Source organism: Rattus norvegicus, chromosome 9 (assembly GCF_036323735.1).
Source record: "Rattus norvegicus strain BN/NHsdMcwi chromosome 9, GRCr8, whole genome shotgun sequence".
NCBI classification, from domain to species: domain Eukaryota; kingdom Metazoa; phylum Chordata; class Mammalia; order Rodentia; family Muridae; genus Rattus; species Rattus norvegicus.
Window position 1 is genome coordinate 21,439,101 of NC_086027.1, and position 124,049 is coordinate 21,563,149.

Genomic DNA, 124,049 nt, shown 5'->3' on the forward strand with positions numbered 1-124,049 from the left:
TTCAAATCCCAGCATCCACATGGCAGCTCAAAGCCACCTAATAACTTCTGTTTCAGGGGATCTGGTTCCCTATTCTGACTTCCACAGGGACCAGGCACACATGTGGTAAACAGACATACATTCAGGCAGACGGTTATACAATAAAGATATAGTTTGTTTTTAAAGAGAAGAAAAAGTAAGGCCTGGAGAGAGCTCACAGTAAAGCACCCCTCCTGCAAGACAACGGCCTGAGTTTGGAACCCAGGCAAGGGAAACCTCTCTAACTCCATGGCGGGGTAGGCAGAGACAGGCTTATGCACAGAGCTTGGTGGATGGGCTCCAGGTTCACTGAGAGACCCTGCCTCAAAACAATAAGAGGGAGGCAGGGGGGAGAGAGGGAGGGAAAAAAACAATAAGGGGGAAGGGTGTCTGGAGAGATGACTAAGAGAACTGATTGCTCCTCCAGGGGCTCCAGCTTCAGTCTAAGCACCCATGTCAGGCAGCTTCCAACAGCCCGTAGCTCTAGTTCTGGTTGCAGATGTGCACTTAGTAAATAAGTCTTTTCAAAAAGAAGGCATATTTTAAATAAATAAAAAAAGGAGAAGTATGGTCAGAGAAATCATCCAAAGTAAACCTCAGCCCTTTACAAGCACATGCATATATGAGCCCGTGTACCCGCACACACACGTGTGCACACACATCCACAGGAACACGGGTATACAAAACACACATGCATACACAGTAAGAGCATGTACCATATTGTCCAACCACAAAATGAGCACACAACATTAATATCTGTCCTATAAGTCAGCGACCTGGACCTGGGGAGGGAGTGCAGGGAGGAAGGATCCTAAGAGGGCAGCAGGGAAGTTAAAAATTGAGGTAAGTTTTAGAAAATTACTGTTTTAAAACAGCCCAGCGAGATAGCTCAGCAGGTCATGGTGCTCGCTGTGCAAGCATGTGACCTGAGTTCAAGTCCTAGAAGCCACATAAAGTAAAAGGAGAGAAGATCCCACCCCACAATTACCCTCAAGCCTCCACACACGGAAGTGGCATGTGCACACACACATGTGTCACATGTGCACACACATGCCACATGTGCACACACGTCACATGTGCACACACGTTACATCACATGTGCAAACACACACGTCACATGCACAGAACGGTGATTTCAGTTTGTACAAGAGAAACCCGTAAAGGCTCAGGGATCAATAGACCCGTTACTAGTGGAAGTTAAGGGGGAGAAAAATAAGAATGGGTGTGAGCACTGTTTATGAATTGGGTAGAAGGTGAGGTGTGGTGGCATCTGGAAAGCCCCGAGTTCAGTCCTCAGCACAAAACAGAACAAAACCTGCAAGTAATTAAAGTCTTGGGAATCATCCCCCCCCACACACACACCTCAGCCTCACCCCAATAAAAGAGCTTAAGTTTGTCCCTTTAAAGGGTAGGTACAGGCAGGGTAAGCATGAGTCATACTATAGGGCCAGGCTGCTAAGGAAACAACAGGCTGCAGAGGTGGACCCTCATGTCTCCTCCACCCCTGAGAAGCTCTCTAGGAAGCTGACCTTTAATATGTAGACACCAGGGGAATCCAGGAGAATCTTATCAAAATATACTGTATTAGTGTAGAGAAGTTTTAACCTAGCAGCATGACTATTCTGGCAAGGGATCACCTCTAAAGACGTAGGCCTGTGTGATCCAGCTGGAATACAGACCAGTACACACCTTCCCCCGGAAACAGTGATATCTAATTGAAGGGTAGACAAAGTGACAGATCAGAGAAAGATTTGGCAGAGTGAGTCAGAAATAGGGCACACCCAATTCTCACGAGAACAGACAGGAAAGGGGTTCCTTAGAAGCAGTGCGGGGAGAGAGGTGGAGCCGAATGTAGTTGAGCCTGGTTGAGTTCATGCAGTTGCATCCAGTTCTGTTCAGTCAGCGCTTTCAATGCAGTTCAGTTCATGGAGTTCAGAGGACGTCTTTCCAAGCAGAGCAATTCAGACAGAAGTCAGGAGAAGCCAGTTCGAATCAGTCAACTTGGAGAGCAGTTTGAACCAGAATAGCTGACTTTGAACCAGCCACCCAGAGCTCAGAAAGAGCTACAAAGAGTGAGCGTATTCAGCAGTGAGTATCAGAGGCTGAAACATTCTAGGCCTAGGTTAGCAGACAGAGGCTGAAAGCTGAAGCCCTCAAGGTCCAGGCTTGTGGAAGATTAAATTTTCTGGAGTCTAGAAGCTTCCAGGCGTAGGCCTAGGGATAGTTAGATAGGAGTGCCCTGGGCTCAGTCCAAGCTGTGAGTTAACACAGCTTGGGTACTGTTCTCATCTCATCCCATCATCCGAAGAAATAAAGACATCATTTGCATATTAGATTCTCAAAGAATGAACAAACATCTTTAGGAAGAATGTAGACATCAATGAAACCATTCAGTCAGAATACCCTACTAATCCTCCCCAAGTTTCTACCAGTGCCTGCTGACTCCCCAAGGTGCCAAGCTTCTACCAAGGCCTGCTGGGCATCAGAAGAAAACTTTTCTTTTTTCTTTTCTTTTTTTCGGAGCTGGGGACCGAACCCAGGGCCTTGTGCTTGCTAGGCAAGCGCTCTACCACTGAGCTAAATCCCCAACCCCAGAAGAAAACTTTTAATATGAGATATGAAAATCAGAATTGCCAACGGGGAGTCAGTAAAAACATGAAGGAAGCTAATAACACAGGATGGAGGGGGGGAAACCTAAAAGAAATGAAGCAAAAACACTCACTAGGATTGCCCAGAGGGAAGTGTAAACGTATCTTTTATTCTTCGGTTATAATGATTGTCTGGAGGTTCACTGCCTCTGTCTGCTGACCTAAGCCTAGTCTTGGAAGCTTCTCGCCTGCACACAATCTAATCTAGGCCTACAATGTTTTCAGCCTCTGAAACTTACTGTCGAGTAAGCTCACCCTTTCTGGTTCTTTCTGGTCTCTAGTTGGCTGGTTCAACTTAGCTGTTCTGGTTCAAACTCCTCTCCTGGCTGACTGATTCAATCTGGTCTCTCTCTCTCTCTCTCTCTCTCTCTCTCTCTCTCTCTCTCTCTCTCCCTCAGCCTCTAATGAATTGCTCTGCTTGGCCTCAAACTAACTCTAGCAATCTTTGCTAACCTTTTGGCTCCTTCTCACTCTCTGGCTCATTCTGTCTGTCCCTGTGTCCAGCTTGTTCTCTCTTCAGTCTGTCTCTCTAAAACTTTCCAACTAAGGGCATGCATGTCTGTATTCCAGCCAGAGGGATTAAAGGTGTGTACTAAGGCTTGAGCCACACCACTACTAGAAACAGGTTCAAATATTCTGTAATGGAAACGGGAGACTATGATCTATCCCTACTCCACATCACCCCCTCTGTGTGTGTGTGTGTGTGTGTGTGTGTGTGTGCGCGCGCGCGCGCGCCCACATGCATGAGCACGCACATGCACGCATGTGCACGTGTGTGCATATGTGAATATATGCACAAGCAGAATTGAACCTGGATCATTAGGCTTGACAACAAGTACCTTAAACAGCTGAGTGATCTTTCTAACCCTGGGTGGGTGGGTAGGGTAGGGTAGAGTGTAGAATTATCACGAGGGCTTTTTGACTTGTGCAGTTGTGGAAACTGAAAGATCTTCAGATATGCAAGCTAAAGGCCTGAGAACCATACAAGCTGAAGGCTGCCAGCCCCTTTCCAAGCCCAGAAGCAGGTGAAAGCCAACGTCACAGATCAAAGTTGCACATCCAGTTTGTCTGTCGGGCAAGAGATGGGTTCGAAGTGCCCTGCTCACAACAGAAAAGGCAAATCGTATTATATTACTCCCACATGTCTGCAGGAGACCCTCAGATACCTAATGCCCCAGATAGTACCATGTGCTTTGTATTACACCTTTTTCTGTTACTCATACTCACAATAACATGTAAGTTTACAAATTAGGCTTATCCTAAGCTTGACAGTTAACATTAAAATGGAGACTGGTGAGACGGTTCGGCTGATGGTCTCTCACAGACGACCTGGGTTAGGTTCCCAGCTCTTACATGACAGCTCACAACCACCTCGAACTCCAGTTCCAGTGGCCCTGCTGCTTTCTTCTGGACTCTGAGGACTTGTTAGGGCACCAGGCACACACAGAGCACACATGCGCACATGCAGCACTCATACACATAAAATAAAAATAAATAAATCTTTAAAAACAACAAAAGAAAGAAAACTAAGACGCAGAGAGGGGAGGTTACTCTCCCAAAGTCACTTATCTAGCGAATGGGGAAGCCGGGGTTAGAACACACATACACACACACACACACACACACACACACACACACACACACACACGCACACATATATATATGTGCGTGGATGGTGCATGGAAACACACGCTCCAAACCCTTCACAGTGACGATGTCTGCAGATGATGCTCAAACTCTAAGGCATTGGCTCTCAGCCTTCCTAATGCTGACCCTTTAATACAGTTCCTCACGTTGTGGTGACCCCCAACCATAACACGGTTTTTTGTTTTTTGTTTTTAAGATTTATTTATTTATTATATATAAGTACACTGTAGCTGTCTTCAGACACACCAGAAGAGGGCATCGGATCTCATTATAGATGATTGTGAGCCACCATGTGGTTGCTGGGATTTGAACTCAGGACCTCTGGAAGAGCAGTCAGTGCTCTTAACCACTGAGCCATCTCTCCAGCCCCATAACACGGTTTTTGTTCCCACATCAAGACTGTAATTTTGCTACTGTTATGAGCTGTGATGTAAATGTCTGATATGCAGGATATCTGATATGGGACCCCTGTGAGAGGATTATTTGTTCTCCCAAATGGGTCATGACCCACAGGTTGAGAACCACGGGTCTAAATTTTTTTTTTTTTTTTTAGTTTTCCAGTTAGTATTACCAGATAGACTATAGGACATTCGTTTATATTTTAACTTCTTCCTCTACCCCAACCCCACCCAGAGCCAAGACAGAGTTTCACTGCGCATTCTAGCTGACTGGAACTCACTGTGCAAACCAGGCTGGCCTCAAACTCAGAGCTCTGCCTGCCTCCTAAGTACAGGCGTCTCACCCTACCTGTACTTTTGAATTTGAATTTCAAAAGAAGACCAAATTTGTTTGGGGAATCTAAAAATTAAGTAAGATTGGGTATAGTGGTGCACACTTTTAATTCCAGGAAGGCAGGGACAGGTGGATTTCTGTAAATTCCAGGCCAGCCTGGGCTGCATAGGGAGTTTCAGCCCAGTCAAAGCTACACAGTGAGACTCTGCCTAGAGCAAGTCAGACGAAATGTTTGAGTTTGGTGTCTGAAATTCACATGTAACTGTTTGCATATGTATTTGCTAAGTCAGACAGCCTGGTTTTAGGCCGTTTTCCCGTTGGCAAGGCCAGCGATTTCTTGGTTCCTCCACAATGAAATACCAATTCTCCAGGAATTCTGCCGCCATCTGATAAGACTGACTCAGACATTCAAGTTACTCCATGCAGCGGTGACATATTAACCAGGGGTAATTCAACAGCTATGCCTGAGCCTGTCTTTGCTTTATTTTTGCATTTCATTTTATTGACTGAAAAAGAAGCTCTTTCAGTTGGAAGAAAATTCAGACGGGATCGAATTGCAGTTTTTCTCAGACTGGTCCTCAGAAGAATTCACGGGGCTTCTCGTTCTCGAGTCCCTAAGGCTAAAAAGCAGGCATGGATCTTACCGGGCATCCTGGCTGCTGTCGTGGCACTGTGGCTGGTAGCCAGAAGGGCATCCCAATCTACATAGCTCGAGAGGGGAAGGGCTTAATTCCTGGAGTTTTGCTTGAGGATGTCTTTTTAAATGTCACTTCCTAGCTGTTTATCAAACCTAAAATAACAAAGCGACACAGAGTACTTCTGGGCCCCCAGCTGAGCCATCCGACACCGTTTTAAACAAACGCAAGCTCCATTGTTAAAGAGAGACTGCGTGCAGAAGAAAGCCCAGCCCCACCGAAAGTCGGGCCTGCCTGCGAGGAGGCCAGCCCTGGACGGGAGCGCCCCCTGCAGGCTCCTAGCAGTATCACGGAGGAAACGCATCTGAAGAAGGCTCCAAGGTCATTTCAGACACAGTCCTAGAGCAGTTGTCTCTGCTTGAAGCGCCACTTGAGAGGAGGATGAACGGTGTCCTTCCAATGTGCAGAATCAAAGGCAGAAGACCCAGTGACTTGAACTCAGGCTTTACAGAGAATACGGGACCTTCTGCTTGTGTTCAAGTTCCGGGGCAAGGTTGATGTTCAATCCACTGACAGCAGCAATATGAATGGTGTAGAACCCTAAAGTCCGGGTTAGGAATTTCATGGTACAAAGGTGTACTTGTTCTGCAGGGTGAGACGGGCAGGCGGACAGGAATGGAGTGAGAGGAGGGAGAACCGTGCCTTAGTGAGTCTAGAATGTTTATTATCCAACATCATCCCACACTCATGGTCCCAAGGATGAATTTGGGACCCTACGTTTGCTAGGTAAGCTTGCTGTCACCTGACCTGCATCCCTGCTGGGTCCTACACACTGCTTCCTTTTTAAATAGTTATTTATTGCGTGTTCAAGATTGTGTGAGTGCAGGTACACACAGGCCACAGGGAGTGTGGAGGGGCCAGAGGGTAACTCTCAGATCTCTCCAGCTACCTTGAAGAATACAAGAAAAAACGCAAGTCATCAAGCATATACAGACATTTTGGCATACATTTTTTCAACCTACTTTAATAGGGGTCCACCCTCCCTTCTAGCCCACCACCCACCAGAGGTAGTGAAAAAGAAAGGTTATTAGGGAATGGGGGAAGTGGACCTGTTTAGAAATAGTTCTTTGGAGTGATTCCAGTCTTCTTTGTTCTCCAGTCCACTCCGCTAGCAAGCACCAAACGGGAATCAGCAGCTTCGGTCCAGTCCACTCGGCAGACATCACCCAGGAATCAGGGCAGTTCAATCCAGAAGAAACCTTGCAGCTGGCCAAGCAGCCTGAGTCTGCGGGAACAGTAAGAAGCCGTCACAGGAACCTCCTGAGAAGGTCCTTGGTGAGGTTCTCTCCGTGAAGTCAGCACAAGGGAAGTTCAGCAGCAAAATATAAGGCGAACCAATACACGCATGTTGTGAGTGAAGAATAGCGAGGTGGGGCGAAGCAAACCACCGTCTGCGAGCTCATATCTATATTCCTTCTGAACATCATGTGTCTGTTCATGCATTTGCTACAGCAAAACGCCCTTTCACCCGTGTGCCTCAGCAAAACATCACTTGACATAACTGACTTTCCAGAGAGGTTTCCACTTCGCAAACACACCCCTCTCCACCTGCTCAGTCAACCCTTCTAGCCCTCCCCATCCCCCTCAATGGCATTGCTCTGACAGAATCCCCTCTTCCTGTCTCTGCAAGCTACGGTTTCACTGGCTGCTAATAGGTAGATTGTATTTTACTGCTGTCCAATTTGTAGCTATGACAACTTGAGAATAGATTTATGGGGGCTGGAGAGATGCTTCGACGGTTAAGAACCATTCCAGAGGACCTGGGTTCAATTCCCAGCACCCCTGTGGCCACTCACAACTGTCTGTGATTCAAAATCCAGGGCTTCCAACACCCTCGTTCAGACGTACATGTAGCAAAACATCAATGAAAAACTATACATGTATTTATGACCTAACATTTTAGGGCCCTGCCAATCAGGTGTAAGGATCTGAGTCTGAATCCTAAGAACTCACAGAAAAGCTAGGGGCAAAAGCCGCCTGCAAAGTCACAGCTCTCCTCCAGAAGGATGAGACTGGGAGGCAAGAGAACTCTTAGGGACTCGAGGGTCAGGTAGCTCAGCACACCGCATGTCTGATCCCGCCTCAAGCTAGGTGGGCTGGGGAGGGAAGATAAATTCCAGGCTTTTCCTCTGACCTCCATGTACAGGCCACAGTCCAACATCCACACACATGCAGAACTAAAATAAAAACTGGCTCTTGGCTCTTGCTCCCTCTTACTCTTCCCCTCTTCCCCCTTTGTCCCTTCTCTCCCCATTCTCCTCCTCCCTTCTCTCCACGTGCTCCTGGCCGGCTTCTACTCTCCTATTTCTCTACTTCTCCCTCTCTTTCTCTGCCCTGCTACCCTCTTAACTCCCCTCCCCATGCCCTGAATAAACTCTATCCTATACTCAAAATTAAAGTAAAATAAAATAAAAACTGCCCTTCGAATTTGCCTACTTTCCCACCAAGTAAAAGGTGGAAAAATTTATCCCTCAGCTTGCAGCTGAGGAGTTTTCCCTAACTCAGAAGTAAAGAAGCTTAAATTCTCCAGCAAACCATTCATTTGCTTCATAAGACAGGGTCTCACATAGCACAAGGTAGCCTCTCTCTCCCCAAGTAGCTGAGGCTGGCCTCAAACGCCTGGTCTTCCTGCTTCCACATCCAAACGCTAGAATTACAGGTATGCACCACCACGCCCAGCAGAAGTCATAGAGATATGATATTGACCGCTCCCGTGGTTGGTGAGATGGCTCAGTGGGTAAGGGTGCTTGCTGCTGAATCGAACAAGTGAGATTGAGCCATGAGAACCACACGGTAGAAGGAAAGAACTGACTCCCACATGACCTCCATATGCATGTGCTGATACAATGCTCTCTCACCCATTGACAGACAGACAGACAGACAGACAGACAGACTGACAGACTGACTGACTGACTGACTGATAAGAATGGAATGCAAAACTATTTAACAGTCCCCTGTCACATAACTGTCCCCTGTCCACAGCAGCAGGAGCAAAAGATGAGCACAGATAACAGGGAACAGGTAAACATGGGGTACCTCCTACAAAAGGACTCGATAGATGGTGGTAAGGGATTTGCAACTGTGCTCTGATAAACGGAGGCTGGGGCAAGGAATGAGAAGAGTTAGACCCCTGAAAAGACAAGCACACGAATCTGATGGCACTGCTTCAACCTTTGAGCTTAATTAATTTAGTAACTCATTTATTTATTTGTATGTGTGTGTATGTGTATGTGTGTGTGCAGTGTGTATGGTGTGTGCTGTGTGTGTGTATGTAGTGTGGTGTGTGTAGTATGTGTGTGCAGTATGTGTGGTGTGTGCTGTGTGTGTATGTGTGTGTAGTAGGTGTGTATGTATAGTGTGTGTGTGTAGTAGCTGTGTGTGTATAGTGTGTGTATGTAGTATGTGTGTGTTGTGTGTGTGTGTGCTGTGTGTGTGTAGTGTGTGTGGTGTGTGCTATGTGTATATGTGTACATGTAGTGTGTGTCTGTGTGTGCTGTGTGTGTTTGTAGTGTGTGTGTGTCTGTGCTGTGTGTATGTGTATGTGTAGTGTGTATATGTGTGTGTGCTTTGTGTATGTGTGTAGTGTGTAGTGTGTGTGTGGTATGAGTATGTGTGTGTGTAGTGTGTGTGTGTGCAGTGTGTATGGTATGTGCTGTGTGTGTATGTGTGTGTGCAGTGTGTGTGTGGGGTGTGTGTGCCATACAGAAGAGGGTGTCAGATCCCCTGGAGCTGGAGTCCCAGGCAGTTGTGGGTGCTTGGACCCCAGCTCCTGTCCTAGGCAAGAGCAGCAAGCACTAACCTCACCCCCTTTGTGAGGTTTAGGAAATGTTGCAACCGATCTAAGCACAACTCACTGAGTAACCTGGAACAAAATGCATGGTTTCACAATGCACAAGAGATCAAAGGAAAAGTGAAAACACCTGTAAAATCGGCAGATAGACAGATAGACACAAACTACTTATCTGGGAATCAAATTATTTGGAAGAGGGAGGGAAGACAAAGAGGTATTTGGTTTTCTCATACCTGAATGACTGCTCTGATTCTGCTCCTCCTTCCCTCCCCTCCCCTTCTTCTCTCCTCCCCTCCCTCCCCCTTCTCTTCCCCTCCCCTTTCTCCTTTTTTCTTTTTCTCCCTCCCTTCTCCTTACTGCCCCCTCTCTCTTTGGCAGGGTCTCACATAGCCCGGGCTGACCTCAAGCTCATTGTGTAGCTAAGGATGACTTTGAACTCCTGATCCTCCTACCTCCACCTCCTGATTGCTAGGATGAGGGGCACACAGTGCCACATCTGGCTTCATCATGAGGCTTTTCATGATGGCTTCCGCAAAGCAAAGCCCAGCCCTCAACAGGAAGGGGTTATTCCCTCCAGTGGGAAGCAGCACAAAGCACTGTGTCAGCCGTGGGCAGACAGAACACATAAGCTTCACAGAGAATATACATACATGCACAGGTACCTGTACCTATACATACATACATATATAGTATGTATGTATGTATGTATGTATGTATGTATGTATGTATGTATGTCTAAAGAGGGGAGGAGTCACATTCATTTCAGACCTATACTAAAGAAGGGTTTGATGACTGTTACCACTGATAAAAGTAATTAATGGATTAATTAATTAATTGTCAATCATAACTGATAAAGAAGAACATTGGGTTTTTTTAAATTTTCCAAACCTTGAAGATATATCGAAGTAGAAACTTGAGGGTTTTTTGGGGTGTCAGTTGTGTTGGATGGTGTTTTGCTGGAACAAACACGTGAAGGAGCGTTTTCCTGAAGCAGACACAGGTGAAAGCTGAGGCAGACTCGTGAGAGAATGCTTCCCTGAAGCAGACACAGGAGAGAGGATGTTCTGCTAAAGTAAGCACGTGAAAGGACGAGTGACGAAGGACTCTTTGCTAACAACACACATGTATCGGTCCACCTTACATTGCATAGCTCAGCTCCACTTCTTGCAGTTTCTGTGGACTAGGGCTGATTGGATGCCCCTGCTGAGGCAGACCTGTGCTGAGACAAGGCACGTGGAGGACACATGGTGTTTGGAGGGTGTAGTAAGACTTCACAGAGTGAGGGGGAGCGCTTGGCTTGCTGGTACAGCCAGCTGTGTGATGCTTGTGTGTTTCATTGATCTTCCCTAAGAGAGGCACAGGCAAGAACTTCTCCTGATGTTCCTGTGGGCCCCTCCTGCTGACTCGAGCCAGGGCTGAGGCCTGGCTGTCTCTGCTAGGTCGTGTCACCACTGTTGCTAAGCCTGACTCTACCGAACTGGACTGGGGCTGTATCCATGAGTGTTTGCAAGTGGATCGATCTGCCGCTGCCTGCTAACCTGAGAACCGCTCATTTCCAGACAACAGAGATGGGAGTTGCTGCAAAGAACCTTTCTAAACAAGTCCATTTCTCCTGTATCCTTTCTTTTCCACTACCTGTGGGCTAAAAGAGAGGATTTGAAAAAAAAATTACATTGTTATGCAGAAATGGTCCACTCAGTATGGGCTGGGGCGATGACTCTGTGGATAAAATACTTGCTTTGCAAACATGAGGACCAGAGTTTGGATCCCCAGCACCACACTGGGGCCTGCCCATAACCTCCGCATGCTCATCTGGGGATAATAGACTCCATGGACAAGATGGCTACCTAAGATACTGGAATCTGAGAGCTCTGAGTTCTGCTAGCTACTCTGCCTCAGGAAATAGAACAGAGAAAGATCAAGAATAATACTTGCCATCAACTTCTGTCCTCCACACTCATGCACATACATGCATGTACATACACACATGTACACTCACCCCAGACACACAATGCATATATACACATGCACATGCTCATGCCCACATGCACATACACACATGCACATATACACATGCACATGTGCATGCCCACATGCACATACACACATGTCCACTCACCCCAGACACACAATGCACATATACACACATGCACATATACACACGCACATGCCCACATACACATGCACATACACACATGTACACTCACCCCAGACACACACATGCACATACACACATACACACATACACATAGACCATGCACATATACATGCAAACAGAAAGAGTCAGAGGAAAGGAAGCGGGAGATTCTTCTTGGTCCCAGCCCCCATGTATAGAAATTAACCCTCACTAACTCACAACATGGTGAAAACCCAGGATTTTAAGGATAGAAGACCAGGTCAGCACAAAACACCAGACATCGATGGCTATGGATTTCTGGACAATGGTATGGGAAGCTGTGAGAATCCCGGCTTGTTTCTGTACACAGCATTTCTTGGGAAGCTACTGGAATACATGCTCTACCAAAATCAGCGTAGATCCAAGAATGAACACAGTATTGGAGAAAAATAATTAGTAAACAGCTCTACCAGAAGAGGGACTTTTTAGTTTGTTTGGTTTTGCTTTGTTATTTTCAAGACAGGATGTCTCTGTGTAGTCTTGGCTATCCTGGAACTCACTCTGTAGACCATTTTGGCCTCCAACTCAGAGATCCACCTGTCTCTGCCTCCCAAGTGCTAAGATTAAAGGTATGCGCCACCCCAACTTGGCTGGGAGTTTCTTTATTTTATTGTAAGTTAAAAAAAGAAAGATTTTTTGCCTGCATACGTTTGGGCATCATAAGTTTGCAGCCCAGAAGAGGGCGCCAGTCTCCTGGGACTGGAGCTACAGGTGGCTGTGAGCCACCATCCAGAGGTCCAACTCAGGACCTCTGGAAGAACTCTCAGTGGCTGAACCGTGTCCCCAGCCCCCACAGAGGAAAGGATGTGGAGGCAGAGCATTCCAGAACACTCTCTTCCTTTTCGCCTTTGGCTATCCTTAAAGAGAGCTTGGTAGTTATCTGAAAAAGGACTTTTATTCAATATCATGTTCATCACAGAACACCAGAAAGAGCTAATGAATTCCACAACCAAGACAAATTCATAGAGTCGGGCATAGCCTGACTTCTGACCTTAGCAAGGGAGGCAGAGACAGGTGGATCTCTGTGAATTCAAGGCTAGCCTTTCTACAGATACAGGATAGCCAGGGCTAAACAGAGAAACCCTGTATGTATATATGTTCTATCTCCAATTTCTGAGGAACCTCCAGACTGATTTCCAGAATGGTTGTACCAGCTTACAATCCCACCAACAATGGAGGAGTGGTCCTCTTTCTCCACATTCTCGCCAGCATCTGCTGTCATCTGAGGTATTCTTTTTTTTTTTCCTTTTTCTTTTCTTTTTTTTCGGGGCTGGGGACCGAACCCAGGGCCTTGCTCTTGCTAGGCAAGCGCTCTACCACTGAGCTAAATCCCCAGCCCCACCTGAGTTTTTTTGATCTTAGCCATTCTGACTGGTGTGAGGTAGAATCTCAGGGTTGTTTTGATTTGCATTTCCCTGATGACTAAAGATGTTGAACATTTCTTTAGGTGTTTCTCAGCCATTCGGCATTCCTCAGCTGAGAATTCTTTGTACCCCATTTTTAATATGGTTATTTGATTCTCTGGAGTCTAACTTCTTGAGTTCTTTTTATATTTTGGATATTAGCCTTCTATCAGATGCAGGATTGGTTAAGATCTTTTCCCAATCTATTGGTTGCCGTTTTGTCCTAACAACAGTGTCCTTTGCCTTACAGAAGCTTTGCAGTTTTATGAGGTCCCATTTGTCGATTCTTGATTTTAGAGCATAAGCCATTGGTGTTTTGTTCAGGAAAATTTCCCCAGTGCCCATTGTTCAAGCTCTTCTCCACTTTTTCTTCTATTAGTTTGAGTGTATCTGGTTTGATGTGGAGGTCCTTGATCCACTTGAACTTGAGCTTTGTACAGGGTGATAAGAATGGATCGATCTGCATTCTTCTACATGCTGACCTCCAGTTGAACCAGCACCATTTGTTTAAAATGCTATCTTTTTTCCACTGGATGATTTTAGCTCCTTTGTCAGAGATCAAGTGACTATAGGTGTGTGGGTTTATTTCTGGGTCTTCAATTCTATTCCATTGATCTACCTGCCTGTCTCTGTACCAATACCATAGAGTTTTTATCACAATTGCTTTGTAATACAGCTTGAGGTCAGGGATGGTGATTCCCCCAGAAGTTCTTCTAGTGTTGAGAATAGTTTTTGCCATTCTGGGTTTTTTGTTATTCATAATAAATTTGCAAATTGCTCTTTCTACCTCTATGAAGAATTGACTTGGAATTTTGATGAGGATTGCATTGAATCTGTAGATTCCTTTTGGCAAAATGGCCATTTTTACTATATTAATCCTGCCAATCCATGAGCCTGGGAGATCTTTCCATCTTCTGAGATCTTCTTCAATTTCTTTCTCCAGAGACTTGAAGTTCTTGTCATACAGATCTTTCACTTGCTTGGTTAGAGTCACACTGAGGTATTTTATATTATTTGTGACTATTGTGAAGGGTGTTGTTTCCATAATTTCCTTCTCAGCCTGTTTATCCTTTGAGTAGAGGAAGACTACTGATTTGTTAGAGTTAATTTTATCAGCCACTTTGCTGATAGCACTACCTGAGGACCCAGCTATACCCTCCTGGGCATATACCCAAAAGATGCTCCAACATGTAACAAAGACACATGCTCCACTATGTTCATAGCAGCCTTATTTATAATAGCCAGAAGCTGGAAAGAACCCAGATTCCCTTCAACAGAGGAATGGATACAAAGACTGTGGTACATTTACACAATGGAGTTCTACTCGGCTATTAAAAACAATGACTTCATGAAATTCATAGGCGGATGGATAGAGCTAGAAAATATCATCCTGAGTGAGGTAACCCAATCACAAAAAAAGCAAACATGGTAAGCACTCACTGATAAGTGAATATTAGCCCAAAAGCTCGGATTACCCAAGATACAATCCACAGACCACAAGAAGCTCAAGAAGAAGGACGACCAAAGTGTGGATGCTTCAGTCCTTCTTACAAGGGGGAACAAAAATATTAATAGGAGGAAATACAGAGACAAAGTTTGGAGCAGAGACTGAAGGAAAGGCCAACCAAAGACTGCCCCACCTGGGGATCCAGCCCATACACATTACAGCCACCAAACCCAGACAATATTGCTGATGCCAAGAAGTGCATGCCGACAGGAGCCTGATATAGCTGTCTCCTGAGAATTTTACCAAAGCCTGACAAATACAGAGACAGATGCTTGCAACCAACCATTAAATTGAGAACGGGGTCTCCATTGGAGGAGTTAGAGAAAGGATTGAAGGAGCTGAGAAAGGGTTTGCAACCCCATAAGAACAACAATACCAACCAACCAGAGCTCCTAGGGACTAAACCACCATCCAAAGAGTACACATAGACAGACCCATGGCTCCAACTGCATATGTAGCAGAGGATGGCCTTGTTGGGCATTAATGGAAGAAGAAGCCCTTGGTCCTGCCAAGCCTCGACCCCCACAGTATAGGGGAATGCCAGGGCAGGAAGGAGGTAAGGGGTAGGTAGATGGGTCGGGGAGCACCCTTATAGAAGAGGGAGGGGATGAGATAGGGGGTGTACGGAGGGGGAAATGGGGAAGGGGATAATATTTGAAATGTAAATTTTAAAATATCCAATAAAGAATGATGTAATCTCTCGTGGGATGCTATGAAGAGCATTGTGAGATTAAAACACTGACACGGGTTTCCTGTTGATTGACTTGTGTATTTACTTACGTTGAGACAAGGTCTCATGTCTCCCAGGCTGGCTTCAAACCCACCATGTTCCTGAGAGTGACTTTGAGCTTCTGATCCGTGTCTCCACGTCCCAGTGCACCACCTGCCCAGTTTGTGAGGCTGAGCCACACCCTGAGGTAAGCTGAGCTTTCCTACCCTGGCTGTGAGTGCTACTCTCATCCATTTCCTTCCCAAATTTTGATGTCGACTTCTAGCCCCTCCCTTACTCCATCATGAGGCATTCAATTCGCCATATTTAACTGGAGGTTAAATGCTTACACAGAAACAGGGCACAAGACCTCAGGACAAAGAAACACTGCGGTTAAAGTTAACCTCTCCCACATAAAGCTCAGAAAGAACTGAGGAATCCCGAAATAGCGATTAATATATTAGCTGGGTATAGCGGTGCACACCTTTGATCCCAGCCCTTGGGAGGCAGAGGCAGGTGGATCTCTGTGAGTTCAAGGCCAGCCTGGTCTACAAAACAAGTTCCAGGATAACCAGACCTACACAGAAAAACCCTGTCTTTAAAAAGAAAAAAAGAGGGAAGTAACATCACTGAAAGGTAACATTGGGAAAACTGCTCACTGGCAGCAGACAAAACGGGAAAGTGTTTTCCTTGACTCTGAACATAAAGAAAGATTTTCTACAGTTTTTTTTTCCTGGAACCTGGAGAAATGGTTCCTAGAGAGGAAGTGTGGAGTCATGAAGAAGAAAAATGTGGAATACGACTCAGTTTCAGACCAGGCACCCCTGCAGAAATTGTTGTCTAGAAGATCAATTCAGGGCCAGCAGTGGGGCCCACTGGGTAAAGCACTTGCAAAGCAGACCCAGTAACCTGACCTTATGCCCCAAACCCACATAAGATGAAAGGAGAGGGGCCGTTCAGATGGCTCAGAGGTCAAGACCACTTGCTGCTCTTCAAGACACCAGAGCTTACATCCCAGCACCTACGCCGAGTAGTTCACAACCAGTGGTATCCAACTCTGGGGGATCTGATGCTCTTTTCTGCTCTCCAAGGACATGTATACACATGTGACAAACACACACACACACACACATACACACACATACACACACATACACACACATACACACATACACACGCATACACACACATACATATACACACATACACATACATATACACAGACACACACACATACACACACACATACACACACATACACACACATACACACATACACACACATACACACACCTACTACACACACATACACACAGACACACACACAGACACACACACAGACACACACACAGACACACACACATACACACACACACACACATACACACACATACACACACATACACACATACACACACATACACACACCTACTACACACACACACATACACACAGACACACACACAGACACACACACATACACACACATACATACACACATACACACACATACACACATACACACACATACACACACACACAATCAAAATAATGAAATAAATTTTTTACTAAAAGATAGAAGGAGAAAACCAATGTCACAGACTTATTTTCTGAGCTCCCCACCCGTGTGCTTGGCATACACCCACACCGCCACATCACGAGTGTGCACAACACATCAAAATGATGATGGTTGTTGCCGGATGACCCATCAGCTCACGATAATGGCATGGAGTCTTTTTATCATATATGAACATTTAGCCACTATAGCTGGGGCTCTTTCCCAAGTAGCTCGTATAACTTAACGAAGTCTCCTTCGTAATCCCTGCTTTACAAAAAGTCTGTCAGATATACTGGGCCAGAGGGCTGAAGATGGACACTCTAACCTTTTAGGCATTTTTAGAGAACTGATGGGCAGCCAACTATGTCATTTCTGTAAGTTCTAGAAGCCACTTGTCTGCACTTCCTGCATATTTAGTAATAGTTATTCCTTCCAGGGCTCCGATGAGATTAAAGACTAGATAGTTCTAGTCTTACAATTAAGCTTAAGTTGTTTAGGATTTAAGATTATTTTTGTAGGTGTAAAAGCTGTTGTTAGGTATAAGAAACTGTTTTTAGTTATTTAGTACAAGTTCCGATATAAAAAAGATTTAGATACAGAACTCTAAACTCATCAAGATAGGATAGATAATAAAATACGGTCTCCTAAGTCGGCAGATACATTTGGACTCAACACTATGAATGCAAACCTTACCTAATACTTTTCATAATTGTTTCGCATTGCTATTACTGTATATAGTTTATTGCTCTAAGAAAGACAGTTTTTTATTGGACACAAAGGGGAAATGTTGACGGTTGGTCTGGCACTGCTAGGTATTCAAATGCTGAATTCTGTACCCCGAGATCTGGCTACTCCCAGAAGAGAAAATCCTCAGCGCACTGGCCTGAATGTCTAGTAAACCCTAGTCCCAAATATAAAGTCAATTGGTTTATAAAAGGTGAGAGCCTGTGATTGGGCAGGAGGAAGAGAAAGGCGGGACTTGGGGGTAAAGGGAGGGTCTCAGGAGAGACAAGAATAAGAAAAAAAAAAAAATGAGACAAAGAGAGGAGGCAGCGCCATGAGAGGAGACGGACCAAAAGTGTGTGGTCAGGACACACAGCAAGTGACAAAGGGCATATGGCTGGGATATAAGTTAGAGTAGCTCAAACCCTGCCCAATAAAGGTTCACCTCTTGTAAATAAAATACAAGGACTGTGTGTCTTTTATACAGGCTAGCTAGAATATTATGATCTATTTTACACAGTCCAGTCCATCTGCCTTCCTCCATGTCTGGCTGGCAAAATTCCCCATGCCTGACTCTTCCCCAGAGTTCCTATCTCTGTCCAGGTGCCCCGCCTTTCCTCTCTTGCCCTGCTGTAGGCTGCCATATCTTTATTAAAGCAGTCAGGAGGTGATGGAGGAGAATTTCACAAATTATGATGTACCCGCTGAGCGATTAGAATACAAATGGATGGGGTTGGGGATTTAGCTCAGTGGTAGAACGCTTGCCTAGCAAGTGCAAGGCCCTGGGTTCGGTCCCCAGCTCCGAAAAAAAGAAAAGAAAAGAAAAAAAAAAGAATACAAATGGACTAGACATTGTGAATGTAATTTGTACCCGATAACTGTTCTTGTATATAGTTTATTAATGTTACAGAGAAAGCCATTTATTGGACTAAAAGGGAGAAATTTAGAGGGAACCTTTAGTGCAATATGTGGAAGCATATCATCCCCCCCCCCCTATAAAAAACGCCTCTACCCAGTGAGCTGAGTGAGGCAGGATAAGGTGTGAGAGAGCTAGGCAGCCTGGGGAAAACCATAATCTGTAGGCTTAGCTTTTTTACAACCCAACTTTAATAAGGGTTCTTTTTTTTTTTTTGGTTCTTTTTTTCGGAGCTGGGGACCGAACCCAGGGCCTTGCGCTTCCTAGGCAAGCGCTCTACCACTGAGCTAAATCCCCAGCCCTTTAATAAGGGTTCTTAAGCACTTTAGCCTCTCTTCTGGCCCACCAACCACCAGAGGTAGTGGAAAGGAAAGGTTAACAGGGCAAAGGCGGATGTTTAGAAAGAGTTCTTCGGAGCGATTCAGATCTGCATTGTCAGAATATCAGCAGTTCAGTCCACAGGAACCAGCAGTGGCAGCTTGATCTAGAAGCCACCTCAAGGCTCTGCCAATTGGCCCGAGTATTCGGAAGCAGCAAGAACCCGCCTGAATATCACGAGAAGTTCAGTGTGTTTCTCTCTATGAAGCCATGACAAGTGATGGTCAGCGAAGAAAGTATGGAGAGCCATGCAGAGAACCATCCGAAGACCAGAGAGTCAGGAAACAAAGCCCAAGAAAGGGTGGCGAGGAAAACCAATGCCAGGACACCATCCACTGCCCATCGGGATATACTTATACCCTTTCCAAACACCGTGTGTCCTCTCAAGCTTGGCTCTGGCAAAACATTATACGCCGTTTTCCCAAGTAGCTTCCAGTAAAACACCACATGTCTATTCTCAGCAAAACGTCCTCTCACGTGTCTACTTCAGCAAGAGATCCTCTCACATGACAGGTTCCAGAAAAACGTCACACGACACAACCGAGTCTCCAAAGAAGCCAGAACTTTCCGCTTCGGTAACCCAATTTGGGTGTACAGGGGAGAAGCCCATGCAGCAGCCTGGGGCCAGCCAAAGTCAATGGGCAAACGCAGTTTCAGCCCAAACTGGCAAGGACAGCCCGTAGGATGTTAGCAGACACACAGAGCCTACCACTTTGCCTAGGGGACCAACAGTGAAAGAGGGGTTGGAATTTGGTGAGATGCAGCTCCCAGTTGAGTGGGGAAGGCAGAAGTGCCTCTCCCTGTGGACAAAAAGACAGGAGCTGAGCTAGTTCTGGCACAGGAAGCAGAAGCCAGATAGAGAGACACAGAAGAAATCCAAACACAGCCAAACTTTGGATCAGGTTTAAAAATGTTTGAAATTAAGTTTAAGTTGCCAAAGAGTCCGAATGTGGAAAATCATAAACAGGTCAAAAATTTAAATTAATAAAAATCAAAGAGAACAAGATGAAAAATTCAACAACGCGGAGTCTTTGGGCTCTGTATAATGACGTTTTTAATGGCTCGATGGTAACCCGATTTAAAAATGGGGTACACAGAGTTCTCAACAGAGGATCTTGAGTGGCCAAGAAGCACCCAAAGAAATGGTCAACATCATTACTCATCAGGAAAACGCAAATCAAAACACTTGGAGATTCCACCCCACACCCTTCAGAATGGCGAAGATCACACACGGGAGGAATGGCACGTGCTAGCAAGGCTTTGGAGCAGGGGGATGTTCCTCTATTGCTGGTGGGAGTGCAAAGTTGTACAACCACTCTGGAAATCACCTTAGTGGTTTCTCAAAAGACTGGAAATGGTTCCACCTCAAGACCCAGCTATACCACTCGTAGTCATGGACCCAAAAGATGCTCCACGATCTCACAAGGACACTTGTTCAATTATGTTTACAGCAGTTTTATCCAAAATAGCCAGAAACTAGAAAAAAACTTAGATGTCCCTCAACTGAAGAATGAACATAAAAGATGTGGCACATCGATACAGTGGAATACTACTCGGTCATTAAAAACAGGACATCATGAATTTCACAGGCATATAGATGGTCATGGTTTGAATATTCTCGGCTTAGGGAGTGGCACTATTTGGAGGTGTGGCCTTGGAGTAGGTGAGTCACTATGGGTGTGGGCTTTAAGACTCTTGTCCTAGCTGCTTGGAAGCCAGTCTTCTCCTAGCAGCCTTCAGATGAAGATGTAGAACTCTCAGCTCCTCCTGCACCATGCCTGCCTGGATGCTGCCATGTTCCTGCCTTGATGATAATGGACTGAACCTCTGAACCTATAAGCCAGCCCCAATTAAATGGTGTCCTTATAAGAGTTGCCTTGGTCATGGTGTCTGCTCACAGCAGTAAGACCCTGACTAAGAACTAGAAAGTATCATCCTGAGTGAGGTAACCCAGATCCGAAGGACATGCATGGTCTGTACTCACTTATAAGTGTCTATTAGCCATAAAGTACAGGATGACCAAGCTGTAATCAACAGACCCAAAGAAACCAAATAACAGGGAGGGCACAAGGAAGGATGCTTGAATCTTTCTCAGAAGGGAAGCAAAATAGATATCAGAGCTCAATGGGAGGAGGGAACTGGGTGAAAGAGAGAATGGGGAGAGAAGTGAGATGGGAGGATGGGAAGATCATATGTAAGAAGAACGGCGGAGAGAGAAGGGTGATTGGCCGGAGGTGGGGCAATCTCTAGGACAAGCCAGAGACCTGGGATGGGGAGAGGTCCCAGAGGGTTTAAGGGGGCAACTCTAGCTGAGACTCCTAGCAGTGGCGGATATGGATCCTGAGATGACCACTTCCTATAGCAAAGCAGGACTCCCAGCAAAAGGATAAAAACAGCAACCCACCCCCAAAAGCCTTTGACCCAAAATGTGTCCTGCCCACAAGATATTCAGGGACAAAGGCAGGGCAGAGACTGAGGGAATGGCCAACAAATGTCTCCCCCAATTTGAGACCCATCTTATGTGGCAAGAACCAATATCTGACACTATTAATGATACTCTGCTGTGCTTGCAGACAGGAACCTAGAATAATTGTCTTCTGAGAGCTCCACCCATCAGCCAATGGAAGGAGATGTAGAGACTCACAGCCAAACATTAGATGGAGCTTAGGGCATCTTAAGGAAGAGATGGGAGAAACCCAAAGAGGACAGGAACTGCCCAGGAAGACCATCAGAGTCAGCTAACCTGGACCCTTGGAGACTCCCAGAGACTGAATCACCAACCAAACAGAGAGCACAGACTGGACCTATGCCTCCTACACATGTATAGTAGAGGAGAAGTTTGGTCTTCATACGGGTCCCCCAAATAGCTGAAGCAGGAGCTGGCCTTGAGCCTGTTGCCTACCTAATGGATCCTGCACCCCTAAATGGACAGCCTTGTCTGGCCACACAGTAGAAGAGAATGTGCTACTCCTGCAGGGACTTAATGTGTGTATGTGGGGGGGGGCACAGTGACACCTAGATGAGAGCCTCCCTTCCCCTTCCCAAAAGAGAAGGAATGGGTGGGAGGATGTCTGTCTGTGAGGTGGGTACTGGGAGGAGAAGAAGGGCTGATACAGGGTTGCAAATGAGTAAATAAAAGATTTAATTTTAAAAAAAGAAACAAAAGTAAAAGAGATGATTGACCTAACTGAAACTGATACAATCCTAATCGTGATTATTAATATGCTGGTATTTATTATTCTAATCTTAATAATCGTAATTTTTTATACATTCTCAAAAAGAGGGCATTGGAGATAACATTAAAAAAAAGAAAAATGGGAACAGGCCTTTGAATAAAAATTAGAAAATTTTATGAATAAAAATGAAAAAAATAAAAAAAATTTTAAAAAATCCTAAGATAGTAGAGAAACAAGAAGAAAAATATGAAAAATGGAGTTAGGTCTTAGAAGAAAATTAGAAAAAAGATATCATTAAAGATGCAGAATATATTAAGATACATGGGAAACAAGGAAAGGAGAAATATGGGAATGAGGACAGGCCTTAAAAGAAGAATTAGAAAATCTATAAATAAAATTGAAGAAGATACTGATAGAGACAAAGAAAAGAAGAGAGGAAACTGTGACCCCCACCTTGTGACAATCCTCTAAAAAGTAGTCTATATCATCAGTTTAAAAAGAAAACTGACGTGACTCTTCCAGCCCTGGTAAAGAAATTATGAGGAGATGAGGGAAATCGACAGGGTTATCAAGAATTCTGATGCCGAGCTATAGAGACGGTGGTTTTGAAAGCAACCAATAACAATGTATGGCTTACATTCACCATATGTTGAACAGATACTAAATAACTGGGCCATATAAGATCATGTAATTCCAAAAGATTGGAGAGATTTTATAACAGCCATCTTAGAGCCTGGCCCTTCATTACAATGGCTAAGGTGGTAGAAAGACTAGGCTTCAATCATGGAGCAGTGAAGTAGGGCTAGCAGTGTTGATATCGTCAAGGATCAGTTAGCAGGGGACGGTCCGTATTCCAAACTGAGGGTACAGGTTACCCTTGATGATGCTCTCCTCAAACAGTGTCATACAAAAGCTTACAAACGTGGGGCAAGGTTGAACAGGGACAAGCTGAATCACTTACAAAGGTGACCCAAGGTTCAGATGGATCTTTCACTGGCTTTTTATAAAGAGTAGCTACAGCTCTGTGACAGTTTGTACAGGCTTGGCCCAGGGAGTGGCACTATTTGGAGGTGTGGCCTTGTTAGAGTAGGTGTGTCACTGTGGGCGTGGGCTTTAAGACCCTCATCCTAGCTGCCTGGAAGCCAGTATTCTGCTAGCAGCCTTCAGATGAAGATGTAGAATTCTCAGTTCCTCCTGGACCATGCCTGCCTGAATGCTGACATGCATGTTCCCACCTTGATGATTATGGACTGAACCTTGGAACCTATAAACCAGCCCCAAATAAATGTCGTCCTTATAAGAATTACCTTGGGGCTGGGGATTTAGCTCAGTGGTAGAGCGCTTGCCTAGGAAGCGCAAGGCCCTGGGTTCGGTCCCCAGCTCCGAAAAAAAGAACCAAAAAAAAAAAAAAAGAAAGAAAGAAATAAGTTGTAAGCAGTTCCCTCAATCCAAAATTTGCCATTACATGGATGATATCTTACTGGCTTATTCAGATACAAATACCTTAGGAAAAATGTTTGATGAAGGAAAAAGAATTCTGCCTTTCTGGAGATTACAAACTGCCCCTGAAAAGAGGCAAAGAGGACATTCTATTAATTATCTAGGATATACGATGGGCTTACAAAAGGTTCAACCACAGAAGGTACAAATCGGGAGACACAAGTTGAAAACTCTTAATGATTTTCAAAAATTGTTGGGAAACATTAATTGGCTAAGGACCACAACTGGATTAAGTACTCAAGAGCTAGATAGCATGTTTCAAACCTTACAAGGTGATAAAGATTTAAGTAGCCCAAGAAAATGACCAGCTGATCGTTTGGATCCCAACTGGGTTATATTTTAGTTATTTTGCCTTCTTATTCATTCTAGCACAGTAATTCTTACACAGAGAAAGTATATCTTAGAACGAATATCATTAGACTACAGTGTGAAAAAAAAAAAAAAGCAAAGACCTATATAGAAAAGGTTCCTGGGGGCTGGGGATTTAGCTCAGTGGTAGAGCGCTTACCTAGGAAGCACAAGGCCCTGGGTTCGGTCCCCAGCTCCGAAAAAAAGAACCAAAAAAAAAAAAAAAAAAAGAAAGAAAGAAAAGGTTCCTGAGTTGATTCTGAAAGGAAAATTGAGAGTTTATCAATCAGGAAAAGTAGATCCTACTGCTCTCCTTTCAAACGGCATAGATAGAAAATTATAGTTGCTTATCCAATCCAAATTAACTTCTAAGGAAAAAACAGGTGCCTGACCTGCTCAAACAGAGAGAAGAAAATCATCTCTAACTGAATTATTCACATTACACATTCCATGCATTATGTTAATGAAGAAATGTGTGTTACCTGTAAATGTTTACATGTTCAAAAAAAAAAAAAACCAACCAACCAAACAAACAAACAAAAAAACAAAAAAACAAAAAAACAAAAGAGCAAGATTTACTGACAAGATTTAGTCTCTGGGGTGCTGAGACCCTGAAATACATTTGCTTCAGTATCTTGTTTGACCAAACCTCAGTCTACCTCAGAATCTCTTTCCTCAAGATTCTATATCAAGGATAGTTTCAAAGCAGTTAGCTAGATCGGCCAGCATCACAGACCGAACCAGTCAGGATTTCAGTTAAGCCCTGAACTTCCGCAGCACAAAGAAACTGGACAACAAATGTTACAGCTAGCTTTCATAAAACTGGCCAATATTTCAGTTTTCTTTGGGCCCCTAAAAGAAAAAGCACCCCTAAACCACAGGAATCAATTTTAAGAAAAAAATAAATACCCCATTCTCAAAAAGCAGAGTGTGAGTTGCGGTCATTCAATGTGCGATAGATGTCTATTGTCAGTCCAGTGTGGTTGGTTACAACTTGCTAATGGTTTTGGTCAAGGAGGAAACAAAATAAGGCAAGTTACACTTGAGGGTTTCTCTTTTTCTTTCGTCTATCATATTTTCTCTCTTATCTAATTTTAAAAGGAATGAAAAGAAATGGGGGATATAGGAAGAATATAGAAATAACAGGAATTAAGCATAGATTGTTGAATCCACTCTGAAACTGTACAGCTACAACTAGCCAAAATCTTACATTAGTATAGACCTTCGTATACTGATATAAAATTAAGGTTATATTTGGTTATAATATGCTATGCACCAATTCTTTTTAAGGTACTGTACCTACATAATTTTTTTAAATACAATGTTTAGTTCTAGTCCTTTTGAAAGCTGCTATTACAAAGATTTAAGGATAATTAAGAAATATAAGTTCAGGGGTTGGGGATTTAGCTCAGTGGTAGAGCGCTTGCCTAGCAAGCTCAAGGCCCTGGGTTCGGTCCCCAACTCCGCAAAAAAGAAAAAGAAAAAAAAAAGAAATATAAGTTCACAGTTAATCAAACTTTTTATGTTAGATACTAGTTTAGTTTATTACAGAAATTTGTTTCCTAATTCGAATAGATAATAAATAGCTAGAAACAAGCAGTGCTTGCCTATTCAGACATATTATAAATAGGTAGATAATGTTTAAAAACCTCAGAGTTCAACAGAAGATAGAATTTAAAGATGTTTTATTATAAAATGACTTTTTTGACAATGAGATAAATCTGCTCCTGGTACCACCCCACTGTAATTCAGGGAAGATTGTGAGCTTTGGAAAACCTCCATGTGGAGTTTGCTTCATATGTGGCAAGCTAGCCACTGAGTAAGAAACTGCACGTGCTACAGCTGATGAAAGTATGCTGTCCAAACTCTGGACACACACACACACACACACACACACACACACACACACACACACACACACAAAAGACACAGGGAAGTCAACTGCCAAGCTTTGCCAAGACAGAGTAAGCAGTCCTTCATAATTTCTGCTTCGTAAAGCATCTGTCATATACTGGGCCAGAAGGCTGAAGATGGATGCTTCAATGTTATAGAATTTGGGGGACCGTCTATATACTCAGGTAATGTTTATTGCTTTTCAAGTCTCTGATGGGGTTGAAGACAGGATAAAAAGGTAGGACATCCGGAAGATAGAGAGAAAATTCTGGGAGTCAGCGATGAGAGATTCACCTAGGAAATCTGAGGTGATGGTTGCATGAAACCAAGAAGAAGGCAACTATGTGACACACAAAGAATAGAATGAATAGGATAACTAAGCTACGAGCTAGTAGGGAAACAGAGCTAAGAATACTGGCCTAATTATTCATATGTAAGAAGTTTCAAAGTTGTTATTAGTGGACCTGGGCATGCACAGAAAAACCCATGTTTACATTGGGGTCCACTGTGTGGTGTGTCTCTGTATGTTCAAGTATTAATTCTGTATTGGCAAAGAGCTAAATGCTGGCAGGAACGTGGTGTGGTTATTCCTATGGCCTATCACCAGTCTCATATTCTGTAAATACTCATTCTTCCTCACCTGCCTAATGTAATGTAGAATTGTATCTGATTGGCTATGATAAAGATCTGACAGCCAATCGCTGGTCAGGAAATGGAGGGTGCATCTTCCAGGCAGAGAAAGGGATGCAGGGAGAAAAAAACAGAAGCAGGAGATTCCGCCAGTGGACATGGAGGTCACCGGATCTACCAAAGTGGAGCAGAGAAGTAGACCTGGCCATGTGCCAGGATGTAGTGCCAGGATTAGTAGTGAGGAGACTGACCAGAAAAGGGCCTAAACTTTAATATTTATAAGCCTCTGTGTCATTATTTATATTGCGGGAGGGCCTGAAATAGTCCCACTGTAGATGCAGATGATGGTCCTGCAGGAGAGAAACAGGAGTCAAACATAGAAGTTGCAATTGAGAAAATAGAATCAAGGATGACATTTAAGTGATAATGGCTTTGAAGAATTCCTTGGCCATACATCTAGTCCAGATAATAAATATCATCAAACACTAAAGAAATGTCCTACGTGTCAGCTGCTCTGACCACAGTACACCACAATGAGATGTCAGAACTACACACCTTTGGAGACGTAAGCATATATCAAAGAACAAACACTAAGGTTGGGAAATGCTCATAAATAGATGATAAGGAAAATCTGGTCAGCTAAATATGTGAAATGCTGTTATGACATTATATGGGGAATTATGGGCAGGACATGGTGGTGCCCTCCTGGAATAACAGCCCTCAGGAGGCATCAGGAAAGGATAGCTACAAGGTCAAAGCCGGCCTGGTCTTCATAGGGAATGCTAAGGCTACATAGAGATCCTGTCTCAAACAAACTAAATTATATATGAAAATATATATGTATATGTATTGCTTTCATAATTCTGTAGGTCTCCATTTTTGTCCCCAGGTCAGGAATTACCTAGAGCCATAGAAATTCAAACCAGAGGTTCAACTCAAGACCCACCAGGTCAGAAGCTCTGATATCTCACTTCCAGGCTTTAGAAATGCATATTGTATAAGACCCGGCTCATGGACAAGCTTCAGAGCCATTGTCTTAATATATTCATAAGGAAGAGGGAAAGACTGATCACCCGTCCAACTCAGGAACTTTTCAAAAGAACATCATAAATCTCAAAGTAATTAGAAGTAACGACATGGTAGTGTCAGAGTTGTGGAGAATGTTCAGTTGGTAAAGCACTTCTCATGAAGACATGAGCATCAGAGTTAAATCTCCAGAACCCACAGAAAGGTCAAGTGGGTATGATTCCCCACAAAGAGACAAGGCATCCCTAGACCTGCCATATCTCTAGCTGTGAGTTTGATTGACACACTCCACCTCACAGAATGAGAATGAGTCCCAGCATCAACCTTGGGCCAGTCTTTGCGTGAGCACACACATGCAAACATGTATACACACATGCATATAAATAGGAAAATAAGCTGAGTGTGGCGGCGCACAGCTTTCATCCCAGCAGGCAGGAGGATCTCTGTGAGTTTGAGGCTAGCCTGGTCTACAGAGTGAATTCCAGGATAGCCAGGTCCACATAGTGAGATCTTTTTTTTTCCCAAGAAAAAAAAAAAAAAAAGAAAACCAGGAGAAAAGAATAAAAATGTTTTCAGGTATGGGGGTGTTTGCCTGTTGTCCCATCATTCAGGAGACCAAGACAAGAAGATGCCAAGTCCAAGCCAACTTGGGCTACATGAGAAGATCCTGTTTAAAGCAAAACGATCAGCCTAGGAGTACATGGGAATTAAAAATGGAGCCATTAGGTCATTTTTAGAAAGCCGCGAAGCTAGGGGTATGGGGAAGTGGGGGTGAATCTTGGAGGAGTTGGGGTGAACATGATCAAAATATATATATTCTGAAATTATTGAGGGATTAGCAAAAACATTTTAAAAAAACAAACAAGCAACAACAAACCAAACACGGACAAGACAAAAAATTTCTTTTTAGCTCAATGGTTGGGCACTTCTAAGCCCCCCGTGGCTAACCTGCCCTTACCTTCTCAATATCTCTGAATCTGCCCTCAACTTAGTTGCCCCGTTACCTTCTCCTTATCTTCTCCTTGCTCAGCTTCCTAAGTTTGCCCTCAGCTTAGTTAGGTTTCTAATCTCCCGCCTGCTACCCCAAGCCCAGTCGGGGAAGCAGCCAATGGCCAGTCCCCCTGAGATCTCACATGGCTGGTAGCTCTCTCTCCTCCAAAGCATGGTGAACATTATTTCCTCCTCCTGCCTCTCCTAGACTACCTATGAGAACCTGGAAGCCCCACCTCTTCCACCCAGCCATGAGCTGTTAGCATTTTATTGATCGAGCAAGAACCAAGTGAGGTCCTTCAGGTTTGCACCTGTGTCTGGAGCAGAGCCTCTGCTCTGGATCCCCACCTGTTCAGCCTACACCCCGGTCACAGCTCAACTCCCCAGGTGTCCTGACACATCCAGGCTCGAAGGAGGGACAGGCTCCAGTCAGAGACAGTGAGGCCAGTTAACACCAGAGATAACCAGATGATGAGAGGCAAGCACAAGAACCAATACCACTTGGCAACATCAGAACCCAGTTCTCCCACCACAGCAAGCACCGGATACCCCAACACACCTAGAAAGCAAGACTCAGATCTAAACTCTCATTTCATGAAGATGACAGAGGACTTGAAGAATAAATAACTCCCTTAAAGAAATACAGGAAAATGGGGTTGGGGATTTAGCTCAGTGGTAGAGCACTTGCCTAGGAAGCACAAGACCCTGGGTTCGGTCCCCAGCTCCGAAAAAAAAAAAAAAAGAAAAAGAAATACAGGAAAACACAATCAAATAGGTGGAGGAATTGAACAAAACCATCTAGGATCTAAAAATGGAAATAGAAACAATAAAGAAAACACAAAGGGAGACAACCCTGGAGATGGGAAACCTAGGAAAGAGATCAGGAGTCGTAGATGCAAGCATCACCAACAGAATACAAGAGATAGAAGAGAGAATCTCAGGGGCAGAAGTTACCATAGAAGACATCAACTCAACAGTCAAGGAAAAAACAAAAAGCAAAAAACTCCTAGCTCAAAACATTCAAGAAATCCAGGATCCAATGAAAAGACCCAACTTAAGAAAAATACCCCCTATTTGATGGGCTGGAGAGATGGCTCAGTGGTTAAGAGCACCGACTGCTCTTCCTGAGGTCCTGAGTTCAAATCCCAGCAACCACATGGTGGCTCACAACCATCTATAATGGGATCTGATGCCTTCTTCTGGTGTGTCTGAAGACAGCTACAGTGTACTCATATATAATAAATAAATAAAATATTTAAAAAAAAAGAAAAATAGCTATAGAAGAGAGTGAAGATTCCCAACTCAAAGGGCCAGCAAACATCTTCAAGAAAATTATAGAAGAAAACTTCCTTATCCTAAATATAGAGATTCCCATAGACATACAAGAAGTCTATAGAACACCAAAAGAACAGAAAAGAAATTCCTGCCACCACATAATAATTAAAACACAAAATGGATAGAACAAAGAAAGAATATTGAGTGTAGTAAGGGAAAAAGGTCAAGTAACATATAAAGACAGAACTATAAGAATTACACCAGATTTCTCAACAGAGATTCTAAAAGTCAGAAAGAAGATCCTGGGCAGATGTCATACGGACCCTAAGAGAACAAAAATGCCAGCCCAGGCTACTATATGCAGCAAAACTCTCAATTACCGTAGATGGAGAAACCAAGACATTCCAAAACATAACCAAATTTAAACATCTTTCCCTTAACCCAGCTCTACAGAGAATAATAGAAGGAAAAGTCCAACACAAGGAGGGAAACTACATCCAAGAAAAAGCAAGAAATTAATCTTTTCACAACAAACAAACCTAAAGAAGAGAAACACACAAACAAAATTCTACCTCTAACAAAAATAGCAGGAAGCAACAATTATTGGTCCCTAGTATCTCTCAATATCAATGGACTCGATTTTCCAATAAAAAAAAAAAGGCTAACAGACTGGATATGTAAACAGGACCCAGAATTTTGCTGCAAACAGGAAATATACCACAGTCACAAAGACAGACACTATTTCAAAGTAAAAGGCTGAAATTTTTTTCCAAGCAAATAGTCCCAAGAAACAAGCTAGCCATTCTAATACCCAATAAAATAGACTTCAAACCAAAAATATCAAAAAAAAAAATGGGGAAGGACACTACCTACTCATCAAAGGAAAAATCCACCAAGATAAACTCTTAATTCTGAACATCTATTCTCCAAATGCAAGGGCACCCACATATGTTTAAAAAAAACATTACTCAAAGCACACATTGAACCTCATACAATAATACTAAGAGATTTCAACACCCCACTCTCACCAATGGGCAGATCATGGAAACAGAAACTAAACAGAGACACAGTGAAACTAAAAGACATTATGAACCAAATAGATTTAACAGATATCTACAGAACATTTCACCCTAAAACAAAAGAATATACCTTATTCTCAGCACTTCATGGTACCTTCTCAAAAATCTATCATATAATCAGACACAAAACAAACCATAACAAATATAAGGACATTGAATTAATCCCATGCATTCTATCGGACCGACACGGACTAAGGCTGGTCTTCAATAACAAGAAAAACACCAGAAATTCCACATACACATGGAAGCTATCTACCACTAACAACTATCTACTCAATGATGACTTGGTCAGGGAAGAAATAAAGAAAGAAATTAAAAGACTTTTTAGGATTTAATGAAAGTGAAGGCACAGCATACCCAAACTTAGGGGACACAATGAAAGCAGTGCTAAGAGAAAAACTCTGCCCTGAGTGCCTCCATACAGAAACTGGAGAGATCATACACTAGCAGCTTGACAGCTCATCTGAAAGCTCTAGAACAAAAAGAAGCAGATACACCCAAGAGAAGTAGACATCAGGAAATAATCAAACTCAGGGTTGAAATCAACAAAGTAGAAACAAAGAGAACTATACAAAGAATCAACAAAACCAGGAGCTGGTTCTTTGAGAAAAATCAACAAAATAGATAAACCCCTAGCCAGACTAACCAGAGGGCACAGAGAGTGTGTCCAAATTAACAAAATCAGAAATGAAAAGGGAGACATAACAAGAGAAACTGAGGAAATTAAAAATTAATCAGATTCTACTACAAAAGCCTATATTCAACAAAACTGGAAAATCTAGATGAAATGGATGATTTTCTAGACAGATACAAGGTACCAAAAATAAATCAGGATCAAATAAACCATCTGAAGAGTCCCATAACTCCTAAAAAAAAAAAATAGAAGCAGTCACTAGAAGTCTCCCAACCAAAACAAAAAAAGCCCAGGGCCAGATGGTTTTAGTGCAGAATTCTGTCAGACCTTCAAAGAAGACCTAATACTAATACTTCTTAAACTATTCCACAAAATAGAAACAGAAGAAACACTACCCAATTCTTTCTATGAAGCCACAGTTACACTGATACCTAAACCACAAAAAGACCCAACAAAGAAAGAGAACTTCAGACCAATTTCCCTTATGAATATCGATACAAAAATACTCAATAAGGGCTAGAGAGATGGCTCAGTGGTTAAGAGCACTGACTGCTCTTCCAGAGGTCCTGAGTTCAATTCCCAGCAACCACATGGTGGCTCACAACCATCTGTAATGGGATCCCATGGACTATTCTGGTGTGTCTGAGACAGTGACAGTGTATTTATAAATAAAAATAAATAAATCTTTAAAAAAATACTCAATAAAATTCTCACAAACTGAATCCAAGAACACATCAAAATGATCAATCATCATAATCAAGTAGGCTTCATCCCAGGGATGCAGGGATAGTTCAATACACAGAAACCCATCGACATAATCCATTATATAAACAAACTTAAAAAGCCCACGATCATCTCATTAGATGCTGAAAAAGCCTTTGACAAAATACAACACCCATTCATGTTAAAAGTATTGGAGAGATCAGGAATTCAAGACCCTTACTAAATAAAAACAATATACAGCAAACCAATACCCAACATCAAACTAAATGGAGAGAAACTTGAAGCAATCCCATTAAAATCAGGGACAAGACAAGGCTGCTCACTCTCTCCCTACTTATTCGATATAGTGCTCAAAGTCCTAGCCATAGCAATCAGACAACAAAAGGAGATCAAAGGGATAAAGATTCGGAAGGAAGAAGTTAAAGTATGACTATTTGCAGATGTTATGATAGTATACATAAGCAACCCCAAAAATTCTACCAGAGAACTCTTATAGCTGATAAACAACTTCAGCAAAGTGGCTGGATATAAAATTAACTCTAACAAATCAGTAGCCTTCCTCTACTCAAAGGATAAACAGGCTGAGAAAGAAATTATGGAAACAATATTCCTTACAATAGTCACAAATAATATAAAATACTTCGGTGTGACTCTTACCAAGCAAGTGAAAGATCTGTATGATAAGAACTTCAAGTCCCTGAAGAAAAAAATTGAATAAGATCTCAGAAAATGGAAAGATCTCCCATGCTCATGGATTGGCAGGACTAATATAGTAAAAAATGGCCATTTTGCCAAAAGTGATCAACAGATTCAATGCCATCCCATCAAAATTCCAACTCAATTCTTCATAGAGATAGAAAGAACAATTTGCAAATTCATTTGGAATAACAAAAAACCCAGGATGGTGAAAACTATACTCAACAATAAAAGAACTTCTGGGGGGAATCACCATCCCTGACCTCAAGCAGTATTACAAAGCAATAATCTGTATGGTATTGGTACAGAGACAGGCAGGTAGATCAATGAAATAGAATTGAAGACCCAGAAATGAACCCACACGCCTATGGTCACTTGATCTTTGACAAGGAAGCTAAACAAATCCAGTGGGAAAAAGTCAGCATTTAATGTAGCAGTAAATAATAAAAAATAAAAACTCCATCTTAAGCTATTGTTGGCACCAGCAGGCCACATATCGTCAGCAGCCAGACTCATCAGACTCTCAGGCTCAGAGTTCTCAAATTGTCTCCACCCGACTCAATTTTCATCCCACACTAGCGCCAGCTACTCCCTGGGCCCTGTGGAGATCTCTCTGCCTCCATGGCTAGCCCCATCAGATGCTGTCTGTCACCAAGGCTCTCTTCTGTGGACTTTGTTCACATTCCCAACATCTGCTTTCTTGGTTATAATCACAACTCCTAGTAACCTGCTAAAATCAAAACTCAAATCGACCCCATAAAACTGCAAGGTTTCTGTAAGGCAAAGGACACTGTCATTAGGACAAAATGGCAACCAAGGGATTAGGAAAAGATTTTTACCAACTCTACATCAGGTAGAGGGTTAATGTCCAAAATATACAAAGAACTCAAGAAGTTAGACTCCAGAGAACCAAATAACCCTATTTTAAAAATGGAGTACAGAGCTAAACAGAATTCTCAACTGAGGAATCTCAAATGGCTGAGAAGCACTTAAAGAAATGTTCAAAATCCTTAGTCATCAGGGAAATGAAAATCAAAATGACCCTGAGATTCCTCCTTATATCAGTCAGAATGGCTAAGATTAAAAATTCAGGTGACAGCAGATGATGGTAAGGATGTGGAGAAAGAGGAACACTCCTCCATTGTTGGTGGGATTGCAGACTGGTACAACCATTCTGGAAATCAGTCTGGAGGTTCCTCAGAAAATTGGACATTGCACTACCTGAGGACCCAGCTATACCTCTCTTGGGCATATACCCAAAAGATGATCCAACATACAACAAGGCACACGCTCCACTATGTTCATAGCAGCCTTATTTATAATAGCCAGAAACTGGAAAGAAGCCATGTGTCCCTCAACAGAAGAATGATACAGAAAATGTGGCACAGTTATACAATGGAGTACTATTCAGCTATTAAAAACAATGATTTCATGAAATTCACAGGCAAGTGGATAGAATTAGAAAATATCATCGTGAATGAGGTAACCCCGACACAAAAGAACATACATGGCATGTAGTCACTGATAAGTGAATATTAGCCTAAAAATTCACAATGCCCACGATACAACCCACAGAACATATGGAGCTAAAGAGGAAGGAAGACCAGGGTGTGGATGCTTCAGTCCTGCATTGGCGGGGGAACAGGATGATTGAGGGAGATGGAGGAAGGGGTCCTGAGAGGGAGAGAGGAAGGGAAGTAAATAAAGGGGCAATGTCAGATACTGGAGGGGACGGGAGAGAGGTACAGAGAATTAGAAAATCGGATAAAAATATGTATCAGTGGGGGATGAGGAACTGAGGGTAGCCACTGTAGGGTCCCAGACGCCAGGAAAACGAGAGGCTTCCAGGACCCAACGGGGATGAATGTTAGCCAAAATGTGCAGAGAAGGGAAAAGAGACCCTGACAAGACTACCTCAAGTAAATAAGCATGGCCCCCAGTCAAGGGATGGGGCCACCCAACCATCTCAAAGTTTTTAACCCAAAACATTCCTGTCTAAAGGAAGAACAGGGCCAAAAACTGGAGCAGAGACTGAAGGATGGGCCATCCAGGGACTGCCCCACCTGGGGATTCATTCTGTCTGCAGACACCAAACCTGACACTGTTGCCATTGCCAAGAGGCGCTTGCTGACAGGAACCTGGTGTGACTGCTCCTTGGGAGGCTCAGCCAGCAACTGACCAATGCAGATGTGGATGCTTGGAGCCAGTCATCAGACTGAGCTCAAGAACCCTTGTGGGGGAGCTAGTGGGAGGACTGGAGGAGCTGAGGAGGATTAGAACTCCATAGGAAAAAGAATATCAGCTAACCAGACTACCCAGTGATCCCAGGTACTAGACTACCAAGGACTGTAGAGGAAGGGATCCATGGCTCCAGATGCATATGTAACAGAGGATGGCCTTGTCTGACAACAATGGGAGGGTAGGCCCTTGGTCCTGTGGAGGTCTGATGCCCCAGCGTAGGGGGATGCTGGAGAAGTGGGGCAGGAGAGTGTGGGGAGCTGGGAGAGCACCCTCATAGAGGCAAAGGGGAGGGAGGGGAGGGCAGATGTGGGATGGGGAGGTTGTGGAGGGATAACTGGGAATTGGGATGTAAACCAATGGACTGGTTAAAAAAAGAACCAACTGGGCAACAGGACCTTCCGCATTCACACACACATTCCCAGTTAAAGCATCAGAACCGCACCCTACAGGGAGGGAGGGCTAAGTGGCTGAGGGGTGGAAGAAGAGAGAAGGCCTTCTTCAGAGTCTTAGTAGTGTGGCTCTTTTAGGCAAAGGCCATCTCTAATGAAGCGGCTCTCTGAGATGATCTTTGCTTGTTCACATTGCAGGGGAGAGGGGAGATTTGGATGCATGTCCTTAATTTGGAGTGAACCAAAAAATCATACACTTTTGGGAAAGGGTGTGAGGATATTCAGGAAGGGAAGGTCACTGACTGAAAGCTAAGGCTACGGAGATGCCTCACCATCACTGAGAGGCATTTCAGGAGCTGTGCTATGTGACTGACTGCCCGTGGTCACCTTAGTTGACCATGAGGGTTGAGGTTACCTGCTCCAGAGCAGGCATAGAGGAGGGAAGAGGCCGTTCTACTCCGGCATCTCAAATCTGTGAGATTGCTGGGGTTTGAACATGTTCCACCTCAACCATCCCATGCCCAGCTGCTGGCACGGTCCACGTGCCCTACAGTAGGTGTTGGGAGTTTGAATGTTGGGAATTCACGTGCCCGCTGCAGGTCCCTGCCAACAGAGCCAATGGCCGGGCAAGGGGACAGAGACCGGACTTTTAGGATTCCTCGGCAAGAAAAGGAGAGGAAAGCAGGAACAGAATCGCTACGACAGTGAGGCAGAGAGATCAGACTTAAGAGCCCACAGACATATAAGAATCTGGGAAAGTAGCTACTCCCTGGATTGGGTCTGGGGTAGCAAAGATGAAATATAGATTCAGCAAGTATTAATTTAGAAATACCAGAGGGGAGTGTGTGATAGCGGTGGGGAGGTTTGGAAGTGCCCAACCACTGAGCTAGATAAGGGTATTAAAAGTAACGTTGTGGGGCTGGGGATTTAGCTCAGTGGTAGAGCGCTTACCTAGGAAGCGCAAGGCCCTGGGTTCGGTCCCCAGCTCCGGAAAAAAAGAACCAAAAAAAAAAAAAAAAAAAAAAAAGTAACGTTGCATGCGTGTGTCTATCACTCACGAATCAAGAGCTCTTGGGCTGGTGCAGAGCCCCGGGCACCCGCTGGGGGCTCAGAGCAGCTAACAGATTAGAGCTAGAGTAGGGGAGCCAAGTTCAATGATACATATGTAGGAAGATATCATAATGAGTCTGTGGGGTCCATAGATAAAGATACTTGCCCCCAAGCCTGACGACCTGAGTTCAATTCTCAGGTCTCACACGATGGAAGGAGAAAACAAAGTAGCATGAGCTGTGCTCTGATGTTTACATGTGTGTTGTGGCACGCGCGCGCGCGCACACACACACACACACACGCACGCGCACGCACGCACAAATAAATATGTAAATAAACAAGCAAACAAATGCAAAATGGTCTGTCCCAGAACTGTACATATAGATTGTCCTCGAATATTGTCATTCCCCCTGCCTCTGCCCACAGAGGGCTGAGATTAAAGGTAAGTGCCACCAAGCCTGGCAGTATATTTTCATCTTTTTAAAAGTTTGAATAAAAGGGGGTTGGGGATTTAGCTCAGTGGTAGAGCGCTTGCCTAGCCCTGGGTTCGGTCCCCAGCTCCGAAAAAAAAAAAAAAAAAAGAAAAACAAAGTTTGAATAAAAGGGGACCCCAATAGAGGAGGAGTTAGAGAAAAGACTGAAGGAGCTGAAGGGGTTTGCAGCCCCATAGAAGAACAACAATGCCAACCAACCAGAACCCAGCAGAGCTCCTAGGGAGCTCTGTACCAACCAATGAGTACACGTGAAGGGACCCATGGCTCCAGCCGCATATGTAGCAGAGGATGGCATTGTCCAGCATCAATAGGAGGAAAAGCCCTTGGTCCTGTGAAGGCTTGTTTTCCCAAAGTAGGGTAATGCCAGGGCATTGAGGTGGGAGTGGGTGGGTGGAAATGGGAACATCTACATAGAAGCAGGAGTAGGGGGAAGAGGGTATGAGAAAGGGGGGGAAGGGGGTAACTTTGAAATGTAAATACGTAAAATATCCAAGAAAAAACCATAAACATGTCTCAAACCTGATCTGGGTGGGAACTTTTGTTTTCTATGCAAACCACAGTTTTCTTCTGGGAATACATTAGCATTCCTGATAAATATGCAAAAAATTTGTAGCATGTGTGATAACTGGCTCCATCCTTTTCCCAAGACTTACTTATTTATCTTTGTAACAGCTCTGGCGGCTTTGAATTTGCTATGTAACTGATTCCTCAGTTACATAGGGTTAACCCTAACCCTAACCCTAACCCTAACCCTTCCTGCCTCAACACCCCAAGTGCTGGGGTTATAGGAATGCACACATATGCCACCTTGGTAGCGTTGAAGAGATTTTTGTTTTAAAGACAGATTTTCTGTGTGTAGCCCTAGCTGTCCTGGAACTCATTCTGTAGACCAGGCTTGCCTCAAACTTACAGAGGCCGGCATCTGCTTCCAAAGTGCTGAGATTAAGAGATTGATTGGTTTTTATCTGTAGAAGTGTTTATTCTGTTCTAATCATGCCTCATGGATGTTACCTTCTTCTTGGTTTTATGTATCTCTGTCCTCAGAATCCTCCCCCTGTGTCTCTGTCTCCCAGAACTCCCACCTTCTATTTCCTGCCTCAGCTCATTGGCCAAAGGCTTTTTTTATTGACAGGTAGATGCTTTTACACAATACACAAGAGATTCTTTCTATCACTGTGTGTGCCTGGTGCCTTAGGAGTCACCAGATCTCACGGGACTGGAGCTATGGATGGTTGTGAACCACCATATTGGTGCTGGGAATCAACCCTGGGTCCTCTGTAAGAGCAACAAACAGTCCTAACCACTGAGCCATCTCACCACTCCCTCATTTTTTTTAATTAAAAACTTATTATAATTGTGTGATGTGCACAAATGTGCACTCATGTTATGTCGTGTATGAAGATCAGAGGACAATTACTGGAAGTTATTTCTCTCCTTTCACTACGGTCTCTGGTGATGACACTCCAGTTGTCAAGTTTGTGTGGCAAGCTCTTTTACCCACTGAGGGATTTTTTTTTCTTTTTTTTCCGGAGCTGGGGACCGAGCCCAGGGCCTTGCGCTTGCTAGGCAAGCGCTCTACCACTGAGCTAAATCCCCAACCCCCCACTGAGGCATCTTATGAACACAGAGTTTTTTGTTTTTGTTTTTTTTTTTTAAGTTAGGAGATCAAAACCAGGACCTAGTACCTGGTAAGTAAGGTCCACTTCCAATAGCAGATTTTCTTATATGTGAAAAAGGTTTATTTTTCTAGTTAAAAAATAATATTTTGGGTTGGGGACATGTGTGCTTGTAGAAGGGCCTAAACCATCTGACCGACTTAAGGCTAGCCTTCTTCCTCTTTGCTGAGGGTTATGAATTCAAGGCAGACTTCCAAAGAGTGGATGCCGACTTAATTACTTTTTTGTCGTTGTGATAAGATATCACGAGCAGAGCAACTGATAGAAGAAAGGGCTTATTGCAGCTTATGGTTTCAGAGAGTGAGTCCACGTCATGGCGGGGAGCCTGGAAGCAGGTAGGCGTGTTAATTTGTGGAGCAGTAGCTGAAAGTTTACTGCTGATCCACAAGCAGTAGGCAGAAGTAGGAGCTAACTGGGAATGGCAAGGGCTTCTGAAACCTGAAAGCCCCGCCCAGTGACACACCCTCTGCACAGTTCCACCAATGGGGAACCAAAACATTTAAATATATGTGCCCCTAGATGGGCCATTCTCATTCAGACAACCACACGTGCTCTTCCAGGACTCCTGACTTTGGATAATAATGCCTTTGTGTCCCCTAACATCAAGGTATCCACCAAAGCTCCTCCCTTTGGCTACCAGGCTCTTAAGACAATGGATCCCAATTTATAAGAGTTGGAAAAGCATCTTGACAGAGAGACTGGAGTCAAGACAGTATGGATCAGCGATGGACTAGGACCACACCTTGACCAGGGCCGCCCTTGTCTTAAATATAAACCTCATTGTAGCAGGAATGCCAGGGCTGCCTCCATGTAAACGCTGCGGGCTGTGCCGCTGCAAAGGCATCTCCTGCAAGAAGACCTAATTGAGGACTGCCTGAGGAGCAAGTATTGCTGGTGCGAACAATGCCAGCCAATCAGGAACTGCTGCTTAGAAGAGATGCTTTCTTGGGACCAATGGAGGCGTGGGTGGAGGATATTAAAGGAGCTTGTAGCGGTGCTCTGATGAGCTTGCTGCATTTCTCACCTGCTCCTGGAGTCTGTGTTGTTGACTCTTTGCCAACTCACTGCCAAGCCCCACGGGCAGGTAGGGTCAGGCAGAGAGCTGTCCAGGGCACAGGCAACACTTCATGTCAGGACTCTGAAGGTGGTGAACTCGGGAGTGGGCAGGGGGTCATTGGACCTTTTTGTCCCTCTTCCCGATGTGGCTACATCGAATAAGCCTCCTTTCTCTACCTCTTCGTTATTGCGTATCTTTTTAATTGCCATATCGAGGATACATGCTTGAGCCTAGCTTGTTAGAGCTGCTGGCTCCAAGATCTCACCCTAACAACACCAGTACAAAATATCAGCCTCTTCCTACAGGGCAACTAGGGTTTGTCTGGTCATCTGTGAGAGCCTAAACTTCTCCACGAAGACAATTTAAAAGGTATTTAAATGCATGTCACAAATTACAGTCAGTATATGTAAACCTCCGATCGATCTACTTTTAGATCTGCTTCTGTCAGTCTAGTTTTAAAGCAACGCAGCTGAAATATCCAGTATTTCTGCTGCTGCTTTGTGGCCTGCCATTGAACCCTAAAAAATTTTTTTCCTTGACCTTTTGAGAAACGGCAAAAACAATGGCAGTCGCAGCTCTCGCCCGGGCTCTCCCTCCGCGCAGCCGCAGGACGCAGGCAGGCAGGACGCGGAAGTAAGCGCGCGCTTTCAGGGTTGTTTTACTCTGAGAGTCGATCTTTAAGTTGACTTGTTAGACTCCTTTTCTGTTGCAGCAAGACTTAAAAAAGAAAATATATATATCAGTCAAATGGTCATAAACTAAATTTCTTGCAAATGTGCCTTAAAACCTTTCAAAATCTCGGTACTAAATACACCTCGGTGACTAGTGCCAGGATGACAAGGCATTAGAACCTCCGGAATAGAACGCGCGATTCATTCATTCTTTTGACAATTGAGATACCAGACTTTTGACAGACAGCTGAGTGGATATCGCGCCTGGAACGTTTGTTCTTGGTGCTGGGGAGATCAAAAAATGACAAGAATAAATGGGACTAAGAGACTAAAACGAGAGCTCAAACGTTATTTCGCTCTTCCGTGGTCGAGCCCACCTCACGGATTCTAAATTGTCTTTTTCCAGGCTTCCGCCAGGGGGATGGACTACAACTCCCATGATACTCGTGCGCCGCTCCTTAATAGAGGCTTCGCTTCTCTCCCTGGCCGCGCAGGGGACGACTACAGTTCCCAGAATGCTCTGCTCTCCCGCTTGGGTGTTTTTGCCCCTCTCTTGGCGTTGAACGCGGTAGTGGCCATCCGGAGTGCCAGGCCTAGGGTTCTCGGTGTCCTTCCCCGGGTCACGGGCGAGGAGGCGACTTGACTTCTGGGCGCCGAGCCCGGGCGCGCGCGCAAGCGGCTGCCGTCCCCGCTGCAGGTTCGCGTCCCGCTTTGCTCCTTGCGCAGCTCGGCTCGCGGCCGCCGGGACGGCCCGGGACTGACGGCCCCGGGACAGGGGTGACCGTCGCGGCTGCGGGAGCAGAGGCGAAGCTGAGGCCCGGGAAGAGGCGACAGCGGCGAGAGCACCCGGGGAGAGGAGGAGGTGAGAAGATGGCGTCGGAGATGGAGCCCGAGGTGCAGGCCATCGACCGCAGTTTGCTGGAATGTTCTGCCGAGGAGATCGCAGGGGTGAGTGCGGGAGCCCGGGAGGAGTACGTCCGGCCCTCGCAGGCCGCGCCCCAGGGGAGGAACAGAGTCCTGGAAATCCGGGAGCCCGCCACTGACTTCGGGTAACAGCCGCGCTGGCCATGTCCTGTGGGGAAAGGACCCAGGAGGCCATCGAGCCTGCTCTGCGCCTTCGGTACTCAGATCCTCCTTATACCCGGCGACTCTACTACAGTGCTTTCATTATCCCTAATTACCTTTCACCCTCCATTAAGTCGACAACACTTGGGCCTTTGCCCTATATGCTAGCTGCTGGAAGATGGGAGGAAGCAAGCCTCTTCCTAACGTTGTGGTATAAGCGCCCTACTTATCTTCTGATTCCTTTTCTTGGGATAAGCGGAGCAGTGTCCGCGCCGAAGCTTTCTACCCTCACCCAGCTCCAACTTTGTTGCTGGGACTGCTGGGGAAGGGGGTTGGAGGGTACCCAGGCTGCAAACAGCACAGTCCGACATTCCTCCCTCCGTGCTTTTTTTAAAAAAGTTGTTTTGCACTTGTTTATCTCGTTAGATGGCAACGTTGGTTGCCTGTGTGTACTAGTGGTGTCTCGACATGGAGGGTGGGAGATTTTTTTTTTTTTAAACTACCCAATTTTTCTAGGAGTTGGGAAAAGTTGGACGAAGAACAAACATTATATAACTTTGAGAAAGCAGCTTTGGATAACAGATGCAAACTCATTAGGGATGATAGCGTTGATCCCAGCCTATCAGGAGCCCTTAGGCCCTCAACCTAAGCCCTTCAGAACATAGAAAGGACTTAAAATGTATTATGAACAGCGCTGATACAAGTAGCAAAGTTACGAAGACAACAACTTCAACAAACTCAGTGTCAGTCTTTTGCCAGTGAGGGCAGGGGACACCTATCAGAACGGATTGTCCACAGCGACTGGAAATAGCTCAGACAATTGGAGCCTAGACTCAGAGGCCTCCAGCTGAAAAAGCTCCCAGGAAATGGGTGACTGTTCAACACATCGTCACACGGGATGTTAGGGTCAGTAAGTTGGGATGTGCAGCTGGTGACGAATCTTTGGAGTGAGCTGATGAGACTTAGATAAGTGTAGGTGGAAGTGAAGGGGAGGGGTGTGGGGGTAATTTTTTTAAAAAAATACATTGTTGCCTGATGAATTTAAGTTTTGAAATTTTTTTGGTAAGGCTAAGTAAGGTAGGCGTGCAGTCTGTTTTCCTGTACTCAGAAGGATTTTACCCCCCATCTGCCTTTGACTTATGAAAGACATCTGGAAGAGATAAAAAAAAGCCCTGTTATAAGAAAACAGGAAAATAAGACTAAGTGACTTGCTATCTTATTCTAACTGTCAAATCTGCTCGTGTCGGAGGCAGGGGGATTTTGTTTTCCTCCTGACCCCTTAGCTTGTTGCATCAGTTGCTGATGGTGACAGCAGCTGTGTTACCCCCATTCTGACAGTGGTGAGGTATCTTCGGTTTGATCCTGAGGAAGCCCAGCGCCGGAGGCTGTTACTCCCAGCTCGCTGAAAATTTCAAGCATATGGAATGGGGGAAAATAAGGGAAATGCAACAAAACCTTTATTTATTTTTTTTAATTTATAATTATGTGTATTTGTGTATGTCTGTGTCGGGGTATGTACATATTCCAGGTCCCCTGGAACTGCAGTGACAGACGCTAGCATGGATGCTGCTTTGAGAGTGGTCTCTCCAGGCCCAAGCAGAACTTCCGTTAACTTGTGCTGACTCTGAGTTTGAGGAGATCACCATCTGAGCTCTCTTTACTTTTAAGCGCTGTTCTATATAGATTTATGAAATTAAACTTGAGGAGATGTAGTCTGAAGGCCTTCAAATAGGGCAGGTGCACACTAGGATCGATGCTGTTATGTCTGGAGGAGTCTACTGGGTGCATTTAGTCAGGATGCCAAACTCTTTGGTTCTTTTTTTTTTTTTTTTTTTTTTTTTTTTTTTTTTTTTTCGGAGCTGGGGATCGAACCCAGGGCCTTGCGCTTCTTAGGCAAGCGCTCTACCGCTGAGCTAAATCCCCAACCCCAAGGATGCCAAACTCTTAACATTGTTCTTTCCGCTTAGGCCCCAGCCTGACCCTTGACCACAACTGAAAATTTTAGTCAGGTGTGGTGGTTCATACTTTTAATTCCATTGCTGCTCAGGTAGAGGTAGGCGCATGTCAGTTTGAGGCTAGCCTGTTCTACGTGGAGTTCCAGGCCAGCCAGGGCTATTTTAAAAAAAAAAAAAATCTTATTTTCAAAAAGTAAATTTTAGAAAAGATGTTGTAGAAAACGTATTTATTGCAGAATTTAGACCAATTTAGAAAATAGATAATTTTCTAAGACCAAGTAATTCCATTTTGACTTAGTAAGTAGCGATGCCTTTTGTGTCATTTGGCTTTCTGTGTGTCCCAGGCTAGCCCTGAACTCACAGTCTTCCTGCCTTAGACTTCCAGGTGTGACAACCACACCTGGCTTATGAGTAAGTATCAAGTCTTCAACACTTGATTGGCACAAAAGAAAGACTTTGTGATCCCATCCTTTTTAACCAAGCTGACTCTACTGTTGTAATTTTAGAGGGGGCCAGTGAAGCCAGCTGCTGTCAGTCTTCTCCTTGATGTAATTGATGTGTATGATTGATTGTTCCCATATGCTATCATGGGCTTAAATTATCATTTAAGAAGTACATGTATTGTTTTCTCCCAAGCCTAAAAAGAAATTCAAGCTGTGTCGGATGGTGCAAATCTATAATCCCAGCACTCAGGAGGCTGAGACAGCGGGGTTATTTGGACATTCCAATCAGCCTGTGCTACCTAGGGGATTCTTGTCTCAGAAAGGGGGGTGGGGGGAAGGAGGGAGAAGGGGAAAGAGAAGAGAAAAGAAATTTGGAGCTGGGTAGATGGCTCGTTCAGGCACAGCAATATATGTGATCCCAGGAGAGCAGGAGACTGGAGGATTCCTGAGACTTGCTAGCAAGCTAGTCTGGCCAAATCAGTGAACTCTAGATTCTTCGAGAGACTTATTTAAAATAAGGCAACGAGGAAGACATCTGATGCTCCCTCCTCCTCGGGCATGCGCGTGTGTGCACACACACAGAGAGAGCAAATGAGAGGCTGCAAGCATTTCTGTCATGAGCTTGAGTTTGTGTCTGTATGTAGTATGTGAGTGATGAGTGGATGTGGGTTCACCTGCGTGCCAGGCTTTTTTGTGGAGATCATAGAATATCACGTGGGCTCCATGCTTTCCTTCCATCTCTTTTGTGGACTCTGGGGATCAAACACAGGTCAGCAGGCAAGCTCCTTTAACCAGTGGGCTCTGGCCAGCACTCATTATAGATGTTTTGTATAGCGTTGTGTGCGTGTTGCTTCTTTCTAGCTTCCCATGGTGAACGGCGCACAGGGTTGGGGAGCCTTCCTGGAGTTGGATGCTCATGAAGTTCCCTTTTATGTTTTCATCTCTCTTCAGATCCCCAAGCTGTAAACAACTGCTAATCTATTTTCCATCTCCGTAGACTCATTCTGAACATCATATAAGTGGAATCTTATAGTTTATTTTGTGATACCTCCTTTCTTTTCACGGAGTTCATCCGGGTTGTAGGGTGCATCGAGACTTAATTCTTTTTTATTGCCAAATAGTAGAACCTTGTGCCGATGGATACAGCACATCTTACCTGTTCGTGAATGGAGAGATATCTGCGCTGGGTGCTGTTTGGATCTCTGGAACGTGCTACTGGGAATATTTGTGTAGTTGTGTGTGCACGCTTTGATTTCTCTTGGCCGTGTCCCTAGGGGGGGAGCTGCTGGGTCATATGTTAATAACTCTTTTGAGGAACTGCCAGCCTGTCTTCCAAAGTGGCTGCTGTGTTTTATACTCAGCAGGGCAGGAGGGACCGTGGTTTTCTGCATCCTGGCCAGCTCTCGCCTGCTTCTGATTGTTGCTATGATAGTATGTGAGGTGAGGAGGACTGTCTCTCATGATTGGCGATCACGGTGGTGAACACATGCCATGAGCTTGGTTTCTGGATCTTCCTACCTGTTTATTAATGGAGCTCTCCCCAGCTCTCCTCCATCTGACCAGGAGGGTTTGCTATTTCATAGCTGCCAGCTCGCAGGCTGCATTGTAGCCTTGTTTGAAAGCAAACCAGATGTGCTTGAGGATGCGAACTAATTGGCTATAGAACACTTAGAAACGGTAATGAGGAGGCCAGCCCCTGGGGACCCTTTTGTTTTTGTGTTTATGTTTTTATAAATGCTCTCAACCCCAAGACTTTAACCTTCAATGATAGGAAGGCTGGGAACGTTTACTCAGGTGGCATGAGGTGGCAGTTTCTTTATTTCCTCATGGGGACTTATTGCTCTAGTCCACGTATCAGAAAGGACAAATGAAAGCAGTCAACTTAGAAACCCCAGTAACGTCTCCCATGGACCCCTCCCTCGGCTGCAGGAGCAGGGGAGAACTGATAGAGAAAGCTGTTGGGTTTTTTTTTTTTTTCTCTTTTTTTTTTCCCCAGAGCTGGGGACCGAACCCAGGGCCTTGCGCTTGCTAGGCAAGCGCTCTACAAATGAGCTAAATCCCCAACCCCTGTTGGTTTTATTACTTTGAGAAATGTGTGAGCAATCACTGTGAGGAACATTCTAAAATTTTCTTGCTTTGTATAGTGATGCTAAGTTTAATCAGATTACGGTGTCTGTAATGGAGTTCAAATACACATACTGTGCGGCTTTGAATTTTTCCCACAGCAGCAGTAAACTTGTGCATTTGTTATTTGGGCAGTGCTGGGTGCTGTGCCCAGGGCCTCATGTTCTGTACTAACTACTGAGCAACATTGCCAGCCCCGGTCCTTGACTTTCTAGACTTGACATATGGGTAACATATGTCAGCCTTTTTAGCTAGGTTCTGAAATAATAGCACATGATAAAATGATATTTAAAATTAGACGCTTGTTTTACTAATGCCATGTTTTGTGTAAGGATAACAGCCTCAACTTTTTTCTTTCCTCTAAGATGTATTTTTAATTTTTAGTTAATTTTTAGTTATGTATATGTATCTGTGTGTATGTCCATGTGTGCTGGTGCCTGCCCTTAACGATGCCAAAAGAAGTCGTCTGCTCCCCTGGATCTAGAGCCACAGGTGGTTGTGAGCTGCGCTGTGAAACTGTGGAGACTGAGTTCGGGGTGTGTGCCGCAGACCCTTCCCAGGTCCAAGCTTCTCCTTTGACCTTTAGGAGCAAATTTGATACATCTGCTGTTGGAGCCACAATTATTAATAAAACATAATTTCTTCTAAGAACCATTTTACAGTGCTGTAGAAGTAAGGTTTTAGGAGAAATCCAGCATAAAGTAAAGAAAACTAATTTTTTTCTTTAAAAAAATGCTTTTCAGGAAAACTTTTCATAGTGCTGTCAATTAAAATTATATTCAGGTGTTTTACTTTTTCATTCATAAAGAAAAGGGCATAGGCCTTTGATAATCCTTATTCTTTGCTTGCCTGACAGTGGGTAAACAATTGGACCTTTCCCCTTGGATATGACAATAAAGGTGTCACTTAAAACTCAGTGAGTTGGATATGATGGCTTCTGCCTTTAATCCCAGCACTTGGGAAGGAGAGCAAGAGAATATTTGAGAGTTCCAGGACAGTCGGGGCTGTGTAGACGGGACCCTGTGTCAAGAAAAAAAACAAAACAAATCAAAACAAAACAAACCCCTCCGTGAGTGGGAGCGCACTGTCCTCGTAACAGTGGACTTAACGTGAGCGTGTATGCGTGCACGCTCACTCACCTGTACATATCCTTCCAATGCAGCATTTTGGTTTAGAACTACTCTTTAAAAGGGGAGAATCATTAAGATCTTGGGATGGTCTCCTAAGAAGTAACTATCATTTTAAAATAATTTAGTCTCTTCCTGTCCCTCTGAAGGCAGTGTTTGGAAAATTCACTTTTACCTAAGCAGTAAAAACTCACATTACAGCCTTTCTCTCAATTCCATTCCCTATGAACCAAGTGTTTAGATTTTTAGCAAAAGTTTTCTGGAACGTGAGAGTGACTAAAATGTTAATATATGCCACTCATGGAATTTTTGTTGTTTGTTTTTGTTTTTCGAGATAGGATTTTCCTGTGTAATAGCCCTGGTTTTCCTGGAACTCCCTATGTAGACCAAACTGACCTCAAACTCTCAAAAGATCCACCTGCCTTTGCCTCTTGGGTGCTGGGATTAAAGCCATGAACCATAATCCCTGGCCTACCTCATGAATATTTAAAGTGTTACTATTAGAAGGAAATATGGGGGTTAAGGTTTCTGAAGAGAATAGTTACATAAAGGCTTTACATTTACTTTTTAACTTTTTTCTTTTTTTATGTGTCTGGGCATTTTGTCTAGATGCATGTCTAGTGCCCTTGGAGTTTAGAGGAGGGCGTCACATTTCCCAGAACTGAATTACCAGTTGGTGGTTTGTGGGCCACCACTTGGGTACTGGGAACTGAGCCTGGGACCTCTGCAAGAGCAGCAAGTGCTTTAACTCTGAGCCAGCTCTCCAGCCCCGTCAGACTTCTAAGGTTTTAGGTTTCATCATAGTCCCTTGAATTCCTGACCTTCCTGCTTCCACCCTGGGTGTTCTGGGATTACAGGTACACATCACCATGCCTGGCTTGACTAGGCGTCTTTTTATTTTCTTTTTGACTTTCAAAACAGGGTTTCTCTGTGTATCCCTAGCTGTCCTGCAACTCACTCTGTAGACCAGGCTGGCCTCAAACTCAGAGATCTGCCTGCCTCTGCTTCCCAAGTTCTGGTGTGCACCACCACTGCCCGGCAAATAGGAGATTTAGCAAGACTGGTTGCAGCCCTAATAAAGGTTGGGTCTGAGGGCTGTGTCAGCACACAGGTAACTGTGCTTTAGGAGAAGAGGGTCATTTTACCTCACATTTTGAGGTTTATAATCTTTTTCTTGGCTTAGAGGCAACAGAACACAAAGACATTTATGAGAACAAAGAGCACAGGGGCGGAGGGCAGGCATGGGGGGGGAGCAGGAGGTGGGGAGGGGGAGGGGTGGATAGGGAGGGCAGGCATATGGTGGGGAGCAGGAGGCAGAGGTAGGGAAGGGGAAGTAAGGATTGATGGGGAGGGTAGCAGGAGATAGGGTGGGGGGCAAGGGTTGATAGGGAGGCCAGGCATGGGAGGGGGGGCAGGAAACAGAGGTGGGAGTGGGGGGAGGCATGTGGGGCAGAAGGTAGGGAAAGTCAAGCAGTGACTCAGGGAGGGGTTCAGAGGTTTTAATGTTTATAGACCTACCTGACCCACTCCTTACCCCTCCCCAGCCCTACACCCCCACACCCCTGCTTTCTTTCTGTGTATAAGTACAACAGGAGTGTAAACAAATTCGCAGGGATTCACTGGTGCTCAGTGTTTTAAACCTGACAAAGGGGAGGGAGTTGGGAAATGGGCTGAGAAGACACCTTGCAGGAGGCAAAGCAAATGCTCTTGGTGATGGTGGATAAGGAGTTGATTCGGCAGTTTGAGGATGCCTGCCTGATGGCTGAGTGAAGCAGAGAGGGAGAGATCTTCACAGATTTGGATGGCGGTGGGAAGACTAAGAGTTCAGTTTTGGGCATTTTGACTGGCACATGTGAGATACCCAAGTATACTAGAGTTGGAGCAAAAGTTGAGGCACAGAAAAGGGAGGTATTTGTTTTGTTTTGTTGTTTTCCTTTTGTATTTAGTGGGGAGAGCCAAGGGGAAAGGGTTTGTAGGGAGAAGTTGGTCAGGCTCGTGTGAGATGACACTCGTGTGCGTGCGTATATATACCTCCCTCCATTCATCCATCCCTGACCAAAACATCCCGGTAACAGTTGGAATAACGTTCAAGTAAAGCATTAGATCAGATGAGCATAGCAGCTGGGATCTGAATAAGCAGAGTGTGTTGGGGGTGGAGGGTACAGGGCACATATGTCAAGGCAAAGGGACAACCCAATGGAGTCTTGTTTCCTCCCTCTTCCTTTATGAGGGTCCTGGTTTGAAATCAAGTCATTTGGCAAGCACTTTACCCATTGAGCCATCTCACTGACCCAGATGAAATTTAATGTACAACAGTATAATCAAAATATGATTTTTAGTAGTAGTAAAATTAGTTTCTCAGCAAAAATGAAGTTGGGTATAATTACTCAAACTAACAGTCAGTTAACCTTGTTTTCTTTTTCTGAAGAAATGGCTGCAAGCAACCGACCTCACCAGAGAAGTATACCAGCATTTAGCCCATTGTGTGCCCAAAATCTACTGCCGGGGCCCCAACCCTTTCCCTCAGAAGGAAGACACACTGGCACAGCACATCTTGCTGGGACCAATGGAGTGGTATATCTGCGGCGAAGACCCTGCGCTGGGGTTTCCAAAGCTGGAGCAGGCGAACAAGCCTTCTCACCTCTGTGGCCGAGTGTTTAAAGTAGGGGAACCTACCTACTCCTGCAGGTAAAATCTACAGCTCTCCTGTAAGACCTCAGGGTTTACTTCTAATTATAAAATGTATGCATTTAAAAGTCTACTGTTTAATAAAGTAATTTGGAAACAAATATTCACAGAATGATTTCCCAGTCCAAGAAGCAGCCTGTCAGCAGCACGGGAGAAATCTGGCTGTCCCTGTGCTGGCTGCAGTTCTTCCTGGCCCTTCCTGATGCATGGTGCTCACAGTGATTCTTTCTGATGGGGCCACTACTCCAGAACTGGCTGTGGAACCTCGTCGCATCGGCACCTTTCTCTCCTGTCTCGTTATTAGCGTTGGGGTGCTTCTGTCCTCTCTGGCAGGGTGAGGTGCCATAGCTTCCTGTATTTGCTGTGACCTATATGGAGAGCTAGCCATTTCTCCAAGGAGTTTCTTAATTGGGAATGGTAGAAAGTAGGATATGTTGGCTGCATGGGCTTACTGATACACGATGACCTTAAAAGATTGGTGAAATTGAATCTGTGAGAAGACCAAGAGTAATGTGCCCTGACCGGTCTGACTTTCCATTCTGAATATCACTGTTAACGCATTTGTCTGTCAAGAAATTCCCTATGTATAATAGATATTGAGTGTGCCTGTATGTATGGACAGACTACCTTAGCCGTAAGTATGCACACATACACACAAAAAGGCATCTCTGGGCTGGTGAGGTGGCTCGGTGGGGAAAGGCGCCTGCTGCTAAACCTCGAGGGGAGACCACTGGTAGAAGGAGAGACCTCCACACATGCTCTACGGGACTCAAAAGCCCACGCACGTGTGCCCACACACAGAGTGAATAACTGATGAAAGTAAACATAGAAGCCGGGTGTGGTGTTGCACGCCTCTCCTACCAGCCTTTTGAGTCAAAGGCAGGTCCAGCCTGGTCTACATAGTGAGTTCCATCCAGGACAGACCTTGTCTCAAAAGAAAGAAAAGATACATGTACGCAGATGTAACTTAGCATCTTTCCGTTGAGTTTGTGTGGCTAGATAATGTTCCACTGTGCAGATAGACTGTTGATAGAGGCCCTGTTTGACTTAAAAAGCACTTTCTTGTAAAATTCAAATTAAGGTAATTAAGGTGTCTGGGTTTCTATGTTAGTTTCCCCTCATTAGCGTGGTCGGAATATGAATTCTGATTGTTAGATTGAATTCTTTAGTATTATAGAGATCTCTTTGTGTGTGTACTGCTGACGCTTAGAGAACAGGTCAAGCTCAACCTTGTGATTTATGAATATGGAAGCTGCATTCAATGCGTTTCACAGTGTCCTTTATACCCAAAAGGTACAAGTCCAGTCACACATTTGTACGGTTTTGTGTTTTTTTTTGGTTCTTTTTTTCGGAGCTGGGGACTGAACCCAGGGCCTTGCGCTTCCTAAGTAAGCGCTCTACCACTGAGCTAAATCCCCAGCCCCACGGTTTTTAAATCTACAGTCTGACCACAACCCTTGGTTTTTATTTGATTTTTTTTCCTATGATCTTGACACTTTTGAAAATTACAAACTAGTTATTTTGAAAATGTCCTTCCAGTTGGGTTCATCTGGGACATGATCCTTGTACTTTTGGCCACCACAGGATGAGGGATCTGACCCTGCCGTGGCCTATGGGCCATTGATCACCTGATGGTGATGCTCTCTCTACTGTGAGGTCACTTTCCCCTGTGTGAGCCAGTGTCCTGTGGGGGAGCTTTGGCCTTGTAGCTGCCTTTTCTTTATACACTTTGAGTTTCCTTGTGCTTTAATATTAGTGACGCTCTGGAACTTGAACCTGAAATGCACTGACTGTTGTTGTTGTCTTGTGCTCCCTGTCTTTGCCTCCTGTCCACGCCGTCAGCTCTCGTTTACACAGCTCGGGTTGTCACACTGTTTGCTTAGTTTCTGGCACAAGATGCCACGATGTTGTCTCGGATTTCTCCCAGTCTGCCTGAAATCAACCATTTTCCCAAGAAACTGGTTTTCTTTGTAGTTTTAATTAATCCATCTGGGTTCTTTTCTGAGTTTGTGTAGTTTCTGCCCTGACAGAAGGAATTTGACTCCATCATTTTTCTGTGTGTGGCCATTGTTTGGTTCTTGCCACCCAGCTGTGTGTAATCACCCTTCTTTCCATGTGCAGGACATAGCCTAGCCTTCCATGTGTCTCTGCTGGACATCAGCCTTGACCGGAACTCTGAAGCCCCCTGGTTGTCTGCCTGTTAGATCAAGTGTCTCTGTGTGGTGCTCTTTGTTACACAGCCCTGTAGGAAGTGCTCAGCAGTTAAGAGCACCGACTGCTCTTCCAGAGGTCCTGAGTTCCATTCCCAGCAACCACATGGTACCTCACAGCCATCTGTCATGGGATCCGATGCCCTCTTCTGTTGTGTCTGAAGATAGTGACAGTGTACTCACATACATAAATTAAAAAAAAAAAAAAAACTTAAAACTACATCCAATATAGAGGAAAACTCAGATTCAGTCTCTCACCCTCCCCCCACACACATACACACACTCCTCATCTCAAACAGTTGTCACAGTTCTGAACCCCCTGTGTTCGGGAGGGTTTGCGTAAGAGTCCTATGACTCTCCTTGGTTAACTTGCTGCATGGAATTGTATTTCTTGAGCTACTGTAAATCCTGTTGCAAAGGATACAGACAGCGTGATGTGCAGGGCAGGATATGAGAAGCAGGGCGTGCCTCTCCCTCCGGGTGCTCAGGCTTCCGTGCTTTCCATGCTGCAGCCTTTCTGGTTTTTATGGAATATGCGTGAAGCTCAAACAATCATGCAGGAACGTGATTGGACAAAAAGGGTAAGGCGTGATGCTAATAATAGACTGAGTGGTGAACCCAGCAGAGCCTGTCTGTGGATTCTTCTCGGCCTCTGAGCATTTCCTCTAGGTGGTGTGGGGCAGGATCTCTTCTGGAATCTCCATTGGATCTACTTAGCCCCTCAAAGGCTGGGATGAGTGTACTCCCAGTTCTGGTGGCCTGGCTTACAAGGGAAAACAGGTTTGGCAGGAGAAGGTGGGAAGGAGTTTGCTTTCTGAGGCCTGAGGCATCTCGGTGTTCTTCCAGCCACTAGGGCCATGTCACAGCAGGCCTCTGACTGCAGAGCCCTTTCTCATGCTTCCCGACTGCTCCTAGTCCATGCACCAGTGCGCTAGGAGTTACTCCCATGTAATGAATGTGGGAATGGGCCGGGATTTTGTTTTTTCAGCTAAATGCAGCTAAATTCAAATGTGTAGGTGTTTCCTTTTTGTTAAAACTATCGAGGAGGGAGGCTGGAGAGCAGCCCAGTAGTTAAGAGCGCTGTCTGCCCTTGCAGAGGACGCAAGTTCCCTCCCAGCATCCATGTTGGTCCACGTGAAACCACTCGGAACCCAGTTCCAAGGAGGCCAGCTCACCTCTGTCCTGTGCGGGCTCGTGCACTCAAGTGCACACACCCATCTTTAGAAATACGGATAAGTTAAGATACTCACAATAGATACTGGAAAACGTGTCATATGCTGGCAAGATGGTTCAGCAAGAGGAGGTCTGTGTCATCAAGCCTTAGACCTTGAGTCAAATTTTCAAGACCCACATGATGGAAGGAAAGGACTGACCTCCACAAGTGCACTGTGTACATAGACATGTTCACACATGTACACACACACACACACACACACACACACCAATAAATAAATAACGACTATATGAGTTGATAGTAATAAAAGTCTTGTTTTTGAGTATTGTTTTAATTTAATGGATTATTTCTCATGACCACTGTAACTCAGAACTGTGGACTGCTGTTGGGAACTGTGGTCCCTAGTAAAGGCTGGGGAGTTTCCGAGGTGGAGAAAGCAAAACAAGACCTCTATCCGGTTTCCTAGGTTCTTTGTCACCCGAGAGAAAGAATTGCGGGGTAAGAATCCCAAAGTTAGGGATCTTGATGAATTTTATTGCAGAGACAAGTAAGGCATGCGGGCCTTGTGAGAGAGCCGTGCTGCTCTGTGAGCCGTGTGATTTGAGACAGTTTGTCTAATAGGCACACTGAATGGAGGAGAGGAACGAGTTCAGTGAATTATTCAAAGACAGGGCTGTGATTTGCTCCTGTTGGGCTGACTCTCTGTCCTCACATGGTTTTCAGGTGTGCTGTGTGCGTGATGGAAACAGCTTGTTTGAAAGGCTAAGAGTCAGAGACACCATTAAGATGAACAGGATGGTGGCCACCACAGCTGTCCAGGCTGGTTCCAGCTGCTTGGGGTGGTTTAGTGTTGCAGCAGCCACAGGATGTCCTGCGGTAACATGGCTCTGAGGTTGCATCAGCAGTAGGCCTCCATGCAGTTTGACCCTTAGTGGAAATCAAGTTGTCTTGTAGTGCTGCTGCCTCTCACCACAAAGTCCATGCCAAGGTTACTGCACAGACAGCTTGGGCTGTGGAAAGAGATGTCGCTAACTGAGCACTGTGGACTTGTCCTGAACTCAGATCTCTGTGAGCTCCTGTTTCCCGGTTGCAGATGTGAACTATGTATCCAGTGTCCCAGGCAGAAGAACAAGCCTTGTCAGACCCCAGTGCTCCTGTTGAATGTGCACAGAGGTGACATCTGGCTGGCCACTCTGTTCTGTGTTAGTCCCGGTAGCTGTATGTTTCCGATCCTTGTTCAGCAGTGTTTGTCAGCCAGCTACTCTCGAAAGTGTTCTTCAAATTAAGCATAGAAAATCGTGCCATTCTGGGTTTTGCAGCCTCAAATATTCACTCTGTCTTAGTATATGAGGCCTCTGTGTCTCATAGGAACATTCGCCACCCCATTCTTTGGGAATTTTTTTGTTTTACTATAGACAAGCAAACTGGCAAACTGCCAGAACTGTCTTGAATTTATTATGGGTGCTAAACACAAGGGCCTTTACCCACTAGAGATGAGAAACCCACACGGATGGGAAAATCCAGAAGCGGGAAATGTGAATCTAAGAACACCAAGTAGTCAAGTAATAAAACTTAACCTTTAATCCCAACACTTGGGAGGAAGAAGTGGTCAGATCTCTGGGGGTTTGAGACCAGCCTGGTCTACATAGTGTGTTCCAGGACAGCCTGGGCTGTACAGAGAGACCCTGTCTCAAAGAAAACAGTATCATCAGCACTCAGCACTGCAGATGCCACTTCCAACAAAAAGTTGTAAGCTCTGACTTAAGGGTTTGCTTAGCTTCCTAGGGCAGGTGTTCCCAGACCTGTGGAGAAATGGACCATTGTAGTCAAGGATGCACTCAGAGGCGTCCTCGTACTCTCCAGTAGCAAACTAAATCATTGTGCTGGTTTCATTGACTGAGACCTAATGGTTTGGGGCAGTGGAGTGCTATTTTGGCACTGGTAGAAGGATTCTTGTTGTTATAGGTATTTAATAACTCTTTCTAGTTCTTATGACCTGAGCAGCCCCCAGTAATCAAGCCAGTCACTGATTTAATTAGCTTCAGCAGTTTCTGGGAAGTTACTCCTAAATTGTCACTCTGTGCTGGACTGGCCATTCCTCCGCTGCACTCACCACGTTCCTTGCTGTCTGAGTCTCCCCTGGGTTATTCCTGCTCCATCCATCTGTCCTCAGGATGTACTTCTCCCCCCAGCCGTGTGCTCCTGGGCCATCCTGTCTGAGGAAGACCTGCTTCTCCATCCTCTTTCTCCTCCTCTTCCTCCCTCTCTCTTCCTGGTCCCCACCTGCAACCCCAAGCCTACTAATCAAAGCCTCGCCTGCCTCTGTTGTGCCCAGTGACTGGCTGTCAGCCACTCCTATTCCACCAGTCAGAAGATTGTCCAGCAAACCTTACACATCATTTGGTATACATGAGAAGTGCTGTCTGGACTGCAGCCAGGGTTGGGGCCAGCATTTAGCATTGGGATACAGAGCAGCACCAGACCATCCCCCAGCAGATTCTGATGTTTCGGGAGAATGCATTAATTTTTAACTCTCTGATTTATTCATCCTCCTTTTCTTTAACTTCACAGAGACTGTGCAGTCGACCCCACCTGCGTTTTATGCATGCAGTGCTTCTTGGGAAGTATCCACAGAGACCATCGATACAGGGTCAGTAACGTTCAGATGGCAAGCACGCACAGTATTGACTTTATACTAATTTTGTCTCATTTTAAGCTTTAATGGATGTAAGAGCAAGCTGGCTGCAGTGTCTGTCCCCAGCTTGGTTTAGCTGACCTGTGGCAAGGTGACTGTCCCCTTCTCCCTCACTGTTCTGCTTGAGTTCCCTCCTCAAGCTGCATGCTCAGTGGAGAACAAAGACCTCCCCAAATGCAAGAGGCACAACAGGGGATGGGTCCTTTGCTGGACCCTCCAAACCAGTTCTCATTTCAAAGCCTGAGTAGGTAACAGTGAGGGCAGAGGGTGGTTTTCACACTGGGGTTAGTTTGGTTTTTAGGGAATGTAGCTGGATAGTAGATGGGCATGGGCTGGGCAGAGCCCTGGCTTCTCCCAGGGGGAACAGAAGTGTCAGCACAGAAAGGGCTTACAGGCCTATGCTGCCCAGAACTCACAGATAGAACGACAACCCAGAAATCAGGCCTTCCATGCCAGCGTCAGCCAGTTTGATCTGGTATTTTAAAGGACTATTGAAGAGGCGTGCGCTGGTGGGTCATTCAGGGCCACCTCCAGCACCTGACTGGAGTTTTATTGTGGGGATTATCCCAGACCTGCCCTTCTTTCTCTACTGAGAATGGTGCATCAGGACTCAGATGGTCACAGACAGTTGCTAAGAGGAACCTTTTGCTCTTGGGGGAAAATAAAATGGTGGGAGGAGCTCTAATCCTCTTCTTAGTTAGGGAGTGGCTGTGTCAGGGCCTTTCCACCAGTTTGCTTTTGTTCACTCTAGCCTGGTGTTGAAGGTAATAAGAAAAGGGAGCCATATAGAAAATCAGTTGTCTTTATTCTAGTAGGCCAGGGAGAGGCTCCCAGTCCCTTCAGCTGCTCTGGCTGGTGTTTGGTGACAGAAGACCAAACCACCAGAGCAGGGCTGCTGTTCCCACAGGGCTGCCTCCCCACGTTTCTTGGCCCACATCTGCATCTCCTGGGAATGAGGGGAATGTGCAGACTGACGATGTTTGTGCTGTGGTTACACAGAGCACACAGATGCTTACTTTTGCCAGAATAGAATAGAATTTATTCTAAAATTTGGTGCATTTGAATTTACCCACCCCTAATGCTTTTTTGATTTTGTTGTTTTTGGTGGGGCTTTTTTTAATAGCCGAATTTCTGATGTGCCACATATTAGCCTGTAGGGTCTGTCTGCCAGACTTAGTGCCTAGGTGCTTAGCTTAAGAACGTGTGACTAATGAATGAAGTCTCCAGGTGATAACAGTTTCCACAGTGAGTGATTTTCCCCAATCCTTTCAAAGCATAGACCTCTAGGAGCTGTTAAAGGAAAAAACTGTTTCCCTGAGCCTGCTATGTTATGGTGTCATTAGCATAGACAGCAGTGCTCCTGAACAAAGCCCTGGGGAACCTCTGCAGTCTAATTAAGAAAGGGGTGTATGCAGACGAGGCCCTGACATATCTGGACTTTCCAATTGTAGCAAAGTAGCGCTTTTCATTTGAAAGGGCTTACGTACCAGAAGACATTGATAAGTCCCCTTTTATTTGATATGTTTCCCTCCAAAGCAAGGATACACTTAGGCAGCTTTCTGTCCTCAGCACTTGACATTCTAATTTATCATCTGATAACCCAGTGACCTCTTACCAGATAGCTTCTTCTTTCCCTTCAAGATGACCACATCAGGAGGTGGCGGCTTCTGTGACTGTGGTGACACTGAAGCGTGGAAAGAGGGTCCTTACTGCCAAAGACACGAGCTTAGCAGTTCAGAAGTTGTGGAGGAGGAGGTAAACACACCCCAAAAGTTGTCTTTAAGTGTGTACTGTGCTGGGTTCGGTCCCCAGCTCCGAAAAAAAAGAACCAAAAAAAAAAAAAAAAAAAGTGTGTACTGTGTTGCTAAGGAGTGTGTGTGTGTGTGTGTGTGCGTGTGCGTGTGTGTGTGTGTGTGTGTGTGTGTGTGTGCACGCGCGCGCATGCGCGCGCATATATGTGTGTTCAAAGCCAGAAGCTAATGTTGGCCATCTTCTGTGGCTTCCCTTTTTGAGCTAGAGTCTCCTCCCCATTGAGGGACTCTTCTGTGGAGAACCTTCCCTAGTAGCATTTTAATGAGGGACTCTGTTCTGTGGAGAGCCCTGCCTGGTAGCACTTTAAGTAGGTGCACTTGCTGTTCTAGCCCAGCTTTTACCTCAGGTGCTAGGGCTAACTTAGATCCTTGTGTCCGTGGCAAGCAGGCGAGCTAAACTAGCCAGCCTTCAGCTTCAGCAAGAGCCCCTGCCTCAGAAAGAGTAGAAGGTGATAGAAAGACACCTGACATCAGCTCTGACCCCTATATACATGTACACATGTGTGTGTGTACCTCCCTACATATATAAACATACCACACATACACATGCCTACAAAAGAATTAAAGTAAAACAATTTGGGTAAAAAAGAACAGAATAGGGCTGGAGAGATGGCTCAGCGGATGACTGCTCTTCCAGAGGTCCTGAGTTCAATTCCCAGCAACCACATGGTGGCTCACAACCATCTGTAAAGAGATCCGATGCCCTCTTCTGGTGTGTCTGAAGACAGCTACAGTGTACTTACATATAATAAATAAATAAATCTTAAAAAAAAAAAGAACAGAATAGTATTTTGTCATGCAAAACTGATGTGAAATCTAAATTTTATTATTCATAAATACTTTTTGAATGCAGTCATACTTTATTGCTTTAAAGATATGTGTGTATATATATTGCCTGACTTGTCTCTGAACTGCCAGCTTCCAAATGTCACAGAGACTTGTATTTGTTTATTTATGGAGGCTCAGACCTTAAAGCTTAGACTTTCCTGGGTAGCTTGTATAACTTAATTACCCATCTATTCTACCCCGTGTTCAGCATGGGCGCGTTGCCTCTCCTTCACTCCCAGGACCTATTTCTTCCTCCACGTCTGGCTGGCCAATCACCCCAGCGCCTACACCTGCCAGATGCCACCTTTCCTCTCGTGCCCTGCTTTTACTGAACCAGTCAGGGACAGGAGATGCTTCATAAAAGTAACAATCCCAATGGCTGGACGGACTCAGCTCTCAGCTGGTGCAGACAGAAGTCAGCCTTTACCCATGAACAAGAAGATTATCCCAATCACATGCACATGTTATCTAGTGCGTGGATGTTTGCCTGCTTGTATGTCTTTGGACTATGTAGGTACCATGTCCTCAGAGGCCAGAAGAGAGTGTCAAATCCCATGGAACCAGAGTCATAGATGTTGTGAGCTACCATGTGGTTGCTGGGAGTCAAACCCAGGTCCTCTGGAAGAGCAGCCAGTGTGCTAATGCTGAGCCCCTCTCAGTACTGTTCCTCTGTTTGAATGTGTTGTCTGTAACCTCTTTCCCATCATAGCAGCACAGTCGTAGAGCAAAGCCCCACATCCAGTGGCGACTTAAAGTGCTGATTAGGCCAGGCTCTGTATAGGAACAGACCCAACAAGAACAGACAGATTCCGAAGGGGGACTTACTAGACTCTAGGCTTATGCAGGGAGCTGGCCTGTCCAGCAGTGGCCATCTGCACGCTAGAGAGACTGAGAACCCCAGCAATCCCTCTTAGCACTGAAGCCCTGGGAGTTTCTGGAGAGTCTCCACTGCTCAGTCACTTTGGGAAGCCAAAATTTGCAGAGGCTGGAGTTTGATGGCAGCAGCTCTAGCTGCACTTTCTCAGAAGTGAACATAGATAGGCACTTGAATGGGACCTCTTTCCTGCTGGATCCTCGTCAGAAGGTGCAGCAAACTTTAGGGAGGGTTTTCCTCCTCAGTAAACCTTTGTGTAAATGACCCCAGAATAGACCCAGACTTGGGTCTCCTAGGTAACACCAAATTCCCTCAACATGCCGATCAACATTGGCCACAGCAGGACCAGAGAGAGCTCAGCAACTGGACAGAGCAGCCCTTGCTGCTCTGCTGGAGGACCCAGGCTCAGTTCCCAGCCCTCACAACAACCTGTAACTCCTGTTTGAGGAATCTGACCAACTCTGCTGACCTCTCAAGAGTGCAGGCAAGCATGGGCTACACAGAAACACTGGTAGGCAGAACATCCATACCAGTAAACAAAAATAATTTTAAAAGATGAACCGTTGCAAGCACTGCCTTGATTGTGGAGAACATTTGTCGAGCAGGCACTGAGGCCAGCAGATAAGTTATGCTGAGCATGTCTGGTTCCCCTGCATTAACTGCAGTGTCTCCCTCACTGTGGGAGTTAACAAAAGCCCATCAAAATCCCACATGGCCCCTTGGCAGAAGGAGTGAACAGAAGGTAGTGGGTATCAGGGACCACAGCACACCATGTGACACCTCCTTTGTTAATTTAAGGAACATCTCCCAGGTCCTAGGTAGGAACAGCCATGCTCTTTCCATGTAAATTTGATAGCTGATAGTCTTTGCTTCCTTGTTTTGTACAGGTGGTTTTTTTGGTTGATTGGTTGGTTTGGTTTGGGTTTTTGTGTGTGTGTGTGCGCGCGCGCGTGTGCACACGTGCAAACCACACGCTCATGTGTGAATGTCAGAGCACCTTGTAGGAAGTTCGTTCTCTTCGTGCACCGTGTGAGCCTCAGGGATTAGACTTGACTGCAGACCATTCCTCAGTTCTACCACTTGGAGCTTCCCACACAAAGCTGGAGAGGTAGCTTGATGTTAGAATCTAGAGATTCCTGTGTACCATTCCAGAGTATTTAGTTACATTTACTGGGCATTTGAGTATCTGCTTATTTTGACTCCGCTGATTTAAAATTGAGATCACTGAAAGAAAACATTTTAGGAAATTTAACTATGTATTTTGTAGCACATACAGGATTAAATTCAGAAATTAAAAACAAACCTGCCAGCCTTCTTGTGTTTGAGAGTTGAAGCCGGAAGGCAGAGGAAGACTGTGCACCAATGGGTTGTGTCTTCTGTCCTCCCTCAGGATCCTCTTGTGCATCTGTCAGAAGACGTGATAGCAAGAACGTACAACATTTTTGCTATTATGTTTCGATACGCAGTAGATATGCTGACCTGGGAAAAAGAAAGTGAATTGCCGGAAGACTTAGAGGTGGGGTAAGTATTGCCCACTCCTTGTGTATATGAAACTGCCAGGTTTTAACATCTTTCACACAGCAAGGAGAAGACGTGGTCTCTTCTTTCAAAATTATTACATTTATCCATCCCTTTACTTGTATGTGGGGAGGAGGGAGTATTTACATTGGCACATGGATGGAGGTCAGAGGAGAGAGAGCCTGCTCAGGCAATTCTAGCTACCAAAGTAGGTCCTGGGGGTGGAACTCAGGTTGTCAGACAGACAGCAGCTGTGCATACCTGCTTAGCCTCCTCACTGTCCTAGGACTTTTTAAAACAATGGCTGGATTTTAGCAGAATCTTAAGTTTGATATTACAGTTTTGCAGTTCATATAATTAATCAGTGAAGGCTTTCCTAAGTCGACTGGTTTATAACAGTGTTAAACTATGTAGGGCCAGCAGTAAAGTCCTTGCAGCAAACCTGACAGCTTGAATTTGACCCCTAGAAAGAACCCACGTGAACCCTCACCTCCCTGTCCTTGTAACCTGCCTCTGCCTCCCAAGTGCTGGGATTAAAGGTGCTCCACTGCGCCAACTAATAAAACTGGAAAGAGGTTAGGGGATGAGCTCGTTTATATATGAGTGAATTTAGAGCATTTATGAAAACTTTAAATGCAGTTTTAGGCATTTTGCTTCTAATTTTAAATTTTACTCAACACTGTGCTATTTTCCTGTATATCCGACATTTTTATTTAGACTATTGAGGTCATAATCTTGTGATCAGACAGTTGGATTCAGCCACACTGTGTTAAAAGGGCTGGCTGCTTGTCCCTGGCTACATGCTTGCCTCACACAGCCTTCTCTTCTCTGAAAGGTCATCCCCTGCTTGTCTGACCTCGGTTCATAGCTGAGGGTGATTGTGGGCTAGAGAGGCTGGGGATTGGATGTTAGAAGGTCACCAGATTAAATGAATGTCAGTCACAGAGGTTGACTTATCTGTTTTGGGGGTTGTTTTTGTTTGTTTGTTTGTTTTTTCCAGTGTACTCTAGATAATTGGTATTGTGGGTAAAGGGTTGGATGGCTTTTTTCTTTCTTTTTTGTTTTTGTTTGTAACAGGCTTTCTCTGTGTAAACCTGACTGTCCTAGAACTCACTCTAGATCAGGCTAGCTCAAACTTGGGAGATCCACCTGCTTCTGCCTCTGCTTCCTTAATCCTGGGATCTGAAGGCGTGTGCCACCACCACCCAGCAGGGTAAAGTGTCTTTAATAGGACAAGGTTGCTATACTATTTTAGAAATGTTGACAGTAATTGTATCCATGAAATTCAGTTGGTCAGTTCAGCTCTGAGATCTGAGTTGAATGCCTGAGAAACAGATGGCGCCCTCTCCCTCTCCCCTGTTTGTGTGGTGGGGTGGGGGAGAGGGGTTGTCTCTTTGTAGCCCTAGCTGTCCTGGAACTCCCTCTATAAGGTCTGCCTCTGGTTCCCAAGTGCTGGAATTAAAAGTGTGTGCCACCATGCCCAGCTTTCAAGTTGGTTTAGTTTGACTTTATTGTCATTTAGTTGCCCAGGGCCACTAACACAGAGCGCTTTAATGGGCTTCTCTGGTAATACGTGCTATGCCCATTATCATTTGGCTAGCAGCCTGCACCAGTCAGAGCGCTTTGGCCAGCACTTGAGCTGGGCCCCTCCCTCCAGCCTCTGCTGATACCCACAGCTGCCTGCCTGCCCGCCATGGTGGACACGCCCACTCTACACTACATTAGTGTCTGCTGTGCTTCTCCCCAGAGAGAAGACTGACACCTACTACTGCATGCTGTTTAACGATGAGGTTCACACCTATGAGCAAGTCATTTATACTCTTCAGAAAGCTGTGAACTGTACTCAGAAAGAAGCCATTGGCTTTGCAACTACAGTCGATCGAGATGTAAGTAATTTATCGTAACAAATCCTACATCTTTTTGATGTGGGGTCTCGATGCATACTCCTGGCTGGCTAGAACTTATTGTGTTGACCATACGAACTTAGAACTTAGTTGGCCTCGAACTTAGAGAGATTTGCATGCCTCTACCTCCCAAAGTCTGGGATTGACGAAATTGAACTTTGATTACAGATAAGCTGCTCTTGAAAAAGTAGTTAAAAGTATGTGTCTCTAGGATAATTTTTTTATTTCACTTGAATATTGGTCCAAATATATATTGCTAGAACTAAGCAACTGCTTAGTTCAGACCAGGTAGAATGTTAAAAAGAATATAAGTTGCCCTAATTCTGCTCGGTGATTAAAAATACTGGGCCATAATTCTGGTGCAGTTGGGGACAGTCTCTGAGGCTCTACCTGTAGTCAAGGAGCTCCTGGAGGAAGAGGGCATTTGGGGTCCTTCGGGAGGAAGATACAATGCATATATGAAATTGTTGAAAAATAAATAAAAATGTTTTTTAAAGTGAAAAACTAGTGGGCCAAGAGAATGGTCGTTGTAGAAGTCTGCTAGAATGAATGATGTGTTGTCAGGGTAACGCACTTCTGGTGTGCTAGCTAGTCATGCTAAGTTAGTTCTGAATGTCTTCTCCAGGGGCGTAGGTCTGTCCGGTATGGAGATTTCCAGTACTGTGATCAAGCAAAGACAGTCATTGTGGTAAGTGATTTAAACACATGTCTATTTTTTTATTAAGACTAGCTCTATATTTCAGCGTTTATTAAGACATTTTTACGCCTTCATAAATCCAGGATCACCTAAGTTTTATTTACAGATCATGTTCCTTGACACTGGTTACTCTAGTTCTCTCAGAGCTCTGTAGGATTGCTAACAGGATAGTGGATGCTTAGCTCAGACGTGTGTCCTCTGTTCCCGTCTCATCAGAGACACCTTGGAAGGTTCTCTGCACTCAACCCCCCGAGCTGCCTCCGTGGTCCTGATTCTTTGCTTGGTCATTAATTACTTTCCGGTTCATTTTATGTGTGTGAGTGCTGTGCGTCCATGTTTGTGTGTGTCCTGCTCTGACAGGAGGAGGAAGCACTGTGTGCTCTGGACTGGAGTCTCGGGCCACTGGCACCTGTCCTGCAGGTGCTCGGCACCAGCCGGGGCCTCTTCAAGAGCAGCAGCTGTTCTTAACCTCCGAGTCACCCACCCTGCTGCTCATTTCTAGTTGTGAGGGTTCCACACTGACTTTTAGGAACTAAACTGACCTTTAGGAACAATATTAAAATTCAAGAAATTACTTTCTGTCATTCTATGATGTTATATTCAATATTTAATAGTATTTAGTATTTTGCTTTTTTTTTTTTTTTTTTTTTGGTTCTTTTTTTCGGAGCTGGGGACCGAACCCAGGGCCTTGCGCTTCCTAGGTAAGCGCTCTACCACTGAGCTAAATCCCCAGCCCCAGTATTTTGCTTTTTTAAAAAATCTTCCCCACATTTCGGTTTGTTTATATATTTGGGGGTGAGGGGTTGAGACAGGGTCCCTCTGTGTAGCCCTGACTGTCCTGGAGCTCTCTCAGTAGAACAGGCTGGCCTTGAACTCAGAGAGAACTGCCGCACCCCCGCCCCTCCTCCCCCTCCATCCCTAAGTGCTGGGATCAGCTTAGGTTTATTTTTAATTATTTCATATAACTGCATTCTATGCAGTTGTTCTTTTTCTGAAGAGAATTTTATGTGTTGCACAGTACCTTCAACATGTAGTCAGAACACCTCTGGAGAGACGGGCTGTCTTCCTTCCTTCCTGCTCGTTTTAGGGGTTTTATTTCCATTTCTTTTCTTGAGCTAGTATAAAGAGTAGTCTCTGGTAGCCCGTGCCGGTCACAAGCTCGCTGGACGTAGCTGAGCTCACCTTAAGGTGTCTGCCTGGTCCCTCAGCCTCCACTGTCATTGCAGACCAGCTGTTTCTGTAACCAGGTAGCTGGGAGGCCTCTGCTTTGTGTCCTCTTGATCCTGCTCTCCTTCCCTGAGGAAGAAGGAGGAATGTCTCCGCCCCTGGAGAAGACATTCAGAACTAACTTCCCTCACACACTAGATTTTGGTTTGTGGGTTATTTCTCTGTTTAAGACAAATGCTTAAGAAGCCCCGACTTGGGCTGGAGAGATGGCTCAGAGGTTAAGAGCACTGACTGCTCTCAGAGGTCCTGAGTTCAATTCCCAGCAACCACATGGTGGCTCACAACCATCTGTAATGGGATCTGATGCCTTCTTCTGGTGTGTCTGAAGACAGCTACAGTGTACTGATATAAACAAAAATAAATAAATCTTTAAAAAAAAAAAAAGGGTTGGGAATTTAGCTCAGTGGTAGAGCGCTTGCCTAGCAAGTACAAGGCCCTGGGTTCGGTTCCCAGCTCCGAAAAAAAAGGAAAGGAAAAAAAAAAAAACCCTGACTCACCTGGGACCCAGTGTGTAGATCCGTCTGGCCTTGAACTCAGCAGAGATCCAGCCACCTCACCCCACCTCTCACCAGCTACTATGCATTAAAAAGCTGCCATTCTGCTGTCCTTGAATTGGTACCCATCTGTTACTGTGCCTTTCTTACTGAACACACTGTGTAAATGATTGGAAGCTTTATCGTGGCTATGCAAAAGCATCGGCTCTTACTTTGAGGAAATGCTATCATCATATTTAAGTATAATAGGCTATGATGTGAACAACTTAACTCTTCATAGTCTAAAAAGTGTGTGTGTGTGTGTGTGTGTCTGTCTGTCTGTGAAGGCCGTTTGGCAGATGATACACTGTGTCCAGCTCTTGGCTGCTGTACAGGGAAATGAGCAAGCAGTGGAAGAACACTTGTATGAGGGACAGACGAGCAGAGCGGTGGTGGCTAATGGAGGGGGAGGCACAGGCCCGTGTTCAGTCTCAGCTTTCAACATGAAACATTCTTGGAGCTAAATCGATAAGATGGCTCAGAGCTTAAAAGCACCAGCTGCTCTAGTGGAAGATCCAGATTCAAGTCCCAGGATCACATGACCGCTAACAACCACGTATGACAACAGTCTAGGGGGCTCTAACACTATCTTCTGACCTCCGCGGGCACTGTGCATGTGGTATGCAGACAATCGTGGGGGCAGAACACCCAGACACATAAAATTAAAGAATAAGACATTGAAAGTAAAAGACCAGATTCTCCAGCTAAGTGTAGTGGCTTTAATCCCAGCCAAAGGCAGAAGGAGTAGGAGCTCTGAGTTCAGACGGTGTCGTCCGACTGTGTGACCACTGAACGGCAGTTCTGCACTGTGTTCTTAGAAGCAGTTAGGAGGAGAGGTTTATGTTGTATGTGAGCTAGCATGGTTTTTAAAGTCGATTACACACAGCTGCGTGCAGTGATCTGAATTTTTTAAGTAAATAATGTAAGTCTTTTTAAGAAATCAAAGGGGGCTGGGGATTTAGCTCAGTGGTAGAGCGCTTACCTAGGAAGCGCAAGGCCCTGGGTTCGGTCCCCAGCTCCGAAAAAAAGAACCAAAAAAAAAAAAAAAAAGAAAAAGAAAAAAGAAATCAAAGGCAGAAAGCAAGCTTACTTGAACATTTAGGCCATTTCAAATACATGACCAAAGGCACCGGTGACTCACAAGGTAGGGTCTCTTACTGTTGTCTCTGAATCTTTAGATTCTGTCTAGAAAGTAACCTGAATTTAAAAAAAATAATAAATTAAAAAAAGTGCTTTATTCCACGGATACTTGAAAATTGCATGTGGTGGTGTGGTTGTACTGAGAATGCTGACATCGCTCTGCCTCTTAAACAGCTGTTTTAAGTCCGTCTCCTCTCCCCCTGTTTCCCTTAAGAGGAACACCAGCAGGCAGACCAAGCCGCTCAAAGTTCAGGTTATGCACTCCTCCGTGGCCGCTCATCAGAATTTTGGTTTGAAAGCTCTGTCTTGGCTGGGAAGTGTTATTGGATACTCAGGTAGGTTTAGTAGTTATTAGTAGTTAATGGTTGAGACCAAACCTAAATACTGGACAAAAAGAACCGTTTTCAGTGACACATCCTGTCAAACACTTCACAAGGGAAGCTGAAGATGCTACCCTCATAAAAACACAGTAATGATGCAATTTAAATAAAACTAGTTTAAATCATTTCAATGTTTGACCTCCTACAGCTTTTGTAGAAGGCTGATACTTTGCATCTCTGAAAATGTGTACTTGGAACATACAGTTTGTGTTGGCTGAATTTTAGATTTTTCTTTTCTCTGCTTACAGAGACGATTGTAGTATTACTACAGTTACACACCTCGAACCCAAAGCCAAAAGTGCAAGTTGGTTGAATTAGGGATAGATCTACCTGTCACAGGGAGGCAAGGCATTGTAATGTTACTGTAAGGGAGGCCCTTAATGTTTGTACTGAAGGCTGTTAGGAAAACACCACACTGTGAACCTGTGGTTAAAAATGGGGACAAGGCTCTCCCTATGCAGAGGCTGGGGAGCTTGCCTAGAGTGTGACATTTATAAGATGTGAGAGTCTGTTTTCCAGGCCTCTCGTGACTGAGCTGTAGTGGGTTTCAGTTGATGGGAATATTTTGCATGGCACTGATAACGCGTATCAATGCGTATTATAGTATAGGTAACGCGTATCAATTCACATTATAGTATAGGGGTCATGGGCTCTTCTGCTGCCAGGTTGTCTCATAGCTTCCTTAAACATGATGGCGTTTACGGCTAATCCTACTACGTCTGCTCCTATTAGCATAAACGCCTAGAGAACAGCCTTCTGTCTGTCAGTGGTTGGGGATTCTTTTTCTTTAATTGAGTTCATTAAAGCAGAGAAGGTCGTTGCCATTCTGACAGACATTAACTCTGGCATCCTGAATAAGAGATGTTTGTAATTTGAGATTTCTAATTTTTTTCTCCTGTTTGTAAAAATAAAATAGCTAATGGGCTCCTATCTCAGTCTAACCACATTAAGTTATGGGGAGCTCTGATTGGAGCCCCTGAAGTCATCTTCCATTAGCATTTGAAGCGTTTGGATTCTGTCCCATTGACTGTTCTATCTTCTGTTCAAAGATGGCCTTCGCCGGATTTTGTGTCAAGTTGGATTACAAGAAGGTCCAGATGGTGAAAACTCTTCTCTGGTCGACAGACTGATGCTTAATGATTCCAAATTATGGAAAGGTAACTTGTTTATTGCTTCTAAGGGTTGAGAGATCAAAGTTTCTTTCCATTTGAAAATGTTGTTAATATATTTATGGTTTTTAAAATTATAATTGCAAAGCTAGATACAGTCACTAGCAAACACACTCAGACATATGAACACTCTAATCTTACCTTTGGAGAAACATTTGTAGGGAGGTGTTTGACCTGAATAAATAACCTTTGCAGGCCTCGAGCCTTGGTGCTGTGGAACTCTCAGTCCCCTGCCTTGGCTCTGGAGTGCTGGGAATATAGGCATGTGCTACCTTCCCTAACTCTGAATTATTTGATTTTATAATAAAATGTAAAGGTTGTTTACTCTAGGTCATAGACCTCCCCTACTATATTTTCTCCTTCAGATCAAAGGGGAGGAGGACTAACTCTGCATGCATTTTATTTTTAAAACATTGCAGGGTGGGAGAAGTGACTCCGTGGGTAATAGGACACACAGCTCTAGCAGAGGACCCAAGTTCTGTCCCCAACATACACATCAGGTGGCTCAGAGCCACCTGCCCATGCCAGTCCCATGATCTCATTGTCTCCTGGACACACGTGCATGCATGGACAGCATGTAGATAAGTAAGATCTTCCTGAAACATAGCGGGATTGATTATAAATGTCAGTTCTGAACAAAGCAGAGGGTTTTGTTCTTGTGATCTGAGGCACTTAAAGCTATGAGGGAGGACTCTGGCCTGTCTCATGCTCTGCTCTTCTCTGAAGGCGCTCGGAGTGTGTACCACCAGCTGTTCATGAGCAGCCTGCTCATGGATCTCAAGTATAAGAAGCTGTTTGCTGTTCGCTTTGCAAAAGTAAGTAGGTGTTTCCCTCAGTTTCCATGATAAATAGGTTATATAAGGAATGCCTATAGTATATGAACTCCAAAAAGATTAGTGTTTAGTAGTAAGCTGTCAGGCTGGCCACTTGAAAATCTGAGAAACTTCAGTCTTTCATTAATAAAGGAGTAGACTCCTTGCCCCATTCCCCGAAAATAAAAATGCAGCGATTGGGCTGTGAAATGGAGGCACCGCCATGCTGTTATAAATCAGTCTTGCCCTCCGTTAAAGGCTGTGTGCCTCTGTTGGTTCAGGATGGGAATGGTGAGTCCAGGCGGTTGGCAGAGTTGACTCACGGTTTGCACATGAAGCCACTAAGCACTTACTTTATGTATGTCCCCAAGTAGAGGCTCTTAGCCGAGGAAGCCTGTGATTGTCCTTTGGAGAGCTCTTTTTACCAGAGCATCTGTGTGTGTGTCCTGTTTCCAAATCTACTGATGATGACCTTGAAGGAGTCGCGTGCTTATGTGTTCTGAAGCAGTGCAAGCCTAGTTTGGGGACAGACAGCATGATGTTGCCATGTCCCACTCCCACCCCAGTGTACAGTGGCCCCAGGGTGTTGGGAGTTCTGGCTCTCAGGCTTCAGAAGAGCCTATTGACGCAGCTCCCCAGAAGCAGCACGTCCTCCAGTGTCCGCTGTCCGAGCAGTGCCCTCCGCTGCTGCCTCCAGCACTGACCTCTCAGTCTGATCCCTGACCATTTGGCCGCTGTGGATTAGAGGTGAATCTCCCTTGTTGTCTAGAATTACCGGCAGTTGCAGAGAGATTTTATGGAGGATGATCACGAGCGGGCAGTGTCGGTGACTGCCCTGTCTGTCCAGTTCTTCACCGCACCTACGCTGGTGAGTAGTGTTTGCCTCTCTGTAACTCATAGCTGGCACTCCTTGCCTCTTTTTGCCTTCTTACTAGAACTATGAGCGTTTGCAGAGAGATTATGTGACAGATGACCACGACAGAGAGTTTTCAGTCGCAGACCTCTCGGTTCAGATATTCACAGTCCCTTCGCTTGTAAGTACTGAAAGACTAGAGCACGCCCTGTGTCCATTAAGCTTCAGAATAAGCGAGGTAAGACCTGCGTGTCCCTGACAGGGGATGCTTCTTCAGGAGGCAGTCAGATGTCAGACAGGGCCAACTCACAAAACATACCTTTGACTATCAAGGCAATCGTGGAGGATAGTGCGTGTGATCAGTGCTTACTTTCCCACAGCGTTTCCTAGTGCTTTGGACTGATAACATTCAACTGGTTGGTTTATCAAATATATTCTTCACATTCAAACTGGTGGTAATGCGCCAAATACCACCTTAGGTCTTGAAGGATCTTCTCCTCAACTCTCCCCTCATATGGAAAGAGCAGCTAAGGCAACTGAGTCACGCTGCTTGGTCTGTCTTTTTGCTCCAGCTCACCAGGCACTCCCTGACCTAGTCAGGGTAACTGCTATGCTGAGACTGCATGGCTGAGAGCAGCGTGGGGAGGAAAGGGTTACTGGCGCATGCCTCCACACTGCACAATGTCAGTGAAGGAATCAGGACAGGAGCTTACACAGGCGGGAGCTGATGCAGAGGCACTGGTGGGGAGCTGCTTACTGATTTGCTCGGCCTGCTTTCTTACAGAACCCAGCGATGGCACTGCCCACAGTGCGCTGGGCCCCCTACCATCAATCACAAATTAAGAAAACGCTTTATAGACCTGCTAACGCTGTCTGATGGACGCGTTTTCTCAGTTGAGGCTTCCTCCTCTCAGATGACTCTAGCTTGTGTCAAGTTGACATAAAATCAGCCAGCACACTCCTGAAGGTTCCATTAATCAAGGTTTTCCTGTGTGGTAACTAAAAATCAGACTTTGTTGAACAAAAGCACTATCATTTATTAGGCATGGTTTCTTAATGTGAAACGGTGAGCAGAACAGATGTGGCTCAGATCAGCAGTTAACACTCCAGCCAGAGGACCTGGTTCAGTTCCCAGGACCTTCCAGCAGCTAAAAACTAACTAGTCCCAGCCTCTCATGCTGCCCCTTGGCCTCCACAGGCACTAGGCTTGAATGTAGTGCACACCCATGCAGGCAAACACTGCTACACAGTAAATTTGGTTTCTGAGAGAGAAGATAAGGGAGATCTGGCCTCTCCCAGAGTTTGGAAGCTTCAATTAGATAGGTACCTTATGTGGTGATTGAAGGAAGGCGGACGTGTGCAGAGTCTGCAGTGGGAGGGTCCCTGCATGGGGGAGCAGAGCTCTCAGGGTACCTGGAGACCCAGAGCACAGAGCAAGGCTCTGAAGCTTTCAGGATGGTTTGTATGCACTTCCCTAACAAGTACACGTGAGAATTTTTTTTCATTTATTTTTGTTAAGGACTGTTCTACTAATGAATATGTTTCAGTAATTTGCTCATTAATGAATGTTGTTATAGGCTAAATCAAAGAATTGTGTTTATCTTAAGGGCACTTGACTCACTGTATTTGATTTATCATGTATGTGTGCACGTGTGCACACATGTGTGCGTGTGTTTCTGCAATATCAGGCTCTAACTCGGGGCCTCATACATGCTAAGGAAGCTCACTCTAGCTGTAGCTCCAGCCTGCATTTGTGGCTTTGAAAGGCTGGGCTGTCTGTAGGTCAGACAGTAAACTGGAGAGAGACAAGAGCGTGAATCTGGGGAACTTCATTGGAAGTTAGTGCAGCGGGGCTGAGGGAATTAGCTAGCCAAGGCGCTCACTGCTGACTTACACCCAAGTTCACTGCTACGACCCACAAGGAGGAAGGAGAAGCGACTCCTACAGGTTGTCCTCTAACCTCCACCGCACACTGCACACATGTGATCAGTTAATTAACTGATTGATTGATCTTTAAAATGTAGGAAGTTGAAGGACAGTCAGAGGAGGCTGGATACACAGAGTGTTCATGGGGATGTACAGATTTCGAAGGATGCGTGAGGGACTTGAAGGACGATAGCTTTATGGTTACTGAGATCTTGAAATTGAGGGCAATGGTTCAGATGGCTCTGAGGTTTCTGACTGAAATTACTGGAATTTCTAAAGTCTTTGATGAAGGTATTGTATTGTTTTCTTCTTAACATGTTTTATTCCTGTATGTTACTCAATATTGAGCCCGTGGGAGCTACCATGAAATGTGGGTAAATAGGATATAAAGATTTGTCACACCCTCCGCGTCCATCTATTGTCTGCGTCAAATCTATTTCTGGGCCTTCTACTGGTTAGTCCCACCTGCTGTCTCCCCTGGCGTGGCAGACGTGTCCCAACGTGGGAGTGACATGACCCAGGCGCTCAGGTTTAGAATCCTGGTGCATAAAGAAAACGCCTTACTAGAGTTAGCCTGGAAGGGGGAGGGGACCCCACTGAGAGTAACACGGATACTGGGGTGATGGCCGATGGGATGGGGTGCTCATGAGGGCTTGATGGGGCTGCAGCAGGGAGGAAGGGCAATGAAATACAGCGAGAGACCAAGTCTCAAAGGAATGAGGTGAAGGACAGTAGGACAGCTGGTGTCCGCATACCTGGACACACGCGCACGCACAAGTACACACACACACACACACACACACACCAGAAAGAGGGGAGGTTGAAAGAAGGAAGAAAGGAAATGTGTGGTCAGGGCTTTGTTTTTTAAGACAGGCTTTCTCTGTGTAGCCCTGGCTCTTCTGGAACTCACTTTGTAGACCAGGCTGGCCTGAAACTCAAAGAGGTTCACCTGCCTCTACCTCCTGAGTGCCGGGATTAAAACTGTGTGCCACTGCCCAGTTTGGTCCCCTGCCTCTTAACTGCACCTCTACCCATACGGAGCCTCGCTCTTCTGCCACTCAGGATAGTGAGCCCAGGAAAGGTATGGTAGCATGGCTGGCCTCACTGCAGCATCTGTCTGCATGGTCCTGTCTCTGGGAGCCCAGCAGCTCACTGGTGTTTTCAGACTTCCTGCCCCTTTCTTGTGCTTCTGTCATTCCCTATAGAAGTATTGATCAGCTGCCCCCACCTGACTGCAAACAGAAGAAAGCTGACTAGGTTTGTGAGAAGCCTTGTTAGTAATTCTTAGCATATCCCTGGCTAAAAATCATGTGCACTGGATATTAGCAAAAGTACAAATGTTGTAAAGCAGTTGGACTTTGTCACCAGAGCCACCGTCAAGTCCCTCCACCTTGATTTCAGGACAGTCTAACCAAGACCAGCAGTTTAGATGGCTGGTGAATCGGCTCATGTTGGTAAAGTGGTTGATTGGGAAGCATGGGGACCTGAGTTTGATTCCCAGCACCCACATAAAGAGCCGGGAACGAGCTGGCCTGCCTGCCTTGCCTGACTAGCAGGTTTCCAGCTCATGAAAAGACTTGCCTCAAAAAAAAATAATAATAACAATAACAATGACAACAACAAAGTGGACAGTACTTAAGAAACAACACAGGGAGTTGTCCTCTAACCTGCTCATGAATATTCATGAGGTTGGTGGTGCTGTCAGACGTGGGCTGTCCCCACTCTGGAGTCCACTTGCAGGAAGTTATTCTGCCACTTTACATAGCGGATATTTGTGACATCTGTGCTATCACAGACCCAAAGGCAATGCACATGACAGCAGTCCAGACCTGGTAACTACCCTAGGAACGTGTGCCTGTCTTACTTTCCATACCAGCCGTAGAGATGGCTACGAAGAAGGGAGCAAACTGTGCACTGCTGGCTGTGTGCACAGGCAATCTCGAGTGAGTGAGTGAGGAGTGAGTGAGTGAGCGAGCGAGCGAGCGAGTGAGTGAGGAGTGAGTGAGGAGTGAGTGAGGAGTGAGTGAGGAGTGAGTGAGCGAGTGAGTGAGCGAGCGAGGAGTGAGTGAGGAGTGAGTGAGTGAGGAGTGAGCAAGTGAGTGAGTGAGTGTGTGAGTGAGCGAGCGAGTGAGCAGTGAGTGAGGAGTGAGTGAGTGAGGAGTGAGCAAGTGAGTGAGTGAGTGTGTGAGCGAGCGAGTGAGGAGTGAGTGAGGAGTGAGTGAGTGAGCGAGTGAGGAGTGAGCGAGTGAGGAGTGAGTGAGTGAGGAGTGAGTGAGTGAGGAGTGAGTGAGTGAGAGTGAGTGAGTGAGCGAGTGAGTGAGTGTGTGAGTGAGCGAGCGAGCGAGTGAGTGTGTGAGTGAGTGAGCGAGTGAGTGAGCGAGCGAGTGAGCGAGTGAGTGCGTGAGCGAGTGAGCGAGTGAGTGAGTGAGTGAGGAATGAGTGAGTGTATCTGGTCACAGTTGAGGGCAGTCACAGTTGATAGTACCTCAGTGTGGGGAAAGAGATGGGTGTATACAGCCGTACTTAGCTATTCACTGCATGCCGAGGCTTCTCCTACATACAGTGTATAAAGCCAGGAGACCTTTCACTCCCCAGAGTTCTCTGCACAGAGACAGAAAAGCAGAAATGTCCACTAGTGAAATGGATGCAGTTTCATCCTCAACTTTCGAAAATCAGTGACAAACCCGTGTACCCTGCAGCAAGTGCCCATGCTTACCACACAGTATATCTAAACGTCTGCCCCCTTCTGGCCCTCGTGGGCACTGCACACCCATGCTGCACATACACACATGCAGGCAGATGCTCGTTCACGAAAGACAGGTCAGTCTTTACACGATCTGATAGTCACTGAGATCCGAGATATTTGTGTTGAAAGTCTAAAGTCCAGGAGCTAAACACTGATGCCCGCTCTGGGAGGCGATGCCCGCTCTGGGAGGCGATGACCAGACTCTCTGATAAACCCTGTTTTAGGCTCGAATGCTCATCACAGAAGAGAACCTGATGACTGTTATCATTAAGGCCTTCATGGATCATTTGAAACACAGAGATGCCCAAGGCAGATTCCAATTTGAACGTTACACTGCCCTCCAAGCCTTCAAGTTCAGGAGAGTTCAGAGCCTTATCTTAGATCTCAAGTGAGTATTCCTTGATTTCCAAGCCCATTACAGCTTGTAAAACGCCAGTGTTTTGTGTTCACAGCCCCTGCTGTCTGTCTGTGTAGGTATGTGTTGATCAGCAAACCAACGGAGTGGTCAGATGAGCTGAGGCAGAAGTTCTTGCAAGGCTTCGATGCCTTCTTGGAATTACTGAAGTGCATGCAGGTTTGTGGAAACTAAACATATTTCTGTTTGCTGCCCCACACCCCACTCTGGGCACATGTCCAAAAGACCAGTTGGGTGGAGACATTCCTCTGTGATTGAGCCCCTGAGAACCAGCAGAGATGTTTCAATGGAGCAGTCCATGACAGTGCTTACTGTCAAGTCGGATGGCCTGAGTCCTGAGCCCACTGTCCTTGCACAAAATACAGTAGTTGTAAATAAGATTTTTTTTTTTGAAAAAGATGTTTTGGTTGGGACTGGAGAGATGGCTAAGCAGGTTAAAGCACTGGCTGCTCCCGAGGACCAGGTTAGGTTCCTACTTTCCGTCCACTTGACAGCTCTGAACCATCTGTAGCTCCAGGTCCACGGAGCCAGTGCCCTCTTCTGGTCACCGTGGGCACTGCATGAATGTGGTGCAAGCAAAATGCATGAAGGAAAAAAATTGTTAATGTAAAAAATACATTTGGGTTCTCGTAAGTACTGCTAAGAGGTCGCACGGCCTTCTGTGTGGCTGTTTGTTAGCGACATACTTGGAAATGTATAATGCTTCATTATTTCAGAAACTGTAGTTGTTTCCTGATGCTTGCTTGTATCAGACTCAGGACTCTGTGCACTGACAGGAGACAGGCGTTCTGTCACAAAGCCTAGCTCCGGCTAAACTCACAGCCTCTTGGTTGTTTGTGTTGTGAAAGGGGTGTGTGTGTGTGTGTGTGTGCGTGTGTGTGTGCGCTGGGGAATACACCATAGCACACTGAGAATCTGTTCTTTCCTACTACCATGTGGGTTTCAGAGTGACATCAGGCTCTGCCACCCGCTGAGCCATCTCTATAGCCCTTGTTTTATTACTAATATTTTTCCTAATTAGTCTCTGTGAAGCATACCTATATGCAAATCAGAGTGGAGGAGCAGAAACCAGTCAGTGTGTAGGCAGTTGGAAGACGGAAGCCAGGGGATCTCTCTATAAACACTTAGGAAGAACTGTGGTGGGTCCTGTGGTCCTGTTCAAGGGGTGATCAAGATTGGCTCTTCCCTTTTGCAAACTTGGAAGTGTTCTGTAGTCTCTGTTAGTAAAGGATTCTTAAGCACCAGGATAGTTTAGTTAGTTTCTTTCTTAAGTTACACTTCTTTGTATCAAAGGATGTTTGTTTATCTGGCCTCATTCTGGTGCTTTTAGCACTGTGGGCTACATGTTAGTGAGTATAAACCTGTCTTCTAATCTAGCTGCATGTTCATGTTGAGTGACAAACAAGCCTGTCAAAGGGCAGAGGATGGAAGTCTGCTGAAGCATGTGCTTGGTTATCTGCGGGCCTTGGGCTCAGCCATCACTGGCACACAGAGCCCATGGAGGAGCGGGACACATACCTGTAATGGCAGCTTGGAGGAAGTTGCAGCAGCGGGCCATGTGCTTCAGGCCAGCCATGTTTGCTTAAGGAGACCGTGCCTCAAACATACATACATACGTACAGACATACGTATGTGCATACACACATGTATACATACACATGTACATACATTCCCCTGATGCTATGGTTTTTGAAGAGTCTTTTTATCAGTTTGTATTTCTTATGCATCGCTCCTGGGGTTTCTTTTTTCTATTTTGTCCTTTTTATTGAACTCCTCCTTAGGTTTCTGGATCAGAAAAAGAAACTAGCTCTCATTCTTCCACTCTCTCTGCTTTCTAAGGGAATGGATCCAATCACACGGCAGGTAGGACAGCACATTGAAATGGAGCCAGAGTGGGAGGCGGCCTTCACGCTGCAAATGAAACTGACGCACGTGATTTCCATGGTGCAGGATTGGTGTGCTTTGGACGTGAGTTCCTTCTTGTGGGGGCTGCGAAGGAAAGGGAGGTGCAGGCAGAAGCTTGGGGGGGTAAGAGACGTGAGGAAGTGCTTGTAAACGGAGCTCATGGCACACTCAGCAAGGGCTCAAAAGCTCAAATTGTGGGGTGTGGTGTGATCAAGTGAGGAGGAAATGGTGTATACCCTTCTCTAAGTATGCTTATTTTCTCCAGAATCCTCTCCGGACAGTAAGCCTTTACAAAATAATGCATATCTTTATCCAAAAATAACTCTTGGTCATTTATCCTGTGACTTAAAATAATTTTGACCTTTAATCAAAAAGAGGTCAGAGGTCTGAGAAGCATCCACAAGACTTGAACAGTGTATGAAGACCTACCATACAGGGACAAAAGGGTTTCTGTCAAAGGGCAACTACAGTGGGCTGTGAGATGAGAGGCCTGTGCTTGTCTGGGAGCTGTGAGAAGGCTCTTCAAGGAGCCAGAGGTGGAGGATGGGGTGGGCAGGGCTACCTAATGTCTGGACTGTGGAGGTCATGTGAGTCACAGTCTAGTTGAGGTTGGCGGCCATTAGTGTCTACCTAGCAGTGCCGTGGTCCATTTGTGTTTTAAGAACTACTCTCTGGGGAGATTGGATGCATGGGACAAGAGTTGGAGGAAAACATTTAACAGAGACATGGCAGACAGTGCTTTGAGTTACTGGACAATGAGAGAGTAGCTAGTTTTGAGGGAAATTGAAAATAAAAAGTTGTCACTTTGATGATAGACTAGACAGCATGGACTGAGGTGAAGAACATTACTGGTAACGTGTTGACTTCCACAGCTCTATTGATAAGTGATGCCATCTACTAGGGAGAGGACAGTGGCATTCTGGGAGGGAGGACTGAGTTTGGGTTGGCCTATATTATTACTTGAGGTACTAAATGAATGTTGTAGCAACCCAGTCTTTTGTAACTTATGCTGCAAACCTCTTTTTTAGGAAAAAGTGTTAATTGAAGCTTACAAGAAATGCCTGGCTGTGCTGATGCAGTGTCATGGGGGATTTACTGATGGGGAACAGCCAATAACACTCAGTATTTGTGGACACTCGGTGGAAACGATCAGATACTGTGTTTCCCAAGAAAAAGTTAGCATTCACCTCCCAATTTCTCGCTTACTTGCAGGTAAAGCATCTCCCCTAAAAAGAACCTTAAAGTCTCCCCAAGTGACTGTGGTATTTGTGCATCCACTGTGTGCTGGGCGTTCTCCTGGGAGTTCTGCTCACCTGTCTGTTCACCCTGCTGTGAAGTAGAGATTACTACAGTAGATCCATACGTGGGAGGACTGAGGCATACAGACCTCAGTGGCAGAACGAGAAAGCAGCCAGGCTGACATTCTGAGGGGTTTGGGTACAGGATCCATGTAACGTGTTACAGCAGGACTTATTCTGACATTACGGCACATCACATCCTAGTGTCTGAGCTCAGTCTGTTGGAAGTCACGCTGACCCCCCACCTTCAGACACTGCTAATAAATCCAAGCACCATGGCTTTTCTCTGTAAGCTCTTCATTGTTTATTGATCAATAACCTTTTAAGCAGAAGGTTACACATGAATGCCTTACTGATCTCACGTTGATTTACAAGTCACTTAAAACTCACAGCACTGTCTAAAACTGATTTTTTGCAAGAGCCAGAGGCTGTGAGTATGCACCTAACTTTCCTGGTGGGTCCCTGATTCTAGACAATTCCTATCCTGCTCGCACTGTGTTTCCTTAGTTCACTCTTAACTTAGAAAATATGGACATCCTGTTTACCATCACAGAGCTTGTAATTAATGATGGTGGCTCGGAAACTTGAAGGGGAACTGGAGAGTCCATTACCATAGCTTCCTTAACTGTATACTGGAGAGGTTATTAATTCCTGATTCAACTCCTTTGATAGACCATGTCCTTGTTGAGGTTATCCATTCCTCGTGTGAGTATTGACAGTTAATATCATCCAAGGAATTGGCCCATTTTATCCAAATTATTACATTGTGAATCGACTTTTATTGCTTCCATGTCATGGGATCAACTATTAATGACTCCTTCCATTCTGAAAGGCCTATTTTGAGCATCTTCACATTCTCTGGCTGATGCCCCTGCACATACACACACACACACACACACACACACACACACACACACACACCCCGTGTTCATCAGGGAGTGTGAGGTCCCTTCCACTGAGAGGCTTATGAGCATTATTTGCAAACATCTGAATAGTGAAATAATACAAGCTGTGGGTGCTGGCTGACACCAGTGACCTCAGCACTTGGGAGGAGAAGGGCTACCTGACCTCTAGGTTAGCCTGGTCTATAGTGGACTCAAGGCCAGCACTACAGAGTGAGACCTGTCCCTAACCAACAAGAGAGAGGAAGGGAAAGAAGGGAGGGAATGGATAAAGGACAGAAGAACCAAAGAGATAACATTCTGACCATAGGAAAGAGCTCTCCTGCCCCTCCTGCTTTCAGCAGTTAAACCATTGGTCATTAGTGACCTGACCGAAGCACTCAGTGACTTGCCCAGCCATCTTTCCAAAACCTGATTGTCTGGGTAGAAGCTGAGACTCATTACCCACAGTGAAAGCTGATGCTCCAAATACACTGATGTCTCTGCATCTTCACCTCCTGAAAGGTGGGCATCTTCAGCTCCCAGTAGTGGATGAGCCCTGCCTGCCCTGGGTGTTTGAAATCAGAATAGAGGACACAGTAAACAGACTGAGGTCTGCGCAGCTGGCTTGGCACATGCCTGTCACCTCCGCACTTGGGAGGCAGAGGCAGAAGGACAGACCACAAACTCCAGACCAGCCAGGGCTGTGTAGCAAGAGCTTGTCTCGGAACAGAACAAACAAAGCAGAGTTGGCAGTCAAGGTGGAGAGGGAGCTGCTGGTGCTTCAGCCGTAACGCTTTGACAGGCTAAGAACTGGCCAGCACAGAAGGAAGCCTCAGGCCAGACAAGACCTGACAAGTACTGTGTGTCAGAGGGATGACCAAACAGTAGCCTTGGGAGCGCCCCGAGCTTGAGCTGAATTTGCTCCTCTCGTGGACGGGGATATAACCTGGAGAGTCTAGGGAGCTTAGCTCTGAGGTTGCAGTCAGTGTAGACAGTGAGTCCAGGGCCAGTTCCTCTCTTCCATTGCTAGAAGGATCTCAGCTTCTAGCAGTAATGAAGCCTGTGGCCTGAGCAGTAACTCCATACTGGCTGATGGGTATAAATTGGTTTGGTTGCCTGCCTGTCTGTACATCCAGCATTTGCTTCTAAAATGTCAGCGGTATTGAGGAAGGTGAGTTCTAACGCCCTGTGGTATATATTTGTAGATAAGCTTTGTTAATAATACAGGTCATTTATAACTTAATCTGTAATCCGTTCATGCCCAAGGCTGGTTTGGTAAGGCCGAGGGATCCTGGAGCCAGTTGCACACCAGTTTTACCTACAGAAAACCATCTGTGTTTGTTCTCCCACACAGGTTTGCATGTGTTATTAAGCAAAAGTGAAGTGGCATATAAATTCCCCGAGCTCCTACCTCTAGTAAGTGGCTTTGACATCAAACAGAACATCTAGGCATTATGTGTGTGTTACTTGAAACCAAACTGAAACAAACTTGAATTAGTTTAGGTTCTCCAGAGAAATGGAGCCTATGGGTGGGTGGGGGTGGGGAGTCCAGTTTGTGTGGGTGTACACGTGGGTGGGAGTAGAGCTGAGGGGTTGCTTTTAAGGTCTTCCTCATGCATTTATGGGGTTGGAAAGGAGTCAGGAGAGCCCAGAGGACATCTGACATTGGAGGAAGAATTCCTTTTCAGTGACCATGCTTTTGGGGCTGGGGAGGTGACGCAGTGGGACAGTGCTCACTGTACAAGTGTTAGGACCAGAGTGTGGCTCACCAGAACCACGAAGAGCTGTGTGCAGGAGCACATGGGTCTGTAATAGTGACAGAGACAGGAGAATCCAGGGACATTCAAGACCACAGCAGCTGTGACAGCCCGCTGGAAACGAAGCGGAAGGCAAGAGCTGCCGATTGGCCAGGCTTTCCTCTGACCTCCATACATGCACAGCACGTGTGTGCCCCACCCATGAGAAACTTTACTTTCTTACAGCTAACTCCATCTGAGTCAGTAAAGCCTACCTCCGGTCTCTATAGAGGATGTTGATAAATGGCCATTTTCAACCTTGATGAAGAAGGCCTCCCGGCCTCCAATAGATGGAGCTGGCCATAACCTAGCTAAGTTAGCACAGAATTAACTGTCACACAGACATCTTAGAGCAAGTCTGACAGAATGTTCTTTAAGCTTTCCAGTCAGCCACCGGGCCTTTTGCAGATGTTAACAGCTGGGTTACTTTTAACACGCAGAGTGAACTGAGCCCACCCATGTTGATAGAGCATCCTCTTAGATGTCTTGTCTTATGTGCCCAAGTGCATGCTGGGATGTGGAGAAGAAATGGCTTCTCTCTAGTAAACCAGGTAAGTGGGTTTTGTTTTTTAATTCTGTGGTGTTTTGATTCCATTCATTAGCTTTTCTGAGAAAGCTTTCACAGTTTTAAATGGACTTAGCCATTGACCATTTTGAACCTGGGATGTGGAGAGGGCTCAGCAGTTAGGAGTGCTGCTGCCTGTGCAGAGAACACTGACACCCTCTATCTTGGCCTGTGAGGGTGCCCACCACATATATTTGGCACAGACAGATAGACACACACATAAATCTTCTTTACAAAAAGGTTTGGTATCTGATAAATTGTTAGAAAAATCCAATGCAAGCTAAGCCAAGGTTCCTTAGATCTCTTGCATTTCCTCAAGGAATGTGGAGATGAACACCAGTGCTCTTAGCATTTACTTGAAACAGTTTTTAGAACAAAGTTGGAAAGTAAAAACTAAAATTTGTTTTTGCTTACATTAAGTTAAACACCGGGTGTGTGAGCCCGTGAGGTGGCTCAGTGTGTAAGGGCACTTGTAGCCAAACCTGGCGACCTTAGCCTTAGTTCAGTTCTCAGCATCCACACTGACCCAGTTTGCTTTTTATTGCTGTGATAACTGCCATGACCAACAGCAGCTTTGAGTGGGGTGATCTCTCCTCATGGAGGTCAGTCAAGGCAGGAGCTGAATCCAAGTGCATGGAGGAGCACTGCTTACAACCCAAGGCCGCTTGCCCAGCGGGGCCACTGCTCACAGTGGGCGGGTCCTCGCACATCTATCATAAATCTAGTGGAGACATTTCTCAGTTTCGGTTCCTTCTTCCTCTCTGACCTTAGCTCGTGTCAAGTTGACAGGAAAACTAACCACACATGTGGCAAAAGAAGAGAACCTACTCTGCAAACTGTCCTCTGACCTTCCTGGTATATATATGCACTCGTTTGCGTGCGCGCGTGCACACACACACACACACACACACACAGACACGCATGAGCAATAAGTGCAGGAAGAAAATTAGATGTGATAGGCTCATGCCTTTACTCGGGTATTCAGAAGACAGACGGGGAATCTGTGATCTGTGAATTTGAGGCTAGCTTGATCTACCTATACAGTAACCTCAACAACAACAAAAATGTCAGAGTGTAGTAAGATGAAAATCTTTTTTATTTGACTATAAGAATCAGCATGCGTGATAACATAAATAATTATTGTTTATAGATCTATTACTACCATAATGTGAAATGCAGGCGGGAGATGTTCGACAAGGACATAGTGATGCTTCAGGTAATGAGTTAAACGCCCTGACCTCAGGGCCACGGGGAGTCTTATTCCACCGAGTCAGTGACTTAACACTCATCTGCTCATCTCTGAATCCTGCCTGCCCTGTCCACTAACACTACCCACTCAAGGTCAACAGCTGCAGAACGCTGCCACCCCATCTCCAGAGCAGTGTCGGGTCCGGCATGCCAGATACCACTGCTAGAATCAGAAACTCTGGCTAGACAGACGGCACAGTGCGTAAGAGCTCTGCTGCTCCTCAGAGAAACCGAGTTCTTTTCCTAGCACCCACATCGGCAGCCCATAAGCACCCGGGACTCCAGCTCCTTCCTGCTCGATGTAGACACAGCACTCACATTGGAGACACAGATGGACATAACCATAAAATTCTCAGAACTAAAATAGACTGGCTGATGGCACACACCTTTAATCCCATGGCCTAGGAGGCAGAGACAGAAAGATCTCTGAGTTCGAAGCCAGCCTGACGTAATGAGACCCTGTCTCAAAGAGACTTAGTATCAGCGGCAGCCATGGATACGATCCAGCACTGGCTGCTCTTCCAGAGAACTGTACTTCAGTTCCCAGCTGTTGAGATCCAGTTTGATTTAGAACTTTTAAAAATGGCATTAAAAAGAAAATTAAAACTAATGTAGAAGCTGTCGTGGAGTAATCATGGCGCTATCCTGGAGCTGTAATGGAGTGCTACACAAAAGGGTCTCAGTAATAGTTTATGTATTTACACACTAGGAGCTTAATTGACATTCCTCTCAGTTCCTATTGTTAGTCAGCTCTGATAGGAAACTACAACAGACTTCATAGACATGTCCTTCCGGGGACTGTCAGACAGGAAGGAGCTAGAATAGCCCATGTGGTTCTCCTGGGTTTAGTGTTTTAAGGGAGGGTCGTTTGTGTGGATAGTTTGACCAGCTTAGATTCCTGTCCCCTCTTGGCGGCCACAAGATATAGGGTGTGGCTAAGTAGGTGTCCATTTTTCTTCGAAATAGTGGTCAGTGAGCTGGGGTTTTTCTTTGTGCAGCCTTAAACATCTCTCACTAACAACGAGTGTCCCTTCTGACCTTCCTCTTCTCCTTTGCCTCAAACAAACAAAAAAGACAGGTGTCTCCATGATGGATCCAAACCACTTCCTGATGATCATGCTCAGCCGCTTTGAGCTCTATCAGATCTTCAGCACGCCTGACTACGGCAAGAGATTCAGTTCCGAGGTTACCCATAAGGTAAGAGCCTGTGCCACAAAACCCATGTGTCCTGTTTGGTGCTGAGCAGCAGTGCAAGTGTTGTTGACCCAATCCTCCTCCGTAGGACGTTGTTCAGCAGAACAACACTCTGATAGAAGAGATGCTCTACCTCATCATCATGCTCGTCGGTGAGTTCACACCGCCTCACCTGCTGGTGCGGGGTCGACCACAGCGGGCTCTGAGCTTGTCCCTTAGTTGGGGAGGGACCCAGAGCACACAGGACAGTGAGCAGAGAGCTGCTAGGACTTAAATCCTTGCTTCATTCCTTCTCTCTTGCTTCTTGGTATAAATGTCTTCTTGACTCCAAAGATGGCAATTGCAAGTTAATGAAGACCAGCGGCTCATGGATGTCAGTTTATTACCTATGTCTCCGTCCTCTGGCCCTGATTTCCCAGGTCTTTTATCCCTTCTGCTCTGTCATTCACCCCTCTGTTCAGACCTTCTGTGGCCAATCCAGCTGGCAGGGATGGCACTAATGAAGAGGGTCTCGAGGCGAGGTCCGCCCTGTCCGAAACAGAAGCACAGAGGAGATAGGGTGTGACTTCCACTGCCCCATCACCCTTCTGTCTTCCAAAGCCACCACGAAGCCTCAGTCGGCATCAACTCAAGTGCAGCAGAAAACCAACAGAGTGACCCAGAGGGTGGATTCTGTTGCAGGACAGGAAGTCTGTCATAAGTACTGTGGGGCTGTAACGTGTGTGTGTGTGCCTTTCACTTTGGACAGGAGAAAGATTCAGCCCTGGGGTTGGACAGGTGGGCGCCACAGATGAAATCAAGCGGGAGATTATCCATCAGCTGAGCATCAAGCCCATGGCGCACAGCGAGCTGGTGAAGTCTCTGCCCGAAGACGTAAGTTCTTAGAGGGGAGCAGGGAGCTCCTACCCAGCAGTATGCACAGGGCACCCCATGCGCTTCCCACGTGGTAGGAGCTAGAGTTTCCAGGTGGGGGTCTTCCAGACTGAGTAGTCGGGAGAGGAGACTGTCGGGAGAGGAGACTGTCGGGAGAGGAGACTGTCGGGAACGTTGACTGGGAGGCAGGGCAGGAGAGAGAACTCCAAAGAACATGGTGCTTAGAGCAAGCTAAATGGTTTTATCCACAGAAAGAGGGCATGTTAGGGTCTTTCTGAAGTCCCAGGGGTGCACATGACACTTTGGATTGAGGAGGAAGCGTCTGCACACTTAAGATGAGTTAGACACGAGTTCTCAGGGCTCTTTCCTACTCAGATGTAGAAGAGTCTTTTGTTTGGTTGGTTGGTTTGGTTTCCATTTTTCAAGAGGGTTTCTCTGTGTAGCCCTGACTGTCCTGAAATTCTCTGTAGACCAAGCTGGCCTCAAACTTAGAGACCCTGCCTCTCTGCCTCCGTGGGGACAGGATCAAAGTCGTGCACCACTATCATCTGGTGGAAAAGTCTTTTTCTTTAGCATTGAGGTGACTAAAGTCACTGGTATAAGGACATTCGTAGGTTGAAATATAACTGTTTTTCTCCCAAGGCCATTAGGCTCTCAGCAACATAATTTTCAGCTCTGGGGCTTTCCAGGTTTTCAGCTCACGCAGATGAGAAGAGCCACTTTTCATTAAGGCATCAATGCATTTGCTCGTTGCTTTACTTTTTGTTTTAAATTATGTGTATGTGTGTCTGTGTGTGTGTGTGTGTCCACCTGTGAGTACAATACCCAAAGAGCCCAGAAGACAGTATTGGAGCCCCGGAGCTGGAGTCATAGATGCTTGTGAGCTACCTAATGTGAGCGCTGGGATTGAACTCAGGTCCTCTAGAACAGCAATAAATGGTCTTAACTGCTGAGCTGTCTCTCTTGCCAGAGTTGAAGTAGATGAAGCCTTTAAACTTTTTTACACAGCCCAGGGCTGTACAGGTCTAGGCCTTGATTAATTTGGTGGCCTGCTTAGTCACCGTGTTCTGACCCTTTCCTGACACAGGGATGCTTCTTGGACCAAGGGTCTCAGTTAGACAGACCCTTGCTCTCTGTGTTTAGTCCTGGCCTTCTGCTTGCTGTGGAATCTCCAGTCTTTAAAATCGGTGGATAGCATTCTGTCCCAGGTCACTGTGAGGTCCCGGGACAAGCAATTGCCATCCGTTTGCTGAGCACCCTGTTTTCTGTTCTCCAGGAGAACAAGGAGACCGGCATGGAGAGTGTCATCGAGACCGTAGCACATTTCAAGTGAGTTCATGAATGCTTTGTAAAGTTTTTTCTTTTTTTTCGGAGCTGGGGACCGAACCCAGGGCCTTGTGCTTGCTGGGCAAGTGCTCTACCACTGAGCTAAATCCCCAACACCTGCTTTGTAAAGTTTTATTTAAATGTATTTATGTTCTGTGCACCTGTGCTCATTGCAGCATACGTACAGAAGTCAGGGACAACTTAAAGTCAGCTCTCTTCCACAGTGTGTTCCAGGGACCAAGCTCAGCCATAATCACTTCATAATGTGTTTCTCCTGAGACAACCAAGGGTTGTTTTGAGGGTAGCAGAACTTTTCAAGTTTTAATTCTGGACTAGACTTCTCATTGGTATTTAAGATCAGGGTGTGTGTGGTGTTTGTGTGGTATGTGGTGTGTGTGTGTGTGTGTGTGTGTGTGTGTGTGTGTGTGTGTGTGTGTGTGGTGTATGTGTGTGTGTGTGTGTTTGTGTGTGTACACAGATCCGTGGAGCTAGAGTTAGCAGTCATAAACCACCTGACATGGGCACTGGAAGCTGCCCCTGGAAAGGCAGCAACTGTTCTGAACTGCTAAGTCATCTCCAGCCCCAGGGTAATTTTTTATCCTCCTTTTTCTTGCGCCACACTGTAGCTGCAATGTCTTTATGAATTCTAAAGACAGACCATGTATTTTTCTTGTTAATACAGAAAGGTTAACACCATGTATATTCTGTGTTTAAGCAGAAAAGTTGATACCATGTCTGCTGGTATTCTGTGGCTTAGAAATGCAGCAGTTTTGAGCCCCATTCTGTTGGGCTTTGGGGCTATGTCTCTACACACTCATCTATGTAGTTTGGACAGGTTCACAGTGGAGGAGCTGGATAAGATGGCTGCTGCAAGGGCTTTGGATACGAACTGTCACGCACGTCAACCCCCAGAACAGTTTCTAAAATGTAGACGTGAGATCTCCTGTCTTTCTCTTGGTACGTGTGACTTTGCTAATGACATTCTTCCCAATAGGAAACCTGGTCTGACAGGACGAGGCATGTACGAGCTGAAGCCAGAGTGTGCCAAAGAGTTCAACCTGTATTTTTATCATTTCTCCAGGGCAGAGCAGTCCAAGGTAAGGGGAGCTCAGTGCAGTGGGAGGCGCTGCTGCTAAGTGTGGTTTCTTAGAGGGAGCAACTCTCACAGCCTGAGGGAAGGGTCCCAGAGGACACGAGTAACACAGCAGGGCTGTGTGACAGGGCAGGGCTTTCAGCACTGCAGTGTCTGTGTGTGGATGAATACAGCCGGATGCACATAAGCGCTCCTGACCTCATCTGTGTATTTACTTCTCTGTGCTGGGATCATACCGGGACCTTGCTCGTGGATGCCTGTGCCAGACAAGCACTCCACCACTATCGTCCATTCCCCGTTCATTTCTCATGGCTTCTGAAAACAGATTTTCAACGGGTGCCGTGATCCAAGCCCATTTGACACACTCAGCTTTGTACTGGCTGATATGCACTTTGGCCCTGTTTTGTATTCTTCTTTTAACATATGTTTTTGATAAATGGTGTAAAAATAAAATTGTGAAGTTTTTATTTTGTTTAGATACATTGCATAGCATTCAAGCCTAAGTTAAGTTTCCACTGTACCTCTTTGCCTTGGATCTGAAGCACTAAAGAAACACACTTGAGGATTCTGTTCATTGACAAAAAGAATTAACCTTGCTATATGGGGTTGGGGGTGGAAGCTAAACATGTGGAAGTAGAAGCCTTCTACCCAAGCCATTCCTAGGCAGAAAGGTCAGTTCAAGGCCAGCCTGGGCTGTGTGGGTCCCTCCTATCTTTATAAAAATGGGTGGTGGGAGAGTTAAAAACAGATGCTAAGAAATGAAGACAGACTCGCATCCTGAATTGTTAAGTATTGTAATTCTTATCCATATTACTTTGTCTTTCTTTAGGCGGAGGAAGCTCAGCGGAAGTTGAAAAGAGAAAATAAAGAAGATACAGGTATTTTAATCTTTCCAAAAGTCCACATCAATCTCTTCCTCAAAAACATTTTCTCTTGGCCATGATGACTCTCCATGGTGAGGTGGACAATTTAACTCTACGCTTTTTAGGTGAACATTCTCCTGTTCTGAGGAATAACAAGTGCAGCAGTTTTTTGTTTTTTTTGTTTTTTTGTTTTTGTTTTTGTTTTTTTTTTTTTTTTGGTTCTTTTTTTCGGAGCTGGGGACCGAACCCAGGGCCTTGCGCTTCCTAGGCAAGCGCTCTACCACTGAGCTAAATCCCCAACCCCAAGTGCAGCAGTTTTAAGATGCTCTGCACACTGGAGACCGTTGTTCCCTCCCCAGACATCTGGAAATGGCTGCATTGGCCTGATTTGTCCAGTGCCTGCCTGCAGGTGCCTCAGTGCTTCCCCGACCCCTTTCATTCCCAGTGGTACTGTTTGTGTTCTGGTAAGGGTTTCAGTCAGGAACAGAAGTCGGGCCAAGAATAGGTTTTCAGCCCTCTTCAGTCCTCTTACCCATTCATCTGCCTCCCGACTGTCTCCTGTCTCACAGACAGAAGCGAAAGATGCTCCAGGAAAGCTTAGCTCATGAGACAGTGGGCTAGAGAAGAGTTTGTATCCCCAGAAGACATATAAAAACTCGGTGGGTGTGGTGGCTCCGTGAGCAAGCAGGGCCCAGCAAAGGCAGGGACACGCAGAGCAACACAGCTTCCTGACTAGCCAAGGACTGGGAGGTCTGGCCTTCGTCTGTGTCTATTACCTCTCACAAAGTAATCAAGGAAGGCACCCAAGGTCAGCCTCTGGCCTCCACAGACTTGTGCACCCACACCCACACATATCTCTCTCTCTCACACACACACATACCACATACACATACATAACATACACACACATACCATATACATACATCACACACACCACATACACACTGGGAGAGAAGGAAGTCTGTACTGAGTCACTCTGTGGTCAGCAGTTTTCTGTAGATCTTGAGACACTGATGGAGATACGAGTGGCTCTTTCTTATAGCTGGGGTTGTGAGTATTTTCTTTTTAATATACAGCTGTCCTTGTGCATTTGAATGGAGAATGGAGCCAAAGGATAGGGCTAGTAAACATCCTCTATGACCATCAAAAGTCCCTCACAAGGTGCTAGAGGAGTGGCTCAGCAGGGAAGAGTACTGGCCACTCTTTCAGAGGACCCAGCTCACAACTGTCTGTAATTCCAGTTCCAGGGGATCCAACACTCTAAACAGACACACATATAGGCAAAAAAAAGTCCACATTAAATACATACATACAAACATACATACATGCATACATACATACATCTTTTTAAAAAGAAGTTCCTGACAAGACAGGTATGAGGCTGACACCGCGAATCTACAGAGGAGTCAGAGGCGGGGCCGCTGAGAGGGATAGTTCCTGTAAACATGTCTCCCTTTGTTCCCAGCACTTCCTCCTCCGGCTTTGCCACCGTTCTGCCCTCTGTTCGGGAGCCTGGTTAACATCTTGCAGTGTGATGTCATGCTGTCCATCATGGGAACAATACTGCAGTGGGCTGTAGAGCGCCATGGGTCTGCCTGGTCAGAGTCTATGCTGCAAAGGGTAGGTTTATGTACAGTTTGAATGTTTTGTAGCTGGGGAAAAAGTCAGTCAGTAAAGAGAGGAACTAGGCCATGGGATGTACTTCACTGCCTCTCCTGTTGTCCCTGATGACGACTGCGTGCTGCTGGATGTTTCATGCCAGGTGGTGCTGTGGTCGCCCACCAGCCGGCCTGGGCCAGCCTCCTGTTCCAGCCTTTGCACAGTCTAGGGTGCTGGCGATGTAAAAGCTCTCACGTGTGTTCCTCATTTAAAGCTCATCGGTGTCCCCATGGATACTTAGGTTCCAGTAACCAAATGTGGCCAGTACAGAGCCACTCTCACGTCACAGCCTTAGTGTCTTCAGTGTCGGATCAGACACTCCATGACCAGCTCCTGCTTTGTCTGTCCCACAGTGGCGAGGCTCATCTACTGCTCAGTTTCCAGACTGCCTCTCTGCCCTGCCTCCACCAGGCTGTACCTCCAGAACCTAGAACCTCAGTCTGTTTCTAGGTACAGATGATGGCAGAGTCCCTGAGGGGCTCCCTGCAAGACTCCAATGTGAGCAGTCACCCCAAGAGTCCGAGGGAAGGCGAGCCTTCCTCTCAGTAGCCACGCTTGGACTGTCTCAGCAGGCTTACTGCCTCATTGGTTAAAATGTGGAACCCTCCCCTCTGTAAACACGTATTTAAGATATAAATGCAGGCAGCTATCTGGGACACTACCACTGCTATGTGAAAAAATAGCCAAGGGAGTGATGGGGTTAGAATGCAGGGTCCGTCCTGTGTGCAGGCTGTCTGTCCATCCCACAGGCCTGTCTAGCAGCCTTGGCAGCCAGCTGCCCTGCACGGAGAGAACGCTAGAGTAGCTCACACCCTTCCTTCACACCTTGGAGGCAAGATAACTGTGCAAAGAACACAGAGCAGTAGGCTCAGTGCCCTCTGCTGCTCTCAGACACACGAGGAATAGTTTGTGAGAAACTGTAGCATTCAAGAGAAAAGTATTTCAGATCGTTGGGGTTAGTGTTCAGAGGGGCTGCAGAGATGGCTCAGTGGTTAAGGTCCTTACTGCTCTTAGAAGATCAGGGTTTGATTCCCAACACCCACATTGTGGCTTACAAACTCCTGGCACTCCAGCTTTAGGGGATTGGACCCTCTTCTGGCCTCCTCAAGCACCAGACATGTAGTACACAGGCATGCAGGAAGTCACACACATAAAATTAAATTACATTAAGATATTTTGGAAAGAAAATTGAGTCCCAGAAGATGGGAACTAGATAGTGTCAGGATGGGTAAGGGAGTTAGATGCCACAGTCTTGAATTTGATCACCTAGGTAGGGCTTTTCCTCCCTAGTGTTGTCTAGATAGAGGCTAGTACAGGCTCTAGTGCAGGTCTGAGGGAGAGCTAGAGATGTGCACGTCTATACATACGTTATACATACATTATACATACATTGTGTGTCACAGCAGTAGCCCTAGAGAACCTCAGGACTCCATTCTCTGCCTAGTGACTTGGGAGTGCTAGCTTTCTCTCCCAGGACCTCTCTGTTTAGGTGCCAACCTGACCTCTCTGACTAAAGAAGCAACCAGGAGTTGGTCTTATCTGTTTACTCTCTGACTTGACACTCTTCAATAATAAATATTTTTATTCTTTTAAATATATACTTGTGTTTTGGTTTTTCTACTTTTTATTTTCTAAACATGGGAGTTTTTGCTTGAGGTGCTGCATTTGATTGGGATGGCGCTCCAGGAAGAGAAGCACCACTTGGAGAATGCTGTGGAAGGGCACGTGCAGACGTTCACCTTCACGCAGAAGATTTCAAGTACGTGCAGCCTTTCCACTTACCCTGCCCTCACTAAGTGGTAGTGAATGACAGCTCGTAACAGTTTTTACAGCACGGGCTCTGATGGCTCACACTGAGACCAGTACCAGAGGCCCCTTGTCTGTCTGTATCAGTGACCTGGTAGAAAAACACTGTATTAGAGAGACTGCGTGTGGGCGGCAGCTCCTGGGTTCTAACATAAGAACATTAAAGGTCTGTGCACGCTCAACTACACAAATGTTAATTCACAAACAGCAGAAAGTAATTGGAGCCATTAGCTTGAGACAGGTGTGACAGATCACAGCTCAGCCTGAGACACAAGTGGACTTGGTCCAGTGCCACCTCTGGAGGAATGGCTCTGTTGTGTGGTCCCTCTGTGAAATTTACCTCTAGGGTATGCCTTCTACTGGAGAAACACATCTGTGGTCAGCATCTCCCTTAAGTTACTGCTTACAAAACGTGGTACTCTGCAGTGCTCACAAACAAAAGATGAGCTTTATAGAAACGAATTTGACTCTTTTGTCAGTTTGTTTTTGAGTAATGCTACTTTTAAAAAGCCCAGGGAAATGTTTTCTGACTTTTTATTTTAAAATTATTCCAGCAATTCTGAATTCAATCCTCAGTAATCACACATACAGTAACAGTTCATATATACATGTATGTGTGTGTGTGTGTGTGTATGAATACACACATGTGTGTACATGAGAAGCTGGAAGAGTTATATGTATCACCCCATGCATACATTCTGCTGAGGATCACCAGTTAGTACTCAGTACAGTTGCTTTCTTATTTCTGTTTGTTATGGAGACAAGGTCCCACTGTAAACCAGGCTGGCCTGGAGCTCACAGGGACCTGCCTGCTCTTACTTCCTTAGTGCTGGCATTAGACTATACCATCATGCCTGATTCGGAATTTAACTTTTTTTGTTTTTGAGACAAACTAAGTAGCCCTGGCTGTCCTGGAGCTTAATGTGTAGACCTGACTGGCCTTGAACTCACAGAAACCCTCCTGCCTCTGCCTCCCAAGTGCTGGGATCAAAGGGTGTGTGCCACTTTATGAAAAGTGCTGCGTCACTTTATGAAAGAAAACCCTGTGTTTCCCTTTTAAAGTAGACGCGCTCTGCCCCTCCTCAGGGCAGCTGTGGGTCTCATGTGGTTGGTCTTCATACTTCCTGGATCAGGCTGTGTCATTTTCTGCCCATGGGAACACTCATTCAGTTTCTGTGACACTCTGGTCCCAAAGACGATCGCCTCAACTTGTGCTTTCCCTGCCTACCTCACGCCATTGGTTGATGGGTGGATTCAAGTGTTTTCATGGGGGGTAGGAATTCCTGGGTGAAAGGATTTCTGTTTTAACCTTGTTTCTTTTAAGTGCGATGAGAATGTTCCCTGTCCTGTACGAGGGAGGTGAGTGGGACTGGGCCTGTTTGTCCAGACAGCACCGGTTTCCTGCTTTCCCCCTCGAATGTGAAGAAGAGCAGCAGGGAAAGGAAGCCGCCTCTGCCCGCTGCCTACACGCTGTCTTCATGGCCCAGCCTGCTACATCCTGTCTCTATGGGCATTTTTCCCATTTCCCATGAGTTTACATTCTACCTTCTGCCTTCTTTGTCTACGGTGCTTTTATTTTCCAGTAGCCATACCAAGCTCTGAATCCACCCATGGTCTCATCGCTATAAGGTGTCAGTTTCCAGGGGGTGCATCCCAAGAGCTGGCTGGCCAGCTAGTCTAGCGGTCTCTGAACACACCGCCTAGTGAGAGATCCTGTCTCAAAAAATACAGTGGAGGACAAGAGGGAGACTGCTGACCTCCGGCTCCCACATGCGTGTACAGACACATACACATGACTGTCTAAGTGGAGTCAAATGATAGGCAGCAGGCATTGTCAGCAGTTCCATGTCTCTCTGGTAGGAACAAGTGCTGTGAAGTGTTAGCTGCTAACGTGCCTTCTCTTTCCCTCTCAGAACCTGGCGATGCACCGAATAACTCCCCAAGCATCCTCGCTATGCTAGAGACCTTGCAGAACGCTCCCTCCCTGGAGGTCCACAAGGACATGATTAGGTGGTTGCTAAAGGTAACATCTCCACATTGCTGTGTGTCTTGTGAGAAACATTAAATATTTGTTATTTGAATAACATTTCTTAACGCCAGCATAACAGCGTTTTGGGGGTTTGTTTTTTCAAGATGTTTAATACAATTAAGAAGATAAGAGAGAGTTCATCCAGCAGCCCTGTGGCAGAGGCAGAAGGAGCCATAATGGAAGAGGTAATAGAAAACAAGGTAAAGTCGGGTGTGTCAGCGTGTGCCATTCTCCATTTCCTGAGACGCAGAAGGGTGGGTCTCTGTGAGTTCCAGGCTAGCCTGCGCTACAGAACTTTTCCAGGTCAACCAGGGCTGTTACATGTTAAAGCTGTGTCTCAAAAAAAAAAAAATTTAGCAGGTTAATATGAACAAATATTCTCTTCAGTAAATCAGTAGTTGATAATATTCACAAATGTTAAATTCCAAAAGAAAGATAGGGGGGGGGGGGAGAGATTTATAACAGTTTTCTACTGTGTTTTTTCCCTTAGCATCTTAGATTGACTCTTGCATTTACATGCAAGAGTGACAGAGTGGGGCTGGAGAGATAGCTCAGGGGTTAAGAGCACCAACTGCTCTTCCAGAGGTCCTGAGTTCAATTCCGAGCAACCACATGGTGGCTCACAACCATCTGTAATGATATCCGATGCCCTCTTCTGGTGTGTCTGAAGACAGCTACAGTGTGCTCATATATAATAAATGAATAAATCTTAAAAAAAAAAAAAAGAGTGACAGAGTGAGCTTAGTTAATGCCTACAGTACAGATGCTTTGCTTAGGGGAAAGACTGTGCAGCCTCTAAGAGTCTAGCTAAATGGAGCATCATTCCAGAGCTCAAGAGACAAAGACAAAGCAGAGAGAAAAAGGAAAGCGGAGATCGCCAGACTGCGCCGAGAGAAGATCATGGCTCAGATGTCCGAGATGCAGAGGCACTTCATTGACGAGAACAAAGAGCTCTTCCAGCAGACCATAGAGCTGGACGCCTCTGCCTCTGCCGCTCTCGACAACAGGTAACGCAAGGAATGGCTCCCAAGATGCTCGACCATTGCTCCATTGCTTCTCTGGTTTGCCTTTAATTGAGTAAAGCCTGTCTCCTGGGCTCCCCACACACTTGTGCACACATACACAGAAAGAAATCTCGGCCTCTGACCTAAAGTGTCATTTTCCACAACAAACCTTTGACATGAGAGAGTGAACGCTCCAGGCTGGTATGTGTTGCAGGCAGATTGCTGTGAGGAGTAGAGATGGCTTTGAGCACATGAACGAATCCTGCCGCCTGGCGCCCTCTCTGCTCCACATCAGCTGGGAGGAAATCAGCTGACCACCACAGCATCCCCTAGTGACTGTCCAAGACCACTTCTTTCCCTGTTTATTTCAGCTGTGTCTGAGCATTAGTTGAACACTGTGCCTTGCTCTGAAGAGATACGGTGGCCACTCTGATAAAGCGAGGCGAGAGCACGAGTTCAGCGTGTACCTATCTGGGTCTCGTCTAATGATTACAGAGGAACTTCTTGGGCTTATTCAGTATTGTCCTAACCTTTTATTGCAGCCCTCTGGTTCCAGACGCGGCTCTGACAGCATTGGGTCCGGCACAGACACAGGTCCCTGAGCCCAGACAGTTTGTCACCTGTATACTGTGTCAGGAGGAGCAGGAGGTCACTGTGGAAAGCAGAGCAATGGTCTTGGCAGCGTTTGTTCAGAGGTCAACTGTGCTGTCAAAAGACAGATCGAAAGTCATTGAGGACCCAGGTAAGTCGTCCTAGCTGCCTGATTAGACCATAACCCAGCCTCGATGACAGAATGCAAGCAGCCACCATGCCAGGCTTCATATTCATGTCTGTAATTCCTGCCCAGAGGCCAGAGGATGGCTGTGAGGTCAAGGCCAGCCAGGCTGTAGTATTGGACTGCATCTGGGCACACCCCTTAGCATTTCTGCTCTGAGCTAGGGCATGAGGCATGATGTGGGGGGTTAGACTCTCTCTGCAACCAAGCTTTGTTCCGATAGATCAGGATCCATTGGAATCCAGAGAAGATGCTCAAGTCCCTGGACAGGTTGGCATAGCGCTGGGGAGGGAGCCCCAGGGCAGAGCACTCGCTCACTGCCAGGGGTGCACTGAGTTAGGGGAGAGCCCTGCTCAATGCATAGAATTTGTGTGTGACCTTGGTTCATCTTCTTCCTCAGTACTTGATTTCAGTGCTGTTTAATGAGAGAGAATGACAAGGACATGAACCAGGCAGGCGAGTCAGCACCTGTAGAGTGGTCCCCCTTCTGCTCATGGATCTAAGGGCCACTTACTCAGTGCTCTCTCGGTCTCACATTACAGTTCAAGGCCATTTGATTTCCACAGGCGACGAGAATTACAAGTCCCAGTTTTTATGTTCCAAGACTCTTGCAAATTTAAACATTCCATCTAAAGTCAGAATAAATTAGCATTTCTTTCCCTAGGTCTTCACACATCCAGAGATGCACATTGATCATAGGGAAGTTAAATGCTTGGAGTTTGTTTTGTTTTTGATTTGTTTGTTTTGCAATGCAGAAAAATATGACCCACTATTCATGCACCCTGATCTGTCCTGTGGAACACACACTGGCAGCTGTGGGCACGCCATGCACGCCCATTGTTGGCAAAGGTAATCTGTGATCTTATATTACTCAAGGGAAGCCAGCCGCAGACTCAGAATTGACTTTTAAAGCAAAGGAAAATTTGTTCTAGGGGTGAGAAGAAAAGAACTAAAGAGCCTGGCAAACTTCCTAGACATTTGCTTTATAAATAAATACTTGCTTTGCAATGAGTGTAAAAGAATAACAGGAAACGAGAGTGTCGGGGGTGCACCTTTAACGTAGCTTTGTATCGGAATCTGCATCTTTCCAGAGAAAGGCATGAATCTGTTAGGTAACCAGCTGAAAAGACAGAAGGATGCGGTAGAGTAAGCCTGTGTCGTGTAGGCTGTGTGAGTAATATATTCTTTCCTCAGGTCCAAGGTGAGCAGTCCTGGATCCCAGAGGTCTTAGTACACCCTCTGTGGCTCCCAAGACTGCAGTGACTCCTAGAGCCAAAGGGGCCTCCCTTGCCCTGCGCTGTGGGCTCCTCAGCACTGGTCCCAGCACTCTGCTTACTGTGAGTGTGGCCGCTGCAGACAAGGCCACCAGCTCTGAGAAAATGGCCAGCCAGCGAGAGCACCAAGTGCCTCTTCCCTCTCTGGAGTGCTTCTTAGATCAGTCAGGTCTTGTTTGTTGTTTATAGAGTTTCTGTGCTAGGACTCCAGATCCACTCCGAGCAAGTCATACCGCCTGAGTTCAGTTCAGTTCAGTTCAGTTCAGTTCACGAGTTCATGCCTTTAATTGATGTGAGAAAAATGCCTTAGATGCTTTGACCTCCTGCTGACATGAACGCTCGGATTTTGACGCCCCTGTTCTCTAATTGTGAAGGTATTTTGATTCCGTTCAAGCTAAGGAGCAGCGAAGGCAGCAGCGACTGCGCCTGCACACTAGCTACGATGTAGAGAACGGCGAGTTCCTCTGCCCGCTCTGTGAGTGCCTGAGCAACACCGTGATCCCCCTGCTGCTTCCTCCCAGGAGCATCCTCAGCAGGTACGCTGTCGGCTGTCCGCTGCCCGCTGCCCGCTGCCCGCTGCCCGCTGCCCGCTGCCCGCCATGCTGCACACACCAGAGATCGGCGCTGTGCACAAGGGAGGACATGGTGGCCACTGCTCACGTGTGGTTCATATGCATACACACAGGCAAATGCTCCTACACACATAACACTGAAGGACGGGAACTCGGAGTTTGGCCCTGTGTCTGGGGCCATAAAACACCCGTAAACTGGTCAGGCTCCCACATGCTCTGCTTTCTAATCTCGAGAGCACCACGGTGCTAAACTTACCCTGTATTTGGACTAAGACGCATCAACTGCCCAAGAGGAGAAACTGCATTTGTCGACTTTGACTGTGACTTTGGTGGCTTGGTTTTTGGCTTCTTGTCATGGCTGTCACTGGTAGCATAGCTGTCACTGAAGAGCAGTCTGTGGGATCTGACACAACTGCAGTGCTGTCAGCTCTGCCTCTCATGGCCTACGTCAGGCTTCACAGCTCAGTTTCTGAGTTGTCCATAGAGAGTTAGACGGGCCGCTTCGAGCGTCTCACAGTAAGGGCTTTGCTTGGTCTGTCACGCATGTGGTGAACTTCTGTGGCGATTGCGGTGTTGAAGAAATTCTGCCATGTCCCAGTACTAAGAGTGAGTGAAGTTTTCAGTAGTACTGCCATTGGTCAGAATGGCATCAGAGCCTCATCTCTGTTGGCCGGTGTCCGGTCCGCATTTTTACCTACAGTGCCTGTGTTGAACTGATGGTCTTACTCATGTAAGCATTGCAGTCCATCGTGGGAGAGTCAGATGACAGTTGTGAGGACGCTGCTCTCTTCCTGTCACCCCACAGGCTCTTGGGACTAAACTGGGCTTGTCACCCCAGCCATCTCACACAACCCAGATTTTTTTTTTTTTTTTTTTTTGCTTTTGATACAGCAAATTTCCCTACCCTAATTTTTTTGTGTTTTGTTTTCTGTGCATGGGTGTCTTGACTGCACATGTGTCTATGTGTCACACCAGTGCTTGTTACCCATGGAGCCCCAAGAGAATATTGGGTCCCCTGGAACTGGAATGACAGATGGCTGGGAGCCACCATGTGGGTGCTGGGAGCTATCCTGGGTCCTCTGTAAGCGCGACCAGGGCCCTTTCCTCTAAGCCAGTTCTCTACCCCCAACCCTGATTCTCAAATATTTCAGATGTCTAAAATACATGTTATCTAAGAAAGCTTTTGCATTAATCTAATCAATAAAGAATTGAATGTTCTTTGTAATCTCTTTTAGGAGGTTAAATTTTTCAGACCAACCAGATCTGGCACAGTGGACCAGAACAATAGCCCAGCAGATAAAGGTGATCCAGATGCTAAGGAAAGGAGACAGTGCTGCTGGTAAGTGCTACAACCTGCTTCAGCTTGGTTTCTTACATGTATGTATACATGTATGTGCATATGTACGAGTGTGTGTGTGTGTCTGTGTCTGTGTTCACACGTGCCCATGTACATTCCGTGCTGCACATCGGGAAGTCAGAAGAAACTGAGGAGTTGGTTCTCTCCTCCCACATGGGTTACAGGGGTGGAGCTCAGGTCATGAGCCTGGGCAGCAAGTGCTTCACTAAACACCTGAGGCAGCTCCTGCCCTGGGAACTTGTCTTTCCCTCTGAAGTGGAAGTTGATTGGAAAGTGTGTCTCCAAGATTGCCTTAAAGGATTTGAAAATGAGGGGCCGGGGGCTCGGCGGTTAAGAGCACTGGTGCTTCCTAAGAGAGCCACGCCCATTTACTAATACCTGCATGGTGGCCATTTGTGTTTCTGCTCCAGTGGATCTGATGCTCTGAGTGGGCACCAAACACATGGTGCACAGACTTATATGCAGGGAAAACACTCACACAAAATAAAAATAAATAAATACATCTTCTAAAAAATATAGGGGGTTGGGGATTTAGCTCAGTGGTAGAGCGCTTGCCTAGCAAGCACAAGGCCCTGGGTTAGGTCCCCAGCTCTGAAAAAAAGAAAAAAATATATATATAAATAGTCTGAGCCTCTTGGCACAGCCTTCAATCCCAGCACTGGGGAGACAGAGGCAGGCAGACCTCTGTCAGTTAAGCCCAGGCAGAGTGGGGTGGTGACTTATCTCAAAAATAAAAAATAAAGTATATAAACAAATAATAAAACCCCTTTCTGAGGAGGGCTAGTGGCAAACACCTTTAATCCCAGCACTCTGGGAGGCAAGAGCAGGTAGATCAAGTTCAAGGCCAGCCTGGTCTACAGAGCGAGTTCCAGGATAGCCAGAGCTGCACAGAGAAACCCCATCTCAAAGAACTAAAAATAAGTAAATAAATACAATCTCTTTCTGTAGTATTTAGAAAATGCAATCTCCATTTTAAAGTCGGATATAAGCTAGTTATGGTGACACACATCTGTAATCTCAGCACTGGGTGACTGGGGCAGGAGGATCATAAGAGGCCATCCTGGGCTACATGTCCCTACCTAGGCTCTAAGTAGCTGACTTGTTGCATGTGTCCCTACCATAGTTACTGCACTTGACTGTTCATTCTCTTGAGAACACAAGCTCATGTTTGTGACAGCGTATCCTGCTGCTGTTGACGCACGTGATCCCTGCTCTGCACTCGGCCTGGGGACGCCGTGTGGGCAGAGGCCGCCATTAGTTCCCACACGGGCAACTGCTCTCAACTCCGCTTCCTCCCCAGGGCTATGCTGTGAGGTCAGCCACGGCCTTGCTCACTGCACTTCCGGGGTATTCTGGCAGTTTGATGGGAGTGATGGGAGTGATAGGAATGTTTTCCAGGGTTTTATATTTAGTTGTTTGTTTCTTTGACCACATGGCTAAAGTACATAAAGATTGCATTGGTTGTACTTTGCTAAGAAATTATCTAAAGTGCCTATTTCTACAGACAAGCCCTCTTCAGAGGACACAGAAGACATGAATATAATTCCCATCCCAGAAGGCTTCAGGCCTGATTTTTATCCTCGGTGAGTACAAGATGTGCCTCCCTTTCAATCTGGCCCATTGGAAATGAAGCTAAGTGAGTTGTTGGTAGGGTGTGCTGGCAGGACTGAGGGCAGAATGGCACCTGAAGCCAAAACGTACGTGCGTGGAGAATGGTGGGTCGAGACCACTGTGTGGTGGAGTAACCCCTCACAGGGTCGCCTCTCAATACCCTGCACATCAGATATTCACACTACGATTCTCAGCAGCAGAATTACGGTTGGGAAGTAGAAGTGAAATAATAGTACGAAACGGTTGGGGTCTCCACACGTGAGGAACTGTTTGCTCTGACCGGCAGCCGCTGCCACAGTGTCCCCAAGTTCCTTACATCATCACATCTAATCCTGGCCACTGGGCTCGCCCACCAGGTCTCAGGCCTCCTTCCGACTCCTCCCTTTCTCTCAGAGACCCACCAAGCTCTTAGTCCCCTGGGTCCAAACCAGAATGTTCCCCATCTTGTCCCCGAGAGCCAGTAAGTTACAGTAGACAGTTGGGGTCCAGAACATGGCGCCCCTGCTCATTCCCTAAATTCCCACATCTGTACACAAAGACATGTCCAGCTCTGGTAATAGTGAGGTGAGCTAATGACGTAATGCCCTGTGGAATTGAGTTGTGTCCTGAGTGACCCAGTGAACAGGGCATCAGGGCTCTGCCGCTGTGCTCGCCACAGCGTGCCTGCCCTTTCTTTGTCTCTTGGAGTACCTGCATGCATTCCCTCGCTAACCTCCCCTTTGCTGTTCTTGCTGACTTACACTGGTGTTGAACGTGGCCTGATGAGTGCATGGGCTCTGCCACTGAGCTGAGCATTTCCCTGCTGAAGTCAGTAATGCCTTATTGTTGAATAAGATCAGTTTTCTTTCAGTTTGGGATTGAATCAATAGTCAGCTTTCGCACTGTGTATTTCTTCTAATAATAATCTGTGTCATAAGGGCGTCCATCCTGAGGCAGCCCTTATGTACAGTGTCTCCTGTACTGGGAAGCTCCTTGTCTCTTCCGTAGAGTGTTTGTGCCCGGCGGTGCAGTGGTCCTGCTCTGTGCCTGGTGCATGCTCTTCCACGGGCTCAGACCTGTCTATGTCCTCTGTCCAGGAGGCCCTGCTGCAGCACACAGCTTGGTCTCCACACCGGTCAGGACAAGGCCCAGCAGTCCTGGCAGCTGTCCCTGGCTGTGTGCATTCGTTTGTTCTGTTGTTTTGAGACAGGGTCCCATGGTGTGGCGCTGGCTCCTTTTCACAGCGGTGCCTCGCAGCGGTGGCCTTGCACTGTCGTGTGAAATGTTGTACATGCTTAAGTGTCTGTTGAGAAAAAATACCTTTCTGACTCACGCCTTACCACAGAACTACTTTGAACTCTTGCGTCTTCTCTTGTCTGGAGTGTGTGAAATGTCCTTCTGATGTGCCTTCCTTTAAGTGACTTGGAGGGGCGGGTTTTTGAACCCTTCTCATCTTGCTGTCTCTCATGCTAAGTCTGTATGTGGAGTCCTGATGAGGTTTCCCTTGGGGCTTCTGTCTTCTGAAGTGGTCCTCTCTCTGCTCACATTGGCCTTCTAGGCCGGTCTTCTCAGGTCGGTCTTCTCGTTATCTTGACAGGTGTTCCAGCATGGCTCCCTCCCATGTTAGGAATTGAACCCAAAGCCTTGCTCACCCACTCTACTCCCGAGTTTTGTTTCTGCTCGCTAGCTTAAGTGAATGTTGTGGCATTTCCTTATGTGTGTCTGCTCCTTGGATTGCTAATTACAGTCAGACACAGGTGCTCAGTGGGGCCCTGCTGAGCCGGTCAGGGTATGCTGAGTCTCACAGCAGGGTCAGTAGCCACCACCAGTCTTTGACACAAGGACTCCCAAATGTCAGGGTGTAGTCATGTCCTCTGAGGTTCTGTCCTGGGAACACCAGTCTCTGTGGGTGTGGGGGATATTCCTAAGAGCAACCCAGAAATTCCCTAGTTCAAATAGAAGATGTGTGTGCTTGTCCCACCTTCAGTCCTGAGCCTCTCCACTCATGCACAGAGCACATCTCCCCTCAGTCAGGCACAATGACCCACAGCTGTCCGCGTATGGTAAATGGTTTGATCGCAGCAAGGAACAGAGATGGAGCTGTCTTACCCATGTGTGCAGCTTGTGAGCTAATCATGCGTGTTCACACAGGAACCCATATTCCGATAGCATAAAGGAGATGCTAACAACGTTTGGAACAGCTACTTACAAGGTGGGACTAAAGGTTCATCCCAATGAAGATGACCCCCGTGTACCCATCATGTGCTGGGGGACCTGTGCATACACTATCCAGAGCATAGGTAAGACTCACAGTGGAGCCTCCTAAGTCACCAGTGTTGATTAGAAATGTTCGTAGAAGCTGGTTGTGGGGACAGCGGCCTTAATCCCAGGCAGAGGCAGACACACTCTGCGAAGCCAGCCTTGTCTGTAGGTTCTGCCAGCCAGGACTCCCGAGTGAGACCTTGGGTACCAGGCACAGATGTGCTATGGTACATGTGCTATGGAGGCAGACACTCATAGTTTCTAATAAAACATTTAGTATGAATAGCAGTGTGAGGGGCTGGGGATTTAGCTCAGTGGTAGAGCGCTTGCCTAGCAAGCGCAAGGCCCTGGGTTCGGTCCCCAGCTCCGGAAAAAAAAAGAAAAAAAAAAAAATGAATAGCAGTATGAAGAAGTAATGAAAAGAAATCAAGAAAGTTGTGTATGGGCGAAATGATAGTTTGACAGCTTCTAAATAAGGACAGTGACAGGAAACGAATCTAGGGGTGGTTTTTATTGAGGTTTCCTTAATTTCATGCATGGGAATGTTTGCCTGCATGAATGTCTGTGTACCTCAAGTGAACCTGCTACCTGCAGAGACCAGAACTGGGCATCCGGTCCCCTGAGACCGAGTTGACAGAGTTGCAGACAGTTATGAGTGACCAAGTGGGTGCTGGGAACCAAACTCAGGGCCTCTGCAAGAGCAGCAGCGCTCCTCACTGCTGAGCCTTTTAGCCCTTTTTTTTCTTTCATTCAAAGTGAATTCTTACGAAACTTAAAGATTTTAAAATCTAGCTGGAAGTCATGTTACACAACTTCAGTGCTAGCACTTGGGAGGCAAATGTCTGGGCCAGCCTGGTCTACAGAGGTCATTTCCAGGACAAGAAGGTCTATACAGAGAAACCCTGTCTTGATAAAAAAAAACTGTGGGGGTGTGGGGGGGGGGGATAATAAGAGATGACAAAACTTGACAAAATCATTCTCAGAAATAATTGAACTTCTTAAAAATGTGCAAAGAATAAGTAACTTTAAAAATACACACGGCATTCAACTTCCTTCTCAACCCTCTTGAATCTCTAGAAAGAATTCTGAGTGAGGAGGAAAAGCCCGTGTTCGGACCTCTGCCCTGCAGACTGGTAAGAACACTCACTCCTCTCAGGAAAACCCACGTGCCCTAAAGACGCCAAATACATTGTGCCCACACAGAGGTGCCCAGGCTGGCATTGCCTGGCTTGTGTTTGTTCCATTGTATTTTCAGACAGGATCTGCTCCTTTCTCTGCTAACTGTAGGGGTGTCTTTATTTCAGGACGACTGTCTCAGGTCCTTAACACGCTTTGCAGCAGCACATTGGACAGTGGCGTTACTTCCCGTGGTACAAGGACACTTCTGTAAACTCTTTGCATGTGAGTGTTCAGTGTGGACAACCATCTGTGTTCTGGCAGCTTCTGGCGTTTGGGAGTCTTGTTTGAGGAGTCTAACATCTCTCCATGACAAATGAAGTGCTTTCTACAACTGTTGCTGCTGGTGCTCCAGCTTGTAGATTCAGACATGTCGCTACTGCGTGCTTCTGAGGGTGATGCTGGTGTCTCAAGTGTGCTGATGTGTCTTCTTCCACCTCCAGCCTTGGTGCCTAGTGACGGCTCTGAAGACCTCCCGTGCATATTAGACATCGACATGTTTCATTTGCTGGTGGGTGTTCACGGTTTGCTTGGCATCCTCTTCATGGGACTCCAGGCACTAGCCTGGACTTGCTGAGTCAGCAGACAGAAAGGCAGATGGGAGGCACTGTTGAGCAGTGGGTTTCCACACACCTTGTCTAGTCGGGTCTGCAGCCCCTTCCTCTCATGCTCAGCTTTGTGACTGAGATTTGTAATACAACCATCTGCTATTAACCCACTAAGGAAAAAATAGCAATGGCTACACAAGCCATGCTGACATGTATGCACAATCTACTTGGTGGTTTTGTGCATTTGAGGAAAGCTGAGCAGATCTCGCCCTGCAGTTGTAATAGTTAGTGGCAGACTGCCTCCTCTCCCTTTTTTATACTCTTTAAATTAGGATCTGTTCGGTGTACAAAATTGTAGTTTTCCTATGAATTTTCCGTAGATACACACACATATATCATATATCACAAACATATCACCACATATCACATATACACACATACATACCACACGTGCATACACACACATATCAAACATACATCACATACTTATACAAATCACATACACACATATCACATACTCATACGTATCACATACACATATCACATACACGTACACATACATACACATATTACATACATACTTATCACACATACATCACATACACATATTACACACACATATCACAAACATACACATACACATATCAAACACATATCTCATACTTACACATATCATATACACACACCACACATACACAGTCACATGCACACACATATATATCACACACACCGCACACACATATCACATATACACATATCACACACATACACATAATGACATGCACACACATGTATATCACACATATCACATACACATGCATACATACACATATCACATACACATATCACATACACATACATCATATATCACATACACACATACACATATCACTTACACACATCATATATCACATACATATCACATAACACACACACACATACATATCACATACTTTGGTCATATCACTTCCCTCTACTCTTTTGTCCCTCCTGCTTCCTGGGCCCCTTCTCCCTTCCTTTTTGCTTGCTTTCTTTCTTTCCTTCTTTCCTTCTTTCTTTCTTTCTTTCTTTCTCTTTCTCTTTCTTCCTTTCTTTCTTAATCTAGATATCACAGATGAAACTCAAACATTCTGTATCTGTCTTTCCGGTCTGACATTTTTCATTTAATATGATATCTGGTTCCCTCCCTTCCCCAGTACATGACCTCACTGCATTCTCAATGACTAAGTAATACTACCTTGTGTGTTTCCTTTAAAAAGAAACTTGACCATGTATACCACAGCTCAAACATGGAGGTCATATCCTCTGACCTCTTGAGTGCATACACAAAAAATAAATGGAAAGAAAAAGAAAGGCTGTCACATACCGTTCCTTATCATTAGCAGGAGTCTGTTCGTACGAACCCTAGGGATCCACTGGATCAATTAGAGGCTATTGGCCGACCCTCCAGGCCCTGTCAGCTCCACTCAGATCACTGAGCCAGTCTCAGCGGATTTGCAGACATTTCCCTTCCTCCCCTTTGAGTTTAAGCGAGGGCTAAGTTTGGAAAAGATCCCAGGCGCGGCCACAGGAGTGTAGCTGAGAGGAGAGGCCTGCGCTGACGCTGACGCTGACGCTCCGTTTGGTGTCTAGGTGGGCCTGGTGCTCTCCTTCCCGGCTCTGCAGTGTCAGGATTTCTCAGGAAGCAGCCTGGCCACGGGAGACCTGCACATCTTCCACCTGGTTACTCTGGCACACATCGTACAGATCTTACTTACCTCATGTACAGGTACTGTGTTCGGGAGAGGCAGTGAATACAGCACAGCAGGTTACTCTTTCTCTTTGTCGTCCTTAGAACGTTTCTTTCTCCTCTGAAAATCCCCTATGGGTTGAACAGTTTTGCTTTCTCAGATTTAGTCCATTTACAGCTCAGCTGACTGTTGTGTTCAGAATGCCCGTTTCCTTTGAACTCACAGATTTCAGTACAGCCCAGCGAGCTCATTCTTAAGATTTGCTTCCATTCAAGCATCCTGCTACTCAGACATTGCGAGTCAGTGTGTTGGCTAGCTGACAGCCCCACTGTGTGATGGTAGTTCTCTGGTCAGATGGGGGTCCATACTGTGTGCACAGTTGGAAATGAAAACCCTGTGTATTATAGGCCTATTTCCTGTTATATATGAGTGTGTGGGTGTGCTTGGGTGCTTGGCTGGTGTGCTGATCAGCCCTCTCAGCCACACAATAGGAATGGAGACCACAAGTATTTCCTTGTCTTTCAGAAGAGAATGGCATGGATCAAGAGAATCCCACTGGGGAAGAAGAACTCGCCATTCTCTCTTTGCACAAAACACTTCACCGGTGTACTGGAAGGTGAGAGCCTAATCTTCCATGGCCTGCATTTCCTCATGCAGTCGGTGTTGATAGGAGTCAGCTCGAGAATGGGGTTGATTTGTTAACTAAGGGCGCGGGCGTGTTATAAAAACCTACGGGAGTGGGCTGGAGAGATGGCTCAGCGGTTAAGAGCACCCGACTGCTCTTCCAGAGGTCCTGAGTTCAATTCCCAGCAACCACATGGTGGCTCACAACCATCTGTAATGGGATCTGATGCCCTCTTCTGGTGTATCTGAAGACAGCTACAGTGTACTTATATATAATAAATGAATAAATCTTTAAAAAAAAAAAAAAAACCTACAGGAGTGACTTCATATACCTGATCCAATTACTGTTCCTGAGAGGAAGATGGCGGTGTCTGCAGCTGCCCACACTTGCATGGCCATGAGGCCTCCATTGCTCATCAATGCCAAGTAGTGCTCAGACGCACTGTGAAGTTGCTTTCCCAGAACCTGTGTTATGTTATTAGCAATTTCCAAGATGATGTCCAGGAGTGTCAGATAATGTTCAGTTCTTAGAGCAGCAGGTCAGTAGTAGGAGTCCTGCTTAGATCTGAACAGTGTGTAGCAAGAAGCTAGGAGAGCGTTTCTTCTGGCTGGAGACATGGGCAATAGAGGAAAGTGCTTGCTGTGCCTACATGGCGGCCTCAGTTTGTATCCCAGCACCACTGTGAAAAGCCCCGGGGTGGTGGAGGCAGAGAGTCACTGGGGCCTGCTGGCCTCCAGCTCAGTGAGAGGCTGTGCCCCAAAGGGATGAATGTAAAGAGATGGCGGGCAGGCACCCAGCATCCTCTCCCGGCCTCTGCGCGCACACATTTGGATACGTCGTGCATGTCCTGTGACGGCGTTATCCCATCGGAGAATATGCACTAATGGAGTAATCTTAAATACAGAACAGCTTACAATGGTTCACAGATGCATGCTGGTGTTCTTTATGCAAGCAAGGAGCTAAAAGTGATCCAGATGTTTGCATGGGGGCATAGTTTGATGTCAGTTGTGATCCACTCTGAAATGCAATGGATAGAATAAAAGTTATAGCATGTAGTGTGTTGTAGGTAGCATGGTAGTCTTGAATTCATATAGCCAGAGCTGTGTGAGACACATTAGCACGGAATATACCTGAATAAGATGTGGTGTAAGGTTCTGGAGTAACTGCTGAGTTTTGGTTTCCTGTTTTAAGATGAATCCTCTACGTGTTGCCCTGGCTGGCCTTGAACTCACAGAGATCTGCCTACCTTTGCCTCCCATGTGTCACCATACCTGGTATGGGTTTTCATTTTCTAATTTTTCTGCATATGTGGCTATATGCCTTTTGTAAATCCTAATTTGTCACTGGCGGCTCTCTCACTATGTATCCTTGACGTCCTTTATACTTAAGAAGGCTGTTGCCAGCCTTTGACCCACACCTCCTAACCAAGCATCAGCAATTCCAGATGTCAGTCTTCCCTTCCCAGACTGCTTTAGCACAGCGATCTTCCCTTACCACTTCCCTAACACCCTTTTGTTGTCCTCAGTGCCTTGGACGAAGCCCCATCCGGCTGGCACCTGTGGAGGAGCGTGCGGGCTGGCATCCTGCCTTTCCTCAAGTGCTCTGCTCTGTTCTTCCACTATTTAAATGGAGTCCCGGCCCCACCAGACCTGCAAGGTAACGTCCCTGTCTTCCAAACTGTAGGGAGTGTTTGCAGTCTCTGCTCCAGCTATTTAGAGTAAAGATGAGACAACAGCACTGGGAGGCGGGGCATTGTAGTCTACATCATCAGTTCCAGGACAGCCGTTGCTCCACAGAGAAACAAGTGAAAGTGACAGCAGTAACTAGACTAACGGCAAGTTAGAGATGTGAGTGGCTGCTACAGAGCTTAGAGGCAGGGCTTGCCTGACACCCCGCACTGAGGAAAAGGAACAGCAAACAAATGTGTCTGATGAGCTAGTGAGAGCTTAGGGCACGGCTGTGGCAGCACGCCCTGTAGAACGCGCATGTGTGTGCTGTGCCTCCGCATCCCAGGCAGTCGTGACTGAGAGAACCTCTGTGTGTGTTCACACAGCACTCAGGGTCTCAGGAGGATCTGCTCTGTCACCTTACTCAGAAGCAAGGCTCACTTCATATGTTACGCAAAAGCTAGGTTCCTCCGGTTTTTAATTTATTCAGTTTACTTTCTACGTGTGACTTTTTTGCTGGCATGCATCTGTGTGCCCAGGAATACCTATTGGACCCCCTCGCTCTGGGGTTATAGGTATAGATGGTTGTGAGTTGCCACATGGGTGCCAAGAATTGAACCTGGGTCCTCTGCAGGAGCAACAAATGCTCTTAACCATGGAGTCATCTCAACAGCCCCAGCCCCTCAGATTTGAAACAACAAAGACTAACAATGTAAGAGCTTTAAAAAACAACTTTATTATGTTGTGTGTCTGTGCATGTGTGCATGCACATGCGTGCATGTGTGCGCAGTGACGTCAGAAGTCAGCTTTGGGAGTCAGGTCTCTTTGTTGCACATGAAACTCCAGTGGCGTCATGGCATCATGGCTCTTCAGGGACAGCAAGTGGGTTGCTCTCCCGTATTCTCCTTGTCTTTTCCGACTCTGTTCAGAGGTGGGAGGACCATGGTTCTCTCTCTGATCCTGGCTGGTGCTAGCACTGGTCATCAGAGACGCCCACGCAGCATCTCCTGAAGATGCTTAAACTAGCATCAGCTCTGGCAGTGGCGACGTGTGAGTCCACTCTAGGTAGAGCCACCTGCCCTCTGTGCTGCTCTCTCCTGCCCCGAGCATCTAGGGGACGGCTTCTGTTACTCCGGGCTCACACTCAGCCCAGGATGTAGTTATAGGTTTGCACATCTGCAAAGGCCCAGGCTGAGTCACAGGGAGTCATCTGACACCATCCTGTTCATGGAAGTCATGTTCTACCAGGGACCTCTTACAAGTTGTATTATATTTAATTTTGTCTTACTTAAAGAAAGAGGCTCGCCGTGGTGGGGCATGCCTTTAAACTGAGCACTCAGGAGGCAGAAGCAGGCAGATCTCTGAGTTTGAAGCCAGTCTGGTCTACAGAGTGAATTCCAGGACAGTCAAGGATACGTAGTGAGATCTGTCTCAAAAAAGGGGGGGAGGGGCAAGAATCTGCTCGCTCTCGCTTTTGTGAGGACGTAAGTCTGTGTTTACACCTCTTCTCCTTCCTATCTGCAGTTTCTGGAGCAAGCCATTTTGAACATTTATGTAACTACCTTTCCCTACCAACCAACCTCATCCGCCTTTTTCAAGAAAACAGTGACATCATGAACTCTCTGATTGAAAGGTAATGATTAGACGTTTTTCCACATTATTTAGAATGGTTTATAAAATAAAGCTTAGGGGTTGAGGATTTAGCTCAGTGGTAGAGCGCTTGCCTAGCAAACGCAAGGCCCTGGGTTCCGTCCCCAGCTCCGAAAAAAAGAAAAAGTAAAAAATAAAATAAAATAAAATAAAGCTTAGTCTTTCATGTTTCAAAATTTTTCACTTCTAAACTTGATAGAATTCAACATATTCCTCAAGTTATAAGAATTAGGATGTTTCACCAAGTGTGGCAGGCAGCACACGCCTTTAATCCCAGTACTCCGGGAGGCAGGCAGTGGAAATCTGTGAGTTCGAGGCCAGTCTAGTCAACATAGTGAGTTCCAGGACAGCCAGGGCTGCACAGAGAAACCCTGCCTCAAAAGTAATGAGGGGTTGGGGATTTAGTTCAGTGGTAGAGCGCTTGCCTAGGAAGCGCAAGGCCCTGTGTTCGGTCCCCAGCTCCGGAAAAAAAAAAAAAGAACAAAAGTAATGAATGCATAGGGGAGGATTTTTTTGGTTTTTGTTGTTGTTGTTGTTGTTGTTGTTGTGGGTTTTTTTTGGGGGGGGTAAACCAATGTACTTTATTTAATACTATAGACAAAAAGGAGTCGAGATTGCAAAACATGGAACGCTTTACAAATTTGCGTGTCATCCTTGCGCAGGGGCCATGCTAATCTTCTCTGTACCATTCCAATGTTAGTCCAGGTGCTGCCGAAGCGGGCATGAATGCATAGGTTTTTAAGAGAAAGAATGTGAGTGTCTAGCTAAGGATTTGGCTTCATAGGAAGATTGCTACCAACCTAGTAGTGTCCATGGAGAGGAAGGGGAAATGTGTATAGTTCACAGAGAAGAAGAGAAGTGCTGTAAGGGATGTTAGAGTCCATGAAGAGGGAGGAGTGCTGTAAGGGATGTTAGAGTCCATGGAGAGGGAGGAGTGCTGTAAGGGATGTTAGAGTCTATGGAGAGGGAGGAGTGCTGTAAGGGATGTTAGAGTCCATGGAGAGGGAGGAGTGCTGTAAGGGATGTTAGAGTCTATGGAGAGGGAGGAGTGCTGTAAGGGATGTTAGAGTCCATGGAGAGGGAGGAGTGCTGTAAGGGGTGTTAGAGTCTATGGAGAGGGAGGAGTGCTGTAAGGGATGTTAGAGTCTATGGAGAGGGAGGAGTGCTGTAAGGGATGTTAGAGTCCAGGTAAGAACGGGTGGCAGTAAGGGTTGTACAATTGGAATGTACTTAGTGTCAGAGAACTGGTAAATGTCAGAAAATCCAGGGAATCCTAACACTTGGGAGGTTGAGACAGAAGGCTGAGTCAGGGCCAGCTGTCTCACAAAATAGTAACTTCCCCTCCTCTGTTTGCCTTAAAGTTGGTGCCAGAACAGCGAAGTTAAAAGGTATCTAAACGGCGAGAGAGGAGCGATAAGGTGAGTTAGAGGAACTGGGATGTTCGTGTGTGGGTGGTGAGAGGCCACAATGAGTGTGAAGGCCGTGTTCCTTTGGTGCTATGGCCCTTGACCTCCTGGCTTTCAGAAGATGGTGTGCCTGCACACTTCAGTCTCCTGCCAGGCATTGGACAAGAGCAAAAGTACCCTGCACCCTTGATAGAGAAAAAACAACCACATTAACTGTGCTTGGGGAAGTTACGTTATGGGAAAGTTGCTTTTAGAAATGTAGCTCTTCACCCAAGTTTGTTGGCTGTTTTTCTGTTTCTCCTCTTTCATTGTGAGGAAGTTCAGATGACCCAAATATCAGGGATCGTATAATGAGCTTCCATGAGCTGGTGTCCACTGAGCAGAGGAGACGTTTCCAGCTGGTCAATTTAGGAGTCACTTGTCACGTGCAGGATGTGGCTTAGTGGCTACTTACTGGAAGGAGGGAGGGTGACTGTTCAGAAACCACAGACAACCCTGTACCTTCTGTACTCAGGCTTCCTGCCCCCAAGACCAAAGGCTGCTGTGAGCTAGGGAAACGGGGGCTGGATCTCGGGTGCAGCCTCTGGCTACCCCACCTCCTTCCTGAGGGAGTAAGTGTTCATACCTTGACAGTGCACAAACCCAGCTACCCCATGTGCTTCTCACATAATTGTGGACCCGCCTGGCGCCCTCCATGCTCCACGTCAGCTGGGAGGAAGTCAGCTGACCACCACAGCATCCCCTAGTGACTGTCCAAGACCACTTCTTTCCCTGTTTATTTCAGCTGTGTCTGAGCATTAGTTGAACACTGGGCCTTCAGCCATGAAGGGATCCGGTGGCCACTCTGATAAAGGAAAACCTTTGACTGGGGCTGGTTTACAGTTCAGAGGTTTGGTCCCCTGACAGTCTCTGACAGCCCACAGGCAGACATGGCACTAGAAAGGAAGCTGAGCGTTCTGCATCTGGATCCACAGGCACCAGAAGAGGCACCACCACTGGGTCAGACCTGACCTTCTGAGACCTCAGAGCTCGCTCCCTAATGACACACTTCCTCCAAGCAGCCACACCCACTACTACTACCGCTCCCTTTGAGCCTGTGGAGGCCACTCTCATTCAAACGGCCACGCACTGGTTGTGCAGCACTTGTGTAAAACGTTCCTCTGCATCATACAGGTGTCTCACTGCTCAAGCCTGCTGCTTTCCTTATTTTTTAATTTATTTTATGTATGTGAGCACACTGTGGCTGTCTTCATACACAGCAGAAGAGGGCATCAGATCCCATTACAGATGGCTGTGAGCCACCATGTGGTTGCTGGGATTTGAACTCAGGACCATCTGGAAGAGCAGTCAGTGTTCTTAACCACTGAGCCAACCAGCCCCCAAACATGTGGTTGCTGGGATTTGAACTCAGGACCTCTGGAAGAGCAGTCAGTGCTCTTAACAGCTGGGCCATGTCTCCAGCCCAAGCCTGCTGTTTCTCGAGTCTACACCACCATATTAGGAGACTGGGTGAGCTCGCTGGTACATACCCAGAGCTGAGAGTGCCTGCTATGAGGAGCTTGGGCCTTGTGAAGGTTTCACACATGTAAATGGTGGCTCCTCAGCCACCCAGCCTGAGCTAGCAGCCTCCCTGTGGAACAGGACATTCTTCTCGCCTTGGAGTGCTCAGGATAATAATGGCAAGCTGTGAGAGCATGGACGCCACTCCTGGCACCGTGCTTCTCTAAGGTTGGCGTCCTAGTGTGTGCTCCCTTTAAACTGCAGTGGGTGATGGTGACTAGAGAGTGCTGTCCAGAGTCTCCCACAGGGAAGTGCAGGCTTGGCTCTCAGGAGCTGGAGAGTGGACACCCACACAGCATTCCCTGCACTGAGCAGCCGCAGGTGCAACAGCGCCTCACACTGAGAAAGAGGCCCTCGGGTACTGACTGGATTTGAACTTCCTGTTCTGAGTTTCTTGCGTCACAGGACCAATGTAGCTGGGAGAGAAAATGGTTGGTTCTCATAGTGCCTTCAGATCACCCTAGTAAGTACACACCTTCCCATGTCAGTCCTGAGGTTGCATTGCAGAGCTTCCTGATACTGTGCCAACCAGTAGAAGCCAAGAGTGGGCGCTCTCGCCTGCTCTCCCACCTTCCACACCCACCAGACTTTTGCCTAAATGGGCAGAAACTAAAGGCATTTCTGGGGGCTGGGGATTTAGCTCAGCGGTAGGTAGAGCGCTTACCTAGGAAGCGCAAGGCCCTGGGTTCGGTCCCCAGCTCCGAAAAAAAGAACCAAAAAAAAAAAAAAAAGGCATTTCTGATAAGCTCTTCACTTATTCTGAGCACACCAAGTGAAGAGTGGGAACTGTTGAGACACTGCCATCATAGCCCCACCCACCCCTGCCCACCCGCTCCACTGAAAGAACCTACAACAGAGTGTAGAAGACAGAATTGGTTTGGTTTGGGTTTTTTTGGTTTTTGGTTTTCTGTGGGGTTTTTCTGTTTTCTTTGGTTTTTTCTTTTTTTGTTGTTGTTGTTTTGTTTTGTTTTGTTTTTGTCTTGTTTTCTAACATTTTTATTTGCAAATGGATGTTGGTGTGGACATGCCATGCCTGTGTGGAGGTCAGAGGACAGCTTGCAGGTGTCAGTTCTCTCCTTCCAACCTATGGGTTCCCGGAGTTGAACTCGGGTCATCAGCTTGGCACCAAGCACCTCTGCCTGCCGAGCTGTCTCACCATGAGCAGTGGACATAGTCACTGGGACACTCCAAAGGGACAGCCATTACAGGTGGGCTTTTTCCATTCCTAAAGTCTGCCCAGAAGACTGACAGCCATTTGGAATAACTTAGGGGAAGACAGTGAGGATTGTGTCCTGTTCTCTACCAGGAAACCTTGTGCTGGAACACAATCTTAGGCAGTTTAGAGGGTTATCTGTTAATGGCCGATCAGGTTCACCTCCACCACAGCCAGGTACTACGTTTGTCCGCAGTGAAGGCCTGCAGTGCGGGTCCCTAGTTCTCCAAGCCGTCCATCGTAGGTTACAGGGGAGGCATTTACTAACCTTTTACATGTTTACTCACCTTCTCATTTCTATCCTCGTAGCTACCCGAGAGGAGCCAACAAACTGATAGACCTTCCGGAGGACTACAGCAGCCTCATCAACCAAGCTTCCAATTTCTCGTAAGTTACTTCCTTAGCGCCCTCCCCAGATCCTTCTGCAGGCAGGCGGAGGGAGGGTTTGTGCTGCTCTTTGTTTTCACTGGGGGAGAAAGATCAGCAGTCCTTTCCATGACATGATGGGGACAGTGTCACTGCCATGGGAAGATTTACTTATTTACCCATATTGAGTGCACTGTCTCTGTCTCAGACACCAGAAGAGGGCATCTGGTCCCATTACAGATGGTTGTGAGCCACCATGTGGGTGCTGGGAATTGAACTCAGGACCTCAGGGAAAGCAGTCAGTGCTCTTAACCACTGAGCCATCTCTCCAGCCCTAAGTTTGTGATTCCTAATGAGTTTTTAAGCACTTCGTGCTCAGGCAGCATAGAGGATGCTCATCATAAATCAAGCATTGTTGTGAGACTGAAGCTCCGGGTATCTCCTGCGTCTCCCTCCTTTCCCGTAGACACAGCATTCTGGGTTCTGTGCTAAGTCTCTGCCCTAATTTACTCTCCTGATGTGATAAAGCACTGACCAGAGCAACATGGGGAGGAGAAAGTGTTAACCTGGTCACAGGTTGCAGTCTGTCACTGACAGAGGTCAGAGCAGGGACTCAGAATAGGAACCTGGAGGCAGGAACTGAGGCAGAGGCCACACGCTGCTTACTGGTTTGCTCAGTCTGCTCCCTTATGCATACAGCCCAGACGTGCCATCCTGACCGATGCAATCTGTCATTTGAAGTTTCTTCTCTCCCCTTCCCTGTGTCTGAGTGACAGCAGTTGTCCATTTAAGTGGCTGTCTGTGTCTGCAGTACTTGGCACTGCATCTGAGATCTGGGCGTGACTGCGGACATCACTCTTCCTGCCCCGGAGTCTTTCCTGTTGTTCACATGGTACTCGTGTGTGCCTGTCCCCCCGATGTTGCTCCCTTGGGTGTTTCTGGTACGTGGTTTTAGTGTGTGTCCCAGTGTCCTGTCACAGGATAGTTAGCACTGACAGATTATCTTCCAGGGTGCTCTGTACCTGTTCCTCCGTAGCACTGCTGGCTATCGTGTCTCTGTCTTACAGGTGCCCCAAATCAGGTGGTGACAAGAGCAGAGCCCCTACCCTGTGCCTCGTATGTGGGAGTCTCCTCTGCTCTCAGAGTTACTGCTGCCAAGCCGAGCTGGAGGGCGAGGATGTCGGGGCCTGCACAGCACACACCTACTCCTGCGGCTCTGGGGCCGGCATCTTCCTGAGGTAGGGCCTCGGCCGTGCTGGTCACCTGAACGCCACAGGCACTTTGAAGCCACTGTGCCACTGTGTGCAGACCATGAAGGGCCGTGGCTCTCACATCGCCCGTATGGCCGCTGACAGCTCAGTTCCCCTGTGTCTCCTTAAATATGAGCACCCTGTCCCCAGTTCCCTCCCCCTATCAGGTAACGATCTCCCTGTCAGGACTCGCTGCTCTTGCAGAAGACCCGCGTGTGGGTCCGCATGGCAGCTCACAACTGCTCAGGGTCTGCTGTCTCTGTGGACTCCCACACCTACACATACACCTCCTGAGTCTGTAAACCAGCATAGCTTCCCTCTGCTTTGCCAGTGCTGTTGGCTTTTCCTGCAGTCACAGGCTGTCAGTGGGAACTGTACTCAGACAGGAAGGACTTAGTAACTGTTGTGCAGTTTTCAAAACGCGTAATTTTCTCATAATTTGGGGGAAGATTAATAGCATTTTGATTACAAGTTAGCTGTCTTTCCCACACTTACCTGTTTTAAATTCTACTCTTGGAGCCCTGGGTTCTCGACACAAAGTCACTGTATGCGTTCATAGCACATCACTACCAGGTACACTCCAGCATCGGGGTTCCACTGAAGACTTGTGTAAAACTGTTTCTGACTTTCCTGGAGTAACTGTTCCCCCAGAGGCTTACTGCTAACCTAGGCCTAGTCCTAAGAGCGTCTACCCTCCACAATCTAACCTAGGTCTACACTGTGTTCAGCCTCAGAGACCTACTGCTGAATAAGCTCACCCCTTCCCAGTTACTTCTGAGGTCTGGCTGGCTGCTCAGCTCAGCTGTTCTGACTCAATCAAACTCCTCCACCCTGACTGATTCAGTCTGGCTTCTCTCGGCTTCTGAATTGCTCTGCTTGATCTCACACTACCTTTTGGCGATCTGTTCTAATCTCTGGCTCCTTCTCCTTCTCTGGCTTGTTCTGTCTTCACCTCTGTCTGGCTCATTCTCTTTTCATCCTATCTCTGTGAAACTCTCGGGAAAACTGCCTCCTCCCTCACTTCCCTCTGCCTCTTTTTTTTTTTTTTTTTTTTCCGGAGCTGGGGACCGAACCCAAGGCCTTGTGCTTGCTAGGCAAGCGCTCTACCACTGAGCTAAATCCCCAACGCCCCCTCTGCCTCTTAAGTAGCTTCCCTTTCCTTCATCTCCCTGAGAGAACTAGATCTATCCTATTCTGTCAAATCTTTCTGATTCATCACCTTTCTGCTCATCACATTCAAACATGGGTGTTTCCTTCTGCAAACTCTGGGATTAAAGGTGTGTGCTAAGGGCATGTCTATTCAGCTACGGGAATTAAAGGTGTGTGCTAAAATTGAGCTGCACCACAACTAGAAACAGTTTTTCTCAGTAAGTAACACAATCATGGTGTTCACGGTGTGATTGGATATCCTGCACCACACCAGACTTGGGCAGGTACCTTGCTGCTCTCCGGTGTCTGCTGTAGTTACTCCGGTCTCCTGACCCGGGGTGCTCATGCATTTTTTTCCCTACGTAAGCCCTTTCTCTTCGAGTTGAATTAATGTAACACCCTGTTACTTACATAAATGCACAATGATGACTGCTCTCTCCACAGAGTACGGGAATGTCAGGTGCTATTTTTAGCTGGCAAAACCAAAGGCTGTTTTTATTCTCCTCCTTACCTTGATGACTACGGGGAGACTGACCAGGGACTCAGGTAAGGACCCAGCCTGGGGTTAGGAAGACTGACCCTAAGCCAAAGAACCCTTCCTTCATGGTGAGCATGATGAGCCGGGAGGGCCAGCTGGGCCGGTACCCAGGCGTAGCTTCTGTTGAAGGTGGCTTGCTGCCGGTGGACTCTGGTTTTCAAGGAGGCACCTGGCTCCTTTTTTTTCTACCTTGGAGAAGCCAGGAGTGGGTGGGGAGAAGGCTGCAGTGGTAACACTCGTGCCATGCAGGCATGAGGACTGAGGACACCAGGACATGTGCGAAAGGCTGAGTGTGGTGCTGCACCCTTGTGACCCCAGTCTGAGGAGGTAGAGATGGCAGGAGAGGGAGGTGTTCCTCAGCCTCACCGTCAGTGAGCTCAGACAAAGAGCAAGAAACCCTCTCTCAGGAAACACACTGGCAAGTAACTAAGGAGGAAGACACCTGAGGGTGACTTCTGACTTCTCCCTGTGTTACACACAGGTTATGACCACTCACATGTCAACAGAAAAACATTGATTCTTTTAAAGTGGAGATCACACGGAGGGTAAAGTGCTTGCCTCCAAAGCCCGAGGGCTTGTATTCAGATCCCCCACACTCATGCCCTAGTGTGGGCGTGATAAAGGCCACCCCAGAGCTCGGCAGCCCAACCAAAATGGTGAGCTCCAGGCTCAGTGAAAAGGCCCTGTCCAGGAGATGAGGTGGAGGAGACAGAGGAAGGCACCCACGGGGCAAGCATGGCCTGTGGCCCCGCATGTGCATGCACGTGGTGGAATAAAGTTTTCAGTTCATTAATAAACAAAAGGGCGGCATGGTAAAGGCTGCAGACTCCCACAGAGAATAATGGAAGGGAGAGTAACCCAGAGAGAGCCCTCCAACTGCCTCATGTGCACGTGTGGCCAAAAGGAGAGGGAGAGGGAGGTGGGGGAGAGGGGGAGGGAGAGGGAGGTGGGGGAGAGGGAGAGGGGGAGGGAGGAGGGGAGAGGAGAGAGGAGAGAATAAGAACTTTAAGAGACCGTCATGAGGAACACAGGACAGGTATGAGGAAGATGAGAGACTGCAACTCAGTCCCATCTATCACTGCCTTGAGTTGTCACGTAGCATCCCCATCATCGGCCTCACAGGTCCGGCCTGTGGGGCTCCCTTCTGGGGAGGCCTTTCCTGTCCTGGTGGCAGACCAGGTGCGCCTGCCCAGAGATAGGTGTGGAGAAGACAGAGTCACAGAGGCAGGTGCAGAGCTTCTTGCCCAGGGGATGAAAGGGTTAAAGCAGATGTGACTTCAATGCCAGCCAAGGTTGGGCCTTATGCCACCTGCTGGCAGTTCATCCTGTAGCCCTGAGGAGTGAGAGCCACAGGAAGGCCACCCAGCAGAGCCTGTACTCCTAGGTGACAGGCCTGTCTTCTGTCATCCTTCCACCCTGGCCTTCGCCCCACCACCTTTTTACACAACACCCACAGAACAGTTTTAGCCTCGGAACTCAGACCTGGGCCAGCAGCCGTTCCCTGACCTCAGTCTAGCAGTGTGGCACTGGAGTACCTACCTTCTCTGCTCAGCACATCTGCCCAGCCGTGTGCGCGTGCGTGCGCGTGCGTGCGTGGGTGCACGAATGTTCGGTCATGCACTGAACAGAGACTACAATTGGCAGCAATTGCCATGTCCCTTTCCTGGCGCAGGAGGGGCTGGGACTCAAGGGATGGATAAACTGAGCCTGTGAGTGACTTGTGTCTCTTTCTAGACGAGGAAATCCTTTACATTTATGCCAAGAGCGGTTTCGAAAGATCCAGAAGCTCTGGCAGCAGCACAGCATCACCGAGGAGATCGGACACGCGCAGGAGGCCAACCAGACCCTGGTGGGCATCGACTGGCAGCATTTGTAACTGCTGCTCCACCACAAACCTGGACTTGGAGTTTTGTAACCCAGCTGGCTTTTCCAGAAAGACAACAGGAAATAAGTTCGGCTGAATCTATTTTGAAATAAATTCTTTATTTAAGCTTTTCTTCCCAGTTTTATTTTTTTTTAGTCTGGCTCCAGGGACTGATGAAAATCATTTTCCGCCAGATTTTATTCCCGTGTCCCTCAGATGTTCCCTGGACTGAGAATCCTTTCTAGACTGGAGCCACGCTCCTTCCGATGCCGCCTGCTTCAATTGCCAGTAACCAAGCCGGTCCAACATTGCCCACGGATTCAGCAGAGGCCAAGAGGAGCCTGGGGCCTGTCAGGACGATCCTTCCTTCCTTGGTGCCCTGAGGCTGAGTGTAGTTCACCTCTGGGACTGGACCTCACCTCCAGAGCAAAGCAGTTGAATTTGAAGACAGGATTCCCTTCTCCCCATGGCCTAAAGGGCTGGGGACTCTAACAGGAAAGGCTAGGGTGGAGATGGCCGCCTTTCACTGTCTTTGTCCAGACGTTTGGCTTTGAGAGCATTACTCACTTAAAGGGCTTTATGAGACATAAAGGACCCCCTAGTTTTCCAGACTCTAACCTTCTGCCCCAAGGCTAAGCAGAGAGCGTGCACCCTCAGGCAGACAGTGGCCGACAGACAGACAGGCCTCAGCCAAGTGCACTGCTCCAAGCCTGTAACCCAGCACTCAGACTGCTTAAGCTGCACGAAGAGTTCAAGGCTGGCTTCAACCATGTTACAAGCTCAGGCCAGCCTGGGTAACTTGAGGAGACCCTGGATCAGATGTGTTGCTACTAGTCTGCTGGCTGGTTCAGGGCCTTCCTCAGATGCACACAAACATCTGTCCTTTTTAGGTATTTTTCTAAGAGGTGCCTTTCTAGAACTAGAGCCACTTGGTGCCGCACACCTATTTCCTCATCTGACGGATGTGTGCAGAGCCGCCACATAGACACGGTGACAGCAGGTTCAGCAGAGGGACGAACTCCAGTCTCCAGGAACAGAAAGGGCCTTTCAGATTTCCTAACCATCAAAGAACCTTTCACTCAGCCTCTCAAATCGCGTCCACACCTTCTGTTCCACACAGCTGTCTCCATGCCTCTGTATCAGCAGGGTCAGAAATCCAGACCAGAGGCTCGAAGAAGTGCAGACAGCACAGTCTCAAGGATCATGCGAGGGGCTGCCTCCCTTCAAAGGACGGACTTCAGTTAGCTCTTCAGCGGGGCACAGGCTCAGGAACTGGGAGGGTTTGAACAGGAAGCCCAATCTAGACTCCTGTGCACTCCCTTTCTCTAGCCTGCCCTCGCCATGGTCTGAATGGGCTGTAACGGATGAGGTAACTGATGCTTCTCTTGACCTTTGAGACGTGCAGTTTCTTTAGATTTTAAATTCAGCCTCCGTTGGCTTTTCACCTTCCATTTACCAGGCTTAAATGTAAAGTTGTGGGAACATCTCGAGGCTTGAGCCCCGGGCTAGAGCACTTGCCTAGCATGAGTGAGGTCCCGGGTTCAGCCCAGAAGGAAGAAAAAAATCATGAGCACAGCTTGCTTCTTCCAAGCAGGCTTTAAACATCTGCACTTCCGCCTTCAGGCCTGACTCCACAGGAGCCTGGCATTAGCAGAGGGTGGCCTGTGTTTCTTTCACTCCTGGGAATGTCGGTCTGGGCAATGACTTCCCAGAGCGCTGAGCCGTCACTCACACTGTGGCAATGTCCTGTTTGCTCCTCTCCTACCCACACATCTTCCTTTCATTTGTGCCGCATGTTTTTGTTGTAGAAATGTTTATATAACATGCTTTCCATATCAGGGAAAAATCATATGTTTAATAAATTGGCTATAATTTTAATATCTGTGGACAATTGTAAAATTTGGAATGTATCATATGTAAAAAGTTTAAAGATATTCAAATAAATGCTTTAGGTGTTGACATTGTCTACGTTGTCTCCATCCTCTCCCTTTCACTTCACACACACAAGGCCCAGCAAAGCTCCCTGTGTCACCTTGCTGCAAAAGTGGGACATCGATATTAGCCTAGAATTTAAGAAGCTTAAACTATTAGTGTCAGCGTGGCCATTAGCCAGGCCGCACTGACCTTGCCGGACAGCAGGGGTGTTATCTCGGACGGTTACATCTCCTGCTTGGTGCCCAAGCGTGCTGGAGTGGGGACCACTAGACCTCAGATGGGTGTGAAGCGGGTCTGTGGGACCCTTGAGTAACCGCCTGCTTGGTCTTCCTGCTTCCCTGCGGGTCCCTGCCCTTATGCACTCACCAGACAGACACTTAGCTTTTGGGATGTGTTCAAGAAGGAAACTGACTCGGAGAGGGTCTGTGTCCTCAGACTTGAGTCTAAGCACCAAGTTCTCCATGGCATGCTGTCAGTCATCAGGATCTCCATTGGGCTTCCCACCTCCTGGTCATGAAGGCTAACTCCTAAGCCAGCCGCCTCTCACTAGCTGCTGCCTCTGGCTCTGTTTGGGGTGTGGGGGTGGGGGAGGTGTTGATTGGTTTGGGTTTTTGAGATAAGAGTTTCCCTGTGTAACCTTGGCTGTCTTGGAGCTCGCTCTAGACAAGGCTGGCCTCGAACTCAGAAATCCAAATGCTGTGTGTGCCACCATAACCCAGCCACTCTGACCCTACCCTTATCTAGTGATGTTTACTGAGGTATACTTGACAGACAGGTTAACCCTTTGTAAGGATACAGGGTTTTTTACATTTTGCCAAATGCACAGTTGTTTAACCAGCACAATTGGGAATTGAAACCGTCATGCCCCTCTGTGATCCCCTCCTCTTTGCCCTAAGTGCTGGCTCTCACTCCTCCGTCCTGCACCCCTTCCGGAACAGTAGGTGACTGGAGTCACATTAGGTGCCTCCCCAGCCTGCTTCTGTGCCTACCAGTGCATTTCAGAGCCAGAGAACATAGCTAGTTACTGAGCGTTTGGGAAGTTCTAGGTTCCATCCCCAACACCACAAAAGGTGCAGCCTACATCCCAGCAGGTGGGCTGCAGAGGTAGAATGATCAAGGGTTCAAAGTCATCTCAAATCCACAGTTTGAGGCCTTAGGGTACATGAGACAGGCTTCTAACAAGCATTAAAAGGTCGAGTACGTTTGAGAGTCATATGTGCCTCTGGGTGCTAATGGTACCCACTGTGCAGACCTTAGTCCAGTCACCGACTAAAGGCCTGGGAGATAGTTAGTAACCATCTTGTGATTACAAGCACTCCTGTATAGTTTTGTGTGGACCCTTTTTTTTTTTTTAAATTTCCTTAAGTGAATGGCTATGAGTTTCCTTCAATCATGCAATGTCCCATGTCCACAGCAAATTGGGACCGTGTCCAGCCAACCCGTGCATAGACTTCATACCTTGCATGGGTACAACTCTGCCCCGACACACAGCCACCAAGAACTCCACTCCACTCGTGGCTGAGGAGCCCTGGTTGTTCTAGCTAAGCTGCAAACCTGCTGGGCTAGCATGACAGGTGCCCAGGTGAGGAGGCACCGGGAGCTCGCCAAGGAGAGCAGTAGCTAATCTCATTAGCCCATATTGAGGTTACTTGGGGTTTACTTGGTGGCTTAGTTTTGAGCTGGAAACATGCCAAAAGGAGTTGTAAGTTCTAACTTTAGCTGGGACTACAAACTCCCAGGATTCCTGCCCTTCTGGGTGCTGAGCATAAGAAGTCACCAACTGTTGTTTTGCTAGAGACTGTTTTGAACATAAAAAACTGGGCCAAACTGGCGATGTGGCTTTCAATCTCAACACTCAGGATGCAGAGGCTGGCAGAGCTCTGTAAACCCAAGACACACTCCGGTCTACTTAGCACATTCCAGGGTTTCAAAAAGTCTGGATTGTGGCTGTGGCTTGGTGGTGTAAAGCCTGTGCTAGGGTGTAGCAAATCCCCATCACAGCGTTTAAAAAGGAAGCATCCCTGGTTCTGTCTTTACCAGTGACCCTGCCTAGGGCTGGGCTGAAACAGCAGGAAGTGAGTTTACACAAGTGTGAAGAGGTACAAATACTGCATAAAGAAGAGGTTGGTACCAGAGTATTACCGGGCACTGGTAAATCGCCAACAGGAATGGGCTAGGTCTTCCTGGCAACTCTCCGGCTGCCTACGACTATTTCCAATGCAGTTAATCCTAAATCTTCTGGGAACCACATACCCTGTACCCTGCTCCAGGGACGCTTACGATTACCTGTTCGGAAAAATGATTGTTTTAGAAATCCAGCAGGAAAAAAGAAAATTGATTTTGGAGGTGAGCTTACAGGGGAGCAGGGTTCAAGGCAGGGTTTCTCCGTGTAGCCCTGGCTGTCCTGGAACTCACTCTGTAGACCAGGCTAGCCTCAAATGCAGGGATTGACCTGCCTCTACCTCTTGAGTGCTGAGATTAAGAGTGGGTGCCATCCCTGCCCAGCTAAGACTTGATTATTTGAAGTTATTTCTGCATCAGTGGGAGGGTGCCACACGTAGGGGTGCCCATGGGGGCCAGAAGAAGGCATCGGGTCCCTGGAGCTGGAGTTACAAGCTGTTGTAAAAATACACCTTTAGGTACTGAGAACTGCACCTGTGTACCCTTAATCACTAAGCCATCTCTCTAGCCCCACCCCCACCCTATTTATAAGATTGGTCTCATATAGCCCAGGCTAGCTTTGGAACTTACTATGTAGTAGAAGATGACATTGAACTGGTCCTCTGGCCTCCACCTCCCAAATGCTGGGATCAGCGAGGCATGCACTGTCAGACCTGGCTCCTGCCTTTTTAGACAGGCACTGGCTAGAATCGGACGTCCTCTGATGTATACTATTGAATAGATGGACAGTCACGTAACAAAAGTGATTTTCATACAATATAGTTTTAATATCTCTTAATACATGGTTGACAGCACAGTTAGAAGTGGGTCTAGAGTACCTTTCGCCACGGTCTCAGCCCTCCTGAGAGGTGACGGCAGGACCCTGAGGTGCCCGCCACAGATGCCTGGTGTACCTGGGCCATTCCTTGCTCTGAGAGACTCAGGATACTAAACAACATTGGGGCCATAGTTTCTTGGGTATACCGTTGTCTCTAGTCTGGTCTTCCCCCCTGAGAGAGTTGGAGCCACAGGACAGGCCAGCAGCAGCTGAGCCCTGTGGTAATCTCGGTACCTTAG

General features: G+C 46.4%; 1 protein-coding gene and 1 non-coding gene across 9 annotated transcripts; one reads left to right on the top strand and one right to left on the bottom strand.

The window, feature by feature from the left end:
* The first annotated feature begins 40,957 nt into the window (after positions 1–40,957).
* Ubr2 (ubiquitin protein ligase E3 component n-recognin 2) lies at positions 40,958–120,836 on the top strand. Of its 8 annotated transcripts, none has more exons than XM_039083816.2 (47): positions 40,964–41,396; positions 49,591–49,850; positions 55,806–55,884; positions 57,571–57,684; positions 60,833–60,963; positions 62,708–62,846; positions 63,490–63,552; positions 66,676–66,796; positions 67,891–67,998; positions 68,737–68,825; positions 69,592–69,690; positions 74,572–74,735; positions 74,822–74,921; positions 76,602–76,730; positions 77,696–77,879; positions 80,204–80,265; positions 81,086–81,196; positions 82,361–82,426; positions 83,533–83,655; positions 83,741–83,804; positions 84,401–84,525; positions 85,802–85,854; positions 86,846–86,948; positions 87,774–87,822; positions 89,273–89,427; positions 91,123–91,225; positions 93,186–93,295; positions 93,406–93,501; positions 94,130–94,308; positions 94,848–95,047; positions 95,836–95,929; positions 96,729–96,890; positions 98,162–98,265; positions 99,788–99,866; positions 102,025–102,173; positions 103,213–103,268; positions 103,440–103,536; positions 103,755–103,822; positions 105,492–105,627; positions 106,115–106,205; positions 107,740–107,870; positions 109,406–109,514; positions 110,893–110,949; positions 114,020–114,097; positions 115,144–115,314; positions 116,920–117,021; positions 118,748–120,836. In XM_039083816.2, exons 1-47 carry the CDS (start codon positions 41,319–41,321, stop codon positions 118,887–118,889), a joined length of 5,283 nt encoding a protein of 1,760 aa, XP_038939744.1. In that variant the 5' UTR covers positions 40,964–41,318; the 3' UTR covers positions 118,890–120,836. The 8 variants fall into 8 exon arrangements, 7 of the variants coding, with proteins under 7 accessions (XP_038939748.1, XP_063123427.1, XP_038939744.1 ...); XM_063267355.1 differs by lacking the exon at positions 69,592–69,690 and adding an exon at positions 69,758–69,856; NM_001412818.1 differs by having other exon boundaries at positions 41,017–41,396; positions 93,406–93,486.
* LOC120094984 (U6 spliceosomal RNA) lies at positions 110,149–110,253 on the bottom strand. The gene has a single exon (XR_005489650.1). It is a non-coding gene; the product is annotated as a U6 spliceosomal RNA (small nuclear RNA).
* Positions 120,837–124,049: the final 3,213 nt, after the last annotated feature.

Excerpts from the sequence above, each read along its gene's own strand:
- Ubr2 (XM_039083816.2), top strand. The coding sequence starts at position 41,319 with ATGGCGTCGGAGATGGAGCCCGAGGTGCAGGCCATCGACCGCAGTTTG. Across the intron at positions 95,048-95,835 it reads GAAAGTCATTGAGGACCCAG|AAAAATATGACCCACTATTC; the intron begins GTAAGTCGTCCT and ends TTTGCAATGCAG. Across the intron at positions 114,098-115,143 it reads AACCAAGCTTCCAATTTCTC|GTGCCCCAAATCAGGTGGTG; the intron begins GTAAGTTACTTC and ends TCTGTCTTACAG.